This window comes from Osmia lignaria, chromosome 1 (genome assembly GCF_051020975.1).
Source record: "Osmia lignaria lignaria isolate PbOS001 chromosome 1, iyOsmLign1, whole genome shotgun sequence".
NCBI lineage: Eukaryota > Metazoa > Arthropoda > Insecta > Hymenoptera > Megachilidae > Osmia > Osmia lignaria.
The window spans coordinates 4616903-4761081 of record NC_135032.1 but is presented as its reverse complement, the minus strand read 5'-3'; positions in this window follow the sequence as shown (position 1 = coordinate 4761081).

Genomic DNA, 144179 nt, shown 5'->3' with positions numbered 1-144179 from the left:
ATGGCAAAATGTTAAGAGACCTTTTTTGTAGAGAATTAAGTTTCCTACTTTTTATGTTCTATGATATTTTTTGATCAGATGCGTAGTTCTCGAGATATATCAAGATATTTAAAAGTTCCGAAGCCGCACCAACATAATAGAGATACAGAAACACCGTGGCCCCTTTCTTTGAGATAACTCTGCACTAGTGCGAGCCGCAAATGCCACTTCCAGCTTAGCTGTGCAGAAGAAGAACAACAAGAAGAAGAAATATCTCGAAATATGTCCGTCAGGCCCCTTCCCTTGAGATAAATCTGCAAATATCTCGGAAACGAAGCGAGCTATGGCAAAATGTTCAGAGACCTTTTTTGTAGAGAATTAAGTTTCCTACTTTTTATGTTCTATGATATTTTTTGATCAGATGCGTAGTTCTCGAGATATATCAAGATATTTAAAAGTTCCGAAGCCGCACCAACATAATAGAGATACAGAAACACCGTGGCCCATTTCTTTGAGATAACTCTGCACTATTGCGAGCTGTAAATGCCACTTCCAGCTTAGCTGTGCAGAAGAAGAACAACAAGAAGACGAAATATCTCGAAATATGTCCGTCAGGCCCCTTCCCTTGAGATATATCTGCAAATATCTCGGAAACGAAGCGAGCTATGGCAAAATGTTAAGAGGCCTTTTTTGTAGAGAATTCTGTTTCCTACAATTTATGTTCTATGATATTTTTTGATCAGAAGCGTAGTTTTCGAGATATATCGAGATATTTAAAAGTTCCGAAGCCGCACCAACATAATAGAGATACAGAAACAGCGTGGCCCCTTTCTTTGAGATAACTCTGCACTAGTGCGAGCCGCAAATGCCACTTCCAGCTTAGCTGTGCAGAAGAAGAACAACAAGAAGAAGAAATATCTCGAAATATGTCCGTCAGGCCCCTTCCCTTGAGATAAATCTGCAAATATCTCGGAAACGAAGCGAGCTATGGCAAAATGTTCACAGACCTTTTTTGTAGAGAATTAAGTTTCCTACTTTTTATGTTCTATGATATTTTTTGATCAGATGCGTAGTTCTCGAGATATATCAAGATATTTAAAAGTTCCGAAGCCGCACCAACATAATAGAGATACAGAAACACCGTGGCCCCTTTCTTTGAGATAACTCTGCACTATTGCGAGCTGCAAATGCCACTTCCAGCTTAGCTGTGCAGAGGAAGAACAACAAGAAGAAGAAATATCTCGAAATATGTCCGTCAGGCCAGTTCCTTTGAGCTGAATCTGCAAATATCTCGGAAACGAAGCGAGCTATGGCAAAATGTTAAGAGACGTTTTTTATAGAGAATTATGTTTCCTACAATTTATGTTCTATGATATTTTTTGATCAGAAGCGTAGTTTTCGAGATATATCGAGATATTTAAAAGTTCCGAAGCCGCACCAACATAATAGGGATACAGAAACACCGTGGCCCCTTTCTTTGAGATAACTCTGCACTAGTGCGAGCCGCAAATGCCACTTCCAGCTTAGCTGTGCAGAAGAAGAACAACAAGAAGAAGAAATATCTCGAAATATGTCCGTCAGGCCCCTTTCCTTGAGATAAATCTGCAAATATCTCGGAAACGAAGCGAGCCATGGCAAAATGTTAAGAGACCTTTTTTGTAGAGAATTAAGTTTCCTACTATTTATGTTCTATGATATTTTTGGATCAGATGCGTAGTTCTCGAGATATATCAAGATATTTAAAAGTTCCGAAGCCGCACCAACATAATAGAGATACAGAAACACCGTGGCCCCTTTCTTTGAGATAACTCTGCACTATTGCGAGCTGTACATGCCACTTCCAGCTTAGCTGTGCAGAGGAAGAACAACAAGAAGAAGAAATATCTCGAAATATGTCCGTCAGGCCAGTTCCTTTGAGCTGAATCTGCAAATATCTCGGAAACGAAGCGAGCTATGGCAAAATGTTAAGAGACGTTTTTTGTAGAGAATTATGTTTCCTACAATTTATGTTCTATGATATTTTTTGATCAGAAGCGTAGTTTTCGAGATATATCGAGATATTTAAAAGTTCCGAAGCCGCACCAACATAATAGAGAAACAGAAACACCGTGGCCCCTTTCTTTGAGATAACTCTGCACTATTGCGAGCTGCAAATGCCACTTCCAGCTCAGCTGTGCAGAAGAAGAACAACAAGAAGAAGAAATATCTGGAAATATGTCCGTCAGGCCCCTTCCCTTGAGATAAATCTGCAAATATCTCGGAAACGAAGCGAGCTATGGCAAAATGTTGAGAGACCTTTTTTGTAGAGAATTAAGTTTCCTACTTTTTATGTTCTATGATATTTTTTGATCTGATGCGTAGTTCTCGAGATATATCAAGATATTTAAAAGTTCCGAAGCCGCACCAACATAATAGAGATACAGAAACACCGTGGCCCCTTTCTTTGAGATAACTCTGCACTATTGCGAGCTGTAAATGCCACTTCCAGCTTAGCTGTGCAGAAGAAGAACAACAAGAAGAAGAAATATCTCGAAATATGTCCGTCAGGCCCCTTCCCTTGAGATATATCTGCAAATATCTCGGAAACGAAGCGAGCTATGGCAAAATGTTAAGAGACCTTTTTTGTAGAGAATTATGTTTCGTACAATTTATGTTCTATGATATTTTTTGGTCAGAAGCGTAGTTTTCGAGATATATCGAGATATTTAAAAGTTCCAAAGCCGCACCAACATAATAGAGATACAGAAACACCGTGGCCCCTTTCTTTGAGATAACTCTGCACTAGTGCGAGCCGCAAATGCCACTTCCAGCTTAGCTGTGCAGAAGAAGAACAACAAGAAGAAGAAATATCTCGAAATATGTCCGTCAGGCCCCTTCCCTTGAGATAAATCTGCAAATATCTCGGAAACGAAGCGAGCTATGGCAAAATGTTAAGAGACCTCTTTTGTAGAGAATTAAGCTTCCTACTTTTTATGTTCTATGATATTTTTTGATCAGATGCGTAGTTCTCGAGATATATCAAGATATTTAAAAGTTCCGAAGCCGCACCAACATAATAGAGATACAGAAACACCGTGGCCCCTTTCTTTGAGATAACTCTGCACTATTGCGAGCTGCAAATGCCACTTCCAGCTTAGCTGTGCAGAAGAAGAACATCAAGAAGAAGAAATATCTCGAAATATGTCCGTCAGGCCCCTTCCCTTGAGATAAATCTGCAAATATCTCGGAAACGAAGAGAGCTATGGCAAAATGTTAAGAGACCTTTTTTGTAGAGAATTAAGTTTCCTACTTTTTATGTTCTATGATATTTTTTGATCTGATGCGTAGTTCTCGAGATATATCAAGATATTTAAAAGTTCCGAAGCCGCACCAACATAATAGAGATACAGAAACACCGTGGCCCCTTTCTTTGAGATAACTCTGCACTATTGCGAGCTGTAAATGCCACTTCCAGCTTAGCTGTGCAGAAGAAGAACAACAAGAAGAAGAAATATCTCGAAATATGTCCGTCAGGCCCCTTCCCTAGAGATATATCTGCAAATATCTCGGAAACCAAGCGAGCTATGGCAAAATGTTAAGAGATCTTTTTTGTAGAGAATTATGTTTCCTACAATTTATGTTCTATGATATTTTTTGATCAGAAGCGTAGTTTTCGAGATATATCGAGATATTTAAAAGTTCCGAAGCCGCACCAACATAATAGAGATACAGAAACACCGTGGCCCCTCTCTTTGAGATAACTCTGCACTACTGCGAGCTGGAAACGCCACTTCCAGTTTAGCTGTGCAGAAGAAGAACAACAAGAAGAAGAAATATCTCGAAATATGTCCGTTAGGCCCCTTCCCTTGAGATAAATCTGCAAATATCTCGGAAACGAAGCGAGCTATGGCAAAATGTTAAGAGACCTCTTTTGTAGAGAACTAAGCTTCCTACTTTTTATGTTCTATGATATTTTTTGATCAGATGCGTAGTTCTCGAGATATATCAAGATATTTAAAAGTTCCGAAGCCGCACCAACATAATAGAGATACAGAAACACCGTGGCCCCTTTCTTTGAGATAACTCTGCACTATTGCGCGCTGTAAATGCCACTTCCAGCTTAGCTGTGCAGAAGAAGAACAACAAGAAGAAGAAATATCTCGAAATATGTCCGTCAGGCCCCTTCCCTTGAGATATATCTGCAAATATCTCGGAAACGAAGCGAGCTATGACAAAATGTTAAGAGACCTTTTTTGTAGAGAATTATGATTCCTACTTTTTATGTTCTATGATATTTTTTGATCAGATGCGTAGTTCTCGAGATATATCAAGATATTTAAAAGTTCCGAAGCCGCACCAACATAATAGAGATACAGAAACACCGTGGCCCCTTTCTTTGAGATAACTCTGCACTATTGCGAGCTGTAAATGCCACTTCCAGCTTAGCTGTGCAGAAGAAGAACAACAAGAAGAAGAAATATCTCGAGATATGTCCGTCAGGCCCCTTCCCTTGAGATATATCTGCAAATATCTCGGAAACGAAGCGAGCTATGGCAAAATGTTAAGCGACCTTTTTTGTAGAGAATTCTGTTTCCTACAATTTATGTTCTATGATATTTTTTGATCAGAAGCGTAGTTTTCGAGATATATCGAGATATTTAAAAGTTCCGAAGCCGCACCAACATAATAGAGATACAGAAACACCGTGGCCCCTTTCTTTGAGATAACTCTGCACTAGTGCGAGCCGCAAATGCCACTTCCAGCTTAGCTGTGCAGAAGAAGAACAACAAGAAGAAGAAATATCTCGAAATATGTCCGTCAGGCCCCTTCCCTTGAGATAAATCTGCAAATATCTCGGAAACGAAGCGAGCTATGGCAAAATGTTCAGAGACCTTTTTTGTAGAGAATTAAGTTTCCTACTTTTTATGTTCTATGATATTTTTTGATCAGATGCGTAGTTCTCGAGATATATCAAGATATTTAAAAGTTCCGAAGCCGCACCAACATAATAGAGATACAGAAACACCGTGGCCCCTTTCTTTGAGATAACTCTGCACTATTGCGAGCTGCAAATGCCACTTCCAGCTTAGCTGTGCAGAGGAAGAACAACAAGAAGAAGAAATATCTCGAAATATGTCCGTCAGGCCAGTTCCTTTGAGCTGAATCTGCAAATATCTCGGAAACGAAGCGAGCTATGGCAAAATGTTAAGAGACGTTTTTTATAGAGAATTATGTTTCCTACAATTTATGTTCTATGATATTTTTTGATCAGAAGCGTAGTTTTCGAGATATATCGAGATATTTAAAAGTTCCGAAGCCGCACCAACATAATAGGGATACAGAAACACCGTGGCCCCTTTCTTTGAGATAACTCTGCACTAGTGCGAGCCGCAAATGCCACTTCCAGCTTAGCTGTGCAGAAGAAGAACAACAAGAAGAAGAAATATCTCGCAATATGTCCGTTAGGCCCCTTCCCTTGAGATAAATCTGCAAATATCTCGGAAACGAAGCGACCTATGGCAAAATGTTAAGAGACCTTTTTTGTAGAGAATTAAGTTTCCTACTTTTTATGTTGTATGATATTTTTTGATCAGATGCGTAGTTCTCGAGATATATCAAGATATTTAAAAGTTCCGAAGCCGCACCAACATAATAGAGATACAGAAACACCGTGGCCCCTCTCTTTGAGATAACTCTGCACTATTGCGAGCTGGAAATGCCACTTCCAGTTTAGCTGTGCAGAAGAAGGACAACAAGAAGAAGAAATATCTCGAAATATGTCCGTTAGGCCCCTTCCCTTGAGATAAATCTGCAAATATCTCGGAAACGAAGCGACCTATGGCAAAATGTTAAGAGACCTTTTTTGTAGAGAATTAAGTTTCCTACTTTTTATGTTCTATGATATTTTTTGATCAGATGCGTAGTTCTCGAGATATATCAAGATATTTAAAAGTTCCGAAGCCGCACCAACATAATAGAGATACAGAAACACCGTGGCCCCTTTCTTTGAGATAACTCTGCACTAGTGCGAGCCGCAAATGCCACTTCCAGCTTAGCTGTGCAGAAGAAGAACAACAAGAAGAAGAAATATCTCGAAATATGTCCGTCAGGCCCCTTCCCTTGAGATAAATCTGCAAATATCTCGGAAACGAAGCGAGCTATGGCAAAATGTTCAGAGACCTTTTTTGTAGAGAATTAAGTTTCCTACTTTTTATGTTCTATGATATTTTTTGATCAGATGCGTAGTTCTCGAGATATATCAAGATATTTAAAAGTTCCGAAGCCGCACCAACATAATAGAGATACAGAAACACCGTGGCCCATTTCTTTGAGATAACTCTGCACTATTGCGAGCTGTAAATGCCACTTCCAGCTTAGCTGTGCAGAAGAAGAACAACAAGAAGACGAAATATCTCGAAATATGTCCGTCAGGCCCCTTCCCTTGAGATATATCTGCAAATATCTCGGAAACGAAGCGAGCTATGGCAAAATGTTAAGAGGCCTTTTTTGTAGAGAATTCTGTTTCCTACAATTTATGTTCTATGATATTTTTTGATCAGAAGCGTAGTTTTCGAGATATATCGAGATATTTAAAAGTTCCGAAGCCGCACCAACATAATAGAGATACAGAAACAGCGTGGCCCCTTTCTTTGAGATAACTCTGCACTAGTGCGAGCCGCAAATGCCACTTCCAGCTTAGCTGTGCAGAAGAAGAACAACAAGAAGAAGAAATATCTCGAAATATGTCCGTCAGGCCCCTTCCCTTGAGATAAATCTGCAAATATCTCGGAAACGAAGCGAGCTATGGCAAAATGTTCACAGACCTTTTTTGTAGAGAATTAAGTTTCCTACTTTTTATGTTCTATGATATTTTTTGATCAGATGCGTAGTTCTCGAGATATATCAAGATATTTAAAAGTTCCGAAGCCGCACCAACATAATAGAGATACAGAAACACCGTGGCCCCTTTCTTTGAGATAACTCTGCACTATTGCGAGCTGCAAATGCCACTTCCAGCTTAGCTGTGCAGAGGAAGAACAACAAGAAGAAGAAATATCTCGAAATATGTCCGTCAGGCCAGTTCCTTTGAGCTGAATCTGCAAATATCTCGGAAACGAAGCGAGCTATGGCAAAATGTTAAGAGACGTTTTTTATAGAGAATTATGTTTCCTACAATTTATGTTCTATGATATTTTTTGATCAGAAGCGTAGTTTTCGAGATATATCGAGATATTTAAAAGTTCCGAAGCCGCACCAACATAATAGGGATACAGAAACACCGTGGCCCCTTTCTTTGAGATAACTCTGCACTAGTGCGAGCCGCAAATGCCACTTCCAGCTTAGCTGTGCAGAAGAAGAACAACAAGAAGAAGAAATATCTCGAAATATGTCCGTCAGGCCCCTTTCCTTGAGATAAATCTGCAAATATCTCGGAAACGAAGCGAGCCATGGCAAAATGTTAAGAGACCTTTTTTGTAGAGAATTAAGTTTCCTACTATTTATGTTCTATGATATTTTTGGATCAGATGCGTAGTTCTCGAGATATATCAAGATATTTAAAAGTTCCGAAGCCGCACCAACATAATAGAGATACAGAAACACCGTGGCCCCTTTCTTTGAGATAACTCTGCACTATTGCGAGCTGTACATGCCACTTCCAGCTTAGCTGTGCAGAGGAAGAACAACAAGAAGAAGAAATATCTCGAAATATGTCCGTCAGGCCAGTTCCTTTGAGCTGAATCTGCAAATATCTCGGAAACGAAGCGAGCTATGGCAAAATGTTAAGAGACGTTTTTTGTAGAGAATTATGTTTCCTACAATTTATGTTCTATGATATTTTTTGATCAGAAGCGTAGTTTTCGAGATATATCGAGATATTTAAAAGTTCCGAAGCCGCACCAACATAATAGAGAAACAGAAACACCGTGGCCCCTTTCTTTGAGATAACTCTGCACTATTGCGAGCTGCAAATGCCACTTCCAGCTCAGCTGTGCAGAAGAAGAACAACAAGAAGAAGAAATATCTGGAAATATGTCCGTCAGGCCCCTTCCCTTGAGATAAATCTGCAAATATCTCGGAAACGAAGCGAGCTATGGCAAAATGTTGAGAGACCTTTTTTGTAGAGAATTAAGTTTCCTACTTTTTATGTTCTATGATATTTTTTGATCTGATGCGTAGTTCTCGAGATATATCAAGATATTTAAAAGTTCCGAAGCCGCACCAACATAATAGAGATACAGAAACACCGTGGCCCCTTTCTTTGAGATAACTCTGCACTATTGCGAGCTGTAAATGCCACTTCCAGCTTAGCTGTGCAGAAGAAGAACAACAAGAAGAAGAAATATCTCGAAATATGTCCGTCAGGCCCCTTCCCTTGAGATATATCTGCAAATATCTCGGAAACGAAGCGAGCTATGGCAAAATGTTAAGAGACCTTTTTTGTAGAGAATTATGTTTCGTACAATTTATGTTCTATGATATTTTTTGGTCAGAAGCGTAGTTTTCGAGATATATCGAGATATTTAAAAGTTCCAAAGCCGCACCAACATAATAGAGATACAGAAACACCGTGGCCCCTTTCTTTGAGATAACTCTGCACTAGTGCGAGCCGCAAATGCCACTTCCAGCTTAGCTGTGCAGAAGAAGAACAACAAGAAGAAGAAATATCTCGAAATATGTCCGTCAGGCCCCTTCCCTTGAGATAAATCTGCAAATATCTCGGAAACGAAGCGAGCTATGGCAAAATGTTAAGAGACCTCTTTTGTAGAGAATTAAGCTTCCTACTTTTTATGTTCTATGATATTTTTTGATCAGATGCGTAGTTCTCGAGATATATCAAGATATTTAAAAGTTCCGAAGCCGCACCAACATAATAGAGATACAGAAACACCGTGGCCCCTTTCTTTGAGATAACTCTGCACTATTGCGAGCTGCAAATGCCACTTCCAGCTTAGCTGTGCAGAAGAAGAACATCAAGAAGAAGAAATATCTCGAAATATGTCCGTCAGGCCCCTTCCCTTGAGATAAATCTGCAAATATCTCGGAAACGAAGAGAGCTATGGCAAAATGTTAAGAGACCTTTTTTGTAGAGAATTAAGTTTCCTACTTTTTATGTTCTATGATATTTTTTGATCTGATGCGTAGTTCTCGAGATATATCAAGATATTTAAAAGTTCCGAAGCCGCACCAACATAATAGAGATACAGAAACACCGTGGCCCCTTTCTTTGAGATAACTCTGCACTATTGCGAGCTGTAAATGCCACTTCCAGCTTAGCTGTGCAGAAGAAGAACAACAAGAAGAAGAAATATCTCGAAATATGTCCGTCAGGCCCCTTCCCTAGAGATATATCTGCAAATATCTCGGAAACCAAGCGAGCTATGGCAAAATGTTAAGAGATCTTTTTTGTAGAGAATTATGTTTCCTACAATTTATGTTCTATGATATTTTTTGATCAGAAGCGTAGTTTTCGAGATATATCGAGATATTTAAAAGTTCCGAAGCCGCACCAACATAATAGAGATACAGAAACACCGTGGCCCCTCTCTTTGAGATAACTCTGCACTACTGCGAGCTGGAAACGCCACTTCCAGTTTAGCTGTGCAGAAGAAGAACAACAAGAAGAAGAAATATCTCGAAATATGTCCGTTAGGCCCCTTCCCTTGAGATAAATCTGCAAATATCTCGGAAACGAAGCGAGCTATGGCAAAATGTTAAGAGACCTCTTTTGTAGAGAACTAAGCTTCCTACTTTTTATGTTCTATGATATTTTTTGATCAGATGCGTAGTTCTCGAGATATATCAAGATATTTAAAAGTTCCGAAGCCGCACCAACATAATAGAGATACAGAAACACCGTGGCCCCTTTCTTTGAGATAACTCTGCACTATTGCGCGCTGTAAATGCCACTTCCAGCTTAGCTGTGCAGAAGAAGAACAACAAGAAGAAGAAATATCTCGAAATATGTCCGTCAGGCCCCTTCCCTTGAGATATATCTGCAAATATCTCGGAAACGAAGCGAGCTATGACAAAATGTTAAGAGACCTTTTTTGTAGAGAATTATGATTCCTACTTTTTATGTTCTATGATATTTTTTGATCAGATGCGTAGTTCTCGAGATATATCAAGATATTTAAAAGTTCCGAAGCCGCACCAACATAATAGAGATACAGAAACACCGTGGCCCCTTTCTTTGAGATAACTCTGCACTATTGCGAGCTGTAAATGCCACTTCCAGCTTAGCTGTGCAGAAGAAGAACAACAAGAAGAAGAAATATCTCGAGATATGTCCGTCAGGCCCCTTCCCTTGAGATATATCTGCAAATATCTCGGAAACGAAGCGAGCTATGGCAAAATGTTAAGCGACCTTTTTTGTAGAGAATTCTGTTTCCTACAATTTATGTTCTATGATATTTTTTGATCAGAAGCGTAGTTTTCGAGATATATCGAGATATTTAAAAGTTCCGAAGCCGCACCAACATAATAGAGATACAGAAACACCGTGGCCCCTTTCTTTGAGATAACTCTGCACTAGTGCGAGCCGCAAATGCCACTTCCAGCTTAGCTGTGCAGAAGAAGAACAACAAGAAGAAGAAATATCTCGAAATATGTCCGTCAGGCCCCTTCCCTTGAGATAAATCTGCAAATATCTCGGAAACGAAGCGAGCTATGGCAAAATGTTCAGAGACCTTTTTTGTAGAGAATTAAGTTTCCTACTTTTTATGTTCTATGATATTTTTTGATCAGATGCGTAGTTCTCGAGATATATCAAGATATTTAAAAGTTCCGAAGCCGCACCAACATAATAGAGATACAGAAACACCGTGGCCCCTTTCTTTGAGATAACTCTGCACTATTGCGAGCTGCAAATGCCACTTCCAGCTTAGCTGTGCAGAGGAAGAACAACAAGAAGAAGAAATATCTCGAAATATGTCCGTCAGGCCAGTTCCTTTGAGCTGAATCTGCAAATATCTCGGAAACGAAGCGAGCTATGGCAAAATGTTAAGAGACGTTTTTTATAGAGAATTATGTTTCCTACAATTTATGTTCTATGATATTTTTTGATCAGAAGCGTAGTTTTCGAGATATATCGAGATATTTAAAAGTTCCGAAGCCGCACCAACATAATAGGGATACAGAAACACCGTGGCCCCTTTCTTTGAGATAACTCTGCACTAGTGCGAGCCGCAAATGCCACTTCCAGCTTAGCTGTGCAGAAGAAGAACAACAAGAAGAAGAAATATCTCGCAATATGTCCGTTAGGCCCCTTCCCTTGAGATAAATCTGCAAATATCTCGGAAACGAAGCGACCTATGGCAAAATGTTAAGAGACCTTTTTTGTAGAGAATTAAGTTTCCTACTTTTTATGTTGTATGATATTTTTTGATCAGATGCGTAGTTCTCGAGATATATCAAGATATTTAAAAGTTCCGAAGCCGCACCAACATAATAGAGATACAGAAACACCGTGGCCCCTTTCTTTGAGATAACTCTGCACTAGAGCGAGCCGCAAATGCCACTTCCAGCTTAGCTGTGCAGAAGAAGAACAACAAGAAGAAGAAATATCTCGAAATATGTCCGTCAGGCCAGTTCCTTTGAGGTGAATCTGCAAATATCTCGGAAACGAAGCGAGCTATGGCAAAATGTTAAGAGACGTTTTTTGTAGAGAATTATGTTTCCTACAATTCATGTTCTATGATATTTTTTGATCAGAAGCGTAGTTTTCGAGATATATCGAGATATTTAAAAGTTCCGAAGCCGCACCAACATAATAGGGATACAGAAACACCGTGGCCCCTTTCTTTGAGATAACTCTGCACTAGTGCGAGCCGCAAATGCCACTTCCAGCTTAGCTGTGCAGAAGAAGAACAACAAGAAGAAGAAATATCTCGAAATATGTCCGTCAGGCCCCTTCCCTTGAGATAAATCTGCAAATATCTCGGAAACGAAGCGAGCTATGGCAAAATGTTAAGAGACCTTTTTTGTAGAGAATTAAGTTTCCTACTTTCTATGTTCTATGATATTTTTTATCAGATGCGTAGTTCTCGAGATATATCAAGATATTTAAAAGTTCCGAAGCCGCACCAACATAATAGAGATACAGAAACACCGTGGCCCCTTTCTTTGAGATAACTCAGCACTATTGCGAGCTGTAAATGCCACTTCCAGCTTAGCTGTGCAGAAGAAGAACAACAAGAAGAAGAAATATCTCGAAATATGTCCGTCAGGCCCCTTCCCTTGAGATAAATCTGCAAATATCTCGGAAACGAAGCGAGCTATGGCAAAATGTTAAGAGACCTTTTTTGTAGAGAATTAAGTTTCCTACTTTTTATGTTCTATGATATTTTTTGATCAGATGCGTAGTTCTCGAGATATATCAAGATATTTAAAAGTTCCGAAGCCGCACCAACATAATAGAGATACAGAAACACCGTGGCCCCTTTCTTTGAGATAACTCTGCACTATTGCGAGCTGTAAATGCCACTTCCAGCTTAGCTGTGCAGAGGAAGAACAACAAGAAGAAGAAATATCTCGAAATATGTCCGTCAGGCCAGTTCCTTTGAGCTGAATCTGCAAATATCTCGGAAACGAAGCGAGCTATGGCAAAATGTTAAGAGACGTTTTTTGTAGAGAACTATGTTTCCTACAATTTATGTTCTATGATATTTTTTGATCAGAAGCGTAGTTTTCGAGATATATCGAGATATTTAAAAGTTCCGAAGCCGCACCAACATAATAGAGATACAGAAACACCGTGGCCCCTTTCTTTGAGATAACTCTGCACTATTGCGAGCTGCAAATGCCACTTCCAGCTTAGCTGTGCAGAAGAAGAACAACAAGAAGAAGAAATATCTGGAAATATGTCCGTCAGGCCCCTTCCCTTGAGATAAATCTGCAAATATCTCGGAAACGAAGCGAGCTATGGCAAAATGTTAAGAGACGTTTTTTGTAGAGAATTATGTTTCCTACAATTCATGTTCTATGATATTTTTTGATCAGAAGCGTAGTTTTCGAGATATATCGAGATATTTAAAAGTTCCGAAGCCGCACCAACATAATAGGGATACAGAAACACCGTGGCCCCTTTCTTTGAGATAACTCTGCACTAGTGCGAGCCGCAAATGCCACTTCCAGCTTAGCTGTGCAGAAGAAGAACAACAAGAAGAAGAAATATCTCGAAATATGTCCGTCAGGCCCCTTCCCTTGAGATAAATCTGCAAATATCTCGGAAACGAAGCGAGCTATGGCAAAATGTTCAGAGACCTTTTTTGTAGAGAATTAAGTTTCCTACTTTTTATGTTCTATGATATTTTTTGATCAGATGCGTAGTTCTCGAGATATATCAAGATATTTAAAAGTTCCGAAGCCGCACCAACATAATAGAGATACAGAAACACCGTGGCCCCTTTCTTTGAGATAACTCTGCACTATTGCGAGCTGCAAATGCCACTTCCAGCTTAGCTGTGCAGAAGAAGAACAACAAGAAGACGAAATATCTCGAAATATGTCCGTCAGGCCAGTTCCTTTGAGCTGAATCTGCAAATATCTCGGAAACGAAGCGAGCTATGGCAAAATGTTAAGAGACGTTTTTTATAGAGAATTATGTTTCCTACAATTTATGTTCTATGATATTTTTTGATCAGAAGAGTAGTTTTCGAGATATATCGAGATATTTAAAAGTTCCGAAGCCGCACCAACATAATAGGGATACAGAAACACCGTGGCCCCTTTCTTTGAGATAACTCTGCACTAGTGCGAGCCGCAAATGCCACTTCCAGCTTAGCTGTGCAGAAGAAGAACAACAAGAAGAAGAAATATCTCGAAATATGTCCGTCAGGCCCCTTTCCTTGAGATAAATCTGCAAATATCTCGGAAACGAAGCGAGCTATGGCAAAATGTTAAGAGACCTTTTTTGTAGAGAATTAAGTTTCCTACTTTTTATCTTCTATGATATTTTTTGATCAGATGCGTAGTTCTCGAGATATATCAAGATATTTAAAAGTTCCGAAGCCGCACCAACATAATAGAGATACCGAAACACCGTGGCCCCTCTCTTTGAGATAACTCTGCACTATTGCGAGCTGGAAATGCCACTTCCAGTTTAGCTGTGCAGAAGAAGGACAACAAGAAGAAGAAATATCTCGAAATATGTCCGTTAGGCCCCTTCCCTTGAGATAAATCTGCAAATATCTCGGAAACGAAGCGACCTATGGCAAAATGTTAAGAGACCTTTTTTGTAGAGAATTAAGTTTTCTACTTTTTATGTTCTATGATATTTTTTGATCAGATGCGTAGTTCTCGAGATATATCAAGATATTTAAAAGTTCCGAAGCCGCACCAACATAATAGAGATACAGAAACACCGTGGCCCCTTTCTTTGAGATAACTCTGCACTATTGCGAGCTGCAAATGCCACTTCCAGCTTAGCTGTGCAGAGGAAGAACAACAAGAAGAAGAAATATCTCGAAATATGTCCGTCAGGCCAGTTCCTTTGAGCTGAATCTGCAAATATCTCGGAAACGAAGCGAGCTATGGCAAAATGTTAAGAGACGTTTCTTATAGAGAATTATGTTTCCTACAATTTATGCTCTATGATATTTTTTGATCAGAAGCGTAGTTTTCGAGATATATCGAGATATTTAAAAGTTCCGAAGCCGCACCAACATAATAGGGATACAGAAACACCGTGGCCCCTTTCTTTGAGATAACTCTGCACTAGTGCGAGCCGCAAATGCCACTTCCAGCTTAGCTGTGCAGAAGAAGAACAACAAGAAGAAGAAATATCTCGAAATATGTCCGTCAGGCCCCTTTCCTTGAGATAAATCTGCAAATATCTCGGAAACGAAGCGAGCTATGGCAAAATGTTAAGAGACCTTTTTTGTAGAGAATCAAGTTTCCTACTTTTTATCTTCTATGATATTTTTTGATCAGATGCGTAGTTCTCGAGATATATCAAGATATTTAAAAGTTCCGAAGCCGCACCAACATAATAGAGATACCGAAACACCGTGGCCCCTCTCTTTGAGATAACTCTGCACTATTGCGAGCTGGAAATGCCACTTCCAGTTTAGCTGTGCAGAAGAAGGACAAGAAGAAGAAGAAATATCTCGAAATATGTCCGTTAGGCCCCTTCCCTTGAGATAAATCTGCAAATATCTCGGAAACGAAGCGACCTATGGCAAAATGTTAAGAGACCTTTTTTGTAGAGAATTAAGTTTTCTACTTTTCATGTTCTATGATATTTTTTGATCAGATGCGTAGTTCTCGAGATATATCAAGATATTTAAAAGTTCCGAAGCCGCACCAACATAATAGAGATACAGAAACACCGTGGCCCCTTTCTTTGAGATAACTCTGCACTATTGCGAGCTGTAAATGCCACTTCCAGCTTAGCTGTGCAGAAGAAGAACAACAAGAAGAAGAAATATCTCGAAATATGTCCGTCAGGCCCCTTCCCTTGAGATAAATCTGCAAATATCTCTGAAACGAAGCGAGCTATGGCAAAATGTTAAGAGACCTTTTTTGTAGAGAATTAAGTTTCCTACTTTTTATGTTCTGTGATATTTTTTGATCAGATGCGTAGTTCTCGAGATATATCAAGATATTTAAAAGTTCCGAAGCCGCACCAACATAATAGAGATACAGAAACACCGTGGCCCCTTTCTTTGAGATAACTCTGCACTATTGCGAGCTGTAAATGCCACTTCCAGCTTAGCTGTGCAGAGGAAGAACAACAAGAAGAAGAAATATCTCGAAATATGTCCGTCAGGCCAGTTCCTTTGAGCTGAATCTGCAAATATCTCGGAAACGAAGCGAGCTATGGCAAAATGTTAAGAGACGTTTTTTGTAGAGAATTATGTTTCCTACAATTTATGTTCTATGATATTTTTTGATCAGAAGCGTAGTTTTCGAGATATATCGAGATATTTAAAAGTTCCGAAGCCGCACCAACATAATAGAGATACAGAAACACCGTGGCCCCTTTCTTTGAGATAACTCTGCACTAGTGCGAGCCGCAAATGCCACTTCCAGCTTAGCTGTGCAGAAGAAGAACAACAAGAAGAAGAAATATCTCGAAATATGTCCGTCAGGCCCCTTCCCTTGAGATAAATCTGCAAATATCTCGGAAACGAAGCGAGCTATGGCAAAATGTTCAGAGACCTTTTTTGTAGAGAATTAAGTTTCCTACTTTTTATGTTCTATGATATTTTTTGATCAGATGCGTAGTTCTCGAGATATATCAAGATATTTAAAAGTTCCGAAGCCGCACCAACATAATAGAGATACAGAAACACCGTGGCCCCTTTCTTTGAGATAACTCTGCACTATTGCGAGCTGCAAATGCCACTTCCAGCTTAGCTGTGCAGAGGAAGAACAACAAGAAGAAGAAATATCTCGAAATATGTCCGTCAGGCCAGTTCCTTTGAGCTGAATCTGCAAATATCTCGGAAACGAAGCGAGCTATGGCAAAATGTTAAGAGACGTTTTTTATAGAGAATTATGTTTCCTACAATTTATGTTCTACGATATTTTTTGATCAGAAGCGTAGTTTTCGAGATATATCGAGATATTTAAAAGTTCCGAAGCCGCACCAACATAATAGGGATACAGAAACACCGTGGCCCCTTTCTTTGAGATAACTCTGCACTAGTGCGAGCCGCAAATGCCACTTCCAGCTTAGCTGTGCAGAAGAAGAACAACAAGAAGAAGAAATATCTCGAAATATGTCCGTCAGGCCCCTTTCCTTGAGATAAATCTGCAAATATCTCGGAAACGAAGCGAGCTATGGCAAAATGTTAAGAGACCTTTTTTGTAGAGAATTAAGTTTCCTACTTTTTATCTTCTATGATATTTTTTGATCAGATGCGTAGTTCTCGAGATATATCAAGATATTTAAAAGTTCCGAAGCCGCACCAACATAATAGAGATACAGAAACACCGTGGCCCCTCTCTTTGAGATAACTCTGCACTATTGCGAGCTGGAAATGCCACTTCCAGTTTAGCTGTGCAGAAGAAGGACAACAAGAAGAAGAAATATCTCGAAATATGTCCGTTAGGCCCCTTCCCTTGAGATAAATCTGCAAATATCTCGGAAACGAAGCGACCTATGGCAAAATGTTAAGAGACCTTTTTTGTAGAGAATTAAGTTTCCTACTTTTTATGTTCTATGATATTTTTTGATCAGATTCGTAGTTCTCGAGATATATCAAGATATTTAAAAGTTCCGAAGCCGCACCAACATAATAGAGATACAGAAACACCGTGGCCCCTTTCTTTGAGATAACTCTGCACTATTGCGAGCTGTAAATGCCACTTCCAGCTTAGCTGTGCAGAAGAAGAACAACAAGAAGAAGAAATATCTCGAAATATGTCCGTCAGGCCCCTTCCCTTGAGATAAATCTGCAAATATCTCGGAAACGAAGCGAGCTATCGCAAAATGTTAAGAGACCTTTTTTGTAGAGAATTAAGTTTCCTACTTTTTATGTTCTATGATATTTTTTGATCAGATGCGTAGTTCTCGAGATATATCAAGATATTTAAAAGTTCCGAAGCCGCACCAACATAATAGAGATACAGAAACACCGTGGCCCCTTTCTTTGAGATAACTCTGCACTATTGCGAGCTGTAAATGCCACTTCCAGCTTAGCTGTGCAGAGGAAGAACAACAAGAAGAAGAAATATCTCGAAATATGTCCGTCAGGCCAGTTCCTTTGAGCTGAATCTGCAAATATCTCGGAAACGAATCGAGCTATGGCAAAATGTTAAGAGACGTTTTTTGTAGAGAATTATGTTTCCTACAATTTATGTTCTATGATATTTTTTGATCAGAAGCGTAGTTTTCGAGATGTATCGAGATATTTAAAAGTTCCGAAGCCGCACCAACATAATAGAGATACAGAAACACCGTGGCCCCTTTCTTTGAGATAACTCTGCACTAGTGCGAGCCGCAAATGCCACTTCCAGCTTAGCTGTGCAGAAGAAGTACAACAAGAAGAAGAAATATCTCGAAATATGTCCGACAGGCCCCTTCCCTTGAGATAAATCTGCAAATATCTCGGAAACGAAGCGAGCTATGGCGAAATGTTAAGAGACCTTTTCTGTAGAGAATTAAGTTTCCTACTTTTTATCTTCTATGATATTTTTTGATCAGATGCGTAGTTCTCGAGATATATCAAGATATTTAAAAGTTCCGAAGCCGCACCAACATAATAGAGATACAGAAACACCGTGGCCCCTTTCTTTGAGATAACTCTGCACGATTGCGAGCTGGAAATGCCACTTCCAGTTTAGCTGTGCAGATGAAGAACAACAAGAAGAAGAAATATCTCGAAATATGTCCATCAGGACCCTTCCCTTGAGATAAATCTGCAAATATCTCGGAAACGAAGCGAGCTATGGCAAAATGTTAAGAGACCTTTTTTGTAGAGAATAATGTTTCCTACAATTTACGTTCTATGATATTTTTTGATCAGAAGCGTAGTTTTCGAGATATATCGAGATATTTAAAAGTTCCGAAGCCGCTCCAACATAGTAGAGATACAGAAACACCGTGGCCCCTTTCTGTGAGATAACTCTGCACTATTGCGACCTGCAAATGCCACTTCCAGCTCAGCTGTGCAGAAGAAGAACAACATAATAGAGATACAGAAACACCGTGGCCCCTTTCTTTGAGATAACTCTGCACTATTGCGAGCTGCAAATGCCACTTCCAGCTTAGCTGTGCAGAGGAAGAACAAGAAGAAGAAGAAATATCTCGAAATATGTCCGTCAGGCCAGTTCCTTTGAGCTGAATCTGCAAATATCTCGGAAACGAAGCAAGCTATGGCAAAATGTTAAGAGACGTTTTTTGTAGAGAATTATGTTTCCTACAATTTATGTTCTATGATATTTTTTGATCAGAAGCGTAGTTTTCGAGATATATCGAGATATTTAAAAGTTCCGAAGCCGCACCAACATAGTAGAGATACAGAAACACCGTGGCCCCTTTCTTTGAGATAACTCTGCACTATTGCGACCTGTAAATGCCACTTCCAGCTCAGCTGTGCAGAAGAAGAATAACATAATAGAGATACAGAAACACCGTGGCCCCTTTCTTTGAGATAACTCTGCACGATTGCGAGCTGGAAATGCCACTTCCAGTTTAGCTGTGCAGAAGAAGAACAACAAGAAGAAGAAATATCTCGAAATATGTCCATCAGGACCCTTCCCTTGAGATAAATCTGCAAATATCTCGGAAACGAAGAGAGCTATGGCAAAATGTTAAGAGACCTTTTTTGTAGAGAATTAAGTTTCCTACTTTTCATGTTCTATGATATTTTTTGATCAGATGCGTAGTTCTCGAGATATATCAAGATATTTAAAAGTTCCGAAGCAGCACCAACATAATAGAGATACAGAAACACCGTGGCCCCTTTCTTTGAGATAACTCTGCACTATTGCGAGCTGTAAATGCCACTTCCAGCTTAGCTGTGCAGAAGAAGAACAACAAGAAGAAGAAATATCTCGAAATATGTCCGGCAGGCCCCTTCCCTTGAGATATATCTGCAAATATCTCGGAAACGAAGCGAGCTATGGCAAAATGTTAAGAGACCTTTTTTGTAGAGAATTAAGTTTCCTACTTTTTATGCTCTATGATATTTTTTGATCAGATGCGTAGTTCTCGAGATATATGAAGATATTTAAAAGTTCCGAAGCCGCACCAACATAATAGAGATACAGAAACACCGTGGCCCCTTTCTTTGAGATAACTCTGCACTATTGCGAGCTGCAAATGCCACTTCCAGCTTAGCTGTGCAGAGGAAGAACAACAAGAAGAAGAAATATCTCGAAATATGTCCGTCAGGCCAGTTCCTTTGAGCTGAATCTGCAAATATCTCGGAAACGAAGCGAGCTATGGCAAAATGTTAAGAGACGTTTTTTGTAGAGAATTATGTTTCCTACAATTTATGTTCTATGATATTTTTTGATCAGAAGCGTAGTTTTCGAGATATATCGAGATATTTAAAAGTTCCGAAGCCGCACCAACATAATAGAGATACAGAAACACCGTGGCCCCTTTCTTTGAGATAACTCTGCACTAGTGCGAGCCGCAAATGCCACTTCCAGCTTAGCTGTGCAGAAGAAGAACAACAAGAAGAAGAAATATCTCGAAATATGTCCGACAGGCCCCTTCCCTTGAGATAAATCTGCAAATATCTCGGAAACGAAGCGAGCTATGGCGAAATGTTAAGAGACCTTTTTTGTAGAGAATTAAGTTTCCTACTTTTTATCTTCTATGATATTTTTTGATCAGATGCGTAGTTCTCGAAATATATCAAGATATTTAAAAGTTCCGAAGCCGCACCAACATAATAGAGATACAGAAACACCGTGGCCCCTTTCTTTGAGATAACTCTGCAAATATCTCGGAAACGAAGAGAGCTATGGCAAAATGTTAAGAGACCTTTTTTGTAGAGAATTAAGTTTCCTACTTTTCATGTTCTATGATATTTTTTGATCAGATGCGTAGTTCTCGAGATATATCAAGATATTTAAAAGTTCCGAAGCAGCACCAACATAATAGAGATACAGAAACACCGTGGCCCCTTTCTTTGAGATAACTCTGCACTATTGCGAGCTGTAAATGCCACTTCCAGCTTAGCTGTGCAGAAGAAGAACAACAAGAAGAAGAAATATCTCGAAATATGTCCGTCAGGCCCCTTCCCTTGAGATATATCTGCAAATATCTCGGAAACGAAGCGAGCTATGGCAAAATGTTAAGAGAACTTTTTTGTAGAGAATTATGTTTCCTACAATCTAGGTTCTATGATATTTTTTGGTCAGAAGCGTAGTTTTCGAAATATATCGAGATATTTAAAAGTTCCGAAGCCGCACCAACATAATAGAGATACAGAAACACCGTGGCCCCTTTCTTTGAGATAACTCCGCACTAGTGCGAGCCGCAAATGCCACTTCCAGCTTAGCTGTGCAGAAGAAGAACAACAAGAAGAAGAAATATCTCGAAATATGTCGGTCAGGCCCCTTCCCTTGAGATAAATCTGCAAATATCTCGGGAACGAAGCGAGCTATGGCAAAATGTTAAGAGACCTTTTTTGTAGAGAATTAAGTTTCCTACTTTTTATGTTCTATGATATTTTTCGATCAGAGGCGTAGTTCTCGAGATATATCAAGATATTTAAAAGTTCCGAAGCCGCACCAACATAATAGAGATACAGAAACACCGTGGCCCCTTTCTTTGAGATAACTCTGCACGATTGCGAGCTGGAAATGCCACTTCCAGTTTAGCTGTGCAGAAGAAGAACAACAAGAAGAAGAAATATCTCGAAATATGTCCATCAGGACCCTTCCCTTGAGATAAATCTGCAAATATCTCGGAAACGAAGCGAGCTATGGCAAAATGTTAAGAGACCTTTTTTGTAGAGAATTAAGTTTCCTACTTTTTATGTTCTATGATATTTTTTGATCAGATGCGTAGTTCTCGAAATATATCAAGATATTTAAAAGTTCCGAAGCCGCACCAACATAATAGAGATACAGAAACACCGTGGCCCCTTTCTTTGAGATAACTCTGCACTATTGCGAGCTGCAAATGCCACTTCCAGCTTAGCTGTGCAGAGGAAGAACAACAAGAAGAAGAAATATCTCGAAATATGTCCGTCAGGCCAGTTCCTTTGAGCTGAATCTGCAAATATCTCGGAAACGAAGCGAGCTATGGCAAAATGTTAAGAGACGTTTTTTGTAGAGAATTATGTCTCCTACAATTTATGTTCTATGATATTTTTTGATCAGAAGCGTAGTTTTCGAGATATATCAAGATATTTAAAAGTTCCGAAGCCGCACCAACATAATAGAGATACAGAAACACCGTGGCCCCTTTCTTTGAGATAACTCTGCACTAGTGCGAGCCGCAAATGCCACTTCCAGCTTAGCTGTGCAGAAGAAGAACAACAAGAAGAAGAAATATCTCGAAATATGTCGGTCAGGCCCCTTCCCTTGAGATAAATCTGCAAATATCTCGGGAACGAAGCGAGCTATGACAAAATGTTAAGAGACCTTTTTTGTAGAGAATTAAGTTTCCTATTTTTTATGTTCTATGATATTTTTTGATCAGATGCGTAGTTCTCGAGATATATCAAGATATTTAAAAGTTCCGAAGCCGCACCAACATAATAGAGATACAGAAACACCGTGGCCCCTTTCTTTGAGATAACTCTGCACTATTGCGAGCTGCAAATGCCACTTCCAGCTTAGCTGTGCAGAGGAAGAACAACAAGAAGAAGAAGTATCTCGAAATATGTCCGTCAGGCCCGTTCCTTTGAGCTGAATCTGCAAATATCTCGGAAACGAAGCGAGCTATGGCAAAATGTTAAGAGACGTTTTTTGTAGTGAATTATGTTTCCTACAATTTATGTTCTATGATATTTTTTGATCAGAAGCGTAGTTTTCGAGATATATCGAGATATTTAAAAGTTCCGAAGCCGCACCAACATAATAGAGATACAGAAACACCGTGGCTCCTTTCTTTGAGATAACTCTGCACTAGTGCGAGCCGCAAATGCCACTTCCAGCTTAGCTGTGCAGAAGAAGAACAACAAGAAGAAGAAATATCTCGAAATATGTCCGTCAGGCCAGTTCCTTTGAGCTGAATCTGCAAATATCTCGGAAACGAAGCGAGCTATGGCAAAATGTTAAGAGACGTTTTTTGTAGAGAATTATGTTTTCTACAATTTATGTTCTATGATATTTTTTGATCAGAAGCGTAGTTTTCGAGATATATCGAGATATTTAAAAGTTCCGAAGCCGCACCAACATAATAGAGATACAGAAACACCGTGGCCCCTTTCTTTGAGATAACTCTGCACTAGTGCGAGCCGCAAATGCCACTTCCAGCTTAGCTGTGCAGAAGAAGAACAACAAGAAGAAGAAATATCTCGAATTATGTCCGACAGGCCCCTTCCCTTGAGATAAATCTGCAAATATCTCGGAAACCAAGCGAGCTATGGCGAAATGTTAAGAGACCTTTTTTGTAGAGAATTAAGTTTCCTACTTTTTATCTTCTATGATATTTTTTGATCAGATGCGTAGTTCTCGAAATATATCAAGATATTTAAAAGTTCCGAAGCCGCACCAACATAATAGAGATACAGAAACACCGTGGCCCCTTTCTTTGAGATAACTCTGCACTATTGCGAGCTGCAAATGCCACTTCCAGCTTAGCTGTGCAGAGGAAGAACAACAAGAAGAAGAAATATCTCGAAATATGTCCGTCAGGCCAGTTCCTTTGAGCTGAATCTGCAAATATCTCGGAAACGAAGCGAGCTATGGCAAAATGTTAAGAGACGTTTTTTGTAGAGAATTATGTTTCCTACAATTTATGTTCTATGATATTTTTTGATCAGAAGCGTAGTTTTCGAGATATATCGAGATATTTAAAAGTTCCGAAGCCGCACCAACATAATAGAGATACAGAAACACCGTGGCCCCTTTCTTTGAGATAACTCTGCACTAGTGCGAGCCGCAAATGCCACTTCCAGCTTAGCTGTGCAGAAGAAGAACAACAAGAAGAAGAAATATCTCGAAATATGTCCGACAGGCCCCTTCCCTTGAGATAAATCTGCAAATATCTCGGAAACGAAGCGAGCTATGGCGAAATGTTAAGAGACCTTTTTTGTAGAGAATTAAGTTTCCTACTTTTTATCTTCTATGATATTTTTTGATCAGATGCGTAGTTCTCGAAATATATCAAGATATTTAAAAGTTCCGAAGCCGCACCAACATAATAGAGATACAGAAACACCGTGGCCCCTTTCTTTGAGATAACTCTGCACTATTGCGCGCTGCAAATGCCACTTCCAGCTTAGCTGTGCAGAAGAAGAACAACAAGAAGAAGAAATATCTCGAAATATGTCCGTCAGGCCCCTTCCCTTGAGATAAATCTGCAAATATCTCGGAAACGAAGCGAGCTATGGCAAAATGTTAAGAGACCTTTTTTGTAGAGAATTATGTTTCCTACAATTTAGGTTCTATGATATTTTTTGGTCAGAAGCGTAGTTTTCGAGATATATCGAGATATTTAAAAGTTCCGAAGCCGCACCAACATAATAGAGATACAGAAACACCGTGGCCCCTTTCTTTGAGATAACTCTGCACTAGTGCGAGCCGCAAATGCCACTTCCAGCTTAGCTGTGCAGAAGAAGAACAACAAGAAGAAGAAATATCTCGAAATATGTCCGTCAGGCCCGTTCCTTTGAGCTGAATCTGCAAATATCTCGGAAACGAAGCGAGCTATGGCAAAATGTTAAGAGACGTTTTTTGTAGTGAATTATGTTTCCTACAATTTATGTTCTATGATATTTTTTGATCAGAAGCGTAGTTTTCGAGATATATCGAGATATTTAAAAGTTCCGAAGCCGCACCAACATAATAGAGATACAGAAACACCGTGGCTCCTTTCTTTGAGATAACTCTGCACTAGTGCGAGCCGCAAATGCCACTTCCAGCTTAGCTGTGCAGAAGAAGAACAACAAGAAGAAGAAATATCTCGAAATATGTCCGTCAGGCCAGTTCCTTTGAGCTGAATCTGCAAATATCTCGGAAACGAAGCGAGCTATGGCAAAATGTTAAGAGACGTTTTTTGTAGAGAATTATGTTTCCTACAATTTATGTTCTATGATATTTTTTGATCAGAAGCGTAGTTTTCGAGATATATCGAGATATTTAAAAGTTCCGAAGCCGCACCAACATAATAGAGATACAGAAACACCGTGGCCCCTTTCTTTGAGATAACTCTGCACTAGAGCGAGCCGCAAATGCCACTTCCAGCTTAGCTGTGCAGAAGAAGAACAACAAGAAGAAGAAATATCTCGAATTATGTCCGACAGGCCCCTTCCCTTGAGATAAATCTGCAAATATCTCGGAAACCAAGCGAGCTATGGCGAAATGTTAAGAGACCTTTTTTGTAGAGAATTAAGTTTCCTACTTTTTATCTTCTATGATATTTTTTGATCAGATGCGTAGTTCTCGAAATATATCAAGATATTTAAAAGTTCCGAAGCCGCACCAACATAATAGAGATACAGAAACACCGTGGCCCCTTTCTTTGAGATAACTCTGCACTATTGCGAGCTGCAAATGCCACTTCCAGCTTAGCTGTGCAGAGGAAGAACAACAAGAAGAAGAAGTATCTCGAAATATGTCCGTCAGGCCCGTTCCTTTGAGCTGAATCTGCAAATATCTCGGAAACGAAGCGAGCTATGGCAAAATGTTAAGAGACGTTTTTTGTAGTGAATTATGTTTCCTACAATTTATGTTCTATGATATTTTTTGATCAGAAGCGTAGTTTTCGAGATATATCGAGATATTTAAAAGTTCCGAAGCCGCACCAACATAATAGAGATACAGAAACACCGTGGCTCCTTTCTTTGAGATAACTCTGCACTAGTGCGAGCCGCAAATGCCACTTCCAGCTTAGCTGTGCAGAAGAAGAACAACAAGAAGAAGAAATATCTCGAAATATGTCCGTCAGGCCAGTTCCTTTGAGCTGAATCTGCAAATATCTCGGAAACGAAGCGAGCTATGGCAAAATGTTAAGAGACGTTTTTTGTAGAGAATTATGTTTCCTACAATTTATGTTCTATGATATTTTTTGATCAGAAGCGTAGTTTTCGAGATATATCGAGATATTTAAAAGTTCCGAAGCCGCACCAACATAATAGAGATACAGAAACACCGTGGCTCCTTTCTTTGAGATAACTCTGCACTAGTGCGAGCCGCAAATGCCACTTCCAGCTTAGCTGTGCAGAAGAAGAACAACAAGAAGAAGAAATATCTCGAAATATGTCCGTCAGGCCAGTTCCTTTGAGCTGAATCTGCAAATATCTCGGAAACGAAGCGAGCTATGGCAAAATGTTAAGAGACGTTTTTTGTAGAGAATTATGTTTTCTACAATTTATGTTCTATGATATTTTTTGATCAGAAGCGTAGTTTTCGAGATATATCGAGATATTTAAAAGTTCCGAAGCCGCACCAACATAATAGAGATACAGAAACACCGTGGCCCCTTTCTTTGAGATAACTCTGCACTAGTGCGAGCCGCAAATGCCACTTCCAGCTTAGCTGTGCAGAAGAAGAACAACAAGAAGAAGAAATATCTCGAATTATGTCCGACAGGCCCCTTCCCTTGAGATAAATCTGCAAATATCTCGGAAACCAAGCGAGCTATGGCGAAATGTTAAGAGACCTTTTTTGTAGAGAATTAAGTTTCCTACTTTTTATCTTCTATGATATTTTTTGATCAGATGCGTAGTTCTCGAAATATATCAAGATATTTAAAAGTTCCGAAGCCGCACCAACATAATAGAGATACAGAAACACCGTGGCCCCTTTCTTTGAGATAACTCTGCACTATTGCGAGCTGCAAATGCCACTTCCAGCTTAGCTGTGCAGAGGAAGAACAACAAGAAGAAGAAATATCTCGAAATATGTCCGTCAGGCCAGTTCCTTTGAGCTGAATCTGCAAATATCTCGGAAACGAAGCGAGCTATGGCAAAATGTTAAGAGACGTTTTTTGTAGAGAATTATGTTTCCTACAATTTATGTTCTATGATATTTTTTGATCAGAAGCGTAGTTTTCGAGATATATCGAGATATTTAAAAGTTCCGAAGCCGCACCAACATAATAGAGATACAGAAACACCGTGGCCCCTTTCTTTGAGATAACTCTGCACTAGTGCGAGCCGCAAATGCCACTTCCAGCTTAGCTGTGCAGAAGAAGAACAACAAGAAGAAGAAATATCTCGAAATATGTCCGACAGGCCCCTTCCCTTGAGATAAATCTGCAAATATCTCGGAAACGAAGCGAGCTATGGCGAAATGTTAAGAGACCTTTTTTGTAGAGAATTAAGTTTCCTACTTTTTATCTTCTATGATATTTTTTGATCAGATGCGTAGTTCTCGAAATATATCAAGATATTTAAAAGTTCCGAAGCCGCACCAACATAATAGAGATACAGAAACACCGTGGCCCCTTTCTTTGAGATAACTCTGCACTATTGCGCGCTGCAAATGCCACTTCCAGCTTAGCTGTGCAGAAGAAGAACAACAAGAAGAAGAAATATCTCGAAATATGTCCGTCAGGCCCCTTCCCTTGAGATAAATCTGCAAATATCTCGGAAACGAAGCGAGCTATGGCAAAATGTTAAGAGACCTTTTTTGTAGAGAATTATGTTTCCTACAATTTAGGTTCTATGATATTTTTTGGTCAGAAGCGTAGTTTTCGAGATATATCGAGATATTTAAAAGTTCCGAAGCCGCACCAACATAATAGAGATACAGAAACACCGTGGCCCCTTTCTTTGAGATAACTCTGCACTAGTGCGAGCCGCAAATGCCACTTCCAGCTTAGCTGTGCAGAAGAAGAACAACAAGAAGAAGAAATATCTCGAAATATGTCCGTCAGGCCCGTTCCTTTGAGCTGAATCTGCAAATATCTCGGAAACGAAGCGAGCTATGGCAAAATGTTAAGAGACGTTTTTTGTAGTGAATTATGTTTCCTACAATTTATGTTCTATGATATTTTTTGATCAGAAGCGTAGTTTTCGAGATATATCGAGATATTTAAAAGTTCCGAAGCCGCACCAACATAATAGAGATACAGAAACACCGTGGCTCCTTTCTTTGAGATAACTCTGCACTAGTGCGAGCCGCAAATGCCACTTCCAGCTTAGCTGTGCAGAAGAAGAACAACAAGAAGAAGAAATATCTCGAAATATGTCCGTCAGGCCAGTTCCTTTGAGCTGAATCTGCAAATATCTCGGAAACGAAGCGAGCTATGGCAAAATGTTAAGAGACGTTTTTTGTAGAGAATTATGTTTCCTACAATTTATGTTCTATGATATTTTTTGATCAGAAGCGTAGTTTTCGAGATATATCGAGATATTTAAAAGTTCCGAAGCCGCACCAACATAATAGAGATACAGAAACACCGTGGCCCCTTTCTTTGAGATAACTCTGCACTAGAGCGAGCCGCAAATGCCACTTCCAGCTTAGCTGTGCAGAAGAAGAACAACAAGAAGAAGAAATATCTCGAATTATGTCCGACAGGCCCCTTCCCTTGAGATAAATCTGCAAATATCTCGGAAACCAAGCGAGCTATGGCGAAATGTTAAGAGACCTTTTTTGTAGAGAATTAAGTTTCCTACTTTTTATCTTCTATGATATTTTTTGATCAGATGCGTAGTTCTCGAAATATATCAAGATATTTAAAAGTTCCGAAGCCGCACCAACATAATAGAGATACAGAAACACCGTGGCCCCTTTCTTTCAGATAACTCTGCACTATTGCGAGCTGCAAATGCCACTTCCAGCTTAGCTGTGCAGAGGAAGAACAACAAGAAGAAGAAATATCTCGAAATATGTCCGTCAGGCCAGTTCCTTTGAGCTGAATCTGCAAATATCTCGGAAACGAAGCGAGCTATGGCAAAACGTTAAGAGACGTTTTTTGTAGAGAATTATGTTTCCTACAATTTATGTTCTATGATATTTTTTGATCAGAAGCGTAGTTTTCGAGATATATCGAGATATTTAAAAGTTCCGAAGCCGCACCAACATAATAGAGATACAGAAACACCGTGGCCCCTTTCTTTGAGATAACTCTGCACTAGTGCGAGCCGCAAATGCCACTTCCAGCTTAGCTGTGCAGAAGAAGAACAACAAGAAGAAGAAATATCTCGAAATATGTCCGACAGGCCCCTTCCCTTGAGATAAATCTGCAAATATCTCGGAAACGAAGCGAGCTATGGCGAAATGTTAAGAGACCTTTTTTGTAGAGAATTAAGTTTCCCACTTTTTATCTTCTATGATATTTTTTGATCAGATGCGTAGTTCTCGAAATATATCAAGATATTTAAAAGTTCCGAAGCCGCACCAACATAATAGAGATACAGAAACACCGTGGCCCCTTTCTTTGAGATAACTCTGCACTATTGCGCGCTGCAAATGCCACTTCCAGCTTAGCTGTGCAGAAGAAGAACAACAAGAAGAAGAAATATCTCGAAATATGTCCGTCAGGCCCCTTCCCTTGAGATAAATCTGCAAATATCTCGGAAACGAAGCGAGCTATGGCAAAATGTTAAGAGACCTTTTTTGTAGAGAATTAAGTTTCCTACTTTTTATGTTCTATGATATTTTTTGATCAGATGCGTAGTTCTCGAGATATATCAAGATATTTAAAAGTTCCGAAGCCGCACCAACATAATAGAGATACAGAAACACCGTGGCCCCTTTCTTTGAGATAACTCTGCACTATTGCGAGCTGTAAATGCCACTTCCAGCTTAGCTGTGCAGAAGAAGAACAACAAGAAGAAGAAATATCTCGAAATATGTCCGTCAGGCCCCTTCCCTTGAGATATATCTGCAAATATCTCGGAAACGAAGCGAGCTATGGCAAAATGTTAAGAGACCTTTTTTGTAGAGAATTATGTTTCCTACAATTTAGGTTCTATGATATTTTTTGGTCAGAAGCGTAGTTTTCGAGATATATCGAGATATTTAAAAGTTCCGAAGCCGCACCAACATAATAGAGATACAGAAACACCGTGGCCCCTTTCTTTGAGATAACTCTGCACTAGTGCGAGCCGCAAATGCCACTTCCAGCTTAGGTGTGCAGAAGAAGAACAACAAGAAGAAGAAATATCTCGAAATATGTCGGTCAGGCCCCTTCCCTTGAGATAAATCTGCAAATATCTCGGGAACGAAGCGAGCTATGGCAAAATGTTAACAGACCTTTTTTGTAGAGAATTAAGTTTCCTATTTTTTATGTTCTATGATATTTTTTGATCAGATGCGTAGTTCTCGAGATATATCAAGATATTTAAAAGTTCCGAAGCCGCACCAACATAATAGAGATACAGAAACACCGTGGCCCCTTTCTTTGAGATAACTCTGCACTATTGCGAGCTGCAAATGCCACTTCCAGCTTAGCTGTGCAGAGGAAGAACAACAAGAAGAAGAAGTATCTCGAAATATGTCCGTCAGGCCCGTTCCTTTGAGCTGAATCTGCAAATATCTCGGAAACGAAGCGAGCTATGGCAAAATGTTAAGAGACGTTTTTTGTAGTGAATTATGTTTCCTACAATTTATGTTCTATGATATTTTTTGATCAGAAGCGTAGTTTTCGAGATATATCGAGATATTTAAAAGTTCCGAAGCCGCACCAACATAATAGAGATACAGAAACACCGTGGCTCCTTTCTTTGAGATAACTCTGCACTAGTGCGAGCCGCAAATGCCACTTCCAGCTTAGCTGTGCAGAAGAAGAACAACAAGAAGAAGAAATATCTCGAAATATGTCCGTCAGGCCAGTTCCTTTGAGCTGAATCTGCAAATATCTCGGAAACGAAGCGAGCTATGGCAAAATGTTGAGAGACGTTTTTTGTAGAGAATTATGTTTCCTACAATTTATGTTCTATGATATTTTTTGATCAGAAGCGTAGTTTTCGAGATATATCGAGATATTTAAAAGTTCCGAAGCCACACCAACATAATAGAGATACAGAAACACCGTGGCCCCTTTCTTTGAGATAACTCTGCACTAGTGCGAGCCGCAAATGCCACTTCCAGCTTAGCTGTGCAGAAGAAGAACAACAAGAAGAAGAAATATCTCGAAATATGTCCGACAGGCCCCTTCCCTTGAGATAAATCTGCAAATATCTCGGAAACGAAGCGAGCTATGGCGAAATGTTAAGAGACCTTTTTTGTAGAGAATTAAGTTTCCTACTTTTTATCTTCTATGATATTTTTTGATCAGATGCGTAGTTCTCGAAATATATCAAGATATTTAAAAGTTCCGAAGCCGCACCAACATAATAGAGATACAGAAACACCGTGGCCCCTTTCTTTGAGATAACTCTGCACTATTGCGAGCTGCAAATGCCACTTCCAGCTTAGCTGTGCAGAGGAAGAACAACAAGAAGAAGAAGTATCTCGAAATATGTCCGTCAGGCCCGTTCCTTTGAGCTGAATCTGCAAATATCTCGGAAACGAAGCGAGCTATGGCAAAATGTTAAGAGACGTTTTTTGTAGTGAATTATGTTTCCTACAATTTATGTTCTATGATATTCTTTGATCAGAAGCGTAGTTTTCGAGATATATCGAGATATTTAAAAGTTCCGAAGCCGCACCAACATAATAGAGATACAGAAACACCGTGGCTCCTTTCTTTGAGATAACTCTGCACTAGTGCGAGCCGCAAATGCCACTTCCAGCTTAGCTGTGCAGAAGAAGAACAACAAGAAGAAGAAATATCTCGAAATATGTCCGTCAGGCCAGTTCCTTTGAGCTGAATCTGCAAATATCTCGGAAACGAAGCGAGCTATGGCAAAATGTTGAGAGACGTTTTTTGTAGAAAATTATGTTTCCTACAATTTATGTTCTATGATATTTTTTGATCAGAAGCGTAGTTTTCGAGATATATCGAGATATTTAAAAGTTCCGAAGCCGCACCAACATAATAGAGATACAGAAACACCGTGGCCCCTTTCTTTGAGATAACTCTGCACTAGTGCGAGCCGCAAATGCCACTTCCAGCTTAGCTGTGCAGAAGAAGAACAACAAGAAGAAGAAATATCTCGAATTATGTCCGACAGGCCCCTTCCCTTGAGATAAATCTGCAAATATCTCGGAAACGAAGCGAGCTATGGCGAAATGTTAAGAGACCTTTTTTGTAGAGAATTAAGTTTCCTACTTTTTATCTTCTGTGATATTTTTTGATCAGATGCGTAGTTCTCGAAATATATCAAGATATTTAAAAGTTCCGAAGCCGCACCAACATAATAGAGATACAGAAACACCGTGGCCCCTTTCTTTGAGATAACTCTGCACTATTGCGCGCTGCAAATGCCACTTCCAGCTTAGCTGTGCAGAAGAAGAACAACAAGAAGAAGAAATATCTCGAAATATGTCCATCAGGACCCTTCCCTTGAGATAAATCTGCAAATATCTCGGAAACGAAGCGAGCTATGGCAAAATGTTAAGAGACCTTTTTTGTAGAGAATTAAGTTTCCTACTTTTTATGTTCTATGATATTTTTTGATCAGATGCGTAGTTCTCGAGATATATCAAGATATTTAAAAGTTCCGAAGCCGCACCAACATAATAGAGATACAGAAACACCGTGGCCCCTTTCTTTGAGATAACTCTGCACTATTGCGAGCTGTAAATGCCACTTCCAGCTTAGCTGTGCAGAAGAAGAACAACAAGAAGAAGAAATATCTCGAAATATGTCCGTCAGGCCCCTTCCCTTGAGATATATCTGCAAATATCTCGGAAACGAAGCGAGCTATGGCAAAATGTTAAGAGACCTTTTTTGTAGAGAATTATGTTTCCTACAATTTAGGTTCTATGATATTTTTTGGTCAGAAGCGTAGTTTTCGAGATATATCGAGATATTTAAAAGTTCCGAAGCCGCACCAACATAATAGAGATACAGAAACACCGTGGCCCCTTTCTTTGAGATAACTCTGCACTAGTGCGAGCCGCAAATGCCACTTCCAGCTTAGCTGTGCAGAAGAAGAACAACAAGAAGAAGAAATATCTCGAAATATGTCGGTCAGGCCCCTTCCCTTGAGATAAATCTGCAAATATCTCGGGAACGAAGCGAGCTATGGCAAAATGTTAAGAGACCTTTTTTGTAGAGAATTAAGTTTCCTATTTTTTATGTTCTATGATATTTTTTGATCAGATGCGTAGTTCTCGAGATATATCAAGATATTTAAAAGTTCCGAAGCCGCACCAACATAATAGAGATACAGAAACACCGTGGCCCCTTTCTTTGAGATAACTCTGCACTATTGCGAGCTGCAAATGCCACTTCCAGCTTAGCTGTGCAGAGAAAGAACAACAAGAAGAAGAAGTATCTCGAAATATGTCCGTCAGGCCCGTTCCTTTGAGCTGAATCTGCAAATATCTCGGAAACGAAGCGAGCTATGGCAAAATGTTAAGAGACGTTTTTTGTAGTGAATTATGTTTCCTACAATTTATGTTCTATGATATTTTTTGATCAGAAGCGTAGTTTTCGAGATATATCGAGATATTTAAAAGTTCCGAAGCCGCACCAACATAATAGAGATACAGAAACACCGTGGCTCCTTTCTTTGAGATAACTCTGCACTAGTGCGAGCCGCAAATGCCACTTCCAGCTTAGGTGTGCAGAAGAAGAACAACAAGAAGACGAAATATCTCGAAATATGTCCGTCAGGCCAGTTCCTTTGAGCTGAATCTGCAAATATCTCGGAAACGAAGCGAGCTATGGCAAAATGTTAAGAGACGTTTTTTGTAGAGAATTATGTTTCCTACAATTTATGTTCTATGATATTTTTTGATCAGAAGCGTAGTTTTCGAGATATATCGAGATATTTAAAAGTTCCGAAGCCGCACCAACATAATAGAGATACAGAAACACCGTGGCCCCTTTCTTTGAGATAACTCTGCACTAGTGCGAGCCGCAAATGCCACTTCCAGCTTAGCTGTGCAGAAGAAGAACAACAAGAAGAAGAAATATCTCGAATTATGTCCGACAGGCCCCTTCCCTTGAGATAAATCTGCAAATATCTCGGAAACGAAGCGAGCTATGGCGAAATGTTAAGAGACCTTTTTTGTAGAGAATTAAGTTTCCTACTTTTTATCTTCTATGATATTTTTTGATCAGATGCGTAGTTCTCGAAATATATCAAGATATTCAAAAGTTCCGAAGCCGCACCAACATAATAGAGATACAGAAACACCGTGGCCCCTTTCTTTGAGATAACTCTGCACTATTGCGCGCTGCAAATGCCACTTCCAGCTTAGCTGTGCAGAAGAAGAACAACAAGAAGAAGAAATATCTCGAAATATGACCATCAGGACCCTTCCCTTGAGATAAATCTGCAAATATCTCGGAAACGAAGCGAGCTATGGCAAAATGTTAAGAGACCTTTTTTGTAGAGAATTAAGTTTCCTACTTTTTATGTTCTATGATATTTTTTGATCAGATGCGTAGTTCTCGAGATATATCAAGATATTTAAAAGTTCCGAAGCCGCACCAACATAATAGAGATACAGAAACACCGTGGCCCCTTTCTTTGAGATAAGTCTGCACTATTGCGAGCTGTAAATGCCACTTCCAGCTTAGCTGTGCAGAAGAAGAACAACAAGAAGAAGAAATATCTCGAAATATGTCCGTCAGGCCCCTTCCCTTGAGATATATCTGCAAATATCTCGGAAACGAAGCGAGCTATGGCAAAATGTTAAGAGACCTTTTTTGTAGAGAATTATGTTTCCTACAATTTAGGTTCTATGATATTTTTTGGTCAGAAGCGTAGTTTTCGAGATATATCGAGATATTTAAAAGTTCCGAAGCCGCACCAACATAATAGAGATACAGAAACACCGTGGCCCCTTTCTTTGAGATAACTCTGCACTAGTGCGAGCCGCAAATGCCACTTCCAGCTTAGCTGTGCAGAAGAAGAACAACAAGAAGAAGAAATATCTCGAAATATGTCGGTCAGGCCCCTTCCCTTGAGATAAATCTGCAAATATCTCGGGAACGAAGCGAGCTATGGCAAAATGTTAAGAGACCTTTTTTGTAGAGAATTAAGTTTCCTATTTTTTATGTTCTATGATATTTTTTGATCAGATGCGTAGTTCTCGAGATATATCAAGATATTTAAAAGTTCCGAAGCCGCACCAACATAATAGAGATACAGAAACACCGTGGCCCCTTTCTTTGAGATAACTCTGCACTATTGCGAGCTGCAAATGCCACTTCCAGCTTAGCTGTGCAGAGGAAGAACAACAAGAAGAAGAAGTATCTCGAAATATATCCGTCAGGCCCGTTCCTTTGAGCTGAATCTGCAAATATCTCGGAAACGAAGCGAGCTATGGCAAAATGTTAAGAGACGTTTTTTGTAGTGAATTATGTTTCCTACAATTTATGTTCTATGATATTTTTTGATCAGAAGCGTAGTTTTCGAGATATATCGAGATATTTAAAAGTTCCGAAGCCGCACCAACATAATAGAGATACAGAAACACCGTGGCTCCTTTCTTTGAGATAACTCTGCACTAGTGCGAGCCGCAAATGCCACTTCCAGCTTAGCTGTGCAGAAGAAGAACAACAAGAAGAAGAAATATCTCGAAATATGTCCGTCAGGCCAGTTCCTTTGAGCTGAATCTGCAAATATCTCGGAAACGAAGCGAGCTATGGCAAAATGTTAAGAGACGTTTTTTGTAGAGAATTATGTTTCCTACAATTTATGTTCTATGATATTTTTTGATCAGAAGCGTAGTTTTCGAGATATATCGAGATATTTAAAAGTTCCGAAGCCGCACCAACATAATAGAGATACAGAAACAGCGTGGCCCCTTTCTTTGAGATAACTCTGCACTAGTGCGAGCCGCAAATGCCACTTCCAGCTTAGCTGTGCAGAAGAAGAACAACAAGAAGAAGAAATATCTCGAAATATGTCCGACAGGCCCCTTCCCTTGAGATAAATCTGCAAATATCTCGGAAACGAAGCGAGCTATGGCGAAATGTTAAGAGACCTTTTTTGTAGAGAATTAAGTTTCCTACTTTTTATGTACTATGATATTTTTGATCAGAGGCGTAGTTCTCGAGATATATCAAGATATTTAAAAGCTCCGAAGCCGCACCAACATAATAGAGATACAGAAACACCGTGGCCCCTTTCTTTGAGATAACTCTGCACGATTGCGAGCTGGAAATGCCACTTCCAGTTTAGCTGTGCAGAAGAAGAACAACAAGAAGAAGAAATATCTCGAAATATGTCCATCAGGACCCTTCCCTTGAGATAAATCTGCAAATATCTCGGAAACGAAGCGAGCTATGGCAAAATGTTAAGAGACCTTTTTTGTAGAGAATTAAGTTTCCTACTTTTTATGTTCTATGATATTTTTTGATCAGATGCGTAGTTCTCGAGATATATCAAGATATTTAAAAGTTCCGAAGCCGCACCAACATAATAGAGATACGGAAACACCGTGGCCCCTTTCTTTGAGATAACTCTGCACTATTGCGAGCTGTAAATGCCACTTCCAGCTTAGCTGTGCAGAAGAAGAACAACAAGAAGAAGAAATATCTCGAAATATGTCCGTCAGGCCCCTTCCCTTGAGATATATCTGCAAATATCTCGGAAACGAAGCGAGCTATGGCAAAATGTTAAGAGACCTTTTTTGTAGAGAATTATGTTTCCTACAATTTAGGTTCTATGATATTTTTTGGTCAGAAGCGTAGTTTTCGAGATATATCGAGATATTTAAAAGTTCCGAAGCCGCACCAACATAATAGAGATACAGAAACACCGTGGCCCCTTTCTTTGAGATAACTCTGCACTAGTGCGAGCCGCAAATGCCACTTCCAGCTTAGCTGTGCAGAAGAAGAACAACAAGAAGAAGAAATATCTCGAAATATGTCGGTCAGGCCCCTTCCCTTGAGATAAATCTGCAAATATCTCGGGAACGAAGCGAGCTGTGGCAAAATGTTAAGAGACCTTTTTTGTAGAGAATTAAGTTTCCTATTTTTTATGTTCTATGATATTTTTTGATCAGATGCGTAGTTCTCGAGATATATCAAGATATGTAAAAGTTCCGAAGCCGCACCAACATAATAGAGATACAGAAACACCGTGGCCCCTTTCTTTGAGATAACTCTGCACTATTGCGAGCTGCAAATGCCACTTCCAGCTTAGCTGTGCAGAGGAAGAACAACAAGAAGAAGAAGTATCTCGAAATATGTCCGTCAGGCCCGTTCCTTTGAGCTGAATCTGCAAATATCTCGGAAACGAAGCGAGCTATGGCAAAATGTTAAGAGACCTTTTTTGTAGAGAATTAAGTTTCCTACTTTTTATGTTCTATGATATTTTTCGATCAGAGGCGTAGTTCTCGAGATATATCAAGATATTTAAAAGTTCCGAAGCCGCACCAACATAATAGAGATACAGAAACACCGTGGCCCCTTTCTTTGAGATAACTCTGCACGATTGCGAGCTGGAAATGCCACTTCCAGTTTAGCTGTGCAGAAGAAGAACAACAAGGAGAAGAAATATCTCGAAATATGTCCATCAGGACCCTTCCCTTGAGATAAATCTGCAAATATCTCGGAAACGAAGCGAGCTATGGCAAAATGTTAAGAGACGTTTTTTGTAGTGAATTATGTTTCCTACAATTTATGTTCTATGATATTTTTTGATCAGAAGCGTAGTTTTCGAGATATATCGAGATATTTAAAAGTTCCGAAGCCGCACCAACATAATAGAGATACAGAAACACCGTGGCTCCTTTCTTTGAGATAACTCTGCACTAGTGCGAGCCGCAAATGCCACTTCCAGCTTAGCTGTGCAGAAGAAGAACAACAAGAAGAAGAAATATCTCGAAATATGTCCGTCAGGCCCCTTCCCTTGAGATAAATCTGCAAATATCTCGGAAACGAAGCGAGCTATGGCAAAATGTTAAGAGACCTTTTTTGTAGAGAATTAAGTTTCCTACTTTTTATGTTCTATGATATTTTTCGATCAGAGGCGTAGTTCTCGAGATATATCAAGATATTTAAAAGTTCCGAAGCCGCACCAACATAATAGAGATACAGAAACACCGTGGCCCCTTTCTTTGAGATAACTCTGCACGATTGCGAGCTGGAAATGCCACTTCCAGTTTAGCTGTGCAGAAGAAGAACAACAAGAAGAAGAAATATCTCGAAATATGTCCGTCAGGCCCCTTCCCTTGAGATAAATCTGCAAATATCTCGGAAACGAAGAGAGCTATGGCAAAATGTTAAGAGACCTTTTTTGAGGAGAATTAAGTTTCCTACTTTTCATGTTCTACGATATTTTTTGATCAGATGCGTAGTTCTCGAGATATATCAAGATATTTAAAAGTTCCGAAGCAGCACCAACATAATAGAGATACAGAAACACCGTGGCCCCTTTCTTTGAGATAACTCTGCACTATTGCGAGCTGTAAATGCCACTTCCAGCTTAGCTGTGCAGAAGAAGAACAACAAGAAGAAGAAATATCTCGAAATATGTCCGGCAGGCCCCTTCCCTTGAGATAAATCTGCAAATATCTCGGAAACGAAGCGAGCTATGGCGAAATGTTAAGAGACCTTTTTTGTAGAGAATTAAGTTTCCTACTTTTTATCTTCTATGACATTTTTTGATCAGATGCGTAGTTCTCGAAATATATCAAGATATTTAAAAGTTCCGAAGCCGCACCAACATAATAGAGATACAGAAACACCGTGGCCCCTTTCTTTGAGATAACTCTGCACTATTGCGCGCTGCAAATGCCACTTCCAGCTTAGCTGTGCAGAAGAAGAACAACAAGAAGAAGAAATATCTCGAAATATGTCCGTCAGGCCCCTTCCCTTGAGATAAATCTGCAAATATCTCGGAAACGAAGCGAGCTATGGCAAAATGTTAAGAGACCTTTTTTGTAGAGAATTAAGTTTCCTACTTTTTATGTACTATGATATTTTTCGATCAGAGGCGTAGTTCTCGAGATATATCAAGATATTTAAAAGCTCCGAAGCCGCACCAACATAATAGAGATACAGAAACACCGTGGCCCCTTTCTTTGAGATAACTCTGCACGATTGCGAGCTGGAAATGCCACTTCCAGTTTAGCTGTGCAGAAGAAGAACAACAAGAAGAAGAAATATCTCGAAATATGTCCATCAGGACCCTTCCCTTGAGATAAATCTGCAAATATCTCGGAAACGAAGCGAGCTATGGCAAAATGTTAAGAGACCTTTTTTGTAGAGAATTAAGTTTCCTATTTTTTATGTTCTATGATATTTTTTGATCAGATGCGTAGTTCTCGAGATATATCAAGATATGTAAAAGTTCCGAAGCCGCACCAACATAATAGAGATACAGAAACACCGTGGCCCCTTTCTTTGAGATAACTCTGCACTATTGCGAGCTGCAAATGCCACTTCCAGCTTAGCTGTGCAGAGGAAGAACAACAAGAAGAAGAAGTATCTCGAAATATGTCCGTCAGGCCCGTTCCTTTGAGCTGAATCTGCAAATATCTCGGAAACGAAGCGAGCTATGGCAAAATGTTAAGAGACCTTTTTTGTAGAGAATTAAGTTTCCTACTTTTTATGTTCTATGATATTTTTCGATCAGAGGCGTAGTTCTCGAGATATATCAAGATATTTAAAAGTTCCGAAGCCGCACCAACATAATAGAGATACAGAAACACCGTGGCCCCTTTCTTTGAGATAACTCTGCACGATTGCGAGCTGGAAATGCCACTTCCAGTTTAGCTGTGCAGAAGAAGAACAACAAGGAGAAGAAATATCTCGAAATATGTCCATCAGGACCCTTCCCTTGAGATAAATCTGCAAATATCTCGGAAACGAAGCGAGCTATGGCAAAATGTTAAGAGACGTTTTTTGTAGTGAATTATGTTTCCTACAATTTATGTTCTATGATATTTTTTGATCAGAAGCGTAGTTTTCGAGATATATCGAGATATTTAAAAGTTCCGAAGCCGCACCAACATAATAGAGATACAGAAACACCGTGGCTCCTTTCTTTGAGATAACTCTGCACTAGTGCGAGCCGCAAATGCCACTTCCAGCTTAGCTGTGCAGAAGAAGAACAACAAGAAGAAGAAATATCTCGAAATATGTCCGTCAGGCCCCTTCCCTTGAGATAAATCTGCAAATATCTCGGAAACGAAGCGAGCTATGGCAAAATGTTAAGAGACCTTTTTTGTAGAGAATTAAGTTTCCTACTTTTTATGTTCTATGATATTTTTCGATCAGAGGCGTAGTTCTCGAGATATATCAAGATATTTAAAAGTTCCGAAGCCGCACCAACATAATAGAGATACAGAAACACCGTGGCCCCTTTCTTTGAGATAACTCTGCACTAGTGCGAGCCGCAAATGCCACTTCCAGCTTAGCTGTACAGAAGAAGAACAACAAGAAGAAGAAATATCTCGAAATATGTCCGTCAGGCCCCTTCCCTTGAGATAAATATGCAAATATCTCGGAAACGAAGCGAGCTATGGCAAAATGTTAAGAGACCTTTTTTGTAGAGAATTAAGTTTCCTACTTTTTATGTTCTATGATATTTTTTGATCAGATGCGTAGTTCTCGAGATATATCAAGATATTTAAAAGTTCCGAAGCCGCACCAACATAATAGAGATACAGAAACAGCGTGGCCCCTTTCTTTGAGATCACTCTGCACTATTGCGAGCTGCAAATGCCACTTCCAGCTTAGCTGTGCAGAAGAAGAAGTATCTCGAAATATGTCCGTCAGGCCCCTAGCCTTGAGATAAATCTGCAAATATCTCGGAAACGAAGAGAGCTATGGCAAAATGTTAAGAGACCTTTTTTGTAGAGAATTAAGTTTCCTACTTTTTATGTTCTATGATATTTTTTGATCAGATGCGTAGTTCTCGAGATATATCAAGATATTTAAAAGTTCCGAAGCCGCACCAACATAATAGAGATACAGAAACACCGTGGCCCCTTTCTTTGAGATAACTCTGCACTATTGCGAGCTGTAAATGCCACTTCCAGCTTAGCTGTGCAGAAGAAGAACAACAAGAAGAAGAAATATCTCGAAATATGTCCGTTAGGCCCCTTCCCTTGAGATAAATCTGCAAATATCTCGGAAACGAAGCGAGCTATGGCAAAATGTTAAGAGACCTTTTTTGTAGAGAATTAAGTTTCCTACATTTTATGTTCTATGATATTTTTTGATCAGATGCGTAGTTCTCGAGATATATTAAGATATTTAAAAGTTCCGAAGCCGCACCAACATAATAGAGATACAGAAACACCGTGGCCCCTTTCTTTGAGATAACTCTGCACTAGTGCGAGCTGCAAATGCCACTTCCAGCTTAGCTGTGCAGAAGAAGAACAACAAGAAGAAGAAATATCTCGAAATATGTCCGTCAGGCCCCTTCCCTTGAGATAAATATGCAAATATCTCGGAAACGAAGCGAGCTATGGCAAAATGTTAAGCGACCTTTTTTGTAGAGAATTAAGTGTCCTACTTTTTATGTTCTATGATATTTTTTGATCAGATGCGTAGTTCTCGAGATATATCAAGATATTTAAAAGTTCCGAAGCCGCACCAACATAATAGAGATACAGAAACACCGTGGCCCCTTTCTTTGAGCTAACTCTGCACTAGTGCGAGCCGCAAATGCCACTTCCAGCTTAGCTGTGCAGAAGAAGAACAACAAGAAGAAGAAATATCTCGAAATATGTCCGTCAGGCCCCTTCCCTTGATATAAATCTGCAAATATCTCGGAAACGAAGCGAGCTATGGCAAAATGTTAAGAGACCTTTTTTGTAGAGAATTAAGTTTCCTACTTTTTATGTTCTATGATATTTTTTGATCAGATGCGCAGTTCTCGAGATATATCAAGATATTTAAAAGTTCCGAAGCCGCACCAACATAATAGAGATACAGAAACACCGTGGCCCCTTTCTTTGAGATAACTCTGCACTATTGCGAGCTGCAAATGCCACTTCCAGCTTAGCTGTGCAGAAGAAGAACAACAAGAAGAAGAAATATCTCGAAATATGTCCGTTAGGCCCCTTCCCTTGAGATAAATCTGCAAATATCTCGGAAACGAAGCGAGCTATGGCAAAATGTTAAGAGACCTTTTTTGTAGAGAATTAAGTTTCCTACTTTTTATGTTCTATGATATTTTTTGATCAGATGCGTAGTTCTCGAGATATTTTAAGATATTTAAAAGTTCCGCAGCCGCACCAACATAATAGAGATACAGAAACACCGTGGCCCCTTTCTTTGAGATAACTCTGCACTATTGCGAGCTGCAAATGCCACTTCCAGCTTAGCTGTGCAGAAGAAGAACAACAAGAGGAAGAAGTATCTCGAAATATGTCCGTCAGGCCCCTTCCCTTGAGATAAATCTGCAAATATCTCGGAAACGAAGAGAGCTATGGCAAAATGTTAAGAGACCTTTTTTGTAGAGAATTAAGTTTCCTACTTTTTATGTTCTATGATATTTTTTGATCAGATGCGTAGTTCTCGAGATATATCAAGATATTTAAAAGTTCCGAAGCCGCACCAACATAATAGAGATACAGAAACACCGTGGCCCCTTTCTTTGAGATAACTCTGCACTATTGCGAGCTGTAAATGCCACTTCCAGCTTAGCTGTGCAGAAGAAGAACAACAAGAAGAAGAAATATCTCGAAATATGTCCGTCAGGCCCCTGCCCTTGAGATATATCTGCAAATATCTCGGAAACGAAGCGAGCTATGGCAAAATGTTAAGAGACCTTTTTTGTAGAGAATTAAGTTTCCTACTTTTTATGTTCTATGATATTTTTTGATCAGATGCGCAGTTCTCGAGATATATCAAGATATTTAAAAGTTCCGAAGCCGCACCAACATAATAGAGATACAGAAACACCGTGGCCCCTTTCTTTGAGATAACTCTGCACTATTGCGAGCTGCAAATGCCACTTCCAGCTTAGCTGTGCAGAAGAAGAACAACAAGAAGAAGAAATATCTCGAAATATGTCCGTCAGGCCCCTTCCCTTGAGATAAATCTGGAAATATCTCGGAAACGAAGAGAGCTATGGCAAAATGTTAAGAGACCTTTTTTGTAGAGAATTAAGTTTCCTACTTTTTACGTTCTATGACATTTTTTGATCAGATGCGTAGTTCTCGAGATATATCAAGATATTTAAAAGTTCCGAAGCCGCACCAACATAATAGAGATACAGAAACACCGTGGCCCCTTTCTTTGAGATAACTCTGCACTATGGCGAGCTGTAAATGCCACTTCCAGCTTAGCTGTGCAGAAGAAGAACAACAAGAAGAAGAAATATCTCGAAATATGTCCGTCAGGCCCCTGCCCTTGAGATATATCTGCAAATATCTCGGAAACGAAGCGAGCTATGGCAAAATGTTAAGAGACCTTTTTTGTAGAGAATTAAGTTTCCTACTTTTTATGTACTATGATATTTTTTGATCAGATGCGTAGTTCTCGAGATATATCAAGATATTTAAAAGTTCCGAAGCCGCACCAACATAATAGAGATACAGAAACACCGTGGCCCCTTTCTTTGAGATAACTCTGCACTATTGCGAGCTGCAAATGCCACTTCCAGCTTAGCTGTGCAGAAGAAGAACAACAAGAAGAAGAAATATCTCGAAATATGTCCGTCAGGCCCCTTCCCTTGGGATAAATCTGCAAATATCTCGGAAACGAAGCGAGCTATGGCAAAATGTTAAGAGACCTTTTTTGTAGAGAATTAAGTTTCCTACTTTTTATGTTCTATGATATTTTTTGATCAGATGCGTAGTTCTCGAGATATATCCAGATATTTAAAAGTTCCGGAGCGGCACCAACATAATAGAGATACAGAAACACCGTGGCCCCTTTGTTTGAGGTAACTCTGCACTATTGTGAGCTGCAAATGCCACTTCCAGCTTAGCTGTGCAGAAGAAGAACAACAAGAAGAAGAAATATCTCGAAATACGTCCCTCAGGCCCCTTCCCTTGAGATAAATCTGCAAATATCTCGGAAACCAAGCGAGCTATGGCAAAATGTTAAGAGACCTTATTTGTAGAGAATTAAGTTTCCTACTTTTTATGTTCTACGATATTTTTTGATCAGATGCGTAGTTCTCGAGATATATCAAGATATTTAAAAGTTCCGAAGCCGCACCAACATAATAGAGATACAGAAACACCGTGGCCCCTTTCTTTGAGATAACTCTGCACTATTGCGAGCTGGAAATGCCACTTCCAGCTTAGCTGTGCAGAAGAAGAACAACAAGAAGAAGAAATATCTCGAAATATGTCCGTCAGGCCCCTTCCCTTGAGATAAATCTGCAAATATCTCGGAAACGAAGCGAGCTATGGCAAAATTTTAAGAGACCTTTTTTGTAGAGAATTATGTTTCCTACAATTTACGTTCTCTGATATTTTTTGATCAGAAGCGTAGTTTTCGAGATATATCGAGATATTTAAAAGTTCCGAAGCCGCACCAACATAATAGAGATACAGAAACACCGTGGCCCCTTTCTTTGAGATAACTCTGCACTATTGCGACCTGCAAATGCCACTTCCAGCTTAGCTGTGCAGAAGAAGAACAACAAGAAGAAGAAATATCTCGAAATATGTCCCTCAGGCCCCTTCCCTTGAGATAAATCTGCAAATATCTCGGAAACCAAGCGAGCTATGGCAAAATGTTAAGAGACCTTATTTGTAGAGAATTAAGTTTCCTACTTTTTATGTTCTACGATATTTTTTGATCAGATGCGTAGTTCTCGAGATATATCAAGATATTTAAAAGGTCCGAAGCCGCACCAACATAATAGAGATACAGAAACACCGTGGCCCCTTTCTTTGAGATAACTCTGGACTATTGCGAGCTGCAAATGCCACTTCCAGCTTAGCTGTGCAGAAGAAGAACAACAAGAAGAAGAAATATCTCGAAATATGTCCGTCAGGCCCCTTCCCTTGAGATAAATCTGCAATTATTTCGGAAATGAAGCGAGCTATGGCAAAATCTTAAGAGACCTTTTTTGTAGAGAATTATGTTTCCTACAATTTACGTTCTCTGATATTTTTTGATCAGAAGCGTAGTTTTCGAGATATATCGAGATATTTAAAAGTTCCGAAATCGCACCAACATAATAGAGATACAGAAACACCGTGGCCCCTTTCTTTGAGATAACTCTGCACGATTGCGAGCTGGAAATGCCACTTCCAGTTTAGCTGTGCAGAAGAAGAACAACAAGAAGAAGAAATATCTCGAAATATGTCCATCAGGACCCTTCCCTTGAGATAAATCGGCAAGTATCTCGGAAACGAAGCGAGCTATGGCAAAATGTTAAGAGACCTTTTTTGTAGAGAATTATGTTTCCCACAATTTATGTTCTATGATATTTTTTGATCAGAAGCGTAGTTTTCGAGACATATCGAGATATTTAAAAGTTCCGAAGCTGCACCAACATAATAGAGGTGCAGAAACACCGTGGCCTCTTTCTTTGAGATAACTCTGCACTATTGCGAGCTGCAAATGCCACTTCCAGCTTAGCTGTGCAGAAGAGGAACAACAAGAAGAAGAAATATCTCGGAATATGTCCGTTAGGCCCCTTCCCTTGAGATAAATCTGCAAATATCTCGGAAACGAAGCGAGCTATGGCAAAATGTTAACAGACTTTTTTGTAGAGAATTAAGTTTCCTACTTTTTATGTTCTATGATATTTTTCGATCAGATGCGTAGTTCTCGAGATATATCAAGATATTTAAAAGCTCCGAAGCTGCACCAACATAATAGAGGTACAGAAACACCGTGGCCCCTTTCTTTGAGATAACTCTGCACTATTGCGAGCTGCAAATGCCACTTCGAGCTTAGCTGTGCAGAAGAAGAACAACAAGAAGAAGAAATATCTCGAAATATGTCCGTCGGCCCCTTCCCTTGAGATAAATCTGCAAATATCTCGGAAACGAAGCGAGCTATGGCAAAATGTTAAGAGACCTTTTTTGTAGAGAATTAAGTTTCCTACTTTTTATGTAGTATGATATTTTTTGATCAGATGCGTAGTTCTCGAGATATATCAAGATATTTAAAAGTTCCGAAGCCGCACCAACATAATAGAGATACAGAAACACCGTGGCCCCTTTCTTTGAGATAACTCTGCACTATTGCGCGCTGCAAATGCCACTACCAACTTAGCTGTGCAGAAGAAGAACAACAAGAAGAAGAAATATCTCGAAATATGTCCGTCAGGCCCCTTCCCTTGAGATAAATCTGCAAATATCTCGGAAACGAAGCGAGCTATGGCAAAATGTTAAGAGACCTTTTTTGTAGAGAATTAAGTTTCCTACTTTTCATGTTCTATGATATTTTTTGATCAGATGCGTAGTTCTCGAGATATATCAAGATATTTAAAAGTTCCGAAGCCGCACCAACATAATAGAGATACAGAAACACCGTGGCCCCTTTCTTTGAGATAACTCTGCACTATTGCGAGCTGCAAATGCCACTTCCAGCTTAGCTGTGCAGAAGAAGAACAACAAGAAGAAGAAATATCTCGAAATATGTCCGTCAGGCCCCTTCCCTTGAGATAAATCTGCAAATATCTCGGAAACGAAGAGAGCTATGGCAAAATGTTAAGAGACCTTTTTTGTAGAGAATTAAGTTACCTACTTTTCATGTTCTATGATATTTTTTGATCAGATGCGTAGTTCTCGAGATATATCAAGATATTTAAAAGTTCCGAAGCCGCACCAACATAATAGAGATACAGAAACACCGTGGCCCCTTTCTTTGAGATAACTCTGCACTATAGCGAGCTGTAAATGCCACTTCCAGCTTAGCTGTGCAGAAGAAGAACAACAAGAAGAAGAAATATCTCGAAATATGTCCGTCAGGCCCCTTCCCTTGAGATATATCTGCAAATATCTCGGAAACGAAGCGAGCTATGGCAAAATGTTAAGAGACCTTTTTTGTCGAGAATTATGTTTCCTACAATTTATGTTCTATGATATTTTTTGATCAGAAGCGTAGTTTTCGAGATATATCGAGATATTTAAAAGTTCCGAAGCCGCACCAACATAATAGAGATACAGAAACACCGTGGCCCCTTTCTTTGAGATGACTCTGCACTATTGCGAGCTGGAAATGCCACTTCCAGTTTAGCTGTGCAGAAGAAGAACAACAAGAAGAAGAAGTATCTCGAAATATGTCCGTTAGGCCCCTTCCCTTGAGATAAATCTGCAAATATCTCGGAAACGAAGCGAGCTATGGCAAAATGTTAAGAGACCTTTTTTGTAGAGAATTAAGTTTCCTACTTTTTATGTTCTATGATATTTTTTGATCAGATGCGTAGTTCTCGAGATATATCAAGATATTTAAAAGTTCCGAAGCCGCACCAACATAATAGAGATACAGAAACACCGTGGCCCCTCTCTTTGAGATAACTCTGCACTATTGCGAGCTGCAAATGCCACTTCCAGCTTAGCTGTGCAGAAGAAGAACAACAAGAAGAAGAAACATCTCGAAATATGTCCGTCAGGCCCCTTCCCTTGAGATAAATCTGCAAATATCTCGGAAACGAAGCGAGCTATGGCAAAATGTTTAGAGACCTTTCTTGTAGAGAATTAAGTTTCCTACTTTTTATGTAGTATGATATTTTTTGATCAGATGCGTAGTTCTCGAGATATATCAAGATATTTAAAAGTTCCGAAGCCGCACCAACATAATAGAGATACAGAAACACCGTGGCCCCTTTCTTTGAGATAACTCTGCACTATTGCGCGCTGCAAATGCCACTACCAACTTAGCTGTGCAGAAGAAGAACAACAAGAAGAAGAAATATCTCGAAATATGTCCGTCAGGCCCCTTCCCTTGAGATAAATCTGCAAATATCTCGGAAACGAAGCGAGCTATGGCAAAATGTTAAGAGACCTTTTTTGTAGAGAATTAAGTTTCCTACTTTTCATGTTCTATGATATTTTTTGATCAGATGCGTAGTTCTCGAGATATATCAAGATATTTAAAAGTTCCGAAGCCGCACCAACATAATAGAGATACAGAAACACCGTGGCCCCTTTCTTTGAGATAACTCTGCACTATTGCGAGCTGGAAATGCCACTTCCAGTTTAGCTGTGCAGAAGAAGAACAACAAGAAGAAGAAATATCTCGAAATATGTCCATCAGGACCCTTCCCTTGAGATAAATCTGCAAATATCTCGGAAACGAAGCGAGCTATGGCAAAATCTTAAGAGACCTTTTTTGTAGAGAATTATGTTTCCTACAATTTAGGTTCTATGATATTTTTTGATCAGAAGCGTAGTTTTCGAGATATATCGAGATATTTAAAAGTTCCGAAGCCGCACCAACATAATAGAGATACAGAAACACCGTGGCCCCTTTCATTGAGATAACTCTGCACTAGTGCGAGCCGCAAATGCCACTTCCAGCTTAGCTGTGCAGAAGAAGAACAACAAGAAGAAGAAATATCTCGAAATATGTCCGTCAGGCCCCTTCCCTTGAGATAAATCTGCAAATATCTCGGAAACGAAGAGAGCTATGGCAAAATGTTGAGAGACCTTTTTGGTAGAGAATTAAGTTTCCTACTTTTCATGTTCTATGATATTTTTCGATCAGATGCGTAGTTCTCGAGATATATCAAGATATTTAAAAGTTCCGAAGCCGCACCAACATAATAGAGATACAGAAACACCGTGGCCCCTCTCTTTGAGATAACTCTGCACTATTGCGAGCTGCAAATGCCACTTCCAGCTTAGCTGTGCAGAAGAAGAACAACAAGAAGAAGAAACATCTCGAAATATGTCCGTCAGGCCCCTTCCCTTGAGATAAATCTGCAAATATCTCGGAAACGAAGCGAGCTATGGCAAAATGTTTAGAGACCTTTCTTGTAGAGAATTAAGTTTCCTACTTTTTATGTAGTATGATATTTTTTGATCAGATGCGTAGTTCTCGAGATATATCAAGATATTTAAAAGTTCCGAAGCCGCACCAACATAATAGAGATACAGAAACACCGTGGCCCCTTTCTTTGAGATAACTCTGCACTATTGCGCGCTGCAAATGCCACTACCAACTTAGCTGTGCAGAAGAAGAACAACAAGAAGAAGAAATATCTCGAAATATGTCCGTCAGGCCCCTTCCCTTGAGATAAATCTGCAAATATCTCGGAAACGAAGCGAGCTATGGCAAAATGTTAAGAGACCTTTTTTGTAGAGAATTAAGTTTCCTACTTTTCATGTTCTATGATATTTTTTGATCAGATGCGTAGTTCTCGAGATATATCAAGATATTTAAAAGTTCCGAAGCCGCACCAACATAATAGAGATACAGAAACACCGTGGCCCCTTTCTTTGAGATAACTCTGCACTATTGCGAGCTGGAAATGCCACTTCCAGTTTAGCTGTGCAGAAGAAGAACAACAAGAAGAAGAAATATCTCGAAATATGTCCATCAGGACCCTTCCCTTGAGATAAATCTGCAAATATCTCGGAAACGAAGCGAGCTATGGCAAAATCTTAAGAGACCTTTTTTGTAGAGAATTATGTTTCCTACAATTTAGGTTCTATGATATTTTTTGATCAGAAGCGTAGTTTTCGAGATATATCGAGATATTTAAAAGTTCCGAAGCCGCACCAACATAATAGAGATACAGAAACACCGTGGCCCCTTTCATTGAGATAACTCTGCACTAGTGCGAGCCGCAAATGCCACTTCCAGCTTAGCTGTGCAGAAGAAGAACAACAAGAAGAAGAAATATCTCGAAATATGTCCGTCAGGCCCCTTCCCTTGAGATAAATCTGCAAATATCTCGGAAACGAAGAGAGCTATGGCAAAACGTTGAGAGACCTTTTTGGTAGAGAATTAAGTTTCCTACTTTTCATGTTCTATGATATTTTTCGATCAGATGCGTAGTTCTCGAGATATATCAAGATATTTAAAAGTTCCGAAGCCGCACCAACATAATAGAGATACAGAAACACCGTGGCCCCTTTCTTTGAGATAACTCTGCACTATTGCGAGCTGCAAATGCCACTTCCAGCTTAGCTGTGCAGAAGAAGAACAACAAGAAGAAGAAATATCTCGAAATATGTCCGTCAGGCCCCTTCCCTTGAGATAAATCTGCAAATATCTCGGAAACGAAGCGAGCTATGGCAAAATGTTAAGAGACCTTTTTTGTAGACAATCATGTTTCCTACAATTTATGTTCTATGATATTTTTTGATCAGAAGCGTAGTTTTCGAGATATATCGAGATATTTAAAAGTTCCGAAGCCGCACCAACATAATAGAGATACAGAAACACCGTGGCCCCTTTCTTTGGGATAACTCTGCACTATTGCGAGCTGCAAATGCCACTTCCAGCTTAGCTGTGCAGAAGAAGAACAACAAGAAGAAGAAATATCTCGAAATATGTCCGTCAGGCCACTTCCCTGGAGATAAATCTGCAAATATCTCGGAAACGAAGCGAGCTATGGCAAAATGTTAAGAGACCTTTTTTGTAGAGAATTAAGTTTCCTACTTTTTATGTTCTATGATATTTTTCGATCAGAGGCGTAGTTCTCGAGATATATCAAGATATTTAAAAGTTCCGAAATCGCACCAACATAATAGAGATACAGAAACACCGTGGCCCCTTTCTTTGAGATAACTCTGCACGATTGCGAGCTGGAAATGCCACTTCCAGTTTAGCTGTGCAGAAGAAGAACAACAAGAAGAAGAAATATCTCGAAATATGTCCATCAGGACCCTTCCCTTGAGATAAATCGGCAAGTATCTCGGAAACGAAGCGAGCTATGGCAAAATGTTAAGAGACCTTTTTTGTAGAGAATTATGTTTCCCACAATTTATGTTCTATGATATTTTTTGATCAGAAGCGTAGTTTTCGAGACATATCGAGATATTTAAAAGTTCCGAAGCCGCACCAACATAATAGAGATACAGAAACACCGTGGCCCCTTTCTTTCAGATAACTATGCACTATTGCGAGCTGTAAATGCCACTTCCAGCTTAGCTGTGCAGAAGACGAACAACAAGAAGAAGAAATATCTCGAAATATGTCCGTCAGGCCCCTTCCCTTGAGATATATCTGCAAATATCTCGGAAACGAAGCGAGCTATGGCAAACTGTTAAGAGACCTTTTTTGTAGAGAATTAAGTTTCCTACTTTTTATGTTCTACGATATTTTTTGATCAGATGCGTAGTTCTCGAGATATATCAAGATATTTAAAAGTTCCGAAGCTGCACCAACATAATAGAGGTGCAGAAACACCGTGGCCTCTTTCTTTGAGATAACTCTGCACTATTGCGAGCTGCAAATGCCACTTCCAGCTTAGCTGTGCAGAAGAGGAACAACAAGAAGAAGAAATATCTCGGAATATGTCCGTTAGGCCCCTTCCCTTGAGATAAATCTGCAAATATCTCGGAAACGAAGCGAGCTATGGCAAAATGTTAACAGACTTTTTTGTAGAGAATTAAGTTTCCTACTTTTTATGTTCTATGATATTTTTCGATCAGATGCGTAGTTCTCGAGATATATCAAGATATTTAAAAGCTCCGAAGCTGCACCAACATAATAGAGGTACAGAAACACCGTGGCCCCTTTCTTTGAGATAACTCTGCACTATTGCGAGCTGGAAATGCCACTTCCAGTTTAGCTGTGCAGAAGAAGAACAACAAGAAGAAGAAATATCTCGAAATATGTCCATCAGGACCCTTCCCTTGAGATAAATCTGCAAATATCTCGGAAACGAAGCGAGCTATGGCAAAATCTTAAGAGACCTTTTTTGTAGAGAATTATGTTTCCTACAATTTAGGTTCTATGATATTTTTTGATCAGAAGCGTAGTTTTCGAGATATATCGAGATATTTAAAAGTTCCGAAGCCGCACCAACATAATAGAGATACAGAAACACCGTGGCCCCTTTCATTGAGATAACTCTGCACTAGTGCGAGCCGCAAATGCCACTTCCAGCTTAGCTGTGCAGAAGAAGAACAACAAGAAGAAGAAATATCTCGAAATATGTCCGTCAGGCCCCTTCCCTTGAGATAAATCTGCAAATATCTCGGAAACGAAGAGAGCTATGGCAAAATGTTGAGAGACCTTTTTGGTAGAGAATTAAGTTTCCTACTTTTCATGTTCTATGATATTTTTCGATCAGATGCGTAGTTCTCGAGATATATCAAGATATTTAAAAGTTCCGAAGCCGCACCAACATAATAGAGATACAGAAACACCGTGGCCCCTTTCTTTGAGATAACTCTGCACTATTGCGAGCTGCAAATGCCACTTCCAGCTTAGCTGTGCAGAAGAAGAACAACAAGAAGAAGAAATATCTCGAAATATGTCCGTCAGGCCCCTTCCCTTGAGATAAATCTGCAAATATCTCGGAAACGAAGCGAGCTATGGCAAAATGTTAAGAGACCTTTTTTGTAGACAATCATGTTTCCTACAATTTATGTTCTATGATATTTTTTGATCAGAAGCGTAGTTTTCGAGATATTTAAAAGTTCCGAGGCCGCACCAACATAATAGAGATACAGAAACACCGTGGCCCCTTTCTTTGGGATAACTCTGCACTATTGCGAGCTGCAAATGCCACTTCCAGCTTAGCTGTGCAGAAGAAGAACAACAAGAAGAAGAAATATCTCGAAATATGTCCGTCAGGCCACTTCCCTGGAGATAAATCTGCAAATATCTCGGAAACGAAGCGAGCTATGGCAAAATGTTAAGAGACCTTTTTTGTAGAGAATTAAGTTTCCTACTTTTTATGTTCTATGATATTTTTCGATCAGAGGCGTAGTTCTCGAGATATATCAAGATATTTAAAAGTTCCGAAATCGCACCAACATAATAGAGATACAGAAACACCGTGGCCCCTTTCTTTGAGATAACTCTGCACGATTGCGAGCTGGAAATGCCACTTCCAGTTTAGCTGTGCAGAAGAAGAACAACAAGAAGAAGAAATATCTCGAAATATGTCCATCAGGACCCTTCCCTTGAGATAAATCGGCAAGTATCTCGGAAACGAAGCGAGCTATGGCAAAATGTTAAGAGACCTTTTTTGTAGAGAATTATGTTTCCCACAATTTATGTTCTATGATATTTTTTGATCAGAAGCGTAGTTTTCGAGACATATCGAGATATTTAAAAGTTCCGAAGCCGCACCAACATAATAGAGATACAGAAACACGGTGGCCCCTTTCTTTCAGATAACTATGCACTATTGCGAGCTGTAAATGCCACTTCCAGCTTAGCTGTGCAGAAGACGAACAACAAGAAGAAGAAATATCTCGAAATATGTCCGTCAGGCCCCTTCCCTTGAGATATATCTGCAAATATCTCGGAAACGAAGCGAGCTATGGCAAACTGTTAAGAGACCTTTTTTGTAGAGAATTAAGTTTCCTACTTTTTATGTTCTACGATATTTTTTGATCAGATGCGTAGTTCTCGAGATATATCAAGATATTTAAAAGTTCCGAAGCTGCACCAACATAATAGAGGTGCAGAAACACCGTGGCCTCTTTCTTTGAGATAACTCTGCACTATTGCGAGCTGCAAATGCCACTTCCAGCTTAGCTGTGCAGAAGAGGAACAACAAGAAGAAGAAATATCTCGGAATATGTCCGTTAGGCCCCTTCCCTTGAGATAAATCTGCAAATATCTCGGAAACGAAGCGAGCTATGGCAAAATGTTAACAGACTTTTTTGTAGAGAATTAAGTTTCCTACTTTTTATGTTCTATGATATTTTTCGATCAGATGCGTAGTTCTCGAGATATATCAAGATATTTAAAAGCTCCGAAGCTGCACCAACATAATAGAGGTACAGAAACACCGTGGCCCCTTTCTTTGAGATAACTCTGCACTATTGCGAGCTGCAAATGCCACTTCGAGCTTAGCTGTGCAGAAGAAGAACAACAAGAAGAAGAAATATCTCGAAATATGTCCGTCGGCCCCTTCCCTTGAGATAAATCTGCAAATATCTCGGAAACGAAGCGAGCTATGGCAAAATGTTAAGAGACCTTTTTTGTAGAGAATTCAGTTTCCTACTTTTTATGTTCTATGATATTTTTCGATCAGAGGCGTAGTTCTCGAGATATATCAAGATATTTAAAAGTTCCGAAGCCGCACCAACATAATAGAGATACAGAAACACCGTGGCCCCTTTCTTTGCGATAACTCTGCACTATTGCGAGCTGCAAATGCCACTTCCAGCTTAGCTGTGCAGAAGAAGAACAACAAGAAGAAGAAATATCTCGAAATATGTCCGTCAGGCCCCTTCCCTTGAGATAAATCTGCAAATACCTCGGAAACCAAGCGAGCTATGGCAAAATGTTAAGAGACCTTTTTTGTAGAGAATTATGTTTCCTACAATTTATGTTCTATGATATTTTTTGATCAGAAGCGTAGTTTTCGAGATATATCGAGATATTTAAAAGTTCCGAAGCCGCACCAACATAATAGAGATACAGAAACACCGTGGCCCCTCTCTTTGGGATAACTCTGCACTATTGCGAGCTGGAAATGCCACTTCCAGTTTAGCTGTGCAGAAGAAGAACAACAAGAAGAAGAAATATCTCGAAATATGTCCGTCAGGACCCTTCCCTTGAGATAAATCTGCAAATATCTCGGAAACGAAGCGAGCTATTGCAAAACGTTAAGAGACCTTTTTTGTAGAGAATTAAGTTTACTACTTTTTATGTTCTATGATATTTTTTGATCAGATGCGTAGTTCTCGAGATATATCAAGATATTTAAAAGCTCCGAAGCTGCACCAACATAATAGAGGTACAGAAACACCGTGGCCCCTTTCTTTGAGATAACTCTGCACTATTGCGAGCTGCAAATGCCACTTCGAGCTTAGCTGTGCAGAAGAAGAACAACAAGAAGAAGAAATATCTCGAAATATGTCCGTCGGCCCCTTCCCTTGAGATAAATCTGCAAATATCTCGGAAACGAAGCGAGCTATGGCAAAATGTTAAGAGACCTTTTTTGTAGAGAATTGAGTTTCCTACTTTTTATGTTCTATGATATTTTTCGATCAGAGGCGTAGTTCTCGAGATATATCAAGATATTTAAAAGTTCCGAAGCCGCACCAACATAATAGAGATACAGAAACACCGTGGCCCCTTTCTTTGAGATTACTCTGCACGATTGCGAGCTGGAAATGCCACTTCCAGTTTAGCTGTGCAGAAGAAGAACAACAAGAAGAAGAAATATCTCGAAATATGTCCATCAGGACCCTTCCCTTGAGATAAATCTGCAAATATCTCGGAAACGAAGCGAGCTATGGCAACAATGTTAAGAGACCGTTCTCGTAGAGAATTATGTTTCCTACAATTTATGTTCTATGATATTTTTTGATCAGAAGCGTAGTTTTCGAGATATATCGAGATATTTAAAAGTGCCGAAGCCGCACCAACATAATAGAGATACAGAAACACCGTGGCCCTTTTCTTTGGGATAACTCTGCACTATTGCGAGCTGGAAATGCCACTTCCAGTATAGCTGTGCAGAAGAAGAACAACAAGAAGAAGAAATATCTCGAAATATGTCCGTCAGGACCCTTCCCTTGAGATAAATCTGCAAATATCTCGGAAACGAAGCGAGCTATTGCAAAACGTTAAGAGACCTTTTTTGTAGAGAATTAAGTTTCCTACTTTTTATGTTGTATGATATCTTTTGATCAGATGCGTAGTTCTCGAGATATATCAAGATATTTAAAAGCTCCGAAGCTGCACCAACATAATAGAGGTACAGAAACACCGTGGCCCCTTTCTTTGAGATAACTCTGCACTATTGCGAGCTGCAAATGCCACTTCCAGCTTAGCTGTGCAGAAGAAGAACAACAAGAGGAAGAAGTATCTCGAAATATGTCCGTCAGGCCCCTTCCCTTGAGATAAATCTGCAAATATCTCGGAAACCAAGAGAGCTATGGCAAAATGTTAAGAGACCTTTTTTGTAGAGAATTAAGTTTCCTACTTTTTATGTTCTATGATATTTTTTGATCAGATGCGTAGTTCTCGAGATATATCAAGATATTTAAAAGTTCCGAAGCCGCACCAACATAATAGAGATACAGAAACACCGTGGCCCCTTTCTTTGAGATAACTCTGCACTATTGCGAGCTGTAAATGCCACTTCCAGCTTAGCTGTGCAGAAGAAGAACAACAAGAAGAAGAAATATCTCGAAATATGTCCGTCAGGCCCCTGCCCTTGAGATATATCTGCAAATATCTCGGAAACGAAGCGAGCTATGGCAAAATGTTAAGAGACCTTTTTTGTAGAGAATTAAGTTTCCTACTTTTTATGTTCTATGATATTTTTTGATCAGATGCGCAGTTCTCGAGATATATCAAGATATTTAAAAGTTCCGAAGCCGCACCAACATAATAGAGATACAGAAACACCGTGGCCCCTTTCTTTGAGATAACTCTGCACTATAGCGAGCTGTAAATGCCACTTCCAGCTTAGCTGTGCAGAAGAAGAACAACAAGAAGAAGAAATATCTCGAAATATGTCCGTCAGGCCCCTTCCCTTGAGATATATCTGCAAATATCTCGGAAACGAAGCGAGCTATGGCAAAATGTTAAGAGACCTTTTTTGTCGAGAATTATGTTTCCTACAATTTATGTTCTATGATATTTTTTGATCAGAAGCGTAGTTTTCGAGATATATCGAGATATTTAAAAGTTCCGAAGCCGCACCAACATAATAGAGATACAGAAACACCGTGGCCCCTTTCTTTGAGATGACTCTGCACTATTGCGAGCTGGAAATGCCACTTCCAGTTTAGCTGTGCAGAAGAAGAACAACAAGAAGAAGAAGTATCTCGAAATATGTCCGTTAGGCCCCTTCCCTTGAGATAAATCTGCAAATATCTCGGAAACGAAGCGAGCTATGGCAAAATGTTAAGAGACCTTTTTTGTAGAGAATTAAGTTTCCTACTTTTTATGTTCTATGATATTTTTTGATCAGATGCGTAGTTCTCGAGATATATCAAGATATTTAAAAGTTCCGAAGCCGCACCAACATAATAGAGATACAGAAACACCGTGGCCCCTCTCTTTGAGATAACTCTGCACTATTGCGAGCTGCAAATGCCACTTCCAGCTTAGCTGTGCAGAAGAAGAACAACAAGAAGAAGAAACATCTCGAAATATGTCCGTCAGGCCCCTTCCCTTGAGATAAATCTGCAAATATCTCGGAAACGAAGCGAGCTATGGCAAAATGTTTAGAGACCTTTCTTGTAGAGAATTAAGTTTCCTACTTTTTATGTAGTATGATATTTTTTGATCAGATGCGTAGTTCTCGAGATATATCAAGATATTTAAAAGTTCCGAAGCCGCACCAACATAATAGAGATACAGAAACACCGTGGCCCCTTTCTTTGAGATAACTCTGCACTATTGCGCGCTGCAAATGCCACTACCAACTTAGCTGTGCAGAAGAAGAACAACAAGAAGAAGAAACATCTCGAAATATGTCCGTCAGGCCCCTTCCCTTGAGATAAATCTGCAAATATCTCGGAAACGAAGCGAGCTATGGCAAAATGTTTAGAGACCTTTCTTGTAGAGAATTAAGTTTCCTACTTTTTATGTAGTATGATATTTTTTGATCAGATGCGTAGTTCTCGAGATATATCAAGATATTTAAAAGTTCCGAAGCCGCACCAACATAATAGAGATACAGAAACACCGTGGCCCCTTTCTTTGAGATAACTCTGCACTATTGCGCGCTGCAAATGCCACTACCAACTTAGCTGTGCAGAAGAAGAACAACAAGAAGAAGAAATATCTCGAAATATGTCCGTCAGGCCCCTTCCCTTGAGATAAATCTGCAAATATCTCGGAAACGAAGCGAGCTATGGCAAAATGTTAAGAGACCTTTTTTGTAGAGAATTAAGTTTCCTACTTTTCATGTTCTATGATATTTTTTGATCAGATGCGTAGTTCTCGAGATATATCAAGATATTTAAAAGCTCCGAAGCTGCACCAACATAATAGAGGTACAGAAACACCGTGGCCCCTTTCTTTGAGATAACTCTGCACTATTGCGAGCTGCAAATGCCACTTCGAGCTTAGCTGTGCAGAAGAAGAACAACAAGAAGAAGAAATATCTCGAAATATGTCCGTCGGCCCCTTCCCTTGAGATAAATCTGCAAATATCTCGGAAACGAAGCGAGCTATTGCAAAACGTTAAGAGACCTTTTTTGTAGAGAATTAAGTTTACTACTTTTTATGTTCTATGATATTTTTTGATCAGATGCGTAGTTCTCGAGATATATCAAGATATTTAAAAGCTCCGAAGCTGCACCAACATAATAGAGGTACAGAAACACCGTGGCCCCTTTCTTTGAGATAACTCTGCACTATTGCGAGCTGCAAATGCCACTTCGAGCTTAGCTGTGCAGAAGAAGAACAACAAGAAGAAGAAATATCTCGAAATATGTCCGTCGGCCCCTTCCCTTGAGATAAATCTGCAAATATCTCGGAAACGAAGCGAGCTATGGCAAAATGTTAAGAGACCTTTTTTGTAGAGAATTGAGTTTCCTACTTTTTATGTTCTATGATATTTTTCGATCAGAGGCGTAGTTCTCGAGATATATCAAGATATTTAAAAGTTCCGAAGCCGCACCAACATAATAGAGATACAGAAACACCGTGGCCCCTTTCTTTGAGATTACTCTGCACGATTGCGAGCTGGAAATGCCACTTCCAGTTTAGCTGTGCAGAAGAAGAACAACAAGAAGAAGAAATATCTCGAAATATGTCCATCAGGACCCTTCCCTTGAGATAAATCTGCAAATATCTCGGAAACGAAGCGAGCTATGGCAACAATGTTAAGAGACCGTTCTCGTAGAGAATTATGTTTCCTACAATTTATGTTCTATGATATTTTTTGATCAGAAGCGTAGTTTTCGAGATATATCGAGATATTTAAAAGTGCCGAAGCCGCACCAACATAATAGAGATACAGAAACACCGTGGCCCTTTTCTTTGGGATAACTCTGCACTATTGCGAGCTGGAAATGCCACTTCCAGTATAGCTGTGCAGAAGAAGAACAACAAGAAGAAGAAATATCTCGAAATATGTCCGTCAGGACCCTTCCCTTGAGATAAATCTGCAAATATCTCGGAAACGAAGCGAGCTATTGCAAAACGTTAAGAGACCTTTTTTGTAGAGAATTAAGTTTCCTACTTTTTATGTTGTATGATATCTTTTGATCAGATGCGTAGTTCTCGAGATATATCAAGATATTTAAAAGCTCCGAAGCTGCACCAACATAATAGAGGTACAGAAACACCGTGGCCCCTTTCTTTGAGATAACTCTGCACTATTGCGAGCTGCAAATGCCACTTCCAGCTTAGCTGTGCAGAAGAAGAACAACAAGAGGAAGAAGTATCTCGAAATATGTCCGTCAGGCCCCTTCCCTTGAGATAAATCTGCAAATATCTCGGAAACGAAGAGAGCTATGGCAAAATGTTAAGAGACCTTTTTTGTAGAGAATTAAGTTTCCTACTTTTTATGTTCTATGATATTTTTTGATCAGATGCGTAGTTCTCGAGATATATCAAGATATTTAAAAGTTCCGAAGCCGCACCAACATAATAGAGATACAGAAACACCGTGGCCCCTTTCTTTGAGATAACTCTGCACTATTGCGAGCTGTAAATGCCACTTCCAGCTTAGCTGTGCAGAAGAAGAACAACAAGAAGAAGAAATATCTCGAAATATGTCCGTCAGGCCCCTGCCCTTGAGATATATCTGCAAATATCTCGGAAACGAAGCGAGCTATGGCAAAATGTTAAGAGACCTTTTTTGTAGAGAATTAAGTTTCCTACTTTTTATGTTCTATGATATTTTTTGATCAGATGCGCAGTTCTCGAGATATATCAAGATATTTAAAAGTTCCGAAGCCGCACCAACATAATAGAGATACAGAAACACCGTGGCCCCTTTCTTTGAGATAACTCTGCACTATAGCGAGCTGTAAATGCCACTTCCAGCTTAGCTGTGCAGAAGAAGAACAACAAGAAGAAGAAATATCTCGAAATATGTCCGTCAGGCCCCTTCCCTTGAGATATATCTGCAAATATCTCGGAAACGAAGCGAGCTATGGCAAAATGTTAAGAGACCTTTTTTGTCGAGAATTATGTTTCCTACAATTTATGTTCTATGATATTTTTTGATCAGAAGCGTAGTTTTCGAGATATATCGAGATATTTAAAAGTTCCGAAGCCGCACCAACATAATAGAGATACAGAAACACCGTGGCCCCTTTCTTTGAGATGACTCTGCACTATTGCGAGCTGGAAATGCCACTTCCAGTTTAGCTGTGCAGAAGAAGAACAACAAGAAGAAGAAGTATCTCGAAATATGTCCGTTAGGCCCCTTCCCTTGAGATAAATCTGCAAATATCTCGGAAACGAAGCGAGCTATGGCAAAATGTTTAGAGACCTTTCTTGTAGAGAATTAAGTTTCCTACTTTTTATGTAGTATGATATTTTTTGATCAGATGCGTAGTTCTCGAGATATATCAAGATATTTAAAAGTTCCGAAGCCGCACCAACATAATAGAGATACAGAAACACCGTGGCCCCTTTCTTTGAGATAACTCTGCACTATTGCGCGCTGCAAATGCCACTACCAACTTAGCTGTGCAGAAGAAGAACAACAAGAAGAAGAAATATCTCGAAATATGTCCGTCAGGCCCCTTCCCTTGAGATAAATCTGCAAATATCTCGGAAACGAAGCGAGCTATGGCAAAATGTTAAGAGACCTTTTTTGTAGAGAATTAAGTTTCCTACTTTTCATGTTCTATGATATTTTTTGATCAGATGCGTAGTTCTCGAGATATATCAAGATATTTAAAAGTTCCGAAGCCGCACCAACATAATAGAGATACAGAAACACCGTGGCCCCTTTCTTTGAGATAACTCTGCACTATTGCGAGCTGGAAATGCCACTTCCAGTTTAGCTGTGCAGAAGAAGAACAACAAGAAGAAGAAATATCTCGAAATATGTCCATCAGGACCCTTCCCTTGAGATAAATCTGCAAATATCTCGGAAACGAAGCGAGCTATGGCAAAATCTTAAGAGACCTTTTTTGTAGAGAATTATGTTTCCTACAATTTAGGTTCTATGATATTTTTTGATCAGAAGCGTAGTTTTCGAGATATATCGAGATATTTAAAAGTTCCGAAGCCGCACCAACATAATAGAGATACAGAAACACCGTGGCCCCTTTCATTGAGATAACTCTGCACTAGTGCGAGCCGCAAATGCCACTTCCAGCTTAGCTGTGCAGAAGAAGAACAACAAGAAGAAGAAATATCTCGAAATATGTCCGTCAGGCCCCTTCCCTTGAGATAAATCTGCAAATATCTCGGAAACGAAGAGAGCTATGGCAAAATGTTGAGAGACCTTTTTGGTAGAGAATTAAGTTTCCTACTTTTCATGTTCTATGATATTTTTCGATCAGATGCGTAGTTCTCGAGATATATCAAGATATTTAAAAGTTCCGAAGCCGCACCAACATAATAGAGATACAGAAACACCGTGGCCCCTTTCTTTGAGATAACTCTGCACTATTGCGAGCTGCAAATGCCACTTCCAGCTTAGCTGTGCAGAAGAAGAACAACAAGAAGAAGAAATATCTCGAAATATGTCCGTCAGGCCCCTTCCCTTGAGATAAATCTGCAAATATCTCGGAAACGAAGCGAGCTATGGCAAAATGTTAAGAGACCTTTTTTGTAGACAATCATGTTTCCTACAATTTATGTTCTATGATATTTTTTGATCAGAAGCGTAGTTTTCGAGATATATCGAGATATTTAAAAGTTCCGAAGCCGCACCAACATAATAGAGATACAGAAACACCGTGGCCCCTTTCTTTGGGATAACTCTGCACTATTGCGAGCTGCAAATGCCACTTCCAGCTTAGCTGTGCAGAAGAAGAACAACAAGAAGAAGAAATATCTCGAAATATGTCCGTCAGGCCACTTCCCTGGAGATAAATCTGCAAATATCTCGGAAACGAAGCGAGCTATGGCAAAATGTTAAGAGACCTTTTTTGTAGAGAATTAAGTTTCCTACTTTTTATGTTCTATGATATTTTTCGATCAGAGGCGTAGTTCTCGAGATATATCAAGATATTTAAAAGTTCCGAAGCCGCACCAACATAATAGAGATACAGAAACACCGTGGCCCCTTTCTTTGAGATATCTCTGCACTATTGCGAGCTGCAAATGCCACTTCCAGCTTAGCTGTGCAGAAGATGAACAACAAGAAGAAGAAATATCTCGAAATATGTCCGTGACGCCCCTTCCCTTGAGATAAATCTGCAAATATCTCGGAAACCAAGCGAGCTATGGCAAAATGTTAAGAGACCTTATTTGTAGAGAATTAAGTTTCCTACTTTTTATGTTCTATGATATTTTTAGATCAGATGCGTAGTTCTCGAGATATATCAAGATATTTAAAAGTTCCGAAACCGCACCAACATAATAGAGATACAGAAACACCGTGGCCCCTTTCTTTGAGATAACTCTGCACTAGTGCGAGCCGCAAATGCCACTTCCAGTTTAGCTGTGCAGAAGAAGAACAACAAGAAGAAGAAATATCTCGAAATATGTCCGTCAGGACCCTTCCCTTGAGATAAATCTGCAAATATCTCGGAAACGAAGCGAGCTATTGCAAAACGTTAAGAGACCTTTTTTGTAGAGAATTAAGTTTCCTACTTTTTATGTTGTATGATATTTTTTGATCAGATGCGTAGTTCTCGAGATATATCAAGATATTTAAAAGCTCCGAAGCTGCACCAACATAATAGAGGTACAGAAACACCGTGGCCCCTTTCTTTGAGATAACTCTGCACTATTGCGAGCTGCAAATGCCACTTCCAGCTTAGCTGTGCAGAAGAAGAACAACAAGAAGAAGAAATATCTCGAAATATGTCCGTCAGGCCCCTTCCCTTGAGATAAATCTGCAAATACCTCGGAAACCAAGCGAGCTATGGCAAAATGTTAAGAGACCTTTTTTGTAGAGAATTAAGTTTCCTACTTTTTATCTTCTATGATATTTTCTGACCAGATTCGTAGTTCTCGAGATATATCAAGATATTTAAAAGTTCCGAAGCCGCACCAACATAATAGAGATACAGAAACACCGTGGCCCCTCTCTTTGAGATAACTCTGCACAATTGCGTGCTGCAAATGCCACTTCCAGTTTAGCTGTGCAGAAGAAGAACAACAAGAAGAAGAAACATCTCGAAATATGTCCATCAGGACCCTTCCCTTGAGATAAATCTGCAAATATCTCGGAAACGAAGCGAGCTATGGCAAAATGTTAAGAGACCTTTTTTGTAGAGAATTATGTTTCCTACAATTTATGTTCTATGATATTTTTTGATCAGAAGCGTAGTTTTCGAGATATATCGAGATATTTAAAAGTTCCGAAGCCGCACCAACATAATAGAGATACAGAAACACCGTGGCCCCTTTCTTTGAGATAACTCTGCACGATTGCGAGCTGGAAATGCCACTTCCAGTTTAGCTGTGCAGAAGAAGAACAACAAGAAGAAGAAATATCTCGAAATATGTCCATCAGGACCCTTCCCTTGAGATAAATCGGCAAGTATCTCGGAAACGAAGCGAGCTATGGCAAAATGTTAAGAGACCTTTTTTGTAGAGAATTATGTTTCCTACAATTTATGTTCTATGATATTTTTTGATCAGAAGCGTAGTTTTCGAGACATATCGAGATATTTAAAAGTTCCGAAGCCGCACCAACATAATAGAGATACAGAAACACCGTGGCCCCTTTCTTTCAGATAACTATGCACTATTGCGAGCTGTAAATGCCACTTCCAGCTTAGCTGTGCAGAAGACGAACAACAAGAAGAAGAAATATCTCGAAATATGTCCGTCAGGCCCCTTCCCTTGAGATATATCTGCAAATATCTCGGAAACGAAGCGAGCTATGGCAAACTGTTAAGAGACCTTTTTTGTAGAGAATTAAGTTTCCTACTTTTTATGTTCTACGATATTTTTTGATCAGATGCGTAGTTCTCGAGATATATCAAGATATTTAAAAGTTCCGAAGCTGCACCAACATAATAGAGGTGCAGAAACACCGTGGCCTCTTTCTTTGAGATAACTCTGCACTATTGCGAGCTGCAAATGCCACTTCCAGCTTAGCTGTGCAGAAGAGGAACAACAAGAAGAAAAAATATCTCGGAATATGTCCGTTAGGCCCCTTCCCTTGAGATAAATCTGCAAATATCTCGGAAACGAAGCGAGCTATGGCAAAATGTTAACAGACTTTTTTGTAGAGAATTAAGTTTCCTACTTTTTATGTTCTATGATATTTTTCGATCAGATGCGTAGTTCTCGAGATATATCAAGATATTTAAAAGCTCCGAAGCTGCACCAACATAATAGAGGTACAGAAACACCGTGGCCCCTTTCTTTGAGATAACTCTGCACTATTGCGAGCTGCAAATGCCACTTCGAGCTTAGCTGTGCAGAAGAAGAACAACAAGAAGAAGAAATATCTCGAAATATGTCCGTCGGCCCCTTCCCTTGAGATAAATCTGCAAATATCTCGGAAACGAAGCGAGCTATGGCAAAATGTTAAGAGACCTTATTTGTAGAGAATTCAGTTTCCTACTTTTTATGTTCTATGATATTTTTCGATCAGATGCGTAGTTCTCGAGATATATCAAGATATTTAAAAGCTCCGAAGCTGCACCAACATAATAGAGGTACAGAAACACCGTGGCCCCTTTCTTTGAGATAACTCTGCACTACTGCGAGCTGGAAATGCCACTTCCAGTTTAGCTGTGCAGAAGAAGAACAACAAGAAGAAGAAACATCTCGAAATATGTCCATCAGGACCCTTCCCTTGAGATAAATCTGCAAATATCTCGGAAACGAAGCGAGCTATGGCAAAATGTTAAGAGACCTTTTTTGTAGAGAATTATGTTTCCTACAATTTATGTTCTATGATATTTTTTGATCAGAAGCGTAGTTTTCGAGATATATCGAGATATTTAAAAGTTCCGAAGCCGCACCAACATAATAGAGATACAGAAACACCGTGGCCCCTTTCTTTGGGATAACTCTGCACTATTGCGAGCTGGAAATGCCACTTCCAGTTTAGCTGTGCAGAAGAAGAACAACAAGAAGAAGAAATATCTCGAAATATGTCCGTCAGGACCCTTCCCTTGAGATAAATCTGCAAATATCTCGGAAACGAAGCGAGCTATTGCAAAACGTTAAGAGACCTTTTTTGTAGAGAATTAAGTTTCCTACTTTTTATGTTGTATGATATTTTTTGATCAGATGCGTAGTTCTCGAGATATATCAAGATATTTAAAAGCTCCGAAGCTGCACCAACATAATAGAGGTACAGAAACACCGTGGCCCCTTTCTTTGAGATAACTCTGCACTATTGCGAGCTGCAAATGCCACTTCCAGCTTAGCTGTGCAGAAGAAGAACAACAAGAAGAAGAAATATCTCGAAATATGTCCGTCAGGCCCCTTCCCTTGAGATAAATCTGCAAATACCTCGGAAACCAAGCGAGCTATGGCAAAATGTTAAGAGACCTTTTTTGTAGAGAATTAAGTTTCCTACTTTTTATCTTCTATGATATTTTCTGACCAGATTCGTAGTTCTCGAGATATATCAAGATATTTAAAAGTTCCGAAGCCGCACCAACATAATAGAGATACAGAAACACCGTGGCCCCTCTCTTTGAGATAACTCTGCACAATTGCGTGCTGCAAATGCCACTTCCAGTTTAGCTGTGCAGAAGAAGAACAACAAGAAGAAGAAACATCTCGAAATATGTCCATCAGGACCCTTCCCTTGAGATAAATCTGCAAATATCTCGGAAACGAAGCGAGCTATGGCAAAATGTTAAGAGACCTTTTTTGTAGAGAATTATGTTTCCTACAATTTATGTTCTATGATATTTTTTGATCAGAAGCGTAGTTTTCGAGATATATCGAGATATTTAAAAGTTCCGAAGCCGCACCAACATAATAGAGATACAGAAACACCGTGGCCCCTTACTTTGGGGTAACTCTGCACAATTGCGTGCTGCAAATGCCACTTCCAGTTTAGCTGTGCAGAAGAAGAACAACAAGAAGAAGAAACATCTCGAAATATGTCCATCAGGACCCTTCCCTTGAGATAAATCTGCAAATATCTCGGAAACGAAGCGAGCTATGGCAAAATGTTAAGAGACCTTTTTTGTAGAGAATTAAGTTTCCTACTTTTTATGTTCTATGATATTTTTCGATCAGAGGCGTAGTTCTCGAGATATATCAAGATATTTAAAAGTTCCGAAGCCGCACCAACATAATAGAGATACAGAAACACCGTGGCCCCTTTCTTTGAGATAACTCTGCACGATTGCGAGCTGGAAATGCCACTTCCAGTTTAGCTGTGCAGAAGAAGAACAACAAGAAGAAGAAATATCTCGAAATATGTCCATCAGGACCCTTCCCTTGAGATAAATCGGCAAGTATCTCGGAAACGAAGCGAGCTATGGCAAAATGTTAAGAGACCTTTTTTGTAGAGAATTATGTTTCCTACAATTTATGTTCTATGATATTTTTTGATCAGAAGCGTAGTTTTCGAGACATATCGAGATATTTAAAAGTTCCGAAGCCGCACCAACATAATAGAGATACAGAAACACCGTGGCCCCTTTCTTTCAGATAACTATGCACTATTGCGAGCTGTAAATGCCACTTCCAGCTTAGCTGTGCAGAAGACGAACAACAAGAAGAAGAAATATCTCGAAATATGTCCGTCAGGCCCCTTCCCTTGAGATATATCTGCAAATATCTCGGAAACGAAGCGAGCTATGGCAAACTGTTAAGAGACCTTTTTTGTAGAGAATTAAGTTTCCTACTTTTTATGTTCTACGATATTTTTTGATCAGATGCGTAGTTCTCGAGATATATCAAGATATTTAAAAGTTCCGAAGCTGCACCAACATAATAGAGGTGCAGAAACACCGTGGCCTCTTTCTTTGAGATAACTCTGCACTATTGCGAGCTGCAAATGCCACTTCCAGCTTAGCTGTGCAGAAGAGGAACAACAAGAAGAAAAAATATCTCGGAATATGTCCGTTAGGCCCCTTCCCTTGAGATAAATCTGCAAATATCTCGGAAACGAAGCGAGCTATGGCAAAATGTTAACAGACTTTTTTGTAGAGAATTAAGTTTCCTACTTTTTATGTTCTATGATATTTTTCGATCAGATGCGTAGTTCTCGAGATATATCAAGATATTTAAAAGCTCCGAAGCTGCACCAACATAATAGAGGTACAGAAACACCGTGGCCCCTTTCTTTGAGATAACTCTGCACTATTGCGAGCTGCAAATGCCACTTCGAGCTTAGCTGTGCAGAAGAAGAACAACAAGAAGAAGAAATATCTCGAAATATGTCCGTCGGCCCCTTCCCTTGAGATAAATCTGCAAATATCTCGGAAACGAAGCGAGCTATGGCAAAATGTTAAGAGACCTTTTTTGTAGAGAATTCAGTTTCCTACTTTTTATGTTCTATGATATTTTTCGATCAGAGGCGTAGTTCTCGAGATATATCAAGATATTTAAAAGTTCCGAAGCCGCACCAACATAATAGAGATACAGAAACACCGTGGCCCCTTTCTTTGAGATTACTCTGCACGATTGCGAGCTGGAAATGCCACTTCCAGTTTAGCTGTGCAGAAGAAGAACAACAAGAAGAAGAAATATCTCGAAATATGTCCATCAGGACCCTTCCCTTGAGATAAATCTGCAAATATCTCGGAAACGAAGCGAGCTATGGCAAAATGTTAAGAGACCTTTTTCGTAGAGAATTATGTTTCCTACAATTTATGTTCTATGATATTTTTTGATCAGAAGCGTAGTTTTCGAGATATATCGAGATATTTAAAAGTGCCGAAGCCGCACCAACATAATAGAGATACAGAAACACCGTGGCCCTTTTCTTTGGGATAACTCTGCACTATTGCGAGCTGGAAATGCCATTTCCAGTTTAGCTGTGCAGAAGAAGAACAACAAGAAGAAGAAATATCTCAAAATATGTCCGTCAGGACCCTTCCCTTGAGATAAATCTGCAAATATCTCGGAAACGAAGCGAGCTATTGCAAAACGTTAAGAGACCTTTTTTGTAGAGAATTAAGTTTCCTACTTTTTATGTTGTATGATATTTTTTGATCAGATGCGTAGTTCTCGAGATATATCAAGATATTTAAAAGCTCCGAAGCTGCACCAACATAATAGAGGTACAGAAACACCGTGGCCCCTTTCTTTGAGATAACTCTGCACTATTGCGAGCTGCAAATGCCACTTCCAGCTTAGCTGTGCAGAAGAAGAACAACAAGAATAAGAAATATTTCGAAATATGTCCGTCAGGCCCCTTCCCTTGAGATAAATCTGCAAATATCTCGGAAACGAAGCGAGCTACGGCAAAATGTTAAGAGACCTTTTTTGTAGAAAATTAGGTTTCCTACTTTTTATGTTCTAGGATATTTTTTGATCAGATGCGTAGTTCTCGAGATATATCAAGATATTTAAAAGTTCCGAAGCCGCACCAACATAATAGAGATACAGAAACACCGTGGCCCCTTTCTTTGCGATAACTCTGCACTATTGCGAGCTGCAAATGCCACTTCCAGCTTAGCTGTGCAGAAGAAGAACAACAAGAAGAAGAAATATCTCGAAATATGTCCGTCAGGCCCCTTCCCTTGAGATAAATCTGCAAATACCTCGGAAACCAAGCGAGCTATGGCAAAATGTTAAGAGACCTTTTTTGTAGAGAATTAAGTTTCCTACTTTTTATCTTCTATGATATTTTCTGACCAGATTCGTAGTTCTCGAGATATATCAAGATATTTAAAAGTTCCGAAGCCGCACCAACATAATAGAGATACAGAAACACCGTGGCCCCTCTCTTTGAGATAACTCTGCACAATTGCGTGCTGCAAATGCCACTTCCAGTTTAGCTGTGCAGAAGAAGAACAACAAGAAGAAGAAACATCTCGAAATATGTCCATCAGGACCCTTCCCTTGAGATAAATCTGCAAATATCTCGGAAACGAAGCGAGCTATGGCAAAATGTTAAGAGACCTTTTTTGTAGAGAATTATGTTTCCTACAATTTATGTTCTATGATATTTTTTGATCAGAAGCGTAGTTTTCGAGATATATCGAGATATTTAAAAGTTCCGAAGCCGCACCAACATAATAGAGATACAGAAACACCGCGGCCCCTTACTTTGGGGTAACTCTGCACAATTGCGTGCTGCAAATGCCACTTCCAGTTTAGCTGTGCAGAAGAAGAACAACAAGAAGAAGAAACATCTCGAAATATGTCCATCAGGACCCTTCCCTTGAGATAAATCTGCAAATATCTCGGAAACGAAGCGAGCTATGGCAAACTGTTAAGAGACCTTTTTTGTAGAGAATTAAGTTTCCTACTTTTTATGTTCTACGATATTTTTTGATCAGATGCGTAGTTCTCGAGATATATCAAGATATTTAAAAGTTCCGAAGCTGCACCAACATAATAGAGGTGCAGAAACACCGTGGCCTCTTTCTTTGAGATAACTCTGCACTATTGCGAGCTGCAAATGCCACTTCCAGCTTAGCTGTGCAGAAGAGGAACAACAAGAAGAAGAAATATCTCGGAATATGTCCGTTAGGCCCCTTCCCTTGAGATAAATCTGCAAATATCTCGGAAACGAAGCGAGCTATGGCAAAATGTTAACAGACTTTTTTGTAGAGAATTAAGTTTCCTACTTTTTATGTTCTATGATATTTTTTGATCAGAAGCGTAGTTTTCGAGATATATCGAGATATTTAAAAGTTCCGAAGCTGCACCAACATAATAGAGATACAGAAACACCGTGGCCCCTTTCTTTGAGATAACTCTGCACTACTGCGAGCTGGAAATGCCACTTCCAGTTTAGCTGTGCAGAAGAAGAACAACAAGAAGAAGAAACATCTCGAAATATGTCCATCAGGACCCTTCCCTTGAGATATATCTGCAAATATCTCGGAAACGAAGCGAGCTATGGCAAAATGTTAAGAGACCTTTTTTGTAGAGAATTATGTTTCCTACAATTTATGTTCTATAATATTTTTTGATCAGAAGCGTAGTTTTCGAGATATATCGAGATATTTAAAAGTTCCGAAGCCGCACCAACATAATAGAGATACAGAAACACCGTGGCCCCTTTCTTTGAGATAACTCTGCACTATTGCGAGCTGCAAATGCCACTTCCAGCTTAGCTGTGCAGAAGAAGAACAACAAGAATAAGAAATATTTCGAAATATGTCCGTCAGGCCCCTTCCCTTGAGATAAATCTGCAAATATCTCGGAAACGAAGCGAGCTACGGCAAAATGTTAAGAGACCTTTTTTGTAGAAAATTAGGTTTCCTACTTTTTATGTTCTAGGATATTTTTTGATCAGATGCGTAGTTCTCGAGATATATCAAGATATTTAAAAGTTCCGAAGCCGCACCAACATAATAGAGATACAGAAACACCGTGGCCCCTTTCTTTACGATAACTCTGCACTATTGCGAGCTGCAAATGCCACTTCCAGCTTAGCTGTGCAGAAGAAGAACAACAAGAAGAAGAAATATCTCGAAATATGTCCGTCAGGCCCGTTCCCTTGAGATAAATCTGCAAATACCTCGGAAACCAAGCGAGCTATGGCAAAATGTTAAGAGACCTTTTTTGTAGAGAATTAAGTTTCCTACTTTTTATGTTCTATGATATTTTTCGATCAGAGGCGTAGTTCTCGAGATATATCAAGATATTTAAAAGTTCCGAAGCCGCACCAACATAATAGAGGTGCAGAAACACCGTGGCCTCTTTCTTTGAGATAACTCTGCACTATTGCGAGCTGCAAATGCCACTTCCAGCTTAGCTGTGCAGAAGAGGAACAACAAGAAGAAGAAATATCTCGGAATATGTCCGTTAGGCCCCTTCCCTTGAGATAAATCTGCAAATATCTCGGAAACGAAGCGAGCTATGGCAAAATGTTAACAGACTTTTTTGTAGAGAATTAAGTTTCCTACTTTTTATGTTCTATGATATTTTTTGATCAGAAGCGTAGTTTTCGAGATATATCGAGATATTTAAAAGTTCCGAAGCCGCACCAACATAATAGAGATACAGAAACACCGTGGCCCCTTTCTTTGAGATAAATCTGCACTACTGCGAGCTGGAAATGCCACTTCCAGTTTAGCTGTGCAGAAGAAGAACAACAAGAAGAAGAAACATCTCGAAATATGTCCATCAGGACCCTTCCCTTGAGATAAATCTGCAAATATCTCGGAAACGAAGCGAGCTATGGCAAAATGTTAAGAGACCTTTTTTGTAGAGAATTATGTTTCCTACTTTTTATCTTCTATGATATTTTTTGATCAGATGCGTAGTTCTCGAGATATATCAAGATATTTAAAAGTTCCGAAGCCGCACCAACATAATAGAGATACAGAAACACCGTGGCCCCTCTCTTTGAAGTAACTCTGCACTATTGCGAGCTGCAAATGCCACGTCCAGTTTAGCTGTGCAGAAGAAGAACAACAAGAAGAAGAAATATCTCGAAATATGTCCGTTAGGCCCCTTCCCTTGAGATAAATCTGCAAATATCTCGGAAACGAAGCGAGCTATGGCAAAATGTTAACAGACTTTTTTGTAGAGAATTAAGTTTCCTACTTTTTATGTTCTATGATATTTTTTGATCAGACGCGTAGTTCTCGAGATATATCAAGATATTTAAAAGTTCCGAAGCCGCACCAACATAATAGAGATACAGAAACACCGTGGCCCCTTTCTTTGAGATAACTCTGCACTATTGCGAGCTGCAAATGCCACTTCCAGCTTAGCTGTGCAGAGGAAGAACAACAAGAAGAAGAAATATCTCGAAATATGTCCGTCAGGCCAGTTCCTTTGAGCTGAATCTGCAAATATCTCGGAAACGAAGCGAGCTATGGCAAAATGTTAAGAGACGTTTTTTGTAGAGAATTATGTTTCCTACAATTTATGTTCTATGATATTTTTTGATCAGAAGCGTAGTTTTCGAGATATATCGAGATATTTAAAAGATCCGAAGCCGCACCAACATAATAGAGATACAGAAACACCGTGGCCCCTTTCTTTGAGATAACTCTGCACTAGTGCGAGCCGCAAATGCCACTTCCAGCTTAGCTGTGCAGAAGAAGAACAACAAGAAGAAGAAATATCTCGAAATATGTCCGTCAGGCCCCTTCCCTTGAGATAAATCTGCAAATATCTCGGAAACGAAGCGAGCTATGGCAAAATGTTGACAGACTTTTTTGTAGAGAATTAAGTTTCCTACTTTTTATGTTCTATGATATTTTTTGATCAGACGCGTAGTTCTCGAGATATATCAAGATATTTAAAAGTTCCGAAGCCGTACCAACATAATAGAGATACAGAAACACCGTGGCCCCTTTCTTTGAGATAACTCTGCAGTATTGCGAGCTGCAAATGCCACTTCCAGCTTAGCTGTGCAGAAGAAGAACAACAAGAAGAAGAAATATCTCGAAATATGTCCGTCAGGCCCCTTCCCTTGAGATAAATCTGCAAATATCTCGGAAACGAAGAGAGCTATGGCAAAATGTGTAGATACCTTTTTTGTAGAGAATTAAGTTGCCTACTTTTTATGTTCTATGATATTTTTTGATCAGATGCGTAGTTCTCGAGATATATCAAGATATTTAAAAGTTCCGAAGCCGCCCCAACATAATAGAGATACAGAAACACCGTGGCCCCTTTCTTTGAGATAACTCTGCACTATTGCGAGCTGCAAATGCCACTTCCAGCTTAGCTGTGCAGAGGAAGAACAACAAGAAGAAGAAATATCTCGAAATATGTCCGTCAGGCCAGTTCCTTTGAGCTGAATCTGCAAATATCTCGGAAACGAAGCGAGCTATGGCAAAATGTTAAGAGACGTTTTTTGTAGAGAATTATGTTTCCTACAATTTATGTTCTATGATATTTTTTGATCAGAAGCGTAGTTTTCGAGATATATCGAGATATTTAAAAGATCCGAAGCCGCACCAACATAATAGAGATACAGAAACACCGTGGCCCCTTTCTTTGAGATAACTCTGCACTAGTGCGAGCCGCAAATGCCACTTCCAGCTTAGCTGTGCAGAAGAAGAACAACAAGAAGAAGAAATATCTCGAAATATGTCCGTCAGGCCCCTTCCCTTGAGATAAATCTGCAAATATCTCGGAAACGAAGCGAGCTATGGCAAAATGTTGACAGACTTTTTTGTAGAGAATTAAGTTTCCTACTTTTTATGTTCTATGATATTTTTTGATCAGACGCGTAGTTCTCGAGATATATCAAGATATTTAAAAGTTCCGAAGCCGTACCAACATAATAGAGATACAGAAACACCGTGGCCCCTTTCTTTGAGATAACTCTGCAGTATTGCGAGCTGCAAATGCCACTTCCAGCTTAGCTGTGCAGAAGAAGAACAACAAGAAGAAGAAATATCTCGAAATATGTCCGTCAGGCCCCTTCCCTTGAGATAAATCTGCAAATATCTCGGAAACGAAGAGAGCTATGGCAAAATGTGTAGATACCTTTTTTGTAGAGAATTAAGTTGCCTACTTTTTATGTTCTATGATATTTTTTGATCAGATGCGTAGTTCTCGAGATATATCAAGATATTTAAAAGTTCCGAAGCCGCCCCAACATAATAGAGATACAGAAACACCGTGGCCCCTTTCTTTGAGATAACTCTGCACTATTGCGAGCTGCAAATGCCACTTCCAGCTTAGCTGTGCAGAAGAAGAACAACAAGAAGAAGAAATATCACGAAATATGTCCGTTAGGCCCCTTCCCTTGAGATAAATCTGCAAATATCTCGGAAACGAAGCGAGCTATGGCAAAATGTTAAGAGACCTTTTTTGTAGCGAATTAAGTTTGCTACTTTTTATGTTCTATGATATTTTTTGATCAGATGAGTAGTTCTCGAGATATATCAAGATATTTAAAAGTTCCGAAGCCGCACCAACATAATAGAGATACAGAAACACCGTGGCCCCTCTCTTTGAGATAACTCTGCACAATTGCGAGCTGCAAATGCCACTTCCAGCTTAGCTGTGCAGAAGAGGAACAACAAGAAGAAGAAATATCTCGAAATATGTCCGTCAGGCCCCTTCCCTTGAGATAAATCTGCAAATATCTCGGAAACGAAGCGAGCTATGGCAAAATGTTAAGAGACCTTTTTTGTAGAGAATTATGTTTCCTACTTTTTATGTTCTATGATATTTTTTGATCAGACGCGTAGTTCTCGAGATATATCAAGATATTTAAAAGTTCCGAAGCCGCACCAACATAATAGAGATACAGAAACACCGTGGCTCCTTTCTTTGAGATAACTCTGCACTATTGCGAGCTGCAAATGCCACTTCCAGCTTAGCTGTGTAGAAGAAGAACAACAAGAAGAAGAAATATCTCGAAATATGTCCGTCAGGCCCCTTCCCTTGAGATAAATCTGCAAATATCTCGGAAACGAAGCGAGCTATTGCAAAATGTTAAGAGACCTTTTTTGTAGAGAATTGAGTTTCCTACTTTTTATGTTCTATGAAATTTTTTGATCAGATGCGTAGTTCTCGAGATATATCAAGATATTTAAAAGTTAAGAAGCCGCACCAACATAATAGAGATACAGAAACACCGTGGCCCCTTTCTTTGAGATAACTCTGCACTATTGCGAGCTGCAAATGCCACTTCCAGCTTAGCTGTGCAGAAGAAGAACAACAAGAAGAAGAAATATCACGAAATATGTCCGTTAGGCCCCTTCCCTTGAGATAAATCTGCAAATATCTCGGAAACGAAGCGAGCTATGGCAAAATGTTAAGAGACCTTTTTTGTAGCGAATTAAGTTTCCTACTTTTTATGTTCTATGATATTTTTTGATCAGATGCGTAGTTCTCGAGATATATCAAGATATTTAAAAGTTCCGAAGCCGCACCAACATAATAGAGATACAGAAACACCGTGGCCCCTTTCTTTCAGATAGCTATGCACTATTGCGAGCTGCAAATGCCACTTCCAGCTTAGCTGTGCAGAAGAAGAACAACAAGAAGAAGAAATATCTCGAAATATGTCCGTCAGGCCCCTTCCCTTGAGATAAATCTGCAAATATCTCGGAAACGAAGCGAGCTATGGCAAAATGTTAAGAGACCTTTTTTGTAGAGAATTATGTTTCCTACTTTTTATGTTCTATGATATTTTTTGATCAGACGCGTAGTTCTCGAGATATATCAAGATATTTAAAAGTTCCGAAGCCGCAGCAACATAATAGAGATACAGAAACACCGTGGCTCCTTTCTTTGAGATAACTCTGCACTATTGCGAGCTGCAAATGCCACTTCCAGCTTAGCTGTGCAGAAGAAGAACAACAAGAAGAAGAAATATCTCGAAATATGTCCGTTAGGCCCCTTCCCTTGAGATAAATCTGCAAATATCTCGGAAACGAAGCGAGCCATTGCAAAATGTTAAGAGACCTTTTTTGTAGAGAATTGAGTTTCCTACTTTTTATGTTCTATGAAATTTTTTGATCAGATGCGTAGTTCTCGAGATATATCAAGATATTTAAAAGTTAAGAAGCCGCACCAACATAATAGAGATACAGAAACACCGTGGCCCCTTTCTTTGAGATAACTCTGCACTATTGCGAGCTGCAAATGCCACTTCCAGCTTAGCTGTGCAGAAGAAGAACAACAAGAAGAAGAAATATCACGAAATATGTCCGTTAGGCCCCTTCCCTTGAGATAAATCTGCAAATATCTCGGAAACGAAGCGAGCTATGGCAAAATGTTAAGAGACCTTTTTTGTAGCGAATTAAGTTTCCTACTTTTTATGTTCTATGATATTTTTTGATCAGATGCGTAGTTCTCGAGATATATCAAGATATTTAAAAGTTCCGAAGCCGCACCAACATAATAGAGATACCGAAACACCGTGGCCCCTCTCTTTGAGATAACTCTGCACAATTGCGAGCTGCAAATGCCACTTCCAGCTTAGCTGTGCAGAAGAGGAACAACAAGAAGAAGAAATATCTCGAAATATGTCCGTTAGGCCCCTTCCCTTGAGATAAATCTGCAAATATCTCGGAAACGAAGCGAGCTATGGCAAAATGTTAACAGACTTTTTTGTAGAGAATTAAGTTTCCTACTTTTTATGTTCTATGATATTTTTTGATCAGACGCGTAGTTCTCGAGATATATCAAGATATTTAAAAGTTCCGAAGCCGCACCAACATAATAGAGATACAGAAACACCGTGGCCCCTTTCTTTGAGATAACTCTGCACTAGTGCGAGCCGCAAATGCCACTTCCAGCTTAGCTGTGCAGAAGAAGAACAACAAGAAGAAGAAATATCTCGAAATATGTCCGTCAGGCCCCTTCCCTTGACATAAATCTGCAAATATCTCGGAAACGAAGCGAGCTATGGCAAAATGTTAAGAGACCTTTTTTGTAGCGAATCAAGTTTCCTACTTTTTATGTTCTATGATATTTTTTGATCAGATGCGTAGTTCTCGAGATATATCAAGATATTTAAAAGTTCCGAAGCCGCACCAACATAATAGAGATACAGAAACACCGTGGCCCCTCTCTTTGAGATAACTCTGCACAATTGCGAGCTGCAAATGCCACTTCCAGCTTAGCTGTGCAGAAGAGGAACAACAAGAAGAAGAAATATCTCGAAATATGTCCGTTAGGCCCCTTCCCTTGAGATAAATCTGCAAATATCTCGGAAACGAAGCGAGCTATGGCAAAATGTTAACAGACTTTTTTGTAGAGGATTATGTTTCCTACTTTTTATGTTCTATGATATTTTTTGATCAGACGCGTAGTTCTCGAGATATATCAAGATATTTAAAAGTTCCGAAGCCGCACCAACATAATAGAGATACAGAAACACCGTGGCTCCTTTCTTTGAGATAACTCTGCACTATTGCGAGCTGCAAATGCCACTTCCAGCTTAGCTGTGTAGAAGAAGAACAACAAGAAGAAGAAATATCTCGAAATATGTCCGTCAGGCCCCTTCCCTTGAGATAAATCTGCAAATATCTCGGAAACGAAGCGAGCTATTGCAAAATGTTAAGAGACCTTTTTTGTAGAGAATTGAGTTTCCTACTTTTTATGTTCTATGAAATTTTTTGATCAGATGCGTAGTTCTCGAGATATATCAAGATATTTAAAAGTTAAGAAGCCGCACCAACATAATAGAGATACAGAAACACCGTGGCCCCTTTCTTTGAGATAACTCTGCACTATTGCGAGCTGCAAATGCCACTTCCAGCTTAGCTGTGCAGAAGAAGAACAACAAGAAGAAGAAATATCACGAAATATGTCCGTTAGGCCCCTTCCCTTGAGATAAATCTGCAAATATCTCGGAAACGAAGCGAGCTATGGCAAAATGTTAAGAGACCTTTTTTGTAGCGAATTAAGTTTCCTACTTTTTATGTTCTATGATATTTTTTGATCAGATGCGTAGTTCTCGAGATATATCAAGATATTTAAAAGTTCCGAAGCCGCACCAACATAATAGAGATACAGAAACACCGTGGCCCCTTTCTTTCAGATAGCTATGCACTATTGCGAGCTGCAAATGCCACTTCCAGCTTAGCTGTGCAGAAGAAGAACAACAAGAAGAAGAAATATCTCGAAATATGTCCGTCAGGCCCCTTCCCTTGAGATAAATCTGCAAATATCTCGGAAACGAAGCGAGCTATGGCAAAATGTTAAGAGACCTTTTTTGTAGAGAATTATGTTTCCTACTTTTTATGTTCTATGATATTTTTTGATCAGACGCGTAGTTCTCGAGATATATCAAGATATTTAAAAGTTCCGAAGCCGCAGCAACATAATAGAGATACAGAAACACCGTGGCTCCTTTCTTTGAGATAACTCTGCACTATTGCGAGCTGCAAATGCCACTTCCAGCTTAGCTGTGCAGAAGAAGAACAACAAGAAGAAGAAATATCTCGAAATATGTCCGTTAGGCCCCTTCCCTTGAGATAAATCTGCAAATATCTCGGAAACGAAGCGAGCCATTGCAAAATGTTAAGAGACCTTTTTTGTAGAGAATTGAGTTTCCTACTTTTTATGTTCTATGAAATTTTTTGATCAGATGCGTAGTTCTCGAGATATATCAAGATATTTAAAAGTTAAGAAGCCGCACCAACATAATAGAGATACAGAAACACCGTGGCCCCTTTCTTTGAGATAACTCTGCACTATTGCGAGCTGCAAATGCCACTTCCAGCTTAGCTGTGCAGAAGAAGAACAACAAGAAGAAGAAATATCACGAAATATGTCCGTTAGGCCCCTTCCCTTGAGATAAATCTGCAAATATCTCGGAAACGAAGCGAGCTATGGCAAAATGTTAAGAGACCTTTTTTGTAGCGAATTAAGTTTCCTACTTTTTATGTTCTATGATATTTTTTGATCAGATGCGTAGTTCTCGAGATATATCAAGATATTTAAAAGTTCCGAAGCCGCACCAACATAATAGAGATACCGAAACACCGTGGCCCCTCTCTTTGAGATAACTCTGCACAATTGCGAGCTGCAAATGCCACTTCCAGCTTAGCTGTGCAGAAGAGGAACAACAAGAAGAAGAAATATCTCGAAATATGTCCGTTAGGCCCCTTCCCTTGAGATAAATCTGCAAATATCTCGGAAACGAAGCGAGCTATGGCAAAATGTTAACAGACTTTTTTGTAGAGAATTAAGTTTCCTACTTTTTATGTTCTATGATATTTTTTGATCAGACGCGTAGTTCTCGAGATATATCAAGATATTTAAAAGTTCCGAAGCCGCACCAACATAATAGAGATACAGAAACACCGTGGCCCCTTTCTTTGAGATAACTCTGCACTAGTGCGAGCCGCAAATGCCACTTCCAGCTTAGCTGTGCAGAAGAAGAACAACAAGAAGAAGAAATATCTCGAAATATGTCCGTCAGGCCCCTTCCCTTGACATAAATCTGCAAATATCTCGGAAACGAAGCGAGCTATGGCAAAATGTTAAGAGACCTTTTTTGTAGCGAATCAAGTTTCCTACTTTTTATGTTCTATGATATTTTTTGATCAGATGCGTAGTTCTCGAGATATATCAAGATATTTAAAAGTTCCGAAGCCGCACCAACATAATAGAGATACAGAAACACCGTGGCCCCTCTCTTTGAGATAACTCTGCACAATTGCGAGCTGCAAATGCCACTTCCAGCTTAGCTGTGCAGAAGAGGAACAACAAGAAGAAGAAATATCTCGAAATATGTCCGTTAGGCCCCTTCCCTTGAGATAAATCTGCAAATATCTCGGAAACGAAGCGAGCTATGGCAAAATGTTAACAGACTTTTTTGTAGAGGATTATGTTTCCTACTTTTTATGTTCTATGATATTTTTTGATCAGACGCGTAGTTCTCGAGATATATCAAGATATTTAAAAGTTCCGAAGCCGCACCAACATAATAGAGATACAGAAACACCGTGGCCCCTTTCTTTGAGATAACTCTGCACTAGTGCGAGCCGCAAATGCCACTTCCAGCTTAGCTGTGCAGAAGAAGAACAACAAGAAGAAGAAATATCTCGAAATATGTCCGTCAGGCCCCTTCCCTTGACATAAATCTGCAAATATCTCGGAAACGAAGCGAGCTATTGCAAAATGTTAAGAGACCTTTTTTGTAGAGAATTGAGTTTCCTACTTTTTATATTCTATGAAATTTTTTGATCAGATGCGTAGTTCTCAAGATATATCAAGATATTTAAAAGTTAAGAAGCCGCACCAACATAATAGAGATACAGAAACACCGTGGCCCCTTTCTTTGAGATAACTGCACTATTGCGAGCTGCAAATGCCACTTCCAGCTTAGCTGTGCAGAAGAAGAACAACAAGAAGAAGAAATATCACGAAATATGTCCGTTAGGCCCCTTCCCTTGAGATAAATCTGCAACTATCTCGGAAACGAAGCGAGCTATGGCAAAATGTTAAGAGACCTTTTTTGTAGAGGATTATGTTTCCTACTTTTTATGTTCTATGATATTTTTTGATCAGACGCGTAGTTCTCGAGATATATCAAGATATTTAAAAGTTCCGAAGCCGCACCAACATAATAGAGATACAGAAACACCGTGGCCCCTCTCTTTGAGATAACTCTGCACTATTGCGAGCTGGAAATGCCACTTCCAGTTTAGCTGTGCAGAAGAAGAACAACAAGAAGAAGAAATATCTCGAAATATGTCCGTCAGGCCCCTTCCCTTGAGATAAATCTGCAAATATCTCGGAAACGAAGCGAGCTATGGCAAAATGTTAAGAGACCTTTTTTGTAGAGAATTATGTTTCCTACTTTTTATGTTCTATGATATTTTTTGATCAGACGCGTAGTTCTCGAGATATATCAAGATATTTAAAAGTTCCGAAGCCGCAGCAACATAATAGAGATACAGAAACACCGTGGCTCCTTTCTTTGAGATAACTCTGCACTATTGCGAGCTGCAAATGCCACTTCCAGCTTAGCTGTGCAGAAGAAGAACAACAAGAAGAAGAAATATCTCGAAATATGTCCGTTAGGCCCCTTCCCTTGAGATAAATCTGCAAATATCTCGGAAACGAAGCGAGCCATTGCAAAATGTTAAGAGACCTTTTTTGTAGAGAATTGAGTTTCCTACTTTTTATGTTCTATGAAATTTTTTGATCAGATGCGTAGTTCTCGAGATATATCAAGATATTTAAAAGTTAAGAAGCCGCACCAACATAATAGAGATACAGAAACACCGTGGCCCCTTTCTTTGAGATAACTCTGCACTATTGCGAGCTGCAAATGCCACTTCCAGCTTAGCTGTGCAGAAGAAGAACAACAAGAAGAAGAAATATCACGAAATATGTCCGTTAGGCCCCTTCCCTTGAGATAAATCTGCAAATATCTCGGAAACGAAGCGAGCTATGGCAAAATGTTAAGAGACCTTTTTTGTAGGGAATTAAGTTTCCTACTTTTTATCTTCTATGATATTTTTTGATCAGATGCGTAGTTCTCGAGATATATCAAGATATTTAAAAGTTCCGAAGCCGCACCAACATAATAGAGATACCGAAACACCGTGGCCCCTCTCTTTGAGATAACTCTGCACAATTGCGAGCTGCAAATGCCACTTCCAGCTTAGCTGTGCAGAAGAGGAACAACAAGAAGAAGAAATATCTCGAAATATGTCCGTCAGGCCCCTTCCCTTGAGATAAATCTGCAAATATCTCGGAAACGAAGCGAGCTATGGCAAAATGTTAAGAGACCTTTTTTGTAGAGAATTATGTTTCCTACTTTTTATGTTCTATGATATTTTTTGATCAGACGCGTAGTTCTCGAGATATATCAAGATATTTAAAAGTTCCGAAACCGCACCAACATAATAGAGATACAGAAACACCGTGGCTCCTTTCTTTGAGATAACTCTGCACTATTGCGAGCTGCAAATGCCACTTCCAGCTTAGCTGTGCAGAAGAAGAACAACAGGAAGAAGAAATATCTCGAAATATGTCCGTCAGGCCCCTTACCTTGAGATAAATCTGCAAATATCTCGGAAACGAAGCGAGCTATTGCAAAATGTTAAGAGACCTTTTTTGTAGAGAATTGAGTTTCCTACTTTTTATGTTCTATGAAATTTTTTGATCAGATGCGTAGTTCTCGAGATATATCAAGATATTTAAAAGTTAAGAAGCCGCACCAACATAATAGAGATACAGAAACACCGTGGCCCCTTTCTTTGAGATAACTCTGCACTATTGCGAGCTGCAAATGCCACTTCCAGCTTAGCTGTGCAGAAGAAGAACAACAAGAAGAAGAAATATCACGAAATATGTCCGTTAGGCCCCTTCCCTTGAGATAAATCTGCAAATATCTCGGAAACGAAGCGAGCTATGGCAAAATGTTAAGAGACCTTTTTTGTAGCGAATCAAGTTTCCTACTTTTTATGTTCTATGATATTTTTTGATCAGATGCGTAGTTCTCGAGATATATCAAGATATTTAAAAGTTCCGAAGCCGCACCAACATAATAGAGATACAGAAACACCGTGGCCCCTCTCTTTGAGATAACTCTGCACAATTGCGAGCTGCAAATGCCACTTCCAGCTTAGCTGTGCAGAAGAGGAACAACAAGAAGAAGAAATATCTCGAAATATGTCCGTTAGGCCCCTTCCCTTGAGATAAATCTGCAAATATCTCGGAAACGAAGCGAGCTATGGCAAAATGTTAACAGACTTTTTTGTAGAGAATTAAGTTTCCTACTTTTTATGTTCTATGATATTTTTTGATCAGACGCGTAGTTCTCGAGATATATCAAGATATTTAAAAGTTCCGAAGCCGCACCAACATAATAGAGATACAGAAACACCGTGGCCCCTTTCTTTGAGATAACTCTGCACTAGTGCGAGCCGCAAATGCCACTTCCAGCTTAGCTGTGCAGAAGAAGAACAACAAGAAGAAGAAATATCTCGAAATATGTCCGTCAGGCCCCTTCCCTTGACATAAATCTGCAAATATCTCGGAAACGAAGCGAGCTATGGCAAAATGTTAAGAGACCTTTTTTGTAGCGAATCAAGTTTCCTACTTTTTATGTTCTATGATATTTTTTGATCAGATGCGTAGTTCTCGAGATATATCAAGATATTTAAAAGTTCCGAAGCCGCACCAACATAATAGAGATACAGAAACACCGTGGCCCCTCTCTTTGAGATAACTCTGCACAATTGCGAGCTGCAAATGCCACTTCCAGCTTAGCTGTGCAGAAGAGGAACAACAAGAAGAAGAAATATCTCGAAATATGTCCGTTAGGCCCCTTCCCTTGAGATAAATCTGCAAATATCTCGGAAACGAAGCGAGCTATGGCAAAATGTTAACAGACTTTTTTGTAGAGGATTATGTTTCCTACTTTTTATGTTCTATGATATTTTTTGATCAGACGCGTAGTTCTCGAGATATATCAAGATATTTAAAAGTTCCGAAGCCGCACCAACATAATAGAGATACAGAAACACCGTGGCCCCTTTCTTTGAGATAACTCTGCACTAGTGCGAGCCGCAAATGCCACTTCCAGCTTAGCTGTGCAGAAGAAGAACAACAAGAAGAAGAAATATCTCGAAATATGTCCGTCAGGCCCCTTCCCTTGACATAAATCTGCAAATATCTCGGAAACGAAGCGAGCTATTGCAAAATGTTAAGAGACCTTTTTTGTAGAGAATTGAGTTTCCTACTTTTTATATTCTATGAAATTTTTTGATCAGATGCGTAGTTCTCAAGATATATCAAGATATTTAAAAGTTAAGAAGCCGCACCAACATAATAGAGATACAGAAACACCGTGGCCCCTTTCTTTGAGATAACTGCACTATTGCGAGCTGCAAATGCCACTTCCAGCTTAGCTGTGCAGAAGAAGAACAACAAGAAGAAGAAATATCACGAAATATGTCCGTTAGGCCCCTTCCCTTGAGATAAATCTGCAACTATCTCGGAAACGAAGCGAGCTATGGCAAAATGTTAAGAGACCTTTTTTGTAGAGGATTATGTTTCCTACTTTTTATGTTCTATGATATTTTTTGATCAGACGCGTAGTTCTCGAGATATATCAAGATATTTAAAAGTTCCGAAGCCGCACCAACATAATAGAGATACAGAAACACCGTGGCCCCTCTCTTTGAGATAACTCTGCACTATTGCGAGCTGGAAATGCCACTTCCAGTTTAGGTGTGCAGAAGAAGAACAACAAGAAGAAGAAATATCTCGAAATATGTCCGTCAGGCCCCTTCCCTTGAGATAAATCTGCAAATATCTCGGAAACGAAGCGAGCTATGGCAAAATGTTAAGAGACCTTTTTTGTAGAGAATTATGTTTCCTACTTTTTATGTTCTATGATATTTTTTGATCAGACGCGTAGTTCTCGAGATATATCAAGATATTTAAAAGTTCCGAAGCCGCAGCAACATAATAGAGATACAGAAACACCGTGGCTCCTTTCTTTGAGATAACTCTGCACTATTGCGAGCTGCAAATGCCACTTCCAGCTTAGCTGTGCAGAAGAAGAACAACAAGAAGAAGAAATATCTCGAAATATGTCCGTTAGGCCCCTTCCCTTGAGATAAATCTGCAAATATCTCGGAAACGAAGCGAGCCATTGCAAAATGTTAAGAGACCTTTTTTGTAGAGAATTGAGTTTCCTACTTTTTATGTTCTATGAAATTTTTTGATCAGATGCGTAGTTCTCGAGATATATCAAGATATTTAAAAGTTAAGAAGCCGCACCAACATAATAGAGATACAGAAACACCGTGGCCCCTTTCTTTGAGATAACTCTGCACTATTGCGAGCTGCAAATGCCACTTCCAGCTTAGCTGTGCAGAAGAAGAACAACAAGAAGAAGAAATATCTCGAAATATGTCCGTTAGGCCCCTTCCCTTGAGATAAATCTGCAAATATCTCGGAAACGAAGCGAGCTATGGCAAAATGTTAAGAGACCTTTTTTGTAGCGAATTAAGTTTCCTACTTTTTATGTTCTATGATATTTTTTGATCAGATGCGTAGTTCTCGAGATATATCAAGATATTTAAAAGTTCCGAAGCCGCACCAACATAATAGAGATACCGAAACACCGTGGCCCCTCTCTTTGAGATAACTCTGCACAATTGCGAGCTGCAAATGCCACTTCCAGCTTAGCTGTGCAGAAGAGGAACAACAAGAAGAAGAAATATCTCGAAATATGTCCGTCAGGCCCCTTCCCTTGAGATAAATCTGCAAATATCTCGGAAACGAAGCGAGCTATGGCAAAATGTTAAGAGACCTTTTTTGTAGAGAATTATGTTTCCTACTTTTTATGTTCTATGATATTTTTTGATCAGACGCGTAGTTCTCGAGATATATCAAGATATTTAAAAGTTCCGAAACCGCACCAACATAATAGAGATACAGAAACACCGTGGCTCCTTTCTTTGAGATAACTCTGCACTATTGCGAGCTGCAAATGCCACTTCCAGCTTAGCTGTGCAGAAGAAGAACAACAGGAAGAAGAAATATCTCGAAATATGTCCGTCAGGCCCCTTACCTTGAGATAAATCTGCAAATATCTCGGAAACGAAGCGAGCTATTGCAAAATGTTAAGAGACCTTTTTTGTAGAGAATTGAGTTTCCTACTTTTTATGTTCTATGAAATTTTTTGATCAGATGCGTAGTTCTCGAGATATATCAAGATATTTAAAAGTTAAGAAGCCGCACCAACATAATAGAGATACAGAAACACCGTGGCCCCTTTCTTTGAGATAACTCTGCACTATTGCGAGCTGCAAATGCCACTTCCAGCTTAGCTGTGCAGAAGAAGAACAACAAGAAGAAGAAATATCACGAAATATGTCCGTTAGGCCCCTTCCCTTGAGATAAATCTGCAAATATCTCGGAAACGAAGCGAGCTATGGCAAAATGTTAAGAGACCTTTTTTGTAGCGAATCAAGTTTCCTACTTTTTATGTTCTATGATATTTTTTGATCAGATGCGTAGTTCTCGAGATATATCAAGATATTTAAAAGTTCCGAAGCCGCACCAACATAATAGAGATACAGAAACACCGTGGCCCCTCTCTTTGAGATAACTCTGCACAATTGCGAGCTGCAAATGCCACTTCCAGCTTAGCTGTGCAGAAGAGGAACAACAAGAAGAAGAAATATCTCGAAATATGTCCGTTAGGCCCCTTCCCTTGAGATAAATCTGCAAATATCTCGGAAACGAAGCGAGCTATGGCAAAATGTTAACAGACTTTTTTGTAGAGAATTAAGTTTCCTACTTTTTATGTTCTATGATATTTTTTGATCAGACGCGTAGTTCTCGAGATATATCAAGATATTTAAAAGTTCCGAAGCCGCACCAACATAATAGAGATACAGAAACACCGTGGCCCCTTTCTTTGAGATAACTCTGCACTAGTGCGAGCCGCAAATGCCACTTCCAGCTTAGCTGTGCAGAAGAAGAACAACAAGAAGAAGAAATATCTCGAAATATGTCCGTCAGGCCCCTTCCCTTGACATAAATCTGCAAATATCTCGGAAACGAAGCGAGCTATGGCAAAATGTTAAGAGACCTTTTTTGTAGCGAATCAAGTTTCCTACTTTTTATGTTCTATGATATTTTTTGATCAGATGCGTAGTTCTCGAGATATATCAAGATATTTAAAAGTTCCGAAGCCGCACCAACATAATAGAGATACAGAAACACCGTGGCCCCTCTCTTTGAGATAACTCTGCACAATTGCGAGCTGCAAATGCCACTTCCAGCTTAGCTGTGCAGAAGAGGAACAACAAGAAGAAGAAATATCTCGAAATATGTCCGTTAGGCCCCTTCCCTTGAGATAAATCTGCAAATATCTCGGAAACGAAGCGAGCTATGGCAAAATGTTAACAGACTTTTTTGTAGAGGATTATGTTTCCTACTTTTTATGTTCTATGATATTTTTTGATCAGACGCGTAGTTCTCGAGATATATCAAGATATTTAAAAGTTCCGAAGCCGCACCAACATAATAGAGATACAGAAACACCGTGGCCCCTTTCTTTGAGATAACTCTGCACTAGTGCGAGCCGCAAATGCCACTTCCAGCTTAGCTGTGCAGAAGAAGAACAACAAGAAGAAGAAATATCTCGAAATATGTCCGTCAGGCCCCTTCCCTTGACATAAATCTGCAAATATCTCGGAAACGAAGCGAGCTATTGCAAAATGTTAAGAGACCTTTTTTGTAGAGAATTGAGTTTCCTACTTTTTATATTCTATGAAATTTTTTGATCAGATGCGTAGTTCTCAAGATATATCAAGATATTTAAAAGTTAAGAAGCCGCACCAACATAATAGAGATACAGAAACACCGTGGCCCCTTTCTTTGAGATAACTGCACTATTGCGAGCTGCAAATGCCACTTCCAGCTTAGCTGTGCAGAAGAAGAACAACAAGAAGAAGAAATATCACGAAATATGTCCGTTAGGCCCCTTCCCTTGAGATAAATCTGCAACTATCTCGGAAACGAAGCGAGCTATGGCAAAATGTTAAGAGACCTTTTTTGTAGAGGATTATGTTTCCTACTTTTTATGTTCTATGATATTTTTTGATCAGACGCGTAGTTCTCGAGATATATCAAGATATTTAAAAGTTCCGAAGCCGCACCAACATAATAGAGATACAGAAACACCGTGGCCCCTCTCTTTGAGATAACTCTGCACTATTGCGAGCTGGAAATGCCACTTCCAGTTTAGCTGTGCAGAAGAAGAACAACAAGAAGAAGAAATATCTCGAAATATGTCCGTCAGGCCCCTTCCCTTGAGATAAATCTGCAAATATCTCGGAAACGAAGCGAGCTATGGCAAAATGTTAAGAGACCTTTTTTGTAGAGAATTATGTTTCCTACTTTTTATGTTCTATGATATTTTTTGATCAGACGCGTAGTTCTCGAGATATATCAAGATATTTAAAAGTTCCGAAGCCGCAGCAACATAATAGAGATACAGAAACACCGTGGCTCCTTTCTTTGAGATAACTCTGCACTATTGCGAGCTGCAAATGCCACTTCCAGCTTAGCTGTGCAGAAGAAGAACAACAAGAAGAAGAAATATCTCGAAATATGTCCGTTAGGCCCCTTCCCTTGAGATAAATCTGCAAATATCTCGGAAACGAAGCGAGCCATTGCAAAATGTTAAGAGACCTTTTTTGTAGAGAATTGAGTTTCCTACTTTTTATGTTCTATGAAATTTTTTGATCAGATGCGTAGTTCTCGAGATATATCAAGATATTTAAAAGTTAAGAAGCCGCACCAACATAATAGAGATACAGAAACACCGTGGCCCCTTTCTTTGAGATAACTCTGCACTATTGCGAGCTGCAAATGCCACTTCCAGCTTAGCTGTGCAGAAGAAGAACAACAAGAAGAAGAAATATCACGAAATATGTCCGTTAGGCCCCTTCCCTTGAGATAAATCTGCAAATATCTCGGAAACGAAGCGAGCTATGGCAAAATGTTAAGAGACCTTTTTTGTAGCGAATTAAGTTTCCTACTTTTTATGTTCTATGATATTTTTTGATCAGATGCGTAGTTCTCGAGATATATCAAGATATTTAAAAGTTCCGAAGCCGCACCAACATAATAGAGATACCGAAACACCGTGGCCCCTCTCTTTGAGATAACTCTGCACAATTGCGAGCTGCAAATGCCACTTCCAGCTTAGCTGTGCAGAAGAGGAACAACAAGAAGAAGAAATATCTCGAAATATGTCCGTCAGGCCCCTTCCCTTGAGATAAATCTGCAAATATCTCGGAAACGAAGCGAGCTATGGCAAAATGTTAAGAGACCTTTTTTGTAGAGAATTATGTTTCCTACTTTTTATGTTCTATGATATTTTTTGATCAGACGCGTAGTTCTCGAGATATATCAAGATATTTAAAAGTTCCGAAACCGCACCAACATAATAGAGATACAGAAACACCGTGGCTCCTTTCTTTGAGATAACTCTGCACTATTGCGAGCTGCAAATGCCACTTCCAGCTTAGCTGTGCAGAAGAAGAACAACAGGAAGAAGAAATATCTCGAAATATGTCCGTCAGGCCCCTTACCTTGAGATAAATCTGCAAATATCTCGGAAACGAAGCGAGCTATTGCAAAATGTTAAGAGACCTTTTTTGTAGAGAATTGAGTTTCCTACTTTTTATGTTCTATGGAATTTTTTGATCAGATGCGTAGTTCTCGAGATATATCAAGATATTTAAAAGTTAAGAAGCCGCACCAACATAATAGAGATACAGAAACACCGTGGCCCCTTTCTTTGAGATAACTCTGCACTATTGCGAGCTGCAAATGCCACTTCCAGCTTAGCTGTGCAGAAGAAGAACAACAAGAAGAAGAAATATCACGAAATATGTCCGTTAGGCCCCTTCCCTTGAGATAAATCTGCAAATATCTCGGAAACGAAGCGAGCTATGGCAAAATGTTAAGAGACCTTTTTTGTAGCGAATCAAGTTTCCTACTTTTTATGTTCTATGATATTTTTTGATCAGATGCGTAGTTCTCGAGATATATCAAGATATTTAAAAGTTCCGAAGCCGCACCAACATAATAGAGATACAGAAACACCGTGGCCCCTCTCTTTGAGATAACTCTGCACAATTGCGAGCTGCAAATGCCACTTCCAGCTTAGCTGTGCAGAAGAGGAACAACAAGAAGAAGAAATATCTCGAAATATGTCCGTTAGGCCCCTTCCCTTGAGATAAATCTGCAAATATCTCGGAAACGAAGCGAGCTATGGCAAAATGTTAACAGACTTTTTTGTAGAGAATTAAGTTTCCTACTTTTTATGTTCTATGATATTTTTTGATCAGACGCGTAGTTCTCGAGATATATCAAGATATTTAAAAGTTCCGAAGCCGCACCAACATAATAGAGATACAGAAACACCGTGGCCCCTTTCTTTGAGATAACTCTGCACTAGTGCGAGCCGCAAATGCCACTTCCAGCTTAGCTGTGCAGAAGAAGAACAACAAGAAGAAGAAATATCTCGAAATATGTCCGTCAGGCCCCTTCCCTTGAGATAAATCTGCAAATATCTCGAAAACGAAGCGAGCTATTGCAAAATGTTAAGAGACCTTTTTTGTAGAGAATTGAGTTTCCTACTTTTTATGTTCTATGAAATTTTTTGATCAGATGCGTAGTTCTCGAGATATATCAAGATATTTAAAAGTTAAGAAGCCGCACCAACATAATAGAGATACAGAAACACCGTGGCCCCTTTCTTTGAGATAACTCTGCACTATTGCGAGCTGCAAATGCCACTTCCAGCTTAGCTGTGCAGAAGAAGAACAACAAGAAGAAGAAATATCACGAAATATGTCCGTTAGGCCCCTTCCCTTGAGATAAATCTGCAAATATCTCGGAAACGAAGCGAGCTATGGCAAAATGTTAAGAGACCTTTTTTGTAGCGAATTAAGTTTCCTACTTTTTATGTTCTATGATATTTTTTGATCAGATGCGTAGTTCTCGAGATATATCAAGATATTTAAAAGTTCCGAAGCCGCACCAACATAATAGAGATACAGAAACACCGTGGCCCCTCTCTTTGAGATAACTCTGCACAATTGCGAGCTGCAAATGCCACTTCCAGCTTAGCTGTGCAGAAGAGGAACAACAAGAAGAAGAAATATCTCGAAATATGTCCGTCAGGCCCCTTCCCTTGAGATAAATCTGCAAATATCTCGGAAACGAAGCGAGCTATGGCAAAATGTTAAGAGACCTTTTTTGTAGAGAATTATGTTTCCTACTTTTTATGTTCTATGATATTTTTTGATCAGACGCGTAGTTCTCGAGATATATCAAGATATTTAAAAGTTCCGAAACCGCACCAACATAATAGAGATACAGAAACACCGTGGCTCCTTTCTTTGAGATAACTCTGCACTATTGCGAGCTGCAAATGCCACTTCCAGCTTAGCTGTGCAGAAGAAGAACAACAGGAAGAAGAAATATCTCGAAATATGTCCGTCAGGCCCCTTACCTTGAGATAAATCTGCAAATATCTCGGAAACGAAGCGAGCTATTGCAAAATGTTAAGAGACCTTTTTTGTAGAGAATTGAGTTTCCTACTTTTTATGTTCTATGGAATTTTTTGATCAGATGCGTAGTTCTCGAGATATATCAAGATATTTAAAAGTTAAGAAGCCGCACCAACATAATAGAGATACAGAAACACCGTGGCCCCTTTCTTTGAGATAACTCTGCACTATTGCGAGCTGCAAATGCCACTTCCAGCTTAGCTGTGCAGAAGAAGAACAACAAGAAGAAGAAATATCACGAAATATGTCCGTTAGGCCCCTTCCCTTGAGATAAATCTGCAAATATCTCGGAAACGAAGCGAGCTATGGCAAAATGTTAAGAGACCTTTTTTGTAGCGAATCAAGTTTCCTACTTTTTATGTTCTATGATATTTTTTGATCAGATGCGTAGTTCTCGAGATATATCAAGATATTTAAAAGTTCCGAAGCCGCACCAACATAATAGAGATACAGAAACACCGTGGCCCCTCTCTTTGAGATAACTCTGCACAATTGCGAGCTGCAAATGCCACTTCCAGCTTAGCTGTGCAGAAGAGGAACAACAAGAAGAAGAAATATCTCGAAATATGTCCGTTAGGCCCCTTCCCTTGAGATAAATCTGCAAATATCTCGGAAACGAAGCGAGCTATGGCAAAATGTTAACAGACTTTTTTGTAGAGAATTAAGTTTCCTACTTTTTATGTTCTATGATATTTTTTGATCAGACGCGTAGTTCTCGAGATATATCAAGATATTTAAAAGTTCCGAAGCCGCACCAACATAATAGAGATACAGAAACACCGTGGCCCCTTTCTTTGAGATAACTCTGCACTAGTGCGAGCCGCAAATGCCACTTCCAGCTTAGCTGTGCAGAAGAAGAACAACAAGAAGAAGAAATATCTCGAAATATGTCCGTCAGGCCCCTTCCCTTGAGATAAATCTGCAAATATCTCGAAAACGAAGCGAGCTATTGCAAAATGTTAAGAGACCTTTTTTGTAGAGAATTGAGTTTCCTACTTTTTATGTTCTATGAAATTTTTTGATCAGATGCGTAGTTCTCGAGATATATCAAGATATTTAAAAGTTAAGAAGCCGCACCAACATAATAGAGATACAGAAACACCGTGGCCCCTTTCTTTGAGATAACTCTGCACTATTGCGAGCTGCAAATGCCACTTCCAGCTTAGCTGTGCAGAAGAAGAACAACAAGAAGAAGAAATATCACGAAATATGTCCGTTAGGCCCCTTCCCTTGAGATAAATCTGCAAATATCTCGGAAACGAAGCGAGCTATGGCAAAATGTTAAGAGACCTTTTTTGTAGCGAATTAAGTTTCCTACTTTTTATGTTCTATGATATTTTTTGATCAGATGCGTAGTTCTCGAGATATATCAAGATATTTAAAAGTTCCGAAGCCGCACCAACATAATAGAGATACAGAAACACCGTGGCCCCTCTCTTTGAGATAACTCTGCACAATTGCGAGCTGCAAATGCCACTTCCAGCTTAGCTGTGCAGAAGAGGAACAACAAGAAGAAGAAATATCTCGAAATATGTCCGTCAGGCCCCTTCCCTTGAGATAAATCTGCAAATATCTCGGAAACGAAGCGAGCTATGGCAAAATGTTAAGAGACCTTTTTTGTAGAGAATTATGTTTCCTACTTTTTATGTTCTATGATATTTTTTGATCAGACGCGTAGTTCTCGAGATATATCAAGATATTTAAAAGTTCCGAAGCCGCACCAACATAATAGAGATACAGAAACACCGTGGCTCCTTTCTTTGAGATAACTCTGCACTATTGCGAGCTGCAAATGCCACTTCCAGCTTAGCTGTGCAGAAGAAGAACAACAAGAAGAAGAAATATCTCGAAATATGTCCGTCAGGCCCCTTCCCTTGAGATAAATCTGCAAATATCTCGGAAACGAAGCGAGCTATTGCAAAATGTTAAGAGACGTTTTTTGTAGAGAATTGAGTTTCCTACTTTTTATGTTCTATGAAATTTTTTGATCAGATGCTTAGTTCTCGAGATATATCAAGATATTTAAAAGTTAAGAAGCCGCACCAACATAATAGAGATACAGAAACACCGTGGCCCCTTTCTTTGAGATAACTCTGCACTATTGCGAGCTGCAAATGCCACTTCCAGCTTAGCTGTGCAGAAGAAGAACAACAAGAAGAAGAAATATCACGAAATATGTCCGTTAGGCCCCTTCCCTTGAGATAAATCTGCAAATATCTCGGAAACGAAGCGAGCTATGGCAAAATGTTAAGAGACCTTTTTTGTAGCGAATTAAGTTTCCTACTTTTTATGTTCTATGATATTTTTTGATCAGATGCGTAGTTCTCGAGATATATCAAGATATTTAAAAGTTCCGAAGCCGCACCAACATAATAGAGATACAGAAACACCGTGGCCCCTTTCTTTCAGATAGCTATGCACTATTGCGAGCTGCAAATGCCACTTCCAGCTTAGCTGTGCAGAAGAAGAACAACAAGAAGAAGAAATATCTCGAAATATGTCCGTCAGGCCCCTTACCTTGAGATAAATCTGCAAATATCTCGGAAACGAAGCGAGCTATTGCAAAATGTTAAGAGACCTTTTTTGTAGAGAATTGAGTTTCCTACTTTTTATGTTCTATGAAATTTTTTGATCAGATGCGTAGTTCTCGAGATATATCAAAATATTTAAAAGTTAAGAAGCCGCACCAACATAATAGAGATACAGAAACACCGTGGCCCCTTTCTTTGAGATAACTCTGCACTATTGCGAGCTGCAAATGCCACTTCCAGCTTAGCTGTGCAGAAGAAGAACAACAAGAAGAAGAAATATCACGAAATATGTCCGTTAGGCCCCTTCCCTTGAGATAAATCTGCAAATATCTCGGAAACGAAGCGAGCTATGGCAAAATGTTAAGAGACCTTTTTTGTAGCGAATTAAGTTTCCTACTTTTTATGTTCTATGATATTTTTTGATCAGATGCGTAGTTCTCGAGATATATCAAGATATTTAAAAGTTCCGAAGCCGCACCAACATAATAGAGATACAGAAACACCGTGGCCCCTTTCTTTCAGATAGCTATGCACTATTGCGAGCTGCAAATGCCACTTCCAGCTTAGCTGTGCAGAAGAAGAACAACAAGAAGAAGAAATATCTCGAAATATGTCCGTCAGGCCCCTTACCTTGAGATAAATCTGCAAATATCTCGGAAACGAAGCGAGCTATGGCAAAATGTTAAGAGACCATTTTTGTAGAGAATTAAGTCTCCTACTTTTTATCTTCTATGATATTTTCTGATCAGATGCGTAGTTCTCGAGATATATCAAGATATTTAAAAGTTCCGAAGCCGCACCAACATAATAGAGATACAGAAACACCGTGGCCCCTCTCTTTGAGATAACTCTGCACAATTGCGAGCTGCAAATGCCACTTCCAGCTTAGCTGTGCAGAAGAGGAACAACAAGAAGAAGAAATATCTCGAAATATGTCCGTTAGGCCCCTTCCCTTGAGATAAATCTGCAAATATCTCGGAAACAAAGCGAGCTATGGCAAAATGTTAAGAGACCTTTTTTGTAGCGAATTAAGTTTCCTACTTTTTATGTTCTATGATATTTTTTGATCAGATGCGTAGTTCTCGAGATATATCAAGATATTTAAAAGTTCCGAAGCCGCACCAACATAATAGAGATACAGAAACACCGTGGCCCCTTTCTTTCAGATAGCTATGCACTATTGCGAGCTGCAAATGCCACTTCCAGCTTAGCTGTGCAGAAGAAGAACAACAAGAAGAAGAAATATCTCGAAATATATCCGTCAGGCCCCTTACCTTGAGATAAATCTGCAAATATCTCGGAAACGAAGCGAGCTATGGCAAAATGTTAAGAGACCATTTTTGTAGAGAATTAAGTCTCCTACTTTTTATCTTCTATGATATTTTCTGATCAGATGCGTAGTTCTCGAGATATATCAAGATATTTAAAAGTTCCGAAGCCGCACCAACATAATAGAGATACAGAAACACCGTGGCCCCTCTCTTTGAGATAACTCTGCACAATTGCGAGCTGCAAATGCCACTTCCAGCTTAGCTGTGCAGAAGAGGAACAACAAGAAGAAGAAATATCTCGAAATATGTCCGTTAGGCCCCTTCCCTTGAGATAAATCTGCAAATATCTCGGAAACGAAGCGAGCTATGGCAAAATGTTAAGAGACGTTTTTTGTAGAGAATTATGTTTCCTATAATTTATGTTCTATGATATTTTTTGATCAGAAGCGTAGTTTTCGAGATATATCGAGATATTTAAAAGATCCGAAGCCGCACCAACATAATAGAGATACAGAAACACCGTGGCCCCTTTCTTTGAGATAACTCTGCACTAGTGCGAGCCGCAAATGCCACTTCCAGCTTAGCTGTGCAGAAGAAGAACAACAAGAAGAAGAAATATCTCGAAATATGTCCGTCAGGCCCCTTCCCTTGAGATAAATCTGCAAATATCTCGGAAACGAAGCGAGCTATTGCAAAATGTTGAGAGACCTTTTTTGTAGAGAATTGAGTTTCCTACTTTTTATGTTCTATGAAATTTTTTGATCAGATGCGTAGTTCTCGAGATATATCAAGATATTTAAAAGTTCCGAAGCCGCACCAACATAATAGAGATACAGAAACACCGTGGCCCCTCTCTTTGAGATAACTCTGCACAATTGCGAGCTGCAAATGCCACTTCCAGCTTAGCTGTGCAGAAGAGGAACAACAAGAAGAAGAAATATCTCGAAATATGTCCGTTAGGCCCCTTCCCTTGAGATAAATCTGCAAATATCTCGGAAACGAAGCTAGCTATGGCAAAATGTTAACAGACTTTTTTGTAGAGAATTAAGTTTCCTACTTTTTATGTTCTATGATATTTTTTGATCAGACGCGTAGTTCTCGAGATATATCAAGATATTTAAAAGTTCCGAAGCCGCACCAACATAATAGAGATACAGAAACACCGTGGCCCCTTTCTTTGAGATAACTCTGCACTATTGCGAGCTGCAAATGCCACTTCCAGCTTAGCTGTGCAGAGGAAGAACAACAAGAAGAAGAAATATCTCGAAATATGTCTGTCAGGCCAGTTCCTTTGAGCTGAATCTGCAAATATCTCGGAAACGAAGCGAGCTATGGCAAAATGTTAAGAGACGTTTTTTGTAGAGAATTATGTTTCCTATAATTTATGTTCTATGATATTTTTTGATCAGAAGCGTAGTTTTCGAGATATATCGAGATATTTAAAAGATCCGAAGCCGCACCAACATAATAGAGATACAGAAACACCGTGGCCCCTTTCTTTGAGATAACTCTGCACTAGTGCGAGCCGCAAATGCCACTTCCAGCTTAGCTGTGCAGAAGAAGAACAACAAGAAGAAGAAATATCTCGAAATATGTCCGTCAGGCCCCTTCCCTTGAGATAAATCTGCAAATATCTCGGAAACGAAGCGAGCTATTGCAAAATGTTGAGAGACCTTTTTTGTAGAGAATTGAGTTTCCTACTTTTTATGTTCTATGAAATTTTTTGATCAGATGCGTAGTTCTCGAGATATATCAAGATATTTAAAAGTTAAGAAGCCGCACCAACATAATAGAGATACAGAAACACCGTGGCCCCTTTCTTTGAGATAACTCTGCACTATTGCGAGCTGCAAATGCCACTTCCAGCTTAGCTGTGCAGAAGAAGAACAACAAGAAGAAGAAATATCACGAAATATGTCCGTTAGGCCCCTTCCCTTGAGATAAATCTGCAAATATCTCGGAAACGAAGCGAGCTATGGCAAAATGTTAAGAGACCTTTTTTGTAGCGAATTAAGTTTCCTACTTTTTATGTTCTATGATATTTTTTGATCAGATGCGTAGTTCTCGAGATATATCAAGATATTTAAAAGTTCCGAAGCCGCACCAACATAATAGAGATACAGAAACACCGTGGCCCCTCTCTTTGAGATAACTCTGCACAATTGCGAGCTGCAAATGCCACTTCCAGCTTAGCTGTGCAGAAGAGGAACAACAAGAAGAAGAAATATCTCGAAATATGTCCGTCAGGCCCCTTCCCTTGAGATAAATCTGCAAATATCTCGGAAACGAAGCGAGCTATGGCAAAATGTTAAGAGACCTTTTTTGTAGAGAATTATGTTTCCTACTTTTTATGTTCTATGATATTTTTTGATCAGACGCGTAGTTCTCGAGATATATCAAGATATTTAAAAGTTCCGAAGCCGCAGCAACATAATAGAGATACAGAAACACCGTGGCTCCTTTCTTTGAGATAACTCTGCACTATTGCGAGCTGCAAATGCCACTTCCAGCTTAGCTGTGCAGAAGAAGAACAACAAGAAGAAGAAATATCTCGAAATATGTCCGTTAGGCCCCTTCCCTTGAGATAAATCTGCAAATATCTCGGAAACGAAGCGAGCCATTGCAAAATGTTAAGAGACCTTTTTTGTAGAGAATTGAGTTTCCTACTTTTTATGTTCTATGAAATTTTTTGATCAGATGCGTAGTTCTCGAGATATATCAAGATATTTAAAAGTTAAGAAGCCGCACCAACATAATAGAGATACAGAAACACCGTGGCCCCTTTCTTTGAGATAACTCTGCACTATTGCGAGCTGCAAATGCCACTTCCAGCTTAGCTGTGCAGAAGAAGAACAACAAGAAGAAGAAATATCACGAAATATGTCCGTTAGGCCCCTTCCCTTGAGATAAATCTGCAAATATCTCGGAAACAAAGCGAGCTATGGCAAAATGTTAAGAGACCTTTTTTGTAGCGAATTAAGTTTCCTACTTTTTATGTTCTATGATATTTTTTGATCAGATGCGTAGTTCTCGAGATATATCAAGATATTTAAAAGTTCCGAAGCCGCACCAACATAATAGAGATACCGAAACACCGTGGCCCCTCTCTTTGAGATAACTCTGCACAATTGCGAGCTGCAAATGCCACTTCCAGCTTAGCTGTGCAGAAGAGGAACAACAAGAAGAAGAAATATCTCGAAATATGTCCGTCAGGCCCCTTCCCTTGAGATAAATCTGCAAATATCTCGGAAACGAAGCGAGCTATGGCAAAATGTTAAGAGACCTTTTTTGTAGAGAATTATGTTTCCTACTTTTTATGTTCTATGATATTTTTTGATCAGACGCGTAGTTCTCGAGATATATCAAGATATTTAAAAGTTCCGAAACCGCACCAACATAATAGAGATACAGAAACACCGTGGCTCCTTTCTTTGAGATAACTCTGCACTATTGCGAGCTGCAAATGCCACTTCCAGCTTAGCTGTGCAGAAGAAGAACAACAGGAAGAAGAAATATCTCGAAATATGTCCGTCAGGCCCCTTACCTTGAGATAAATCTGCAAATATCTCGGAAACGAAGCGAGCTATGGCAAAATGTTAAGAGACCATTTTTGTAGAGAATTAAGTCTCCTACTTTTTATCTTCTATGATATTTTCTGATCAGATGCGTAGTTCTCGAGATATATCAAGATATTTAAAAGTTCCGAAGCCGCACCAACATAATAGAGATACAGAAACACCGTGGCCCCTCTCTTTGAGATAACTCTGCACAATTGCGAGCTGCAAATGCCACTTCCAGCTTAGCTGTGCAGAAGAGGAACAACAAGAAGAAGAAATATCTCGAAATATGTCCGTTAGGCCCCTTCCCTTGAGATAAATCTGCAAATATCTCGGAAACGAAGCGAGCTATGGCAAAATGTTAAGAGACGTTTTTTGTAGAGAATTATGTTTCCTATAATTTATGTTCTATGATATTTTTTGATCAGAAGCGTAGTTTTCGAGATATATCGAGATATTTAAAAGATCCGAAGCCGCACCAACATAATAGAGATACAGAAACACCGTGGCCCCTTTCTTTGAGATAACTCTGCACTAGTGCGAGCCGCAAATGCCACTTCCAGCTTAGCTGTGCAGAAGAAGAACAACAAGAAGAAGAAATATCTCGAAATATGTCCGTCAGGCCCCTTCCCTTGAGATAAATCTGCAAATATCTCGGAAACGAAGCGAGCTATTGCAAAATGTTGAGAGACCTTTTTTGTAGAGAATTGAGTTTCCTACTTTTTATGTTCTATGAAATTTTTTGATCAGATGCGTAGTTCTCGAGATATATCAAGATATTTAAAAGTTCCGAAGCCGCACCAACATAATAGAGATACAGAAACACCGTGGCCCCTCTCTTTGAGATAACTCTGCACAATTGCGAGCTGCAAATGCCACTTCCAGCTTAGCTGTGCAGAAGAGGAACAACAAGAAGAAGAAATATCTCGAAATATGTCCGTTAGGCCCCTTCCCTTGAGATAAATCTGCAAATATCTCGGAAACGAAGCTAGCTATGGCAAAATGTTAACAGACTTTTTTGTAGAGAATTAAGTTTCCTACTTTTTATGTTCTATGATATTTTTTGATCAGACGCGTAGTTCTCGAGATATATCAAGATATTTAAAAGTTCCGAAGCCGCACCAACATAATAGAGATACAGAAACACCGTGGCCCCTTTCTTTGAGATAACTCTGCACTATTGCGAGCTGCAAATGCCACTTCCAGCTTAGCTGTGCAGAGGAAGAACAACAAGAAGAAGAAATATCTCGAAATATGTCTGTCAGGCCAGTTCCTTTGAGCTGAATCTGCAAATATCTCGGAAACGAAGCGAGCTATGGCAAAATGTTAAGAGACGTTTTTTGTAGAGAATTATGTTTCCTATAATTTATGTTCTATGATATTTTTTGATCAGAAGCGTAGTTTTCGAGATATATCGAGATATTTAAAAGATCCGAAGCCGCACCAACATAATAGAGATACAGAAACACCGTGGCCCCTTTCTTTGAGATAACTCTGCACTAGTGCGAGCCGCAAATGCCACTTCCAGCTTAGCTGTGCAGAAGAAGAACAACAAGAAGAAGAAATATCTCGAAATATGTCCGTCAGGCCCCTTCCCTTGAGATAAATCTGCAAATATCTCGGAAACGAAGCGAGCTATTGCAAAATGTTGAGAGACCTTTTTTGTAGAGAATTGAGTTTCCTACTTTTTATGTTCTATGAAATTTTTTGATCAGATGCGTAGTTCTCGAGATATATCAAGATATTTAAAAGTTAAGAAGCCGCACCAACATAATAGAGATACAGAAACACCGTGGCCCCTTTCTTTGAGATAACTCTGCACTATTGCGAGCTGCAAATGCCACTTCCAGCTTAGCTGTGCAGAAGAAGAACAACAAGAAGAAGAAATATCACGAAATATGTCCGTTAGGCCCCTTCCCTTGAGATAAATCTGCAAATATCTCGGAAACGAAGCGAGCTATGGCAAAATGTTAAGAGACCTTTTTTGTAGCGAATTAAGTTTCCTACTTTTTATGTTCTATGATATTTTTTGATCAGATGCGTAGTTCTCGAGATATATCAAGATATTTAAAAGTTCCGAAGCCGCACCAACATAATAGAGATACAGAAACACCGTGGCCCCTCTCTTTGAGATAACTCTGCACAATTGCGAGCTGCAAATGCCACTTCCAGCTTAGCTGTGCAGAAGAGGAACAACAAGAAGAAGAAATATCTCGAAATATGTCCGTCAGGCCCCTTCCCTTGAGATAAATCTGCAAATATCTCGGAAACGAAGCGAGCTATGGCAAAATGTTAAGAGACCTTTTTTGTAGAGAATTATGTTTCCTACTTTTTATGTTCTATGATATTTTTTGATCAGACGCGTAGTTCTCGAGATATATCAAGATATTTAAAAGTTCCGAAGCCGCAGCAACATAATAGAGATACAGAAACACCGTGGCTCCTTTCTTTGAGATAACTCTGCACTATTGCGAGCTGCAAATGCCACTTCCAGCTTAGCTGTGCAGAAGAAGAACAACAAGAAGAAGAAATATCTCGAAATATGTCCGTTAGGCCCCTTCCCTTGAGATAAATCTGCAAATATCTCGGAAACGAAGCGAGCCATTGCAAAATGTTAAGAGACCTTTTTTGTAGAGAATTGAGTTTCCTACTTTTTATGTTCTATGAAATTTTTTGATCAGATGCGTAGTTCTCGAGATATATCAAGATATTTAAAAGTTAAGAAGCCGCACCAACATAATAGAGATACAGAAACACCGTGGCCCCTTTCTTTGAGATAACTCTGCACTATTGCGAGCTGCAAATGCCACTTCCAGCTTAGCTGTGCAGAAGAAGAACAACAAGAAGAAGAAATATCACGAAATATGTCCGTTAGGCCCCTTCCCTTGAGATAAATCTGCAAATATCTCGGAAACAAAGCGAGCTATGGCAAAATGTTAAGAGACCTTTTTTGTAGCGAATTAAGTTTCCTACTTTTTATGTTCTATGATATTTTTTGATCAGATGCGTAGTTCTCGAGATATATCAAGATATTTAAAAGTTCCGAAGCCGCACCAACATAATAGAGATACCGAAACACCGTGGCCCCTCTCTTTGAGATAACTCTGCACAATTGCGAGCTGCAAATGCCACTTCCAGCTTAGCTGTGCAGAAGAGGAACAACAAGAAGAAGAAATATCTCGAAATATGTCCGTCAGGCCCCTTCCCTTGAGATAAATCTGCAAATATCTCGGAAACGAAGCGAGCTATGGCAAAATGTTAAGAGACCTTTTTTGTAGAGAATTATGTTTCCTACTTTTTATGTTCTATGATATTTTTTGATCAGACGCGTAGTTCTCGAGATATATCAAGATATTTAAAAGTTCCGAAACCGCACCAACATAATAGAGATACAGAAACACCGTGGCTCCTTTCTTTGAGATAACTCTGCACTATTGCGAGCTGCAAATGCCACTTCCAGCTTAGCTGTGCAGAAGAAGAACAACAGGAAGAAGAAATATCTCGAAATATGTCCGTCAGGCCCCTTACCTTGAGATAAATCTGCAAATATCTCGGAAACGAAGCGAGCTATTGCAAAATGTTAAGAGACCTTTTTTGTAGAGAATTGAGTTTCCTACTTTTTATGTTCTATGAAATTTTTTGATCAGATGCGTAGTTCTCGAGATATATCAAGGTATTTAAAAGTTAAGAAGCCGCACCAACATAATAGAGATACAGAAACACCGTGGCCCCTTTCTTTGAGATAACTCTGCACTATTGCGAGCTGCAAATGCCACTTCCAGCTTAGCTGTGCAGAAGAAGAACAACAAGAAGAAGAAATATCACGAAATATGTCCGTTAGGCCCCTTCCCTTGAGATAAATCTGCAAATATCTCGGAAACGAAGCGAGCTATGGCAAAATGTTAAGAGACCTTTTTTGTAGCGAATCAAGTTTCCTACTTTTTATGTTCGATGATATTTTTTGATCAGATGCGTAGTTCTCGAGATATATCAAGATATTTAAAAGTTCCGAAGCCGCACCAACATAATAGAGATACAGAAACACCGTGGCCCCTCTCTTTGAGATAACTCTGCACAATTGCGAGCTGCAAATGCCACTTCCAGCTTAGCTGTGCAGAAGAGGAACAACAAGAAGAAGAAATATCTCGACATATGTCCGTTAGGCCCCTTCCCTTGAGATAAATCTGCAAATATCTCGGAAACGAAGCGAGCTATGGCAAAATGTTAACAGACTTTTTTGTAGAGAATTAAGTTTCCTACTTTTTATGTTCTATGATATTTTTTGATCAGACGCGTAGTTCTCGAGATATATCAAGATATTTAAAAGTTCCGAAGCCGCACCAACATAATAGAGATACAGAAACACCGTGGCCCCTTTCTTTGAGATAACTCTGCACTAGTGCGAGCCGCAAATGCCACTTCCAGCTTAGCTGTGCAGAAGAAGAACAACAAGAAGAAGAAATATCTCGAAATATGTCCGTCAGGCCCCTTCCCTTGAGATAAATCTGCAAATATCTCGGAAACGAAGCGAGATATTGCAAAATGTTAAGAGACCTTTTTTGTAGAGAATTGAGTTTCCTACTTTTTATGTTCTATGAAATTTTTTGATCAGATGCGTAGTTCTCGAGATATATCAAGATATTTAAAAGTTAAGAAGCCGCACCAACATAATAGAGATACAGAAACACCGTGGCCCCTTTCTTTGAGATAACTCTGCACTATTGCGAGCTGCAAATGCCACTTCCAGCTTAGCTGTGCAGAAGAAGAACAACAAGAAGAAGAAATATCACGAAATATGTCCGTTAGGCCCCTTCCCTTGAGATAAATCTGCAAATATCTCGGAAACGAAGCGAGCTATGGCAAAATGTTAAGAGACCTTTTTTGTAGCGAATTAAGTTTCCTACTTTTTATGTTCTATAATATTTTTTGATCAGATGCGTAGTTCTCGAGATATATCAAGATATTTAAAAGTTCCGAAGCCGCACCAACATAATAGAGATACAGAAACACCGTGGCCCCTTTCTTTCAGATAGCTATGCACTATTGCGAGCTGCAAATGCCACTTCCAGCTTAGCTGTGCAGAAGAAGAACAACAAGAAGAAGAAATATCTCGAAATATGTCCGTCAGGCCCCTTACCTTGAGATAAATCTGCAAATATCTCGGAAACGAAGCGAGCTATTGCAAAATGTTAAGAGACCTTTTTTGTAGAGAATTGAGTTTCCTACTTTTTATGTTCTATGAAATTTTTTGATCAGATGCGTAGTTCTCGAGATATATCAAGATATTTAAAAGTTAAGAAGCCGCACCAACATAATAGAGATACAGAAACACCGTGGCCCCTTTCTTTGAGATAACTCTGCACTATTGCGAGCTGCAAATGCCACTTCCAGCTTAGCTGTGCAGAAGAAGAACAACAAGAAGAAGAAATATCACGAAATATGTCCGTTAGGCCCCTTCCCTTGAGATAAATCTGCAAATATCTCGGAAACGAAGCGAGCTATGGCAAAATGTTAAGAGACCTTTTTTGTAGCGAATTAAGTTTCCTACTTTTTATGTTCTATGATATTTTTTGATCAGATGCGTAGTTCTCGAGATATATCAAGATATTTAAAAGTTCCGAAGCCGCACCAACATAATAGAGATACAGAAACACCGTGGCCCCTTTCTTTCAGATAGCTATGCACTATTGCGAGCTGCAAATGCCACTTCCAGCTTAGCTGTGCAGAAGAAGAACAACAAGAAGAAGAAATATCTCGAAATATGTCCGTCAGGCCCCTTACCTTGAGATAAATCTGCAAATATCTCGGAAACGAAGCGAGCTATGGCAAAATGTTAAGAGACCATTTTTGTAGAGAATTAAGTCTCCTACTTTTTATCTTCTATGATATTTTCTGATCAGATGCGTAGTTCTCGAGATATATCAAGATATTTAAAAGTTCCGAAGCCGCACCAACATAATAGAGATACAGAAACACCGTGGCCCCTTTCTTTGAGATAACTCTGCACAATTGCGAGCTGCAAATGCCACTTCCAGCTTAGCTGTGCAGAAGAGGAACAACAAGAAGAAGAAATATCTCGAAATATGTCCGTTAGGCCCCTTCCCTTGAGATAAATCTGCAAATATCTCGGAAACGAAGCGAGCTATGGCAAAATGTTAAGAGACCTTTTTTGTAGCGAATTAAGCTTCCTACTTTTTATGTTCTATGATATTTTTTGATCAGATGCGTAGTTCTCGAGATATATCAAGATATTTAAAAGTTCCGAAGCCGCACCAACATAATAGAGATACAGAAACACCGTGGCCCCTTTCTTTCAGATAGCTATGCACTATTGCGAGCTGCAAATGCCACTTCCAGCTTAGCTGTGCAGAAGAAGAACAACAAGAAGAAGAAATATCTCGAAATATGTCCGTCAGGCCCCTTACCTTGAGATAAATCTGCAAATATCTCGGAAACGAAGCGAGCTATTGCAAAATGTTAAGAGACCTTTTTTGTAGAGAATTGAGTTTCCTACTTTTTATGTTCTATGATATTTTTTGATCAGAAGCGTAGTTTTCGAGATATATCGAGATATTTAAAAGTTCCGAAGCCGCACCAACATAATAGAGATACAGAAACACCGTGGCCCCTTTCTTTGAGATAACTCTGCACTAGTGCGAGCCGCAAATGCCACTTCCAGCTTAGCTGTGCAGAAGAAGAACAACAAGAAGAAGAAATATCTCGAAATATGTCCGTCAGGCCCCTTCCCTTGAGATAAATCTGCAAATATCTCGGAAACGAAGCGAGCTATGGCAAAATGTTAAGAGACCTTTTTTGTAGCGAATTAAGTTTCCTACTTTTTATGTTCTATGATATTTTTTGATCAGATGCGTAGTTCTCGAGATATATCAAGATATTTAAAAGTTCCGAAGCCGCACCAACATAATAGAGATACAGAAACACGGTGGCCCCGTTCTTTCAGATAGCTATGCACTATTGCGAGCTGCAAATGCCACTTCCAGCTTAGCTGTGCAGAAGAAGAACAACAAGAAGAAGAAATATCTCGAAATATGTCCGTCAGGCCCCTTACCTTGAGATAAATCTGCAAATATCTCGGAAACGAAGCGAGCTATGGCAAAATGTTAAGAGACCATTTTTGTAGAGAATTAAGTCTCCTACTTTTTATCTTCTATGATATTTTCTGATCAGATGCGTAGTTCTCGAGATATATCAAGATATTTAAAAGTTCCGAAGCCGCACCAACATAATAGAGATACAGAAACACCGTGGCCCCTCTCTTTGAGATAACTCTGCACAATTGCGAGCTGCAAATGCCACTTCCAGCTTAGCTGTGCAGAAGAGGAACAACAAGAAGAAGAAATATCTCGAAATATGTCCGTTAGGCCCCTTCCCTTGAGATAAATCTGCAAATATCTCGGAAACGAAGCGAGCTATGGCAAAATGTTAAGAGACCTTTTTTGTAGCGAATTAAGCTTCCTACTTTTTATGTTCTATGATATTTTTTGATCAGATGCGTAGTTCTCGAGATATATCAAGATATTTAAAAGTTCCGAAGCCGCACCAACATAATAGAGATACAGAAACACCGTGGCCCCTTTCTTTCAGATAGCTATGCACTATTGCGAGCTGCAAATGCCACTTCCAGCTTAGCTGTGCAGAAGAAGAACAACAAGAAGAAGAAATATCTCGAAATATGTCCGTCAGGCCCCTTACCTTGAGATAAATCTGCAAATATCTCGGAAACGAAGCGAGCTATTGCAAAATGTTAAGAGACCTTTTTTGTAGAGAATTGAGTTTCCTACTTTTTATGTTCTATGAAATTTTTTGATCAGATGCGTAGTTCTCGAGATATATCAAGATATTTAAAAGTTAAGAAGCCGCACCAACATAATAGAGATACAGAAACACCGTGGCCCCTTTCTTTGAGATAACTCTGCACTATTGCGAGCTGCAAATGCCACTTCCAGCTTAGCTGTGCAGAAGAAGAACAACAAGAAGAAGAAATATCACGAAATATGTCCGTTAGGCCCCTTCCCTTGAGATAAATCTGCAAATATCTCGGAAACGAAGCGAGCTATGGCAAAATGTTAAGAGACCTTTTTTGTAGCGAATTAAGTTTCCTACTTTTTATGTTCTATGATATTTTTTGATCAGATGCGTTGTTCTCGAGATATATCAAGATATTTAAAAGTTCCGAAGCCGCACCAACATAATAGAGATACAGAAACACCGTGGCCCCTTTCTTTCAGATAGCTATGCACTATTGCGAGCTGCAAATGCCACTTCCAGCTTAGCTGTGCAGAAGAAGAACAACAAGAAGAAGAAATATCTCGAAATATGTCCGTCAGGCCCCTTACCTTGAGATAAATCTGCAAATATCTCGGAAACGAAGCGAGCTATGGCAAAATGTTAAGAGACCATTTTTGTAGAGAATTAAGTCTCCTACTTTTTATCTTCTATGATATTTTCTGATCAGATGCGTAGTTCTCGAGATATATCAAGATATTTAAAAGTTCCGAAGCCGCACCAACATAATAGAGATACAGAAACACCGTGGCCCCTCTCTTTGAGATAACTCTGCACAATTGCGAGCTGCAAATGCCACTTCCAGCTTAGCTGTGCAGAAGAGGAACAACAAGAAGAAGAAATATCTCGAAATATGTCCGTTAGTCCCCTTCCCTTGAGATAAATCTGCAAATATCTGGGAAACGAAGCGAGCTATGGCAAAATGTTAAGAGACCTTTTTTGTAGCGAATTAAGCTTCCTACTTTTTATGTTCTATGATATTTTTTGATCAGATGCGTAGTTCTCGAGATATATCAAGATATTTAAAAGTTCCGAAGCCGCACCAACATAATAGAGATACAGAAACACCGTGGCCCCTTTCTTTCAGATAGCTATGCACTATTGCGAGCTGCAAATGCCACTTCCAGCTTAGCTGTGCAGAAGAAGAACAACAAGAAGAAGAAATATCTCGAAATATGTCCGTCAGGCCCCTTACCTTGAGATAAATCTGCAAATATCTCGGAAACGAAGCGAGCTATGGCAAAATGTTAAGAGACCATTTTTGTAGAGAATTAAGTCTCCTACTTTTTATCTTCTATGATATTTTCTGATCAGATGCGTAGTTCTCGAGATATATCAAGATATTTAAAAGTTCCGAAGCCGCACCAACATAATAGAGATACCGAAACACCGTGGCCCCTCTCTTTGAGATAACTCTGCACAATTGCGAGCTGCAAATGCCACTTCCAGCTTAGCTGTGCAGAAGAGGAACAACAAGAAGAAGAAATATCTCGAAATATGTCCGTCAGGCCCCTTCCCTTGAGATAAATCTGCAAATATCTCGGAAACGAAGCGAGCTATGGCAAAATGTTAAGAGACCTTTTTTGTAGAGAATTATGTTTCCTACTTTTTATGTTCTATGATATTTTTTGATCAGACGCGTAGTTCTCGAGATATATCAAGATATTTAAAAGTTCCGAAACCGCACCAACATAATAGAGATACAGAAACACCGTGGCTCCTTTCTTTGAGATAACTCTGCACTATTGCGAGCTGCAAATGCCACTTCCAGCTTAGCTGTGCAGAAGAAGAACAACAGGAAGAAGAAATATCTCGAAATATGTCCGTCAGGCCCCTTACCTTGAGATAAATCTGCAAATATCTCGGAAACGAAGCGAGCTATTGCAAAATGTTAAGAGACCTTTTTTGTAGAGAATTGAGTTTCCTACTTTTTATGTTCTATGAAATTTTTTGATCAGATGCGTAGTTCTCGAGATATATCAAGGTATTTAAAAGTTAAGAAGCCGCACCAACATAATAGAGATACAGAAACACCGTGGCCCCTTTCTTTGAGATAACTCTGCACTATTGCGAGCTGCAAATGCCACTTCCAGCTTAGCTGTGCAGAAGAAGAACAACAAGAAGAAGAAATATCACGAAATATGTCCGTTAGGCCCCTTCCCTTGAGATAAATCTGCAAATATCTCGGAAACGAAGCGAGCTATGGCAAAATGTTAAGAGACCTTTTTTGTAGCGAATCAAGTTTCCTACTTTTTATGTTCGATGATATTTTTTGATCAGATGCGTAGTTCTCGAGATATATCAAGATATTTAAAAGTTCCGAAGCCGCACCAACATAATAGAGATACAGAAACACCGTGGCCCCTCTCTTTGAGATAACTCTGCACAATTGCGAGCTGCAAATGCCACTTCCAGCTTAGCTGTGCAGAAGAGGAACAACAAGAAGAAGAAATATCTCGACATATGTCCGTTAGGCCCCTTCCCTTGAGATAAATCTGCAAATATCTCGGAAACGAAGCGAGCTATGGCAAAATGTTAACAGACTTTTTTGTAGAGAATTAAGTTTCCTACTTTTTATGTTCTATGATATTTTTTGATCAGACGCGTAGTTCTCGAGATATATCAAGATATTTAAAAGTTCCGAAGCCGCACCAACATAATAGAGATACAGAAACACCGTGGCCCCTTTCTTTGAGATAACTCTGCACTAGTGCGAGCCGCAAATGCCACTTCCAGCTTAGCTGTGCAGAAGAAGAACAACAAGAAGAAGAAATATCTCGAAATATGTCCGTCAGGCCCCTTCCCTTGAGATAAATCTGCAAATATCTCGGAAACGAAGCGAGATATTGCAAAATGTTAAGAGACCTTTTTTGTAGAGAATTGAGTTTCCTACTTTTTATGTTCTATGAAATTTTTTGATCAGATGCGTAGTTCTCGAGATATATCAAGATATTTAAAAGTTAAGAAGCCGCACCAACATAATAGAGATACAGAAACACCGTGGCCCCTTTCTTTGAGATAACTCTGCACTATTGCGAGCTGCAAATGCCACTTCCAGCTTAGCTGTGCAGAAGAAGAACAACAAGAAGAAGAAATATCACGAAATATGTCCGTTAGGCCCCTTCCCTTGAGATAAATCTGCAAATATCTCGGAAACGAAGCGAGCTATGGCAAAATGTTAAGAGACCTTTTTTGTAGCGAATTAAGTTTCCTACTTTTTATGTTCTATGATATTTTTTGATCAGATGCGTAGTTCTCGAGATATATCAAGATATTTAAAAGTTCCGAAGCCGCACCAACATAATAGAGATACAGAAACACCGTGGCCCCTTTCTTTCAGATAGCTATGCACTATTGCGAGCTGCAAATGCCACTTCCAGCTTAGCTGTGCAGAAGAAGAACAACAAGAAGAAGAAATATCTCGAAATATGTCCGTCAGGCCCCTTACCTTGAGATAAATCTGCAAATATCTCGGAAACGAAGCGAGCTATGGCAAAATGTTAAGAGACCATTTTTGTAGAGAATTAAGTCTCCTACTTTTTATCTTCTATGATATTTTCTGATCAGATGCGTAGTTCTCGAGATATATCAAGATATTTAAAAGTTCCGAAGCCGCACCAACATAATAGAGATACAGAAACACCGTGGCCCCTTTCTTTGAGATAACTCTGCACAATTGCGAGCTGCAAATGCCACTTCCAGCTTAGCTGTGCAGAAGAGGAACAACAAGAAGAAGAAATATCTCGAAATATGTCCGTTAGGCCCCTTCCCTTGAGATAAATCTGCAAATATCTCGGAAACGAAGCGAGCTATGGCAAAATGTTAAGAGACCTTTTTTGTAGCGAATTAAGCTTCCTACTTTTTATGTTCTATGATATTTTTTGATCAGATGCGTAGTTCTCGAGATATATCAAGATATTTAAAAGTTCCGAAGCCGCACCAACATAATAGAGATACAGAAACACCGTGGCCCCTTTCTTTCAGATAGCTATGCACTATTGCGAGCTGCAAATGCCACTTCCAGCTTAGCTGTGCAGAAGAAGAACAACAAGAAGAAGAAATATCTCGAAATATGTCCGTCAGGCCCCTTACCTTGAGATAAATCTGCAAATATCTCGGAAACGAAGCGAGCTATTGCAAAATGTTAAGAGACCTTTTTTGTAGAGAATTGAGTTTCCTACTTTTTATGTTCTATGATATTTTTTGATCAGAAGCGTAGTTTTCGAGATATATCGAGATATTTAAAAGTTCCGAAGCCGCACCAACATAATAGAGATACAGAAACACCGTGGCCCCTTTCTTTGAGATAACTCTGCACTAGTGCGAGCCGCAAATGCCACTTCCAGCTTAGCTGTGCAGAAGAAGAACAACAAGAAGAAGAAATATCTCGAAATATGTCCGTCAGGCCCCTTCCCTTGAGATAAATCTGCAAATATCTCGGAAACGAAGCGAGCTATGGCAAAATGTTAAGAGACCTTTTTTGTAGCGAATTAAGTTTCCTACTTTTTATGTTCTATGATATTTTTTGATCAGATGCGTAGTTCTCGAGATATATCAAGATATTTAAAAGTTCCGAAGCCGCACCAACATAATAGAGATACAGAAACACGGTGGCCCCGTTCTTTCAGATAGCTATGCACTATTGCGAGCTGCAAATGCCACTTCCAGCTTAGCTGTGCAGAAGAAGAACAACAAGAAGAAGAAATATCTCGAAATATGTCCGTCAGGCCCCTTACCTTGAGATAAATCTGCAAATATCTCGGAAACGAAGCGAGCTATGGCAAAATGTTAAGAGACCATTTTTGTAGAGAATTAAGTCTCCTACTTTTTATCTTCTATGATATTTTCTGATCAGATGCGTAGTTCTCGAGATATATCAAGATATTTAAAAGTTCCGAAGCCGCACCAACATAATAGAGATACAGAAACACCGTGGCCCCTCTCTTTGAGATAACTCTGCACAATTGCGAGCTGCAAATGCCACTTCCAGCTTAGCTGTGCAGAAGAGGAACAACAAGAAGAAGAAATATCTCGAAATATGTCCGTTAGGCCCCTTCCCTTGAGATAAATCTGCAAATATCTCGGAAACGAAGCGAGCTATGGCAAAATGTTAAGAGACCTTTTTTGTAGCGAATTAAGCTTCCTACTTTTTATGTTCTATGATATTTTTTGATCAGATGCGTAGTTCTCGAGATATATCAAGATATTTAAAAGTTCCGAAGCCGCACCAACATAATAGAGATACAGAAACACCGTGGCCCCTTTCTTTCAGATAGCTATGCACTATTGCGAGCTGCAAATGCCACTTCCAGCTTAGCTGTGCAGAAGAAGAACAACAAGAAGAAGAAATATCTCGAAATATGTCCGTCAGGCCCCTTACCTTGAGATAAATCTGCAAATATCTCGGAAACGAAGCGAGCTATTGCAAAATGTTAAGAGACCTTTTTTGTAGAGAATTGAGTTTCCTACTTTTTATGTTCTATGAAATTTTTTGATCAGATGCGTAGTTCTCGAGATATATCAAGATATTTAAAAGTTAAGAAGCCGCACCAACATAATAGAGATACAGAAACACCGTGGCCCCTTTCTTTGAGATAACTCTGCACTATTGCGAGCTGCAAATGCCACTTCCAGCTTAGCTGTGCAGAAGAAGAACAACAAGAAGAAGAAATATCACGAAATATGTCCGTTAGGCCCCTTCCCTTGAGATAAATCTGCAAATATCTCGGAAACGAAGCGAGCTATGGCAAAATGTTAAGAGACCTTTTTTGTAGCGAATTAAGTTTCCTACTTTTTATGTTCTATGATATTTTTTGATCAGATGCGTTGTTCTCGAGATATATCAAGATATTTAAAAGTTCCGAAGCCGCACCAACATAATAGAGATACAGAAACACCGTGGCCCCTTTCTTTCAGATAGCTATGCACTATTGCGAGCTGCAAATGCCACTTCCAGCTTAGCTGTGCAGAAGAAGAACAACAAGAAGAAGAAATATCTCGAAATATGTCCGTCAGGCCCCTTACCTTGAGATAAATCTGCAAATATCTCGGAAACGAAGCGAGCTATGGCAAAATGTTAAGAGACCATTTTTGTAGAGAATTAAGTCTCCTACTTTTTATCTTCTATGATATTTTCTGATCAGATGCGTAGTTCTCGAGATATATCAAGATATTTAAAAGTTCCGAAGCCGCACCAACATAATAGAGATACAGAAACACCGTGGCCCCTCTCTTTGAGATAACTCTGCACAATTGCGAGCTGCAAATGCCACTTCCAGCTTAGCTGTGCAGAAGAGGAACAACAAGAAGAAGAAATATCTCGAAATATGTCCGTTAGGCCCCTTCCCTTGAGATAAATCTGCAAATATCTGGGAAACGAAGCGAGCTATGGCAAAATGTTAAGAGACCTTTTTTGTAGCGAATTAAGCTTCCTACTTTTTATGTTCTATGATATTTTTTGATCAGATGCGTAGTTCTCGAGATATATCAAGATATTTAAAAGTTCCGAAGCCGCACCAACATAATAGAGATACAGAAACACCGTGGCCCCTTTCTTTCAGATAGCTATGCACTATTGCGAGCTGCAAATGCCACTTCCAGCTTAGCTGTGCAGAAGAAGAACAACAAGAAGAAGAAATATCTCGAAATATGTCCGTCAGGCCCCTTACCTTGAGATAAATCTGCAAATATCTCGGAAACGAAGCGAGCTATGGCAAAATGTTAAGAGACCATTTTTGTAGAGAATTAAGTCTCCTACTTTTTATCTTCTATGATATTTTCTGATCAGATGCGTAGTTCTCGAGATATATCAAGATATTTAAAAGTTCCGAAGCCGCACCAACATAATAGAGATACAGAAACACCGTGGCCCCTCTCTTTGAGATAACTCTGCACAATTGCGAGCTGCAAATGCCACTTCCAGCTTAGCTGTGCAGAAGAGGAACAACAAGAAGAAGAAATATCTCGAAATATGTCCGTTAGGCCCCTTCCCTTGAGATAAATCTGCAAATATCTCGGAAACGAAGCGAGCTATGGCAAAATGTTAACAGACTTTTTTGTAGAGAATTAAGTTTCCTACTTTTTATGTTCTATGATATTTTTTGATCAGACGCGTAGTTCTCGAGATATATCAAGATATTTAAAAGTTCCGAAGCCGCACCAACATAATAGAGATACAGAAACACCGTGGCCCCTTTCTTTGAGATAACTCTGCACTAGTGCGAGCCGCAAATGCCACTTCCAGCTTAGCTGTGCAGAAGAAGAACAAGAAGAAGAAGAAATATCTCGAAATATGTCCGTCAGGCCCCTTCCCTTGAGATAAATCTGCAAATATCTCGGAAACGAAGCGAGCTATTGCAAAATGTTAAGAGACCTTTTTTGTAGAGAATTGAGTTTCCTACTTTTTATGTTCTATGAAATTTTTTGATCAGATGCGTAGTTCTCGAGATATATCAAGATATTTAAAAGTTAAGAAGCCGCACCAACATAATAGAGATACAGAAACACCGTGGCCCCTTTCTTTGAGATAACTCTGCACTATTGCGAGCTGCAAATGTCACTTCCAGCTTAGCTGTGCAGAAGAAGAACAACAAGAAGAAGAAATATCACGAAATATGTCCGTTAGGCCCCTTCCCTTGAGATAAATCTGCAAATATCTCGGAAACGAAGCGAGCTATGGCAAAATGTTAAGAGACCTTTTTTGTAGCGAATTAAGTTTCCTACTTTTTATGCTCTATGATATTTTTTGATCAGATGCGTAGTTCTCGAGATATATCAAGATATTTAAAAGTTCCGAAGCCGCACCAACATAATAGAGATACAGAAACACGGTGGCCCCTTTCTTTCAGATAGCTATGCACTATTGCGAGCTGCAAATGCCACTTCCAGCTTAGCTGTGCAGAAGAAGAACAACAAGAAGAAGAAATTTCTCGAAATATGTCCGTCAGGCCCCTTCCCTTGAGATAAATCTGCAAATATCTCGGAAACGAAGCGAGCTATGGCAAAATGTTAAGAGACCTTTTTTGTAGAGAATTAAGTTTCCTACGTTTTATGTTCTATGATATTTTTGACCAGATGCGTAGTTCTCGAGATATATCAAGATATTTAAAAGTTCCGAAGCCGCACCAACATAATAGAGATACAGAAACACCGTGGCCCCTTTCTTTGAGATAACTCTGCACTATTGCGAACTGCAAATGCCACTTCCAGCTTAGCTGTGCAGAAGAAGAACAACAAGAAGAAGAAATATCTCGAAATATGTCCGTCAGGCCCCTTCCCTTGAGATAAATCTGCAAATATCTCGGAAACGAAGAGAGCTATGGCAAAATGATAAGAGACCTTTTTTGTAGAGAATTAAGTTTCCTACTTTTTATGTTCTATGATATTTTTTGATCAGAAGCGTAGTTTTCGAGATATATCGAGATATTTAAAAGTTCCGAAGCCGCACCAACATAATAGAGATACAGAAACACCGTGGCCCCTTTCTTTGAGATAACTCTGCACTAGTGCGAGCCGCAAATGCCACTTCCAGCTTAGCTGTGCAGAAGAAGAACAACAAGAAGAAGAAATATCTCGAAATATGTCCGTCAGGCCCCTTCCCTTGAGATAAATCTGCAAATATCTCGGAAACGAAGCGAGCTATGGCAAAATGTTAAGAGACCTTTTTTGTAGCGAATTAAGTTTCCTACTTTTTATGTTCTATGATATTTTTTGATCAGATGCGTAGTTCTCGAGATATATCAAGATATTTAAAAGTTCCGAAGCCGCACCAACATAATAGAGATACAGAAACACGGTGGCCCCGTTCTTTCAGATAGCTATGCACTATTGCGAGCTGCAAATGCCACTTCCAGCTTAGCTGTGCAGAAGAAGAACAACAAGAAGAAGAAATATCTCGAAATATGTCCGTCAGGCCCCTTCCCTTGAGATAAATCTGCAAATATCTCGGAAACGAAGCGAGCTATGGCAAAATGTTAAGAGACCTTTTTTGTAGAGAATTATGTTTCCTACTTTTTATGTTCTATGATATTTTTTGATCAGACGCGTAGTTCTCGAGATATATCAAGATATTTAAAAGTTCCGAAGCCGCACCAACATAATAGAGATACAGAAACACCGTGGCTCCTTTCTTTGAGATAACTCTGCACTATTGCGACCTGGAAATGCCACTTCCAGTTTAGCTGTGCAGAAGAAGAACAACAAGAAGAAGAAATATCTCGAAATATGTCCGTTAGGCCCCTTCCCTTGAGATAAATCTGCAAATATCTCGGAAACGAAGCGAGCTATGGCAAAATGTTAAGAGACCTTTTTTGTAGAGAATTAAGTTTCCTACGTTTTATGTTCTATGATATTTTTTGATCAGATGCGTAGTTCTCGAGATATATCAAGATATTTAAAAGTTCCGGAGCCGCACCAACATAATAGAGATACAGAAACACCGTGGCCCCTTTCTTTGAGATAACTCTGCACTATTGCGAGCTGCAAATGCCACTTCCAGCTTAGCTGTGCAGAAGAAGAACAACAAGAAGAAGAAATATCTCGAAATATGTCCGTCAGGCCCCTTCCCTTGAGATAAATCTGCAAATATCTCGGAAACGAAGAGAGCTATGGCAAAATGATAAGAGACCTTTTTTGTAGAGAATCAAGTTTCCTACTTTTTATGTTCTATGAAATTTTTTGATCAGATGCGTAGTTCTCGAGATATATCAAGATATTTAAAAGTTAAGAAGCCGCACCAACATAATAGAGATACAGAAACACCGTGGCCCCTTTCTTTGAGATAACTCTGCACTATTGCGAGCTGCAAATGCCACTTCCAGCTTAGCTGTGCAGAAGAAGAACAACAAGAAGAAGAAATATCACGAAATATGTCCGTTAGGCCCCTTCCCTTGAGATAAATCTGCAAATATCTCGGAAACGAAGCGAGCTATGGCAAAATGTTAAGAGACCTTTTTTGTAGCGAATTAAGTTTCCTACTTTTTATGTTCTATGATATTTTTTGATGAGATGCGTAGCTCTCGAGATATATCAAGATATTTAAAAGTTCCGAAGCCGCACCAACATAATAGAGATACAGAAACACCGTGGCCCCTTTCTTTCAGATAGCTATGCACTATTGCGAGCTGCAAATGCCACTTCCAGCTTAGCTGTGCAGAAGAAGAACAACAAGAAGAAGAAATATCTCGAAATATGTCCGTCAGGCCCCTTACCTTGAGATAAATCTGCAAATATCTCGGAAACGAAGCGAGCTATGGCAAAATGTTAAGAGACCTTTTTTGTAGAGAATTAAGTTTCCTACTTTTTATCTTCTATGATATTTTCTGATCAGATGCGTAGTTCTCGAGATATATCAAGATATTTAAAAGTTCCGAAGCCGCACCAACATAATAGAGATACAGAAACACCGTGGCCCCTCTCTTTGAGATAACTCTGCACAATTGCTAGCTGCAAATGCCACTTCCAGCTTAGCTGTGCAGAAGAGGAACAACAAGAAGAAGAAATATCTCGAAATATGTCCGTCAGGCCCCTTCCCTTGAGATAAATCTGCAAATATCTCGGAAACGAAGCGAGCTATGGCAAAATGTTAAGAGACCTTTTTTGTAGAGAATTATGTTTCCTACTTTTTATGTTCTATGATATTTTTTGATCAGACGCGTAGTTCTCGAGATATATCAAGATATTTAAAAGTTCCGAAGCCGCACCAACATAATAGAGATACAGAAACACCGTGGCTCCTTTCTTTGAGATAACTCTGCACTATTGCGACCTGGAAATGCCACTTCCAGTTTAGCTGTGCAGAAGAAGAACAACAAGAAGAAGAAATATCTCGAAATATGTCCGTTAGGCCCCTTCCCTTGAGATAAATCTGCAAATATCTCGGAAACGAAGCGAGCTATGGCAAAATGTTAAGAGACCTTTTTTGTAGAGAATTAAGTTTCCTACGTTTTATGTTCTATGATATTTTTTGATCAGATGCGTAGTTCTCGAGATATATCAAGATATTTAAAAGTTCCGAAGCCGCACCAACATAATAGAGATACAGAAACACCGTGGCCCCTTTCTTTGAGATAACTCTGCACTATTGCGAGCTGGAAATGCCACGTCCAGTTTAGCTGTGCAGAAGAAGAACAACAAGAAGAAGATATATCTCGAAATATGTCCGTCAGGCCCCTTCCCTTGAGATAAATCTGCAAATATCTCGGAAACGAAGCGAGCTATGGCAAAATGTTAAGAGACCTTTTCTGTAGAGAATTAAGTTTTCTACTTTTTATGTTCCATGATATTTTTTGATCAGATGCGTAGTTCTCGAGATACATCAAGATATTTAAAAGTTCTGAAGCTGCACCAACATAATAGAGATACAGAAACACCGTGGCCCCTTTCTTTGAGATAACTCTGCACTAGTGCGAGCCGCAAATGCCACTTCCAGCTTAGCTGTGCAGAAGAAGAACAACAAGAAGAAGAAATATCTGCAAATATGTCCGTTAGGCCCCTTCCCTTGAGATAAATCTGCAAATATCTCGGAAACGAAGCGAGCTATGGCAAAATGTTGAGAGACCTTTTTTGTAGAGAATTAAGTTTCCTACTATTTATGTTCTATGATATTTTTGGATCAGATGCGTAGTTCTCGAGATATATCAAGATATTTAAAAGTTCCGAAGCCGCACCAGCATAATAGAGATACAGAAACACCGTGGCCCCTTTCTTTGAGATATCTCTGCACTATTGCGAGCTGCAAATGCCACTTCCAGCTTAGCTGCGCAGAAGAAGAACAACAAGAAGAAGAAATTTCTCGAAATATGTCCGTCAGGCCCCTTCCCTTGAGATAAATCTGCAAATATCTCGGAAACGAAGCGAGCTATGGCAAAATGTTAAGAGACCTTTTTTGTAGAGAATTATGTTTCCTACTTTTTATGTTCTATAATATTTTTTGATCAGACGCGTAGTTCTCGAGATATATCAAGATATTTAAAAGTTCCGAAGCCGCACCAACATAATAGAGATACAGAAACACCGTGGCCCCTTTCTTTGAGATAACTCTGCACTATTGCGAGCTGCAAATGCCACTTCCAGCTTAGCTGTGCAGAAGAAGAACAACAAGAGGAAGAAATATCTCGAAATATGTCCGTCAGGCCCCTTACCTTGAGATAAATCTGCAAATATCTCGGAAACGAAGCGAGCTATGGCAAAATGTTAAGAGACCTTTTTTGTAGAGAATTACGTTTCCTACTTTTTATCTTCTATGATATTTTCTGATCAGATGCGTAGTTCTCGAGATATATCAAGATATTTAAAAGTTCCGAAGCCGCACCAACATAATAGAGATACAGAAACACCGTGGCCCCTTTCTTTGAGATAACTCTGCACTATTGCGAGCTGCAAATGCCACTTTCAGCTTAGCTGTGCAGAAGAAGAACAACAAGAAGAAGAAATATCTCGAAATATGTCCGTCAGGCCCCTTCCCTTGAGATAAATCTGCAAATATCTCGGAAACGAAGCGAGCTATGGCAAAATGTTAAGAGACCTTTTTTGTAGAGAATTATGTTTCCTACAATTTATGTTCTATGATATTTTTTGATCAGAAGCGTAGTTTTCGAGATATATCGAGATATTTAAAAGTTCCGAAGCCGCACCAACATAATAGAGATACAGAAACACCGTGGCCCCTTTCTTTGAGATAACTCTGCACTAGTGCGAGCCGCAAATGCCACTTCCAGCTTAGCTGTGCAGAAGAAGAACAACAAGAAGAAGAAATATCTGGAAATATGTCCGTTAGGCCCCTTCCCTTGAGATAAATCTGCAAATATCTCGGAAACGAAGCGAGCTATGGCAAAATGTTGAGAGACCTTTTTTGTAGAGAATTAAGTTTCCTACTATTTATGTTCTATGATATTTTTGGATCAGATGCGTAGTTCTCGAGATATATCAAGATATTTAAAAGTTCCGAAGCCGCACCAGCATAATAGAGATACAGAAACACCGTGGCCCCTTTCTTTGAGATATCTCTGCACTATTGCGAGCTGCAAATGCCACTTCCAGCTTAGCTGCGCAGAAGAAGAACAACAAGAAGAAGAAATATCTCGAAATATGTCCGTCAGGCCCCTTCCCTTGAGATAAATCTGCAAATATCTCGGAAACGAAGCGAGCTATGGCAAAATGTTAGGAGACCTTTTTTGTAGAGAATTATGTTTCCTACTTTTTATGTTCTATGATATTTTTTGATCAGACGCGTAGTTCTCGAGATATATCAAGATATTTAAAAGTTCCGAAGCCGCACCAACATAATAGAGATACAGAAACACCGTGGCCCCTTTCTTTGAGATAACTCTGCACTATTGCGAGCTGCAAATGCCACTTCCAGCTTAGCTGTGCAGAAGAAGAACAACAAGAAGAAGAAATATCTCGAAATATGTCCGTCAGGCCCCTTACCTTGAGATAAATCTGCAAATATCTCGGAAACGAAGCGAGCTATGGCAAAATGTTAAGAGACCTTTTTTGTAGAGAATTAAGTTTCCTACTTTTTATGTTCTATGATATTTTTCGATCAGAGGCGTAGTTCTCGAGATATATCAAGATATTTAAAAGTTCCGAAGCCGCACCAACATAATAGAGATACAGAAACACCGTGGCCCCTTTCTTTGAGATAACTCTGCACTATTGCGAGCTGTAAATGCCACTTCCAGCTTAGCTGTGCAGAAGAAGAACAACAAGAAGAAGAAATATCTCGAAATATGTCCGTCAGGCCCCTTCCCTTGAGCTGAATCTGCAAATATCTCGGAAACGAAGCGAGCTATGGCAAAATGTTAAGAGACGTTTTTTGTAGAGAATTATGTTTCCTACAATTTATGTTCTATGATATTTTTTGATCAGAAGCGTAGTTTTCGAGATATATCGAGATATTTAAAAGTTCCGAAGCCGCACCAACATAATAGAGATACAGAAACACCGTGGCCCCTTTCTTTGAGATAACTCTGCACTAGTGCGAGCCGCAAATGCCACTTCCAGCTTAGCTGTGCAGAACAAGAACAACAAGAAGAAGAAATATCTCGAAATATGTCCGTCAGGCCCCTTCCCTTGAGATATATCTGCAAATATCTCGGAAACGAAGCGAGCTATGGCAAAATGTTAAGAGACCTTTTTTGTAGAGAATTATGTTTCCTACAATTTATGTTCTATGATATTTTTTGTTCAGAAGCGTAGTTTTCGAGATATATCGAGATATTTAAAAGTTCCGAAGCCGCACCAACATAATAGAAATACAGAAACACCGTGGCCCCTTTCGTTGAGATAACTCTGCACTAGTGCGAGCCGCAAATGCCACTTCCAGCTTAGCTGTGCAGAAGAAGAACAACAAGAAGAAGAAATATCTCGAAATATGTCCGTCAGGCCCCTTCCCTTGAGATAAATCTGCAAATATCTCGGAAACGAAGCGAGCTATGGCAAAATGTTAAGAGACCTTTTTTGTAGAGAATTAAGTTTCCTACTTTGTATGTTCTATGATATTTTTTGATCAGACGCGTAGTTCTCGAGATATATCAAGATATTTAAAAGTTCCGAAGCCGCACCAACATAATAGAGATACAGAAACACCGTGGCCCCTTTCTTTGAGATAACTCTGCACTATTGCGAGCTGCAAATGCCACTTCCAGCTTAGCTGTGCAGAGGAAGAACAACAAGAAGAAGGAATATCTCGAAATATGTCCGTCAGGCCAGTTCCTTTGAGCTGAATCTGCAAATATCTCGGAAACGAAGCGAGCTATGGCAAAATGTTAAGAGACGTTTTTTGTAGAGAATTATGTTTCCTACAATTTATGTTCTATGATATTTTTTGATCAGAAGCGTAGTTTTCGAGATATATCGAGATATTTAAAAGTTCCGAAGCCGCACCAACATAATAGAGATACAGAAACACCGTGGCCCCTTTCTTTGAGATAACTCTGCACTAGTGCGAGCCGCAAATGCCACTTCCAGCTTAGCTGTGCAGAACAAGAACAACAAGAAGAAGAAATATCTCGAAATATGTCCGTCAGGCACCTTCCCTTGAGATAAATCTGCAAATATCTCGGAAACGAAGCGAGCTATTGCAAAATGTTAAGAGACCTTTTTTGTAGAGAATTGAGTTTCCTACTTTTTATGTTCTATGATATTTTTTGATCAGATGCGTAGTTCTCGAGATATATCAAGATATTTAAAAGTTCCGAAGCCGCACCAACATAATAGAGATACAGAAACACCGTGGCCCCTTTCTTTCAGATAACTATGCACTATTGCGAGCTGCAAATGCCACTTCCAGCTTAGCTGTGCAGAAGAAGAACAACAAGAAGAAGAAATATCTCGAAATATGTCCGTCAGGCCCCTTCCCTTGAGATATATCTGCAAATATCTCGGAAACGAAGCGAGCTATGGCAAAATGTTAAGAGACGTTTTTTGTAGAGAATTATGTTTCCTACAATTTATGTTCTATGATATTTTTTGATCAGAAGCGTAGTTTTCGAGATATATCGAGATATTTAAAAGTTCCGAAGCCGCACCAACATAATAGGGATACAGAAACACCGTGGCCCCTTTCTTTGAGATAACTCTGCACTAGTGCGAGCCGCAAATGCCACTTCCCGCTTAGCTGTGCAGAAGAAGAACAACAAGAAGAAGAAATATCTCGAAATATGTCCGTCAGGCCACTTCCCTTGAGATAAATCTGCAAATATCTCGGAAACGAAGCGAGCTATGGCAAAATGTTAAGAGACGTTTTTTGTAGAGAATTATGTTTCCTACAATTTATGTTGTATGATATTTTTTGATCAGAAGCGTAGTTTTCGAGATATATCGAGATACTTAAAAGTTCCGAAGACGCACCAACATAATAGAGATACAGAAACACCGTGGCCCCTTTCTTTGAGATAACTGTGCACCAGTGCGAGCCGCAAATGCCACTTCCAGCTTAGCTGTGCAGAAGAAGAACAACAAGAAGAAGAAATATCTCGAAATATGTCCGTCAGGCCCCTTCCCTTGAGATATATCTGCAAATATCTCGGAAACGAAGCGAGCTATGGCAAAATGTTAAGAGACCGTTTTTGTAGAGAATTATGTTTCCTACTTTTTATGTTCTATGATATTTTTTGATCAGAAGCGTAGTTTTCGAGATATATCGAGATATTTAAAAGTTCCGAAGACGCACCAACATAATAGAGATACAGAAACACCGTGGCCCCTTTCTTTGAGATAACTGTGCACCAGTGCGAGCCGCAAATGCCACTTCCAGCTTAGCTGTGCAGAAGAAGAACAACAAGAAGAAGAAATATCTCGAAATATGTCCGTCAGGCCCCTTCCCTTGAGATATATCTGCAAATATCTCGGAAACGAAGCGAGCTATGGCAAAATGTTAAGAGATCGTTTTTGTAGAGAATTATGTTTCCTACTTTTTATGTTCTATGATATTTTTTGATCAGAAGCGTAGTTTTCGAGATATATCGAGATATTTAAAAGTTCCGAAGACGCACCAACATAATAGAGATACAGAAACACCGTGGCCCCTTTCTTTGAGATAACTGTGCACCAGTGCGAGCCGCAAATGCCACTTCCAGCTTAGCGGTGCAGAAGAAGAACAACAAGAAGAAGAAATATCTCGAAATATGTCCGTCAGGCCCCTTCCCTTGAGATATATCTGCAAATATCTCGGAAACGAAGCGAGCTATGGCAAAATGTTAAGAGACCGTTTTTGTAGAGAATTATGTTTCCTACTTTTTATGTTCTATGATATTTTTTGATCAGACGCGTAGTTCTCGAGATATATCGAGATATTTAAAAGTTCCGAAGACGCACCAACATAATAGAGATACAGAAACACCGTGGCCCCTTTCTTTGAGATAACTGTGCACTAGTGCGAGCCGCAAATGCCACTTCCAGCTTAGCTGTGCAGAAGAAGAACAACAAGAAGAAGAAATATCTCGAAATATGTCCGTCAGACCCCTTCCCTTGAGATATATCTGCAAATATCTCGGAAACGACGCGAGCTATGGCGAAATGTTAAGAGACCTTTTTTGTAGAGAATTAAGTTTCCTACTTTTTATCTTCTATGATATTTTTTGATCAGATGCGTAGTTCTCGAGATATATCAAGATATTTAAAAGTTCCGAAGCCGCACCAACATAATAGAGATACAGAAACACCGTGGCCCCTCTCTTTGAGATAACTCTGCACTATTGCGAGCTGCAAATGCCACTTCCAGCTTAGCTGTGCAGAAGAAGAACAACAAGAAGAAGAAATATCTCGAAATATGTCCGTCAGGCCCCTTCCCTTGAGATAAATCTGCAAATATCTCGGAAACGAAGCGAGCTATGGCAAAATGTTTAGAGACCTTTCTTGTAGAGAATTAAGTTTCCTACTTTTTATGTTCGATGATATTTTTTGATCAGATGCGTAGTTCTCGAGATATATCAAGATATTTAAAAGTTCCGAAGCTGCACCAACATAATAGAGGTACAGAAACACCGTGGCCTCTTTCTTTGAGATAACTCTGCACTATTGCGAGCTGCAAATGCCGCCTCGAGCTTAGCTGTGCAGAAGAAGAACAACAAGAAGAAGAAATATCTCGAAATATGTCCGTCAGACCCCTTCCCTTGAGATGAATCTACAAATATCTCGGAAACGAAGCGAGCTATGGCAAAATGTTAAGAGACCTTTTTTGTAGAGAATAATGTTTCCTACAATTTACGTTCTATGATATTTTTTGATCAGAATCGTAGTTTTCGAGATATATCGAGATATTTAAAAGTTCCGAAGCGGCACCAACATAATAGAGATACAGAAACACCGTGGCCCCTTTCTTTGAGATAACTCTGCACTATTGCGACCTGCAAATGCCACTTCCAGCTCAGCTGTGCAGAAGAAGAACAACAAGAAGAAGAAATATCTCGAAATACGTCCGTCAGGCCCCTTCCCTTGAGATAAATCTGCAAATATCTCGGAAACGAAGCGAGCTATGGCAAAATGTTAAGAGACCTTTTTTGTAGAGAATTAAGTTTCCTACTTTTTATGTTCTATGATATTTTTGGATCAGATGCGTAGTTCTCGAGATATATCAAGATATTTAAAAGTTCCGAAACCGCACCAACATAATAGAGATACAGAAACACCGTGGCCCCTTTCTTTGAGATAACTCTGCACTATTGCGAGCTGGAAATGCCACTTCCAGTTTAGCTGTGCAGAAGAAGAACAACAAGAAGAAGAAATATCTCGAAATATGTCCGTTAGGCCCCTTCCCTTGAGATAAATCTGCAAATATCTCGGAAACGAAGCGAGCTATGGCAAAATGTTAAGAGACCTTTTTTGTAGCGAATTAAGTTTCCTACTTTTTATGTTCTATGATATTTTTTGATGAGATGCGTAGCTCTCGAGATATATCAAGATATTTAAAAGTTCCGAAGCCGCACCAACATAATAGAGATACAGAAACACCGTGGCCCCTTTCTTTCAGATAGCTATGCACTATTGCGAGCTGCAAATGCCACTTCCAGCTTAGCTGTGCAGAAGAAGAACAACAAGAAGAAGAAATATCTCGAAATATGTCCGTCAGGCCCCTTACCTTGAGATAAATCTGCAAATATCTCGGAAACGAAGCGAGCTATGGCAAAATGTTAAGAGACCTTTTTTGTAGAGAATTAAGTTTCCTACTTTTTATCTTCTATGATATTTTCTGATCAGATGCGTAGTTCTCGAGATATATCAAGATATTTAAAAGTTCCGAAGCCGCACCAACATAATAGAGATACAGAAACACCGTGGCCCCTCTCTTTGAGATAACTCTGCACAATTGCTAGCTGCAAATGCCACTTCCAGCTTACCTGTGCAGAAGAGGAACAACAAGAAGAAGAAATATCTCGAAATATGTCCGTCAGGCCCCTTCCCTTGAGATAAATCTGCAAATATCTCGGAAACGAAGCGAGCTATGGCAAAATGTTAAGAGACCTTTTTTGTAGAGAATTATGTTTCCTACTTTTTATGTTCTATGATATTTTTTGATCAGACGCGTAGTTCTCGAGATATATCAAGATATTTAAAAGTTCCGAAGCCGCACCAACATAATAGAGATACAGAAACACCGTGGCTCCTTTCTTTGAGATAACTCTGCACTATTGCGACCTGGAAATGCCACTTCCAGTTTAGCTGTGCAGAAGAAGAACAACAAGAAGAAGAAATATCTCGAAATATGTCCGTTAGGCCCCTTCCCTTGAGATAAATCTGCAAATATCTCGGAAACGAAGCGAGCTATGGCAAAATGTTAAGAGACCTTTTTTGTAGAGAATTAAGTTTCCTACGTTTTATGTTCTATGATATTTTTTGATCAGATGCGTAGTTCTCGAGATATATCAAGATATTTAAAAGTTCCGAAGCCGCACCAACATAATAGAGATACAGAAACACCGTGGCCCCTTTCTTTGAGATAACTCTGCACTATTGCGAGCTGGAAATGCCACGTCCAGTTTAGCTGTGCAGAAGAAGAACAACAAGAAGAAGATATATCTCGAAATATGTCCGTCAGGCCCCTTCCCTTGAGATAAATCTGCAAATATCTCGGAAACGAAGCGAGCTATGGCAAAATGTTAAGAGACCTTTTCTGTAGAGAATTAAGTTTTCTACTTTTTATGTTCCATGATATTTTTTGATCAGATGCGTAGTTCTCGAGATACATCAAGATATTTAAAAGTTCTGAAGCTGCACCAACATAATAGAGATACAGAAACACCGTGGCCCCTTTCTTTGAGATAACTCTGCACTAGTGCGAGCCGCAAATGCCACTTCCAGCTTAGCTGTGCAGAAGAAGAACAACAAGAAGAAGAAATATCTGCAAATATGTCCGTTAGGCCCCTTCCCTTGAGATAAATCTGCAAATATCTCGGAAACGAAGCGAGCTATGGCAAAATGTTGAGAGACCTTTTTTGTAGAGAATTAAGTTTCCTACTATTTATGTTCTATGATATTTTTGGATCAGATGCGTAGTTCTCGAGATATATCAAGATATTTAAAAGTTCCGAAGCCGCACCAGCATAATAGAGATACAGAAACACCGTGGCCCCTTTCTTTGAGATATCTCTGCACTATTGCGAGCTGCAAATGCCACTTCCAGCTTAGCTGCGCAGAAGAAGAACAACAAGAAGAAGAAATTTCTCGAAATATGTCCGTCAGGCCCCTTCCCTTGAGATAAATCTGCAAATATCTCGGAAACGAAGCGAGCTATGGCAAAATGTTAAGAGACCTTTTTTGTAGAGAATTATGTTTCCTACTTTTTATGTTCTATAATATTTTCTGATCAGACGCGTAGTTCTCGAGATATATCAAGATATTTAAAAGTTCCGAAGCCGCACCAACATAATAGAGATACAGAAACACCGTGGCCCCTTTCTTTGAGATAACTCTGCACTATTGCGAGCTGCAAATGCCACTTCCAGCTTAGCTGTGCAGAAGAAGAACAACAAGAGGAAGAAATATCTCGAAATATGTCCGTCAGGCCCCTTACCTTGAGATAAATCTGCAAATATCTCGGAAACGAAGCGAGCTATGGCAAAATGTTAAGAGACCTTTTTTGTAGAGAATTACGTTTCCTACTTTTTATCTTCTATGATATTTTCTGATCAGATGCGTAGTTCTCGAGATATATCAAGATATTTAAAAGTTCCGAAGCCGCACCAACATAATAGAGATACAGAAACACCGTGGCCCCTTTCTTTGAGATAACTCTGCACTATTGCGAGCTGCAAATGCCACTTCCAGCTTAGCTGTGCAGAGGAAGAACAACAAGAAGAAGGAATATCTCGAAATATGTCCGTCAGGCCAGTTCCTTTGAGCTGAATCTGCAAATATCTCGGAAACGAAGCGAGCTATGGCAAAATGTTAAGAGACGTTTTTTGTAGAGAATTATGTTTCCTACAATTTATGTTCTATGATATTTTTTGATCAGAAGCGTAGTTTTCGAGATATATCGAGATATTTAAAAGTTCCGAAGCCGCACCAACATAATAGAGATACAGAAACACCGTGGCCCCTTTCTTTGAGATAACTCTGCACTAGTGCGAGCCGCAAATGCCACTTCCAGCTTAGCTGTGCAGAACAAGAACAACAAGAAGAAGAAATATCTCGAAATATGTCCGTCAGGCACCTTCCCTTGAGATAAATCTGCAAATATCTCGGAAACGAAGCGAGCTATTGCAAAATGTTAAGAGACCTTTTTTGTAGAGAATTGAGTTTCCTACTTTTTATGTTCTATGATATTTTTTGATCAGATGCGTAGTTCTCGAGATATATCAAGATATTTAAAAGTTCCGAAGCCGCACCAACATAATAGAGATACAGAAACCCCGTGGCCCCTTTCTTTCAGATAACTATGCACTATTGCGAGCTGCAAATGCCACTTCCAGCTTAGCTGTGCAGAAGAAGAACAACAAGAAGAAGAAATATCTCGAAATATGTCCGTCAGGCCCCTTCCCTTGAGATATATCTGCAAATATCTCGGAAACGAAGCGAGCTATGGCAAAATGTTAAGAGACGTTTTTTGTAGAGAATTATGTTTCCTACAATTTATGTTCTATGATATTTTTTGATCAGAAGCGTAGTTTTCGAGATATATCGAGATATTTAAAAGTTCCGAAGCCGCACCAACATAATAGGGATACAGAAACACCGTGGCCCCTTTCTTTGAGATAACTCTGCACTAGTGCGAGCCGCAAATGCCACTTCCCGCTTAGCTGTGCAGAAGAAGAACAACAAGAAGAAGAAATATCTCGAAATATGTCCGTCAGGCCACTTCCCTTGAGATAAATCTGCAAATATCTCGGAAACGAAGCGAGCTATGGCAAAATGTTAAGAGACGTTTTTTGTAGAGAATTATGTTTCCTACAATTTATGTTGTATGATATTTTTTGATCAGAAGCGTAGTTTTCGAGATATATCGAGATACTTAAAAGTTCCGAAGACGCACCAACATAATAGAGATACAGAAACACCGTGGCCCCTTTCTTTGAGATAACTGTGCACCAGTGCGAGCCGCAAATGCCACTTCCAGCTTAGCTGTGCAGAAGAAGAACAACAAGAAGAAGAAATATCTCGAAATATGTCCGTCAGGCCCCTTCCCTTGAGATATATCTGCAAATATCTCGGAATCGAAGCGAGCTATGGCAAAATGTTAAGAGACCGTTTTTGTAGAGAATTATGTTTCCTACTTTTTATGTTCTATGATATTTTTTGATCAGAAGCGTAGTTTTCGAGATATATCGAGATATTTAAAAGTTCCGAAGACGCACCAACATAATAGAGATACAGAAACACCGTGGCCCCTTTCTTTGAGATAACTGTGCACCAGTGCGAGCCGCAAATGCCACTTCCAGCTTAGCTGTGCAGAAGAAGAACAACAAGAAGAAGAAATATCTCGAAATATGTCCGTCAGGCCCCTTCCCTTGAGATATATCTGCAAATATCTCGGAAACGAAGCGAGCTATGGCAAAATGTTAAGAGATCGTTTTTGTAGAGAATTATGTTTCCTACTTTTTATGTTCTATGATATTTTTTGATCAGAAGCGTAGTTTTCGAGATATATCGAGATATTTAAAAGTTCCGAAGACGCACCAACATAATAGAGATACAGAAACACCGTGGCCCCTTTCTTTGAGATAACTGTGCACCAGTGCGAGCCGCAAATGCCACTTCCAGCTTAGCGGTGCAGAAGAAGAACAACAAGAAGAAGAAATATCTCGAAATATGTCCGTCAGGCCCCTTCCCTTGAGATATATCTGCAAATATCTCGGAAACGAAGCGAGCTATGGCAAAATGTTAAGAGACCGTTTTTGTAGAGAATTATGTTTCCTACTTTTTATGTTCTATGATATTTTTTGATCAGACGCGTAGTTCTCGAGATATATCGAGATATTTAAAAGTTCCGAAGACGCACCAACATAATAGAGATACAGAAACACCGTGGCCCCTTTCTTTGAGATAACTGTGCACTAGTGCGAGCCGCAAATGCCACTTCCAGCTTAGCTGTGCAGAAGAAGAACAACAAGAAGAAGAAATATCTCGAAATATGTCCGTCAGACCCCTTCCCTTGAGATATATCTGCAAATATCTCGGAAACGACGCGAGCTATGGCGAAATGTTAAGAGACCTTTTTTGTAGAGAATTAAGTTTCCTACTTTTTATCTTCTATGATATTTTTTGATCAGATGCGTAGTTCTCGAGATATATCAAGATATTTAAAAGTTCCGAAGCCGCACCAACATAATAGAGATACAGAAACACCGTGGCCCCTCTCTTTGAGATAACTCTGCACTATTGCGAGCTGCAAATGCCACTTCCAGCTTAGCTGTGCAGAAGAAGAACAACAAGAAGAAGAAATATCTCGAAATATGTCCGTCAGGCCCCTTCCCTTGAGATAAATCTGCAAATATCTCGGAAACGAAGCGAGCTATGGCAAAATGTTTAGAGACCTTTCTTGTAGAGAATTAAGTTTCCTACTTTTTATGTTCGATGATATTTTTTGATCAGATGCGTAGTTCTCGAGATATATCAAGATATTTAAAAGTTCCGAAGCTGCACCAACATAATAGAGGTACAGAAACACCGTGGCCTCTTTCTTTGAGATAACTCTGCACTATTGCGAGCTGCAAATGCCGCCTCGAGCTTAGCTGTGCAGAAGAAGAACAACAAGAAGAAGAAATATCTCGAAATATGTCCGTCAGACCCCTTCCCTTGAGATAAATCTGCAAATATCTCGGAAACGAAGCGAGCTATGGCAAAATGTTAAGAGACCTTTTTTGTAGAGAATTATGTTTCCTACTTTTTATGTTCTATGATATTTTTTGATCAGACGCGTAGTTCTCGAGATATATCAAGATATTTAAAAGTTCCGAAGCCGCACCAACATAATAGAGATACAGAAACACCGTGGCTCCTTTCTTTGAGATAACTCTGCACTATTGCGACCTGGAAATGCCACTTCCAGTTTAGCTGTGCAGAAGAAGAACAACAAGAAGAAGAAATATCTCGAAATATGTCCGTTAGGCCCCTTCCCTTGAGATAAATCTGCAAATATCTCGGAAACGAAGCGAGCTATGGCAAAATGTTAAGAGACCTTTTTTGTAGAGAATTAAGTTTCCTACGTTTTATGTTCTATGATATTTTTTGATCAGATGCGTAGTTCTCGAGATATATCAAGATATTTAAAAGTTCCGAAGCCGCACCAACATAATAGAGATACAGAAACACCGTGGCCCCTTTCTTTGAGATAACTCTGCACTATTGCGAGCTGGAAATGCCACGTCCAGTTTAGCTGTGCAGAAGAAGAACAACAAGAAGAAGATATATCTCGAAATATGTCCGTCAGGCCCCTTCCCTTGAGATAAATCTGCAAATATCTCGGAAACGAAGCGAGCTATGGCAAAATGTTAAGAGACCTTTTCTGTAGAGAATTAAGTTTTCTACTTTTTATGTTCCATGATATTTTTTGATCAGATGCGTAGTTCTCGAGATACATCAAGATATTTAAAAGTTCTGAAGCTGCACCAACATAATAGAGATACAGAAACACCGTGGCCCCTTTCTTTGAGATAACTCTGCACTAGTGCGAGCCGCAAATGCCACTTCCAGCTTAGCTGTGCAGAAGAAGAACAACAAGAAGAAGAAATATCTGCAAATATGTCCGTTAGGCCCCTTCCCTTGAGATAAATCTGCAAATATCTCGGAAACGAAGCGAGCTATGGCAAAATGTTGAGAGACCTTTTTTGTAGAGAATTAAGTTTCCTACTATTTATGTTCTATGATATTTTTGGATCAGATGCGTAGTTCTCGAGATATATCAAGATATTTAAAAGTTCCGAAGCCGCACCAGCATAATAGAGATACAGAAACACCGTGGCCCCTTTCTTTGAGATATCTCTGCACTATTGCGAGCTGCAAATGCCACTTCCAGCTTAGCTGCGCAGAAGAAGAACAACAAGAAGAAGAAATTTCTCGAAATATGTCCGTCAGGCCCCTTCCCTTGAGATAAATCTGCAAATATCTCGGAAACGAAGCGAGCTATGGCAAAATGTTAAGAGACCTTTTTTGTAGAGAATTATGTTTCCTACTTTTTATGTTCTATAATATTTTCTGATCAGACGCGTAGTTCTCGAGATATATCAAGATATTTAAAAGTTCCGAAGCCGCACCAACATAATAGAGATACAGAAACACCGTGGCCCCTTTCTTTGAGATAACTCTGCACTATTGCGAGCTGCAAATGCCACTTCCAGCTTAGCTGTGCAGAAGAAGAACAACAAGAGGAAGAAATATCTCGAAATGTGTCCGTCAGGCCCCTTACCTTGAGATAAATCTGCAAATATCTCGGAAACGAAGCGAGCTATGGCAAAATGTTAAGAGACCTTTTTTGTAGAGAATTACGTTTCCTACTTTTTATCTTCTATGATATTTTCTGATCAGATGCGTAGTTCTCGAGATATATCAAGATATTTAAAAGTTCCGAAGCCGCACCAACATAATAGAGATACAGAAACACCGTGGCCCCTTTCTTTGAGATAACTCTGCACTATTGCGAGCTGCAAATGCCACTTTCAGCTTAGCTGTGCAGAAGAAGAACAACAAGAAGAAGAAATATCTCGAAATATGTCCGTCAGGCCCCTTCCCTTGAGATAAATCTGCAAATATCTCGGAAACGAAGCGAGCTATGGCAAAATGTTAAGAGACCTTTTTTGTAGAGAATTATGTTTCCTACAATTTATGTTCTATGATATTTTTTGATCAGAAGCGTAGTTTTCGAGATATATCGAGATATTTAAAAGTTCCGAAGCCGCACCAACATAATAGAGATACAGAAACACCGTGGCCCCTTTCTTTGAGATAACTCTGCACTAGTGCGAGCCGCAAATGCCACTTCCAGCTTAGCTGTGCAGAAGAAGAACAACAAGAAGAAGAAATATCTGGAAATATGTCCGTTAGGCCCCTTCCCTTGAGATAAATCTGCAAATATCTCGGAAACGAAGCGAGCTATGGCAAAATGTTGAGAGACCTTTTTTGTAGAGAATTAAGTTTCCTACTATTTATGTTCTATGATATTTTTGGATCAGATGCGTAGTTCTCGAGATATATCAAGATATTTAAAAGTTCCGAAGCCGCACCAGCATAATAGAGATACAGAAACACCGTGGCCCCTTTCTTTGAGATATCTCTGCACTATTGCGAGCTGCAAATGCCACTTCCAGCTTAGCTGCGCAGAAGAAGAACAACAAGAAGAAGAAATATCTCGAAATATGTCCGTCAGGCCCCTTCCCTTGAGATAAATCTGCAAATATCTCGGAAACGAAGCGAGCTATGGCAAAATGTTAGGAGACCTTTTTTGTAGAGAATTATGTTTCCTACTTTTTATGTTCTATGATATTTTTTGATCAGACGCGTAGTTCTCGAGATATATCAAGATATTTAAAAGTTCCGAAGCCGCACCAACATAATAGAGATACAGAAACACCGTGGCCCCTTTCTTTGAGATAACTCTGCACTATTGCGAGCTGCAAATGCCACTTCCAGCTTAGCTGTGCAGAAGAAGAACAACAAGAAGAAGAAATATCTCGAAATATGTCCGTCAGGCCCCTTACCTTGAGATAAATCTGCAAATATCTCGGAAACGAAGCGAGCTATGGCAAAATGTTAAGAGACCTTTTTTGTAGAGAATTAAGTTTCCTACTTTTTATGTTCTATGATATTTTTCGATCAGAGGCGTAGTTCTCGAGATATATCAAGATATTTAAAAGTTCCGAAGCCGCACCAACATAATAGAGATACAGAAACACCGTGGCCCCTTTCTTTGAGATAACTCTGCACTATTGCGAGCTGTAAATGCCACTTCCAGCTTAGCTGTGCAGAAGAAGAACAACAAGAAGAAGAAATATCTCGAAATATGTCCGTCAGGCCCCTTCCCTTGAGCTGAATCTGCAAATATCTTGGAAACGAAGCGAGCTATGGCAAAATGTTAAGAGACGTTTTTTGTAGAGAATTATGTTTCCTACAATTTATGTTCTATGATATTTTTTGATCAGAAGCGTAGTTTTCGAGATATATCGAGATATTTAAAAGTTCCGAAGCCGCACCAACATAATAGAGATACAGAAACACCGTGGCCCCTTTCTTTGAGATAACTCTGCACTAGTGCGAGCCGCAAATGCCACTTCCAGCTTAGCTGTGCAGAACAAGAACAACAAGAAGAAGAAATATCTCGAAATATGTCCGTCAGGCCCCTTCCCTTGAGATATATCTGCAAATATCTCGGAAACGAAGCGAGCTATGGCAAAATGTTAAGAGACCTTTTTTGTAGAGAATTATGTTTCCTACAATTTATGTTCTATGATATTTTTTGTTCAGAAGCGTAGTTTTCGAGATATATCGAGATATTTAAAAGTTCCGAAGCCGCACCAACATAATAGAAATACAGAAACACCGTGGCCCCTTTCGTTGAGATAACTCTGCACTAGTGCGAGCCGCAAATGCCACTTCCAGCTTAGCTGTGCAGAAGAAGAACAACAAGAAGAAGAAATATCTCGAAATATGTCCGTCAGGCCCCTTCCCTTGAGATAAATCTGCAAATATCTCGGAAACGAAGCGAGCTATGGCAAAATGTTAAGAGACCTTTTTTGTAGAGAATTAAGTTTCCTACTTTGTATGTTCTATGATATTTTTTGATCAGACGCGTAGTTCTCGAGATATATCAAGATATTTAAAAGTTCCGAAGCCGCACCAACATAATAGAGATACAGAAACACCGTGGCCCCTTTCTTTGAGATAACTCTGCACTATTGCGAGCTGCAAATGCCACTTCCAGCTTAGCTGTGCAGAGGAAGAACAACAAGAAGAAGGAATATCTCGAAATATGTCCGTCAGGCCAGTTCCTTTGAGCTGAATCTGCAAATATCTCGGAAACGAAGCGAGCTATGGCAAAATGTTAAGAGACGTTTTTTGTAGAGAATTATGTTTCCTACAATTTATGTTCTATGATATTTTTTGATCAGAAGCGTAGTTTTCGAGATATATCGAGATATTTAAAAGTTCCGAAGCCGCACCAACATAATAGAGATACAGAAACACCGTGGCCCCTTTCTTCGAGATAACTCTGCACTAGTGCGAGCCGCAAATGCCACTTCCAGCTTAGCTGTGCAGAAGAAGAACAACAAGAAGAAGAAATATCTCGAAATATGTCCGTCAGGCCCCTTCCCTTGAGATAAATCTGCAAATATCTCCGAAACGAAGCGAGCTATGGCAAAATGTTAAGAGACCTTTTTTGTAGAGAATTAAGTTTCCTACTTTGTATGTTCTATGATATTTTTTGATCAGACGCGTAGTTCTCGAGATATATCAAGATATTTAAAAGTTCCGAAGCCGCACCAACATAATACAGATACAGAAACACCGTGGCCCCTTTCTTTGAGATAACTCTGCACTAGTGCGAGCCGCAAATGCCACTTCCAGCTTAGCTGTGCAGAAGAAGAACAACAAGAAGAAGAAATGTCTCGAAATATGTCCGTCAGGCCCCTTCCCTTGAGATAAATCTGCAAATATCTCGGAAACGACGCGAGCTATGGCAAAATGTTAAGACACCTTTTTTGTAGAGAATTATGTTTCCTACTTTTTATGTTCTATGATATTTTTTGATCAGACGCGTAGTTCTCGAGATATATCAAGATATTTAAAAGTTCCGAAGCCGCACCAACATAATAGAGATACAGAAACACCGTGGCCCCTTTCTTTGAGATATCTCTGCACTATTGCGAGCTGCAAATGCCACTTCCAGCTTAGCTGTGCAGAAGAAGAACAACAAGAAGAAGAAATATCTCGAAATATGTCCGTGAGGCCCCTTCCCTTGAGATATATCTGCAAATATCTCGGAAACCAAGCGAGCTATGGCAAAATGTTAAGAGACCTTTTTTGTAGAGAATTATGTTTCCTACAATTTATGTTCTATGATATTTTTTGATCAGAAGCGTAGTTTTCGAGATATATCTAGATATTTAAAAGTTACGAAGCCGCACCAACATAATAGAGATACAGAAACACCGTGGCCCCTTTCTCTGAAATAACTCTGCACTAGTGCGAGCCGCAAATGCCACTTCCAGCTTAGCTGTGCAGAAGAAGAACAACAAGAAGAAGAAATATCTCGAAATATGTCCGTCAGGCCCCTTCCCTTGAGATAAATCTCCAAATATCTCGGAAACGAAGCGAGCTATGGCAAAATGTTAAGAGACCTTTTTTGTAGGGAATTAAGTTTCCTACTTTTTATGTTCTATGATATTTTTTGATCAGAAGCGTAGTTTTCGAGATATATCGAGATATTTAAAAGTTCCGAAGCCGCACCAACATAATAGAGATACAGAAACACCGTGGCCCCTTTCTTTGAGATAACTCTGCACTATTACGAGCTGCAAATGCCACTTCCAGCTTAGCTGTGCAGAGGAAGAACAACAAGAAAAAGAAGTATCTCGAAATATGTCCGTCAGGCCCGTTCCTTTGAGCTGAATCTGCAAATATCTCGGAAACGAAGCGAGCTATGGCAAAATGTTAAGAGACGTTTTTTGTAGAGAATTATGTTTCCTACAATTTATGTTCTATGATATTTTTTGATCAGAAGCGTAGTTTTCGAGATATATCGAGATATTTAAAAGTTCCGAAGCCGCACCAACATAATAGAGATACAGAAACACCGTGGCCCCTTTCTTTGAGATAACTCTGCACTAGCGCGAGCCGCAAATGCCACTTACAGCTTAGCTGTGCAGAAGAAGAACAACGAGAAGAAGAAATATCTCGAAATATGTCCGTCAGGCCCCTTCCCTTGAGATAAATCTGCAAATATCTCGGAAACGAAGCGAGCTATGGCAAAATGTTAAGAGACCTTTTTTGTAGAGAATTAAGTTTCCTACATTTTATGTTCTATGATATTTTTTGATCAGATGCGTAGTTCTCGAGATATATCAAGATATTTAAAAGTTCCGAAGCCGCACCAACATAATAGAGATACAGAAACACCGTGGCCCCTTTCTTTGAGATAACTCTGCACTAGCGCGAGCCGCAAATGCCACTTACAGCTTAGCTGTGCAGAAGAAGAACAACGAGAAGAAGAAATATCTCGAAATATGTCCGTCAGGCCCCTTCCCTTGAGATAAATCTGCAAATATCTCGGAAACGAAGCGAGCTATGGCAAAATGTTAAGAGACCTTTTTTGTAGAGAATTAAGTTTCCTACATTTTATGTTCTATGATATTTTTTGATCAGATGCGTAGTTCTCGAGATATATCAAGATATTTAAAAGTTCCGAAGCCGCACCAACATAATAGAGATACAGAAACACCGTGGCTCCTTTCTTTGAGATAACTCTGCACTATTGCGAGCTGGAAATGCCACTTCCAGTTTAGCTGTGCAGAAGAAGAACAACAAGAAGAAGAAATATCTCGAAATATGTCCGTTAGGCCCCTTTCCTTGAGATAAATCTGCAAATATCTCGGAAACGAAGCGAGCTATGGCAAAATGTTAAGAGACCTTTTTTGTAGAGAATTAAGTTTCCTACTTTTTATGTTCTATGATATTTTTTGATCAGATGCGTAGTTCTCGAGATATATCAAGATATTTAAAGGTTCCGAAGCCGCACCAACATAATAGAGATACAGAAACACCGTGGCCCCGTTCTTTGAGATAACTCTGCACTAGCGCGAGCCGCAAATGCCACTTACAGCTTAGCTGTGCAGAAGAAGAACAACGAGAAGAAGAAATATCTCGAAATATGTCCGTCAGGCCCGTTCCCTTGAGATAAATCTGCAAATATCTCGGAAACGAAGCGAGCTATGGCAAAATGTTAAGAGATCTTTTTTGTAGAGAATTAAGTTTCCTACTTTTTATGTTCTATGATATTTTTTGATCAGATGCGTAGTTCTCGAGATATATCAAGATATTTAAAAGTTCCGAAGCCGCACCAACATAATAGAGATACAGAAACACCGTGGCCCCTTTCTTTGAGATAACTCTGCACTATTGCGAGCTGCAAATGCCACTTCCAGCTTAGCTGTGCAGAAGAGGAACAACAAGAAGAAGAAATATCTCGGAATATATCCGTCAGGCCCCTTCCCTTGAGATAAATCTGCAAATATCTCGGAAACGATGCCAGCTATGGGAAAATGTTGAGAGACCTTTTTTGTAGAGAATTAAGTTTCCTACTTTTTATCTTCTATGATATTTTTTGATCAGATGCGTAGTTCTAGAGATATATCAAGATATTTAAAAGTTCCGAAGCCGCACCAACATAATAGAGATACAGAAACACCGTGGCCCCTTTCTTTGGGATAACTCCGCACTAGTGCGAGCCGCAAATGCCACTTCCAGCTTAGCTGTGCAGAGGAAGAACAACAAGAAGAAGAAATATCTCGAAATATGTCCGTCAGGCCAGTTCCTTTGAGCTGAATCTGCAAATATCTCGGAAACGAAGCGAGCTATGGCAAAATGTTAAGAGACGTTTTTTGTAGAGAATTATGTTTCCTACAATTTATGTTCTATGATATTTTTTGATCAGAAGCGTAGTTTTCGAGATATATCGAGATACTTAAAAGTTCCGAAGCCGCACTAACATATTAGAGATACAGAAACACCGTGGCCCCTTTCTTTGAGATAACTGTGCACTAGTGCGAGCCGCAAATGCCACTTCCAGCTTAGCTGTGCAGAAGAAGAACAACAAGAAGAAGAAACTTCTCGAAATATGTCCGTCAGGCCCCTTCCCTTGAGATAAATCTGCAAATATCTCGGAAACGAAGCGAGCTATGGCAAAATGTTAAGAGACCTTTTTTGTAGAGAATTAAGTTTCCTACTTTTTATGTTCTATGATATTTTTTGATCAGATGCGTAGTTCTCGAGATATATCAAGATATTTAAAAGTTCCGAAACCGCACCAACATAATAGAGATACAGAAACGCCGTGGCCCCTTTCTTTGAGATAACTCTGCACTAGCGCGAGCCGCAAATGCCACTTACAGCTTAGCTGTGCAGAAGAAGAACAACGAGAAGAAGAAATATCTCGAAATATGTCCGTCAGGCCCCTTCCCTTGAGATAAATCTGCAAATATCTCGGAAACGAAGCGAGCTATGGCAAAATGTTAAGAGACCTTTTTTGTAGAGAATTAAGTTTCCTACATTTTATGTTCTATGATATTTTTTGATCAGATGCGTAGTTCTCGAGATATATCAAGATATTTAAAAGTTCCGAAGCCGCACCAACATAATAGAGATACAGAAACACCGTGGCTCCTTTCTTTGAGATAACTCTGCACTATTGCGAGCTGGAAATGCCACTTCCAGTTTAGCTGTGCAGAAGAAGAACAACAAGAAGAAGAAATATCTCGAAATATGTCCGTTAGGCCCCTTTCCTTGAGATAAATCTGCAAATATCTCGGAAACGAAGCGAGCTATGGCAAAATGTTAAGAGACCTTTTTTGTAGAGAATTAAGTTTCCTACTTTTTATGTTCTATGATATTTTTTGATCAGATGCGTAGTTCTCGAGATATATCAAGATATTTAAAGGTTCCGAAGCCGCACCAACATAATAGAGATACAGAAACACCGTGGCCCCGTTCTTTGAGATAACTCTGCACTAGCGCGAGCCGCAAATGCCACTTACAGCTTAGCTGTGCAGAAGAAGAACAACGAGAAGAAGAAATATCTCGAAATATGTGCGTCAGGCCCGTTCCCTTGAGATAAATCTGCAAATATCTCGGAAACGAAGCGAGCTATGGCAAAATGTTAAGAGACCTTTTTTGTAGAGAATTAAGTTTCCTACATTTTATGTTCTATGATATTTTTTGATCAGATGCGTAGTTCTCGAGATATATCAAGATATTTAAAAGTTCCGAAGCCGCACCAACATAATAGAGATACAGAAACACCGTGGCTCCTTTCTTTGAGATAACTCTGCACTATTGCGAGCTGGAAATGCCACTTCCAGTTTAGCTGTGCAGAAGAAGAACAACAAGAAGAAGAAATATCTCGAAATATGTCCGTTAGGCCCCTTTCCTTGAGATAAATCTGCAAATATCTCGGAAACGAAGCGAGCTATGGCAAAATGTTAAGAGACCTTTTTTGTAGAGAATTAAGTTTCCTACTTTTTATGTTCTATGATATTTTTTGATCAGATGCGTAGTTCTCGAGATATATCAAGATATTTAAAGGTTCCGAAGCCGCACCAACATAATAGAGATACAGAAACACCGTGGCCCCGTTCTTTGAGATAACTCTGCACTAGCGCGAGCCGCAAATGCCACTTACAGCTTAGCTGTGCAGAAGAAGAACAACGAGAAGAAGAAATATCTCGAAATATGTGCGTCAGGCCCGTTCCCTTGAGATAAATCTGCAAATATCTCGGAAACGAAGCGAGCTATGGCAAAATGTTAAGAGATCTTTTTTGTAGAGAATTAAGTTTCCTACTTTTTATGTTCTATGATATTTTTTGATCAGATGCGTAGTTCTCGAGATATATCAAGATATTTAAAAGTTCCGAAGCCGCACCAACATAATAGAGATACAGAAACACCGTGGCCCCTTTCTTTGAGATAACTCTGCACTATTGCGAGCTGCAAATGCCACTTCCAGCTTAGCTGTGCAGAAGAGGAACAACAAGAAGAAGAAATATCTCGGAATATATCCGTCAGGCCCCTTCCCTTGAGATAAATCTGCAAATATCTCGGAAACGATGCCAGCTATGGGAAAATGTTGAGAGACCTTTTTTGTAGAGAATTAAGTTTCCTACTTTTTATCTTCTATGATATTTTTTGATCAGATGCGTAGTTCTAGAGATATATCAAGATATTTAAAAGTTCCGAAGCCGCACCAACATAATAGAGATACAGAAACACCGTGGCCCCTTTCTTTGGGATAACTCCGCACTAGTGCGAGCCGCAAATGCCACTTCCAGCTTAGCTGTGCAGAGGAAGAACAACAAGAAGAAGAAATATCTCGAAATATGTCCGTCAGGCCAGTTCCTTTGAGCTGAATCTGCAAATATCTCGGAAACGAAGCGAGCTATGGCAAAATGTTAAGAGACGTTTTTTGTAGAGAATTATGTTTCCTACAATTTATGTTCTATGATATTTTTTGATCAGAAGCGTAGTTTTCGAGATATATCGAGATACTTAAAAGTTCCGAAGCCGCACTAACATATTAGAGATACAGAAACACCGTGGCCCCTTTCTTTGAGATAACTGTGCACTAGTGCGAGCCGCAAATGCCACTTCCAGCTTAGCTGTGCAGAAGAAGAACAACAAGAAGAAGAAACTTCTCGAAATATGTCCGTCAGGCCCCTTCCCTTGAGATAAATCTGCAAATATCTCGGAAACGAAGCGAGCTATGGCAAAATGTTAAGAGACCTTTTTTGTAGAGAATTAAGTTTCCTACTTTTTATGTTCTATGATATTTTTTGATCAGATGCGTAGTTCTCGAGATATATCAAGATATTTAAAAGTTCCGAAACCGCACCAACATAATAGAGATACAGAAACGCCGTGGCCCCTTTCTTTGAGATAACTCTGCACTATTGCGAGCTGTAAATGCCACTTCCAGCTTAGCTGTGCAGAAGAAGAACAGCAAGAAGAAGAAATATCTCGAAATATGTCCGTCAGGCCCCTTCCCTTGAGATAAATCTGCAAATATCTCGGAAACAACGCGAGCTATGGCAAAATGTTAAGAGACCTTTTTTGTAGAGAATTATGTTTCCTACTTTCTATGTTCTATGATATTTTTTGATCAGACGCGTAGTTCTCGAGATATATCAAGATATTTAAAAGTTCCGAAGCCGCACCAACATAATAGAGATACAGAAACACCGTGGCCCCTTTCTTTGAGATATCTCTGCACTATTGCGAGCTGCAAATGCCACTTCCAGCTTAGCTGTGCAGAAGAAGAACAACAAGAAGAAGAAATATCTCGAAATATGTCCGTGAGGCCCCTTCCCTTGAGATAAATCTGCAAATATCTCGGAAACGAAGCGAGCTATGGCAAAATGTTAAGAGACCCTATTTGTAGAGAATTAAGTTTCCTACTTTTTATGTTCTATGATATTTTTTGATCAGATGCGTAGTTCTCGAGATATATCAAGATATTTAAAAGTTCCGAAACCGCACCAACATAATAGAGATACAGAAACACCGTGGCCCCTTTCTTTGAGATAACTCTGCACTATTGCGAGCTGTAAATGCCACTTCCAGCTTAGCTGTGCAGAAGAAGAACAACAAGAAGAAGAAATATCTCGAAATATGTCCGTCAGGCCCCTGCCCTTGAGATATATCTGCAAATATCTCGGAAACCAAGCGAGCTATGGCAAAATGTTAAGAGACCTTTTTTGTAGAGAATTAAGTTTCCTACTTTTTATGTTCCATGATATTTTTTGATCAGATGCGTAGTTCTCGAGATATATCAAGATATTTAAAAGTTCCGAAGCCGCACCAACATAATAGAGATACAGAAACACCGTGGCCCCTTTCTTTGAGATAACTCTGCACTATTGCGAGCTGGAAATGCCACTTCCAGTTTAGCTGTGCAGAAGAAGAACAACAAGAAGAAGAAATATCTCGAAATATGTCCGTTAGGCCCCTTCCCTTGAGATAAATCACCAAATATCTCGGAAACGAAGCGAGCTATGGCAAAATGTTAAGAGACCTTTTTTGTAGAGAATTAAGTTTCCTACTTTTTATGTTCTATGATATTTTTTGATCAGAAGCGTAGTTTTCGAGATATATCGAGATATTTAAAAGTTCCGAAGCCGCACCAACATAATAGAGATACAGAAACACCGTGGCCCCTTTCTTTGAGATAACTGTGCACTAGTGCGAGCCGCAAATGCCACTTCCAGCTTAGCTGTGCAGAAGAAGAACAACAAGAAGAAGAAATATCTCGAAATATGTCCGTCAGGCCCCTTCCCTTGAGATAAATCTGCAAATATCTCGGAAAGGAAGCGAGCTATGGCAAAATGTTAAGAGACCTTTTTTGTAGAGAATTAAGTTTCCTACTTTTTATGTTCTATGATATTTTTTGATCAGATGCGCAGTTCTCGAGATATATCAAGATATTTAAAAGTTCCGAAGCCGCACCAACATAATAGAGATACAGAAACACCGTGGCCCCTTTCTTTGAGATAACTCTGCACTATTGCGAGCTGTAAATGCCACTTCCAGCTTAGCTGTGCAGAAGAAGAACAACAAGAAGAAGAAATATCTCGAAATATGTCCGTCAGGCCCCTGCCCTTGAGATATATCTGCAAATATCTCGGAAACCAAGCGAGCTATGGCAAAATGTTAAGAGACCTTTTTTGTAGAGAATTATGTTTCCTACAATTTATGTTCTATGATATTTTTTGATCAGAAGCGTAGTTTTCGAGATATATCTAGATATTTAAAAGTTACGAAGCCGCACCAACATAATAGAGATACAGAAACACCGTGGCCCCTTTCTTTGAGATAACTCTGCACTAGTGCGAGCCGCAAATGCCACTTCCAGCTTAGCTGTGCAGAAGAAGAACAACAAGAAGAAGAAATATCTCGAAATATGTCCGTCAGGCCCCTTCCCTTGAGATAAATCTGCAAATATCTCGGAAACGAAGCGAGCTATGGCAAAATGTTAAGAGACCTTTTTTGTAGAGAATTAAGTTTCCTACTTTTTATGTTGTATGATATTTTTTGATCAGATGCGTAGTTCTCGAGATATATCAAGATATTTAAAAGTTCCGAAGCCGCACCAACATAATAGATACAGAAACACCGTGGCCCCTTTCTTTGAGATAACTCTGCACTATTGCGAGCTGCAAATGCCACTTCCAGCTTAGCTGTGCAGAGGAAGAACAACAAGAAGAAGAAATATCTCGAAATATGTCCGTCAGGCCAGTTCCTTTGAGCTGAATCTGCAAATATCTCGGAAACGAAGCGAGCTATGGCAAAATGTTGAGAGACGTTTTTTGTCGAGAATTATGTTTCCTACAATTTATGTTCTATGATATTTTTTGATCAGAAGCGTAGTATTCGAGATATATCGAGGTACTTAAAAGTTCCGAAGCCGCACCAACATATTAGAGATACAGAAACACCGTGGCCCCTTTCTTTGAGATAACTGTGCACTAGTGCGAGCCGCAAATGCCACTTCCAGCTTAGCGGTGCAGAAGAAGAACAACAAGAAGAAGAAACTTCTCGAAATATGTCCGTTAGGCCCCTTCCCTTGAGATAAATCTGCAAATATCTCGGAAACGAAGCGAGCTATGGCAAAATGTTAAGAGACCTTTTTTGTAGAGAATTAAGTTTCCTACTTTTTATGTTCTATGATATTTTTTGATCAGATGCGTAGTTCTCGAGATATATCAAGATATTTAAAAGTTCCGAAGCCGCACCAACATAATAGAGATACAGAAACACCGTGGCCCCTTTCTTTGAGATAACTCTGCACTATTGCGAGCTGCAAATGCCACTTCCAGCTTAGCTGTGCAGAGGAAGAACAACAAGAAAAAGAAGTATCTCGAAATATGTCCGTCAGGCCCGTTCCTTTGAGCTGAATCTGCAAATATCTCGGAAACGAAGCGAGCTATCGCAAAATGTTAAGAGACATTTTTTGTAGAGAATTATGTTTCCTACAATATATGTTCTATGATATTTTTTGATCAGAAGCGTAGTTTTCGAGATATATCGAGATATTTAAAAGTTCCGAAGCCGCACCAACATAATAGAGATACAGAAACACCGTGGCCCCTTTCTTTGAGATAACTCTGCACTAGTGCGAGCCGCAAATGCCACTTCCAGCTTAGCTGTGCAGAAGAAGAACAACAAGAAGAAGAAATATCTCGAAATATGTCCGTCAGGCCCCTTCCCTTGAGATAAATCTGCAAATATCTCGGAAACGAAGCGAGCTATGGCAAAATGTTAAGAGACCTTTTTTGTAGAGAATTAAGTTTCCTACTTTTTATGTTGTATGATATTTTTTGATCAGATGCGTAGTTCTCGAGATATATCAAGATATTTAAAAGTTCCGAAGCCGCACCAACATAATAGATACAGAAACACCGTGGCCCCTTTCTTTGAGATAACTCTGCACTATTGCGAGCTGCAAATGCCACTTCCAGCTTAGCTGTGCAGAGGAAGAACAACAAGAAGAAGAAATATCTCGAAATATGTCCGTCAGGCCAGTTCCTTTGAGCTGAATCCGCAAATATCTCGGAAACGAAGCGAGCTATGGCAAAATGTTAAGAGACGTTTTTTGTAGAGAATTGTGTTTCCTACAATTTATGTTCTATGATATTTTTTGATCAGAAGCGTAGTTTTCGAGATATATCGAGATATTTAAAAGTTCCGAAGCCGCACCAACATAATAGAGATACAGAAACACCGTGGCTCCTTTCTTTGAGATAACCCCGCACTATTGCGAGCTGGAAATGCCACTTCCAGTTTAGCTGTGCAGAAGAAGAACAACAAGAAGAAGAAATATCTCGAAATATGTCCGTTAGGCCCCTTCCCTTGAGATAAATCTGCAAATATCTCGGAAACGAAGCGAGCTATGGCAAAATGTTGAGAGACCTTTTTTGTAGAGAATTAAGTTTCCTACTTTTTATGTTCTATGATATTTTTTGATCAGATGCGTAGTTCTCGAGATATATCAAGATATTTAAAAGTTCCGAAGCCGCACCAACATAATAGAGATACAGAAAAACCGTGGCCCCTTTCTTTGAGATAACTCTGCACTAGTGCGAGCCGCAAATGCCACTTCCAGCTTA